Source organism: Rhinoderma darwinii, chromosome 13 (genome assembly GCF_050947455.1).
Source record: "Rhinoderma darwinii isolate aRhiDar2 chromosome 13, aRhiDar2.hap1, whole genome shotgun sequence".
Taxonomy (NCBI): domain Eukaryota; kingdom Metazoa; phylum Chordata; class Amphibia; order Anura; family Rhinodermatidae; genus Rhinoderma; species Rhinoderma darwinii.
This window is the reverse complement of record NC_134699.1, coordinates 27,473,955-27,618,133: the sequence shown is the minus strand read 5'-3', so window position 1 is coordinate 27,618,133 and position 144,179 is coordinate 27,473,955. Positions and strand designations below refer to the sequence as shown.

At 41.6% G+C, this 144,179-nt stretch overlaps 2 protein-coding genes and 1 long non-coding RNA gene across 11 annotated transcripts; 1 reads left to right on the top strand and 2 right to left on the bottom strand.

The window, feature by feature from the left end:
• Positions 1–23,294: 23,294 nt before the first annotated feature.
• On the bottom strand, positions 23,295–35,717 carry LOC142665874 (uncharacterized). The gene is made up of 3 exons (XR_012851591.1): positions 35,633–35,717; positions 27,334–27,459; positions 23,295–23,437 (listed from the first exon to the last, which is right to left on the bottom strand). It is a non-coding gene; the product is annotated as an uncharacterized LOC142665874 (long non-coding RNA).
• Positions 35,718–39,592: 3,875 nt separating this feature from the next.
• LOC142666396 (serine/threonine-protein kinase 17A-like) lies at positions 39,593–70,932 on the top strand. Its single transcript, XM_075846427.1, has 7 exons — positions 39,593–39,944; positions 59,640–59,852; positions 64,530–64,674; positions 65,160–65,286; positions 66,385–66,433; positions 66,632–66,811; positions 68,205–70,932. Exons 1-7 carry the CDS (start codon positions 39,847–39,849, stop codon positions 68,455–68,457), a joined length of 1,065 nt encoding a protein of 354 aa, XP_075702542.1. The 5' UTR covers positions 39,593–39,846; the 3' UTR covers positions 68,458–70,932.
• Positions 70,933–77,433: 6,501 nt separating this feature from the next.
• On the bottom strand, positions 77,434–126,244 carry ATP6V0A1 (ATPase H+ transporting V0 subunit a1). Of its 9 annotated transcripts, XM_075846943.1 has the most exons (23): positions 126,146–126,203; positions 117,923–118,202; positions 115,126–115,277; positions 113,328–113,406; positions 112,615–112,712; positions 111,969–112,097; positions 105,099–105,205; positions 103,218–103,344; positions 100,166–100,248; positions 98,896–98,989; positions 97,778–97,990; positions 97,046–97,196; positions 96,784–96,923; positions 96,060–96,223; positions 95,536–95,626; positions 95,329–95,447; positions 94,761–94,977; positions 93,388–93,495; positions 88,152–88,259; positions 86,451–86,468; positions 83,197–83,314; positions 82,590–82,761; positions 77,434–79,218 (listed from the first exon to the last, which is right to left on the bottom strand). In XM_075846943.1, the coding sequence occupies exons 3-23, from the start codon at positions 115,240–115,242 to the stop codon at positions 79,125–79,127; spliced, it is 2,547 nt and encodes an 848-aa protein (XP_075703058.1). In that variant the 5' UTR covers positions 115,243–115,277; positions 117,923–118,202; positions 126,146–126,203; the 3' UTR covers positions 77,434–79,124. The 9 variants fall into 9 exon arrangements, with proteins under 9 accessions (XP_075703058.1, XP_075703057.1, XP_075703065.1 ...); XM_075846942.1 differs by lacking the exon at positions 117,923–118,202 and having other exon boundaries at positions 126,146–126,244; XM_075846950.1 differs by lacking the exons at positions 86,451–86,468; positions 117,923–118,202 and adding an exon at positions 83,610–83,708 and having other exon boundaries at positions 126,146–126,244.
• Positions 126,245–144,179: the final 17,935 nt, after the last annotated feature.

The window sequence follows — 144,179 nt, the reverse complement described above, 5'->3', positions numbered from 1 at the left end:
GTGCAATCTCTCTAGACAATACAAAATTAACCTGCAAATAAAATAATATGATTTTGAAGCTTTCTAAATAAAGGTAATTCTAACACATATTATATAATATGCGCTTGTTATTTTTTAAGCGGAACTGGGGGTTGCTGGCCAAGGGCACCAAAAAAGTTGGACTTGATTGACCTATATCTTGCTCCGGGCGGGGTGGGCCTTTGAGTGGACTGACCCTTTGAGAAATCAGACAATGCCTGACGGTTCAGAGCATTAGAGGACCACAGCCCTTCACCTACAAATTGTACTATATATATATATATAATCTTTGCGGGAGTCGTAGATCCATTTTTCGTATGCGGAGATAAAAATCATCTCCGTGTTGTCATGAATTTAATTAATAAATGTAATATAAAAACTGTCAACATTTCTCACTGGTCTTCCAGTGATTTGTAGTCTGTCGTGACATTCAGCACAGTGACGTTTTGTCCAAAAATGTAATGTTCTAAGGCAGGCATTGGACAGTTCTGCCATGTAATGGGATATTGGCATTGTCCTGCCTTGATTTCACAGCTAAACAATCAGAGCTAATTTGTACCTGGGCAATAAATCTATCGGTCTGGCGTAAGGCCAAAACACTCTTGCAATATCGCAATACTATACCTGACCTGCCTTTATGGCAGTACCGTCCTTGCTATCTTTGTTAACATTACCTAACCCTTGTTAGTGGTCTACAATTGGTATCATTAATTTGGGTGATATTTATTCAGATGATTGCTTATTATCCTTTGCTCTACTGAGTGACCAGCTCCGTATGCCTCATTTGCAGTTATATCAATACTTTCAATTACATCATGCCCTTAATTCAGTTTCCAATTGCCCATTTCCGACTACCTTTTAATTGGTATGTTGAAATCTCAAGAGCCCAAAGGTTTGATTTCGGCACTCTACATTTACTCTCAGCCAAGGTTAACTTTACTTTGTTACCAGTTCATGACAATGGTTAGCCTAAATTTCAAATTTATTGTCTGAAGACTGGGTCAAAATACTAGAATCACACTTATCAGTTTCACTTGCGATTAACAATACGTTAATAGAATTGTATATTACTCATTAATCCTACTTAACTACATCCATAAGCTGGCATCTGATCTGGGATGGTTCTTATATAAATACTTTTTGGTCTGGACTGGTGTTCTTTATCTTCTGGAATCTGATTCGCGTTCCACTTGTAATAGACCCTAAGGGAGCCTGATTTGGTTTATTTGCCGAGGAAAATTGGACACATCACAGCCGTGTTTTCTTTAAAGAAAATCTTTATTTCTTGAACGAAAATCCATAGCAATGCAATCGATTGACTGCCCGCCTTCTATATCCTTTTGGATAAATTTAGTAAATACTGTTGCCATATGAAAAAGTTGCGTATTACCATAGAGGGTGCTGTGCTAAATTGAACAAGGAATGGAACCTATGGCTCAACTCTACTTCAACTTTGCAAACACACGATGACTATTATAATCCTAATGACTCCATTGTGTGAACCTTGTATGTAGATTGTTCATGTTATTAGTTATGTTTGTTTATAAGGCTTAGTTCACATCTGCGTTGGGACTCTGTTCATGGCTTCCGTCTGAGCTTTCCGTCAGGGAAACCCATGAACGGAATCCAAACTGAAGCAAACGGAAACCATAGGTTTCTGTTTGCATCACTATTCATTTTAATGGTGACGGATCCGGTGCAAATGGCTTCCGTTGTTTAAGGGTTCCGTCGTTTTGACAGAATCAATACCGTTGTCAACTGCGCCATTCATTCCATCAAAATGACAGAACCCTTACACAACTGAGACAAACGGAAACCATGTGCATTGAATCCGTCGCCACTGAATTCAATGGTGATGCAAACAGAAACCTATGGTTTCCGTTTGTATTCCTTTCATGAGTTCCCCTGTAAGGAAGCTCTAACAGAACCCATGAACGGAGTCCCAACACAGATGTGAACGAAGCCTTAGACATGTATACTGCTCCTCTCTATTTTGTAGCTGAACTGCGTCTCGGCCAGCGCAATGTCTGTACGATGTACTATGTCTGCAACATGTTAAATAAAAAGAATGAAAAGAAAAAATTCAAAGTTCAAAAATGTTCCCAAAAGCAAAGTAGAAGTTTAATTACTGAATGTGGTTGCACGTGTATCAAATTTTATAGGCTTGGGTTTCATACATGAATTTGCATGAAATGTAGAACAGTACTTCAAGAGTGAAAATTCTGATATGGGTTCCAGGAAAGCAAGTGGGGACAACGAGTTACTAAAATAAATCCGACAAATGTATCCTCTAAACCACAACAATGATAATAAACATTTTTGACAAGTCTTTCGGCTCAGGAAAACCTCAGTTCTAAACTTCTCTGAGTCCCTGAAAGATATGTTATATAATACATGACCCATGCCAATAAAGGCTTGACTTGCAACTCCATGGGTCAAGTCATATTCAGCTTTTATTTTTGAGACCTGCATTTACTCAATTTCAGAGTAAAGACTTGCCAAGAGCTGCTTTGGTTTCTGGAGAAAATTACAAGTGTACAGATGCTTGAACCAATATTAGGAGTGACAGCTACAATAACATTGTAAAGAAATATCATTATATATATATTCCGTTTGACATACTTTTCCATGCTCTTGATTTTAAAATGTATAGCAGACTGCCAAAGATGTTTCCTACCACTAAAAATTACCCCCTATGAAATGGCAGCGTAACTACCGCTGTAGCAGCCATATCGGCTGCTATGGGGCCTGCAGGATTAGGGTGCCAATGCCGCCTTCCATCACAGCCCCCCCCCCCCCATGCACAGTGGCCCTGCTAGCAGCTGCAGTAGCGATGCCACATTCAATAGTATCTGTGTCCTTAAGACTCAGATACTATTGAACGCTATGGTAGAGTAGGGAGGTAGCTCCCTACTCTGCTATTTACTAGGCTACAGACTCCCATACAGAGTTCTAGTAATGCTCTGCCTGGGACTTTGGCTCTGGGGTTGCCGCTCACACCACTGTCTATATGGACAGTGATGACTGTCCATATATGGACAGTGATGCGAGGAGAAGAGTCCCAGGCAGAGCGCTAGAGGCGGCTATGCTCTGGCACTCCATCTCTCGGGAAGCCCCTGACATCACTGTCCATATATGAACAGTGATGTCAGAAGCAGAGCAGTGTCCTTGGCAGAGTGCTAGTAGCGCTCTGCCAGGGAATTTGGCTCTGGTATTGCCCCTGACATCACTATCCATAGATGGACCGTGATGTCAGGGACTTCCCCAGAGCCGGAGTACCAGAGCAGAGCCTTTGCTAGCGGGACTTCAGCTTTGTTCCGGACATCACTATCCATATATGGACAGTGATGTCAGGAGCAGAGCAAGAGTCCCAGGCAGAGCGCTAGTAGCTCTGCCCAGGACTATGGCTCTGGGGAAGTCCCTGACACCACTGTCCATATCTGGACAGTGACGTCACGGGCTCCTCCTGAAACGGTATCCGCGGCCAGAGCGCCGGCAATGCTCTGGTTGGGGATTCCACTTCTAGAGGAAGCCCCAAAGATGCTAACTGCAGGGAGGGGGGCTGTGTGACACTACCTGGGAGGAGGGATGGGGGGGGGGCTGTGTGGCACTACCAGGTAGGGGGGGACTGTGTGGCACTACCAGGTAGGGGGGGACTGTGTGGCACTACCTACAGTGGGCACTAAATTTATGGGGGTACAAACTGGGGGTCTAACTTGCTTATGGGGGCATAAACAGGGCCTAAATTCTATATGGGGGCACAAAGTGACGTTTTCTGCCATTTTACTACCGCCGTGACATTCTCCAAGTCTGTGTCGCCCAAGGGCCACATAAACCTGGAGCCGGCCCTGCTTAGGAGCATACGGTTTATACACTCACAACATACTGATTTATTAAGTTCCTAGTGGCAGCTGCAGGCAGGCAGAACATTATCATTTAACTCTGTCTATGCTTGGGATTTGCAGTTCTCCATCGGAAAAAAGGAACTCAGAGCCGTATAAAACTAATTTACGAAATTATGAACACTGAATGGCAGTTTTAAAAATGTGGATATTTACTTTAAGCTATCTATAGATATTACATGAAAGGATGATAAAAGAGCCAACACTTGGGAAGTTACAAAAGGTTTGCTTTCTTTTCCATAAACAGCGCCACTGTTGTCCATGGGCTGTGTCCGGTATTGCAGTTCAACCCTTAGTGATACCAGATGCATCCTATGGAAACTCTCCATGGGTTATTGAGTTATTCCCTATTGCAAAACAAAAGCAGATTGCTATGTGTTAAAGTGGTTATGTATTTGTTTATGTTTTCGTCAGGTTGAGGAGACCTGCCGCAAAAACATCAGGGATATAGAATGCACATTATATGAATTCTTAATTCCCTGTTTTGCGTGACACATCTGCCTAATGCAAATTTTATACGCAAGGTATTGCAAAGGAAAATTCCCAGTTTGAACCAAGGCCTAAAATTTATAAGTGGGGTGCCCCCCTATTACTAGTACATGAATTGAGTGTAAAAACACTACATTACTTTCTATGGGCAGCAAATTTGTTAACTTTCTGATGTGAATTTTATCGATTGTATTACAGATAAAGTCACGCTTAGTCAAGCCCCTCCCTGACAGTCCCATCTGCATCATGGAAGCTTACTCTGTGGTTTTTAACAATTTATTGTTTGTTTTTCTTGAAAAATAGTTGTCTCCATTTTCTGGCCTGAGCTGTGGCGGATTCGTGGAAGTAATCAAAGAATTAAAATAATATTTATAGGCCACTTTCCATTTAATCCTAAGAAGAGCAGAACATTTCCTTCCTGAAAATGTGTGGATTCCTCTAAATGTTTCCGGCTGAGGAAATATTTGTTTAAGTTTTTCTATTAAAGAAATGTGTGTGTGTGTGTGTGTGTGTGTGTGTATGTATATATATATATATATATATATATATATATGTATATATATATATATATATATATATATATATACACACACACACACTACCGATCAAAAGTCTGGGGTCACCCAAACAATTTTGTGTTTTCCATGAAAACTCACACTTATGTTTATCAAATGAGTTGCAAAATGGCTAGAAAATATAGTCAAGACATTGACAAGGTTAGAAATAATGATTTTTATTTGAAATAATAATTTTCTCCTTCAAACTTTGCTTTCGTCAAAGAATGCTCCATTTGCAGCAATTACAGCATTGCAGACCTTTGGCATTCTAGCTGTTAATTTGCTGAGGTAATCGGGAGAAATTTCACCCCACGCTTCCAGAAGCCCCTCCCACAAGTTGGATTGGCTTGATGGGCACTTCTTGCGTACCATATAGTCAAGCTGCTCCCACAACAGCTCTATGGGGTTGAGATCTGGTGACTGCGCTGGCCACTCCATTACAGATAGAATACCAGCTGCCTGCTTCTTCCCTAAATAGTTCTTGCATAATTTGGAGGTGTGCTTTGGGTCAATGTCCTGTTGTAGGATGAAATTGGCTCCAATCAAGCGCTGTCCACAGTGTATGGCATGGCGTTGCAAAATGGAGTGATAGCCTTCCTTATTCAAAATCCCTTTTACCTTGCACAAATCTCCCACTTTACCAGCACCAAAGCAACCCCAGACCATCACATTACCTCCACCATGCTTGACAGATGGCGTCAGGCACTCTTCCAGCATCTTTTCAGTTGTTCTGATTCTCACAAATGTTCTTCTGTGTGATCCAAACACCTCAGACTTCGATTCGTCTGTCCATAACACTTTTTTCCAATCTTCCTCTGTCCAATGTCTGTGTCCTTTTGCCCATATTAATCTTTTCCTTTTATTAGCCAGTCTCAGATATGGCTTTTTCTTTGCCACTCTGCCCTGAAGGCTAGCATCCCGATGTCGCCTCTTCACTGTAGACGTTGACACTGGCGTTTTTCGGGTACTATTTAATGAAGCTGCCAGTTGAGGACCTGTGAGGCATCTATTTCTCAAACTAGAGACTCTAATGTACTTGTCTTGTTGCTCAGTTGTGCAGCGGGGCCTCCCACTTCTCTTTCTACTCTGGTTAGAGACTGTTTGTGCTGTCCTCTGAAGGGAGTAGTACACACCGTTGTAGGAAATCTTCAGTTTCTTGGCAATTTCTCGCATGGAATAGCCTTCATTTCTAAGAACAAGAATAGACTGTCGAGTTTCACATGAAAGCTCTCTTTTTCTAGGCATTTGGAGAGTTTAATCGGACCCACAAATGTAATGCTCCAGATTCTCAACTAGCTCAAAGGAAGGTCAGTTTTATAGCTCCTCTAAACAGCTAAACTGTTTACAGCGGTGCTAACATAATTGCACAAGGGTTTTCAAGTGTTTTCTAATCATTTATTAGCCTTCTAACACAGTTAGCAAACACAATGTACCATTAGAACACTGGAGTGATGGTTGCTGGAAATGGGCCTCTATACACCTACCGTGTTTCCCCGAAAGTAAGACAGTGTCTTACTTTCTTTTTATCCCCAAAAGCCCCACTATGTCTTACTTTCGGGGTATGTCTTATATTGGAATTGTCGAATTATTTATTTATTTTTTTTCACAAACTTTATTTAACTGTTTTACATTTTTTTTTTTAGTCCCACCAGGGGACTTCACTATGCGATGTGCCGATCGCATATATAATGCTTTGGTATACTTAGTATACCGAAGCATTATTGCCTGTCAGTGTAAAACTGACAGGCAACCTATTAGGTCATGCCTCCGGCATCGCCTAACAGGCAGATGCTGAAGGCAGACCTGGGGGTCTTTGTTAGACCCCCGGCTGTCATGGAAACCCGACGGCGACCCGCGATTTGTTTGCGGGGGCGCCGATCGGGTGACAGAGGGAGCTCCCCCCTCTGTCAAACACATTAAATGCCGCTGTCACTATTGACAGCGGCATTTAATGGGTTAAACCGCCGGAATCGGCGCACGCTTCGATTCCGGCAGTTGCAGCAGGAGCCAGGCTGTGTATAACAGCCGTGCTCCTGCCGCTGATGGAGACGTATGGAGAGGGGGGCGGCGCGGAAGTGGGCAGGAGGCGGCAATACCCCCGTGTTTCCCCGAAAGTAAGACATATGTCTTACTTTCGGGGTACGGCTTATATTAGCCGACCCCCCTGAAACCCCCGATACGTCTTACAATCGGGGGTGTCTTACTATCGGGGAAACACGGTATGTAGATATTGCATTAAAAACCAGACGTTTGCAGCTAGAATAGTCATTTAGCACATTAACAATGTATAGAGTGTATTTCTGATTAATTTAATGTTATCTTCATTGAAAAAAACTGTACTTTTCTTTCAAAAATAAGGAAATTTCTAAGTGACCCTAAACTTTTGAACGGTAGTGTATATTCTTTCATATTTTTTTAAATATTGAAGATAATAATTAAGATCTTCAGGCACATTTACATGTGTATTCTGTTCTATACAAATTCTGTATATGAAATATTATTAGAATATGTTCACACACGGGTGGTGCTGTAATATCCCAAAAAAAAAAACTGTGTAAAAAATATGTTAAATTAACACTTTTCATTTTTTTTCTCCCTTGAGAACATGATACAGTTCTCAGGGAAAGCACAGATAGGTCCCAATTGGGCAATCAATAAATAACCACAAGAACTAACATTTATTTTTTGGGGGGCTGAATTGTGTGAATAGGATATTAAAAAAAATCACATTAACTTGTGTAACTTCCAAATAAATAGTAAAATAACCAGCACATCTAAACATCCCCTAAAGGGATTTGCCTGGTTTTTATTTCAGTAGGGTATTTCAAAACGTATTGGTGCGGCAGGGCCAGGAAAAGGGATAGGTAGAAAAGGTGGCAGCCTAGATGATATTAAAAAAAAAAATACAAAAACATGCTCTGCCTTTACGATGAGCGCTTCCCTTTAGTGGCAAGGCAGTAGACCCTGTAACACAGGAATATCATTTTTGTTTACAGAAGCCTAATGTAACCAATCAGATCAGTGGACCCTGCATTAAAAACTGAAAATGGGTGTGGTGGGGCTGAGGATGGGGGCACATTCCGATACCCCTGCCTTGAGTACCAAGAGATACTATTATCCCTGTGGAGGGGTGCTTACTACTGGAACCCCCACAGTCACTAGAGCAAGGAGGCCACCGCGGAGCACATTCGCAACTTCAGGATTTTTTCTCTAGACCGTGATTACTTAGACTACTGCAACCCCTAGAGCTACTTCTCTGGGTACAAATAATTTGAGGTATATGAACGGATACTTCCCTATTTGCTGTACGGAGATGGGGAGAATGGTTTACCCTACTTTTGTAATAATTTTAAGGCAATATGAAAATAACCAACAAAGCCGAACAGATGGTTTCTAAAATCGTAATCATTCCGACAGTACATTAACCCCTTAACGCACCATGACGTAACTGTACGTCATGGTGAGCAGTAAGTTCGCGCACCTTGACGTACAGTTACGTCATTGCTTTGACAGTTAACCGCCGCGCGGCGCTACACCGCAGCGGCGGTTAACTGTGCAGGGTGTCAGCCCTGCTCTCCCCGTTGCCGATCAGCGGCCTGTCGCCGCTGATATCGGCAGTTAACCCCTTAATTGCGGCGCTCGATTTTGAACGCCACAATTAAGGTCTTTAGTGCCGATCGGCAGCCCCCATGTGAAATCACGGGGGCTGGCGATGGTACCCATGGCAACCGGACGCCAGACAATGGCTTCCGGGTTGCCATGTACAGAAGCCTATGAGGACCACCCCGAGGGTGGACGTCGTAGGCTTCCTGTCAGTGTGACTGTCACGTCACAATGACAGTTGGAATACATTACACTACGTGTGTAGTGTAATGTATTCCAGCAGCGATCAGAGCTGCAAGTCTAAGTGTCCCCTAGTGGGACAAGTGAAAAAAGTAAAAAAAAGAATAAAAATGTTTTAAAAAAAGTGTAAAAATAAAAGTTAGAAGTGATATAAACAAGAACTGCTTTTTTTCCTATAATAAGTCTTTCATTATAGGAAAAAAAATGAGCACGTAAAAAAAAAGTACACATATTTGGTATCACCGCGTTCGTAACGACCCCAACTATAAAACTATAATATTATTTTTCCCGCACAGTGAACGCCGCAAAAAAAATAAACGAAAAACAATGCCAGAATCACTATTTTTTGGTCACCACCCCTCACAAAATATGTAATAAAAAGTGATCAAAAAGTCGCATGTACGCCAAAATAGTACCGATACAAACTACAACCCGTCCCGCAAAAAACAAGCCCTTACACAGCTTTTTTGACTGAAAAATAAAAAAGTTATGGCTCTCAGAATATGGTGACACAGAAAAGACATTATTTTCTAAATAAGTTATTTTATTGCGCAAACGCTGCAAAACATAAAAAAACGTATATACAAATGGTATCGCCGTAATCGTACCGACCCGCAGAATAAAGTATAATAGTCATTTATAGCCCAGGGTAAACACCGTCAAAAATAAATAAAAATCATTGTCAGAATTGATGGTTTTTGGTCACCTTGCTTGCCGAAAAATTGAATAAAAAGTGATCAACAAAATCGCATGTACCCCAAAATGGTACCAATGAAAATTACAGATTTTCCCGCAACAAATAAGCCCTCACACGGCTCCGGTGGTGAAAAAATAAAAAAAGTTCCGGCTCCCAGATTATGGCGATGCAAAATGTGCAGAGTGTTCCAAAAGTGGATAAGATCGGGCACCATTTATCAGTGCGACACCGGCCACATATCTGTGGATTATTATTTATTTACCCCATTATTATACCCTCTTATTATGCCCCTGATGTACTCTGCCCAGCCTACATGTGCCCCAACATTATAAACTGAAATACCAGCAAAACGCCAGAGCTACTACCAAGCAAAATATGCGCTCCAAAAGCCAAATGGCGTCCCTCCCTTCTGAGCCCTACAGCGTGCCCAAAGAGCCGTTTATGTCCACCGATATGGCATCGTACCAAAAAATGGTATCAATAAAAACGACAACTCGTCCCGCAAAAAATAAGCCCCCACACCGCTCTATTGACAGAAAAATAAAAAAGTAGTGGCTCTTGGAAAGCGGAGAGGAAAAACGAAAAAGCAAAACATGAATCAGTTCGTAAAGGGTTAATTACTTTCTAATGAAAAAAACATTTATGACCACATGTGGGGTATTGCCGTACTCGGGAGAAATTGCTTTACAAACGTTGGGGTGCATTTTCTCGTTTATCCTTTGTGAAATTGAAAAAATTCAACATTTTAGTGGAAATAATGTTGATATTAATTTTCACGGCCTAATTCTAATAAATTCTGCAAAAGACGTGTGGGGCCTAAATGCTCACTATACCCCTAGATAGATTCCTTAAGTTGTGTAGTTTCCCAAATGGGGTTACTTTTGGGGGGCTTCCACTGTTTCAGTCTCTCAGGGGCAAATTCGACATGACACCCAAAAACATTCCAGCTAAATTTGAGCTCCAAAAGCCAAATAGCGCTCCTTCCCTTCTAAGCCCCGGTGTGGGTCCAAACAGTAGTTTATTACCACATATGGGGTATTTACGTAATCAGGAGAAATTGTTTTACAAATGTTGGGGCGCTTTTTCTCCTTTATTCCTTGTAAAAATTAAAAATGGCTACCTTTTTTCAGAAAAAAAGTAGATTTTCATCTTCACATACTAATTCAAATAAATTTAGCAAAAAAACTGTGGGTTCAAAATGCTAACTATACCCATAGATAAATTCCTTGAGGGGTATCGTTTCCAAAATGGGGTCACTATTGGGGGGTTTCCACGGTTTTCTTCCCTCCAGTGCATTGCAAACGCGACACGGCACTGAAAACTATTCCAGCAAAATCAGAAATCCAAAATCCAAATGGTGCTCCTTCTCTTCTGAGGCCTGCTGTGGGCCCAAACAGCAGTTTATTACCACATATGGGGTATTGCTATAATCGGAAGACATTGCTTTACATATGTTGGGGTGTTTTTTCTACTTTATTCCTTGTAAAAATTTAAAATTTCCTAATTTTTTCACAAAAAAAGTAGATTTTCACCTTCACATACTAATTCAAATAAATTTAGCAAAAAAACTGTGGGTTCAAAATGCTAACTATACCCATAGATAAATTCCTTGAGGGGTATAGTTTCCAAAATGGGGTCACTTTTGGGGTGTTTCCACTGTTTTGGCAGCACAAGGCCTCCTCACACCTGACATGGTACCTAAAATATATTCTAATAAAATAGAGGCCCAAAATCCACTAGGTGCTCCTTTGCTTCGGAGGCCTGTGTTTCAGTCCATGACCGCGCTAGGGCCACATGTGGGGTATTTCTAAAAACTGCAGAATCTGGGCAATAAATCTTGAGTTGCATATCTTGGGTAAAACCTTCTGTGGTACAGAAAAAATTTATTACAAATGAATTTTTGAAGAAAAAAAATGAAATTTGTAAATTTCACCTCTACTTTGCTTTAATTCCTGTGAAACGCCTAAAGGGCTAAAATACTTTGTGAATGCTGTTTTGAATACTTTGATGGGTGCAGTTTTCAAAATGGGGTGATTTATGGTGACTTTCTAATATATAAGGCCCTCAAAGCCATTTCAGAACTGAACTGGTCCCTGAAAAAATAGCCTTTTGAAATTTTCTTGAAAATATGAGAAATTGCTGCTAAAGTTCTAAGCCTTGTAACGTCCTAGAAAAATAAAAGAATGTTCAAAAAACGACGCAAACATAAAGTAGACATATGGGAAATATAAACTAGTATGTATTTTGTGTGGTATTACTATCTGTTTTACAAGTAAATACATTAAAATTTAGAAAAATGCTAATTTTTGCTAATTTTCTCTAAATCTTGGCGTTTCTTACAAATAAATATTGAATTTAATGACAAAATTTTTTCAGTATCATAAAGTACAACATGTCACGAGAAAACAATCCCAGAATCGCTTGGATAGGTAAAAGCATTCTGGAGTTATTACCACATAAAGTGACACATGTCAGATTGGCAAAAATGGGGCTGGTCCTGAAGGCCAAAACAGGCTTAGTCACTAAGGGCATGACCACACATGGCGGAATTCCTCCGCAACTGTCCGCATCAATGCCGCACCTAATCCGGGTTGCGGATTACGGCTGCGGATCTGCACAAAATGTGCAGAAAATTGATGCGGACTGGCCGCTGCGGACTGCAGGAAAAGTGCTTCCCTTCTCCCTATTCAGTGCAGGATAGAGAGAAGGGACAGCACTTTCCCTAGTGAAAGTAAACGATTTTCATACTTACCGGCCGTTGTCTTGGTGACGCGTCCCTCTTTCGGCATCCAGCCCGACCTCCCTGGATGACGCGCCAGTCCATGTGACCGCTGCAGCCTGTGCTTGGCCTGTGATTGGATGCAGCCGTCACTTACACTGAAACGTCATCCTGGGAGGCCGGACTGGAGACAGACGCAGGGAGTTCTCGGTAAGTATGAACTTATATTTTTTTTTACAGATACATGTATATTGAGATCGGTAGTCACTGTCCCGGGTGCAGAAACAGTTACTGCCGATCGCGTAACTCTTTCAGCACCCTGGACAGTGACTATTTACAGACGTCTCCTAGCAACGCTCCCGTCATTACGGGAGCCCCATTGACTTCCTCAGTCTGGCTGTAGACCTAGAAATACATAGGTCCAGCCAGAATGAAGAAATGTCATGGTAGTAAAAACAATACGCTCCGCAGCACACATAAGATCTGCGGACTTCATTGCGGAATTTTGACTCTCCATTGAAGTCAATGGAGAAATTCCGCCATGAGTCCGCAACCAGTCCGCCACTGCTCCGCAACAGACAGAGCATGCTGCGGACACCAAATTCCGCTCCGCAGCCTATGCTCCGCAGCGGAATTGTACGCATCGTGTAAACGAACACTGCTAAATTAAAGTGAAAGTCAATGGAGAAACGGCTCCGCTGCGGATTAACGCTGCGGAGTGTCCGCAGCGGAATTTAAGTGAAATTCCGCCATGTGTGAACCCGCCCTAAGGGGTTAAACTAATAGAGTACGGATCAAAGTTTATATTTAGACCAGAGGAAAGTGCACAGCAATCATACCAGATGTCTGAGGCAGGAGAGGATGTTTAGTTTGCTCAAAGCATCTTTCTAATCAAATCATCTTAATCATAAAATCTGTTCTGGGTATTTTTAACTTGTTGATCGTCTTCCCTAAATAAAATCCAGCTTCTAGGGCCTAACACTGTCATTTGAAGAGTTTATGTGCAGATGAATCATGCACCTTCCAGAAATTCTCTCTACTATTTAAGTGAAAATGAGAGTGGTTATTTACAGCTGCATCCTACAAGCCTCTATCTACACTTCAACTTTTCCAGACACCTTCAAAAATTCACTGGAAAATTTCTAGATTATCATCTGCGCCTCTTTACTGTTCTATTGTAATTCTTAATGTCAATTTAGACAAGATAATGTGGTGGTTATGGGACAATGACAGTTTAAAGGGAATGTCTGGTTTAGCAAACCCATTATCAAATACCCTTCTAGGACCCTTATCTATTAACCAGAGCAAAAATTCTAGCAAAAAGAGCATTTCTCCCTCTTTGGAAGATCCAGGGCATCAATGGATTACACAGAAAACACTGATTTTATATGAACTTTGTAATGCCTCACTTGCCCTGTGGTGGCACTGTAGGGGAATTGAACATATGCTGCCAGGTTTCCCTACAGATTATAGCTGATCATGTAGGCTTCCAGCTATAGGGCACTCTGTGATAATCTAACTTTCAGAGGATCCTAATAACAAAAAGGGATTGTGCAAGGCAGACAACCCTTTTAAGAAAAATATTTCCAGAATTTTGGATGCTGTTCCTGTATCCTTGTGATTGTTACAGACTTCAGAAGACACTCATCAGTTTAGGTAGTGTCGAGCCAATGTAAAGATTAAATTAGGGAATCACCTACAAGTGATTTCCTATTAATGTGGTTATTGGAAGCAGTCGGAAAATAAATTTAGGGCTTTAGTGAAATTCAAGATCACATAATTCCCCATATCGGTCCTGACCCCCACGGGGTTCACAATCCCTACCCTCGAAAGCCAATTAATCGAAGTATGTAATTGCAGTGTAGGAGGAAAGTGATGTACTTGGAAGAAGCCCAAGCCAACAAATACTATGCCAATATTGCCCATAGAACCTATATCCCGATTGCTGCAAGCCACCATGTTGTCTACTGTTTTTTTTATTGCCAGAATAACAAATTTCCCATAATCTGGAATTGCAAAGGAGCAGAAGCAGCAAACCAAAGGGTGGGAAAAATCAGGTATAAGTACTAGGAATGGAGCATGAAAACCTAAAGAACAGCTGGAACTTCACCTCCTTCGGACTTGTGGGGATCAGTGCAACCCCACAAGATGGCATTTGTATTATGATTTATGAGCTAATGTTTTAGGCGCTCATTGTCGCGGTAAATCTGCTATCACAGAACTGATGTTTCCAGATTGTTGGAATTTTATTGCCATAACTATGCGTTACTTTATAGCCTTTTATGTTACGTTATTGCAGTAAAATATAACGTGTTTTTAAAAAAAATAATTATACGCTCTATCGGTTTTGTGCCCATGTGTGTACAGTATATAATCATCATATTACTTAATGTATTTACTTAATGCGGAGCCTGTGAACAGCATTACGTCATTTCCAGAAGAGAACATTGTGAGACATCACGGTACATTAAAATCCAGTACATGCCCTGAGCAGCCAATCATACAAGGTGTTTCATTCAATGACCTGTCTTGTCCTTACACCCCATGATGTGTCAGTCAGACATTAGATTACTCTATTATTATCTGTATTATGGTGTTTCCTGATTTAGTCACCTATGATAACATATTGGATTTTACACTTGCACTCTATGGTATTCAGTTCATAGCACGGCAACAAAACAACATATTTTCATAGCTGATCATATGCTTTTTATAACATTGAACATATTTTGCTGAGTGGCATGTTATGCAACATGTCAGTGTTTTGCCTGAAAGCTGCCGAAAATATGAAAAAAGAACATTTCTACCCATAGTCACTCAACGTACATACGTAAATCTTATTATAACATAAACGGCAATATTTAAACAGAGCTGTCACTAGCAAACAAGGGGGTAAGGAATTAGCCCAAAGCTCATGGAAAGGGCATGGAGAGGGAAACAAATCCCTTTGCCCCGGGGGTAAAATCTGGACTATAATGGGGGGCTCCATTTTGATCTTTGCTATGGCCCACTCTCTTCTATGCCCACTATTGTACAAATGTCTGCAAATTTGACCAGTTTACACTCTTTGCCTGAGTGTGGGGGTTGGTGCTAGACTTCTGCTCGGATAGTGTACCAGCTTACAAAAAAAAAATCCTGTTGCGAAAATTGAGAAATTCTTGAATGCCTCTGATCCTTCATTAAAGCCAATCATTCTGTACATTGGGATGATGTGTGAAGTGAGGTAGTAATGTTCTGTAGGGCACTTCCCTTTTTTTAGAAAAAAATAAGTAGGTTGCAGGCCCCCATGATTGTGTATAAGTCACGCATCACCTTCCTAATTTTTTCACTTCAAAGAGGTAGAAAAATTAAAAAAAATCGAGCCACTCACCGACTGTAGCAATAAACTTATTTTATTCAAGATCTTGGTCTGTTAGATGTGGAGCAAGCCTACAGTCGTTTCATGTGAACACACGCTTTTTCAAGGCCCTGGCGTCACCTCCTTCACTGACCATTATATATCCCACTCACGTTTGAGAATACATAATATTTATCACCTTAATTATTTCATTATTTCTTTGTGTATTTTTATTCTCTGGACACCAGCGGGAAAGGGCAGAAAAATCTTGGTGTGTCTTATCGCATATGGCTGAAATTCCTATATATTTGTTAATGTTGTAGAGCTAACTATATGTTGGTAGAAGTAGTACAAACCAGTTTTACTGTAAGGATGATGAGTAGACTGGGTAATGTACACATGATAACATTATGTAATTAGAATTACAGTAACTACATTTAATTGTGATTTGCTCTTGCTATTCCGATAACAGGTAATAGATGTGAGAAGACAGGTTATTGTATATGAGGGTGACAGTTGATGGGCAGATATCTAAGGGTCCTTTTACACTGCCTGATATGGGGCGTGAAAACAATTGCCAATTGACGAGACAGCCCGTCAGTCGGCGCTGGTTTGCTCCTTTCACAAGCAGCTGTGATTGGTATTGTATGAGGACGAACGATCGTAGTCCCCATCATGTTGTCAGCAAATATCCCTGTTCATACAGGGAGATATGCTGCTGACTAGCGACCATTTTATTGGCCGCATAAACGAGCATATCAACCGCATATCAATCGGCTGATTGTTGCCCTGTTCACACAGGGCAGTGATTGGCAATGAGCGTTAACATGAATTCTGGTTTGCCCGATCATTTTCCCATGTAAAAGGGCCTTACAGGAGTCATTATGTGTGTTAGCAAAGGGAAAATCTATACAATTCAGGCAGATTTACGTGTTCATGTTTTCTGGCAATTTTTTCACTAGGTACAATAACCCCCTGGGGTCAGGGGACAAGATTGTGTAGTATATAGAGTATGCAGAATAAACTACTTTAAATTATTCACGTCTTGTTTTGAGAGCCCCTTAATAGTTACAGCTACTGTGCCCCATAATAGTAGTAGTTACAGTGCCTTCCTAACATTAGCAGCCACAGTGGCCCCACAAGTGGCAACCACAGAGTCCGACATTGCATGTCAGACCTGCCAAATGCCTGAAGCTCCTAGCCCTTAGGTTGCTCTTCGCTTTAGCCAATCTATGGCTGGAATAGAGGAAACGTCTGTAGAGTTGGGGGGGTAGGTAAATACAGTTAAAGTGTTAAGCTGTAGTTCTTTATATAGACAGACGTTACAATAATGGATGGTACTCGAATATGCCCCTTTCTGTTTTTGTAATTTTTTGCAGAAATTTGCAGTGTTAATGTTTCTGGGACATTACAGTTCAAGTGTAAAATCACAACCGTCACCTCCTCGATCATCTGTTGACATTTAAACAGGACAAAAGGCCGAGTCCCATTCATTGCTGAATAGAGAGGAGGACATTCCCAGCAGATAAAACACTGGGACTGGCAGTCCACTCATCCTCCTCCTCCTCCTTGCCCATACATCATTCACAGAATCTGCTTGGTGCACTCAAAGGAAAAAGAATGGGACAGAGTGGGATTGGCAGCTCACATAGGAGGCCACACACTTGGCAGAGACATTTTCACACAGGCAAAAAGAGGGAAAGTGGGCATTTATGAAGTCTCATCAGCTCACTTCTCTTCACCCTCAAAAAATTATCTTGGCAATTGGCACATGTTGCTTTAAATATGCAAATGCAAAGCATGACCAGAGGCACATAACACACGTATTGCACATATCCCTCGAACAGGGGATCAACTTTTACAAGGTACTTTATTAAGAATTTAATTAGATCAAGTGTTACTAAGGTGTATGTGCCGCAAAAGGCACACAAATAGCTGCAGTGATGTCACTTTACGGCAGTTCTGGCAAATGTTTTTGTTGTACTTAGGAAATGGCTCAGATTCAGTAACTGTATAGCTTCATGTAAAAACTATTTTAGAACATATATCCATTTAAGCTCCTATAGATGTACAAGTAATTTTGACTGATGTGAAGAGAAATCTGGGCCCCCAGGCATTAAAGATCATGGGCCCCTTACCAAGCATTAAAACCAGATCAATAAAATGAATTTGCGGAGCACTTTGTATTTTGAAGGCCCTGGACTGTATGTAGTTCTTGAAATAACAATGGAGCTACCTGTTACCATGGGCCCTCAGCACTGTTCTAATGCCTGAATGGTTAATCCGGGCCTGACACATATTGATTTTTATCTGAAAAATGAACCAACACGATTTTTTCTCACCGGATTTTTTGTTAAATGAGTGTTCCAGGCTTAAATATAAATAAAAAGGCGCAGTATATGTGGCAATTTAAAGAAAAAAGTCCATATTCATTGTAAATTCCTGCCGCTCCAGCACTGGCCACATTGGTCTTGCGCCATATATATTGACATGGCCACTGTGGGCTGAAATTGCTATGCTGGTACGGCAAGTCATCACTTTAGCCAGGTAAACACAGACCAGTGGGAGACCAGCGACGCTGGAGCAGCGGGGGATTAAAAACGGGAGTATGGTTGTTTTTTTTTTCTCCTTATGTTATCACATGTGCAGCTGTCCGGTTTTGTTTTTTGTTTTTTTAAACCTATTCATGGTCTATAATAGTAGCTAGCCAAGAATAATTTCATTTATGGGCAATAGGTATTATGTCATAGTCAATTTTATTATGATCAGCATGAATTTTTGTGTAAAAATATGTGCATGGATTCAGTAAGACTGAAAGAAAATAAAAAATATTGGAAGGTTTGCAGAATCAGAGTAACATGTGCTTATGATAAGCTTTATACGGCTGCACATAAAGATACAGTACATACTGTACTCACAACTTGTACATGATGAGTAATTCAAGGGAGTGACTGCTGAGGGAGTATATAGCCTGGAGAGCTTGTCATTTTATGTATTGAAATTAATTTATGCAGTGAAGTCTGCTAAACGAAATAAAGTAGACACTATGGAAGATCCCAGGCTGTAACCACAATCTAACCCCATAGTATGAGGGCGTCGAAAACCCACATAATATCACTTGACCACTGGACCAAAGAGCATATTCTGTGTCACAATTTTAGAAAAGTTTTGGGCATCTTTTTAATTTATGGATATATATGGAATATCCTTAGGATTTGTCATAAAGGTTTGTTAGGTGGGGGCCCCACGTAATGCAGGTCCCGTGTCCTCAATTGTGGCAATCAAATTGGTCCAAAAAGGAAGCAGAAAACAGCACATCAGGGGTGTAGTTATAGGGGTGCTGAGATAGTTGCACCCGTTCCCTGGTGGCTGAGGGTGGCAAAAGTAGACACAAGCATAATTAATGTAGGTGGGGGGTCCTGTTACAGATTTTGCATTATGACCCAGGAGCTTCTAGTTACGCCTCAGGAGCACTTCGAGCATGTGTGTTGCTCTCTCCACTGTAATATCTGGAAGTTACAGAACAGTTAGGCGCACTGTATGATGATGTGTAAGATACTGTTTAAGAGCAAACTGCGTTCAGCTCTGCTCCATTCTGCTGGTAAGGCTACGGGACTTACATTTCCTGAATCTCACATGTTACTGAGTAAATGATGGCTCTGGTTATCAAGGTTCTCCAGTTACTAGAGCGTTCGGTGTAGTGTTGGGTTACTGCACTGAACCCATCTTTTCACCATCCACACAGAGCGAATCAGAGGTCACACAACAGGCATCCCTTAACCCTTTGGAGACATTGGTAGTGACATCCATCCTTTCCATACTCTTTATAAAAAAAAATGTAAACAAAGATGCTCTGCTTAAACTGTACTTTGTACTTATGTTAAGTTATATTCCTATGAAGTTTTAGAATGAGTCAATTTCACATCTTGACCACCATTTTTTTTTTTTTTTTTTTAAATCTGAGTCCAAAATTCTGTGTTGATTAATACTGTAATATTTAATTTCTTAAAGGGTTATTCCCTTCTTATAAACTGATGGCATATCGCCAGAACATGCTATCACTTTATGATCGGTGGTGGGCTGCAGCACTGGGTTAAAACTCTCCTTCTGAGTTCTCCCTGCACAGTGGTGCTGACGGCCACCCGGCTGTGCAGGAAAATACAGCCGACCCTATTCACTTGAATGGGACCATGCTGCAGCTCCCTGCACAGCGTGCATTCAGGGCGCCGCTGTGCAGGGAAAAAAGTTAAGGGATAGCATCCGGGCAGTCACCACTTCCACTTTCCAATCACCACTTAGAGATTGAAAAGATTGTCTATAATATTGAAATACAACTGTGCAGCACAAAAATATTAAAATAAATGTTGGTTTGCTGTGAGTGTGGTGTTTAGACCACAAGGATAAATCAAAGTGGTGCTAGCATTTCAATGAACGATAAGATCCATCGCTTTATGGGTTTTGAAGTTTCTAAAGGAATGGAAAACAAGTAAATATTTTACATAAAAAAACCTGTCAACTTCCACCGTTAATAGGCAATGGCATACTCATTAATAACAAATCAAACCCTGAAGTGGATTGATATAATAGGGTTCTATTGCATTTCTTGCACTAAATGAACCAGCATTGCGCAATTACAAATTTCTCAGCTCTACAGTAGTCCTACTTGTCCTTTCAAGTCCCTACCTCCTACACTTCCATCTGTAAAGATATACTCACCAAAATCTGCTCCATCCAACAAAACATTCCAAATTGCAGCAGAATCACATGCAGGGCTGAATTATAAGCAAAAGGGGCAAATGCTCAGGGGCCTTCATCACCCAGCACTCGTAAGTGCTTGCCAGATACAGCAGCAACACATAAGAGTTCAAAAAGCTTCTAAACTTTTTGAATCTTTTTAAATATTAACACTTTACTATGTGGCAGAAGAGGTTTTTAGGCAGCTGCTGTGGAACAATGGATCAGGCATCTAAAAATATTACATACCGATTTCTTGTTTTTTCAAAAGCAGACATAAGAAGATCACCTCCACCAAATTTTTTGCCATGGGGCAGAGGCGTAACTTGAAGCTACTGGGCCCCAATGCAAAATCTATAACAGGGTCACCACCTACCATATATCATTTATAATACTGGTGTCTTCTTAAGCGGCTGAGGGGCTTTTGGGACCCCTCAGGCTCCAGGGCCTGGGTGTGACTGCTACCCCTGAACTCCCTATATCTGCACCCCTTCCATGGGGTCACCACTGACCTTGATTCAGCCGTGACCGCTTCGGCTATACTCACGATAATTGTCGACATTACTTTAACCCTCAAGAAACTGGAAATTAACAATAATCTACAGAAGACGTCCATATGATAAGTGCATATATAGCAACCAATCAGTGCTTAGCTCTTACTTTATAAAGTGTCCTTGAAGAATCATGGAACTTGTTTAGTCGTAAGCATGTTGGGTGCTCTTAAGGATAACTTTGACAACACTGTATTAGGTCATTGTTAAATAAACTTTATCATTAAATAATTATGGTTTATGGCTTAAATATTTAAACAAAGCTGTTATTCCAGGCAGAAGAACTGATAGAACCCCCCAAGGACTAACATGGGGTCCTGTGTACCAAACACATTTTATTTCCTTTTCAAACTGTATTGAGTGCTGGGGAACCACGTGTCTTGGTGTTATAAAGAAGAGACAACACAGATCCAGAAATACTTGTCTATCTCAGGAAAAAACACTTTCAGTCATTTGATCCATCTGTGAAAAGTATGCAGCCCGGGCAGAGAAGGAACGCAGGAACAAAAGAGGAATGAGGTTTATCCCTCCGTGGTTTGGTGATCCTGCTGTCTAGGCCATGGCAGTGTTTAAAAATAAGGATTTCAGAATTCCTGAGGTTTGCAAATACGTTGTACTCATCCGCATGGCCTTTCATCCCTCTGATCATCAGATATTAAGCAGAAACCACAGCATTGCCGGCTCTATTATAGATGGAGTGATCACTAAAATGTGACCACAGATGAGACCTACTCAACAAGTCCATCATTCTCTGATATCTTCTGCCAGAGTCCTTGTTGGCTATGTGGTCTATTTTTTATGTGTGTGTTCTTGTATAATGTATTATGCTGCCCACTTACAGTATAGTTTATTCTTTCCTTTGGAGCTGGCTTTGAGAAATATAGTTAATAGTCATGGGTATTTTGAGATGATCAAGGAATCAGCCCATAGTTTACATTCAGAATTTATTGCACATTGAAATGTTTAGGTTTATCCACTTTAGATCCTATCAAAAGTGACATTATAGATCCCTTGTAAGCTTCCGTAACACTTATATATTTTTTTATTATAAGACCAGATAGAGTTCAATTCAAAGCTGGAGCAAGAAGTGCATTAACTATGCCGTGGGCGGCTCGGCACAGACAGGCGCGATGTAGTGACGTCATTGCGTCTGTCTGCGCTGAGCCACACACTGCACAGAACGTAGGAGCAGAAGGATCTCCTCCACCCATCGTGGGAACAGGCATAGGTGAGTATGTATTTTATTATTTTTATTAGGCACTATTGGGGCTGTGTGGAGGCGGCTAAGGGGGCATTATACTATGTGGAGGCAGCTATATGGGAATTATACTGTGTGGGGGCAGCTATGTGGCTTTATACTGAGTGGGGGCAACTATAGGGGCATTATATTATGTGGAGCAGCTATAGGGACATTATACTGTGTGGGGGCAGCTCTGGGGCATTATGCTGTGTGAGGGCAGCTATGGGGCATAATACTGTGTGGGGGCAGCTATAGGGGCTTTATACTGTGTGGGGGCAACTATGGGGGCATTATACTGTATGGGGCTGCATTGGGGCCAACTTTACGGGCATTATACTGTGTAGGGAGGCACCATAGTGGCATTATACTTTGTGGGGGCAGCTATAGGGGAATTATACTGTGTGGGGGCAGCTATAAGGGCACTATACTGTGTGGGGGGCCACTATGGAGGTCATTATACTGTGTGGGGGTCCACTGGGTTGAGGCCCACTCTGATGGGTTTCACCCCCTGTGCTAAACCCCTAGCTATGCCTCTGATGGATCGGTCGGGTCACATGACCCACCATCAGCAGCCATAGTTGACCTCAGCGACGCACAGCAGCAGGATACCTTGAGCCCGCCCCATCCCGCACCCGCACAATTGACAAAGTTTTCAATGTTGCAGGAACTTATTTTTCGAATGAAGCTAAGTACCGGCATCTAACTACGAATGATGTTGACATACGTCAGAAGAAATGGGGCTAAGTACGGTAGTGGTGGTGGGGGGTCCCAAACAAGTCTCGGCTCTTTTAATGCTCTGTGTCAGAAAAACGAAGCTCAAAACCCTATAAAAAATATATTAAGAATTCAATCCGCAAAGAATTTTGTACCTAAAAGCCAGATGGTGTTAAGGTGCACATTAAGCCAACGATACAAATGATCTGACCATGCTTAAAAATACATGAAACTATTAACCTGTCGCTGTCATTTAGTTTAGTCATGTCAGTATAAGAGTAAGAATTCTCCGCCTGCATCAGTTGCCTCCCCCTGGTTTTGAATCGTCAGCTCTTCTGTTTTGACAATAATTAATTGGTCAACCAAGTGGTTTATCATTTTATTTCCTCTTGATTACAACAATGCCCCATTCATGCTTCCCTGAGATAATGTATTTATAACACAAGGCCAAATGGAAACTGAATTAATCCAGTGTCCTTCATGTAGCATGCTGTCAAATTATGTCTAGGCTTTCTACAAACCACAAGGCCTGCTCAATGGTCCAATTGTCCGAGCTGTCTTTTGATGAACAGGCTTACTCAGAGGAATCGTGAAGCAGCAGAAGAGTGGAAGGAAATAGGAAGACAGAAGGGATGTCTGTGGACAAATATGGAAATTGGAAGAGATAAATGATAGTGAAAAATAAGTGACTGCTATACTGAAAATGCGCGTTCAACTTTACGAACAGCCCTGGCTGATAGTTGGATGAATGGCTAGGAACAAAAACTGTAATTTCTTGTGACGGTTAATGCTGAATTTATTTTACAGTAGTTTTGAGTATTTGTGTAACAAATGATTATCATCAAAGGGGGTTACTCAACAACAAAAATCTGCTGGATCAGTAAAATTTGCTGTCGAGCTGAAGGACCTGAGAGCATATAAGTGTCAACTGGCTGAATCACAGTACACGCCTCAAGTATGTAGATAACATGTCAAATTTGTCTGGCTGAATTGGAAGGAGCAGATTGTGATCTGTATCTAGAGATGTGAAAGAATTTCAAGAACATTTGTATATATGATCTTCCATCAAATAATATTGAATAAAACAAAAAAAGACTTGGAGCACAGAGTAAGATTTTACTTAATAAGAATCACAATGTGTTTGGGGCCATACAAACCCCTTTCATGACGTAACGGAAAAGTAGTTCGTCAAAAGGATTTGTACAATGCCACAACGTACTGTAGTGCTTTTTCATCCACATTGGATCTTCTGTGCTCCAAGACTTTTTTTTTTTCCTTCTTCCATGAATTACATATGATTTTTTTTTTTTTACAATCCTGAGTGGTTGCTTATGTGTATAGATGTTGTGCCTACTTGCACACATAGTCATCATATTCACACTCCGATTTAGAAAATCCCTGTAATACGGCTACAATCATGTTTCCAGCCTTATGTGCATTTAACCTTGAAAGACCAGGAAATATAGGAAATAATTCCCAAATCTAAGCTACTTGCAATGTGCAAGGTTGAAAACCATTGGGTCAGATGGGGGGGTTGTCTTCCTTTTCGACCCGGGTTCTTGATTGCTATGAGCCAAAAGTCACAGTGCTGCTTCCAAAATCTTTTCCTCTAACTGGTTTAAACAGGGCCAATCCCTTAATTTGAGTAGATCTATATCTACGGAAACGTATTTTACAGGAAATTAGCTATAATTATGAACAATTCTAGCCATGTAATGTACAATTATTGGAACTGATCATCATAAGGCTTGCCAGCAGAGATAAATCAGGATTTCGGAGCAGAGCCAAGTCCATCCCTTGTCTTCTATCTGCTAGCGTTCTTAACATTTGCTATGTTACTAGTTGGGACCTACATTTTTTTTAATGGACCTGGTACTTTTTTTTAATTTTATGTTCTTTTTTCCTTTCATGCTTTAATAACTCAGTGATGAGAAACAAAAGTCATCTACATGGGACCCACGCAACAAACGGGGTCTCTAGTTACACCCCTGTGTCCATGCAACCTTATTTGCAGGATACTCTTATTTGTTTCATACAGACACTTCTAGGATGGCAAAGACCAACTGTGGTCAGGTATGCGAGTTAGTGAAAATTAGTTCACACTAATGTATATGAAGTATGTGAGTCAGAAGATTCTCTAAGCTTCCTCTATGAGGTAATGGCTCCAGTTCTTATATTTCAGGAGCACACATACCTCAGATGGCATTGCCATGCTACCATAATAGAAAGACATTTCTTCCTATCGGTTTTCATGTGTCCTTCATGGGCTGAAATAAAAAGTATTTTCTTTGTGTCGCTACAACCCTCAGCATAGAGGTAATATTAGTGGAGCAGTATAGAGTTGATAAGAGAAATATGAGACAGCGATGTGTTAGAAGGTGTTGTAACTTGTACCCAACCATTTTAATTTTGTATAAACTTCCTATCTTGCCCCTAGTACACTTATTCATGAAGATACATTATTTTCAATTTGTCTTTCTCTAAGCTGAATGCAGTCCAGGAGTCACACCTATTTATTACAAACAAATCACAGAAAATGGGATCAAATTGACTTCATATAGCATTGAGTCATACCTACTTGTCATCTGATACAGTGCAGGGAATTTATGAACGGCTTTACGGATTTAAAAATCTGAAATTATGGCGCACAACATATTTATCTAGATTTTTAGAAAACTTGATTAATAATGCGGGATGAGACGGGAAATAGTAAGACTTCATTCCTGCTGAAGTGCTTTTCCCTTATTTCCTATCAGCATAATGCCAATTCAGTTTTGAGTCTGGTTGCAATGGGAACAATACCTAATAACCACAGTAATTTCAAAGGGCATGTCCCTAGTAACCAGATTGTCCCGGATACTCATTCCAAGTCAAAACTACCTTAAAGAGGACCTGTCACTAGGTCATATAAGTTGAACTAGTTAACTCACCTATATAGCACTGTCTTCCCGATTTTAGCGTTGATTTTTTTTTTCTGGTTCCCCCCATTCCAGAGATATGGCCCACTGTTATGTTGGCTCCCTCTATTCTAATTTGCTGTAGTTAGTCAACAGGGCGTGAAATATCCTCAATCTAACCTCGCGCTGATTGGTCAGCATCAGAGGAAGGGAAGCTAGCTCCACCCAGTTGGCTAACTACAGCAAATTAGAATATAGAGAGCCAACACAACAGGGCCATATCTCTGAAATGCGGCGGTCCAGGAAAACGAAAAAGAAAAAACAGCGCTGGATTCAGGAAGACAGCGCTTCTCAGGTCAGTTAACCAGTTCAACATATATGACCTAGTGACAGGTCCTCTTTAAATTGACTTTTGCTGTCTCTCACTAACACATAAACCATATTTTTATAAAGATTAATGTAGGAAAATAATGTCTTTAACACATGGTGACTCTTTCAATCATCTAAAATTATAAAAGTTAATGGATTATGGGTGCATCATAATTTTCCCTTATCGCTGCTGCTGAATTGTTGTTGTTTCTGTGCAGAACGCCAATTTTCTCACTTAATCCATTAAAGTCAATTAAAGTGTGTGGAGGCCCGGTAGGAATGTCATCTTTCATGGATCTGCACAGTGTAAACAAACGGCAGAAGGCCCAGGGGGAAGAATCTGCAAAAGAGCACTAAGTAAACTGTCCTTATCCACCGGTCTGTAGGGTCACATTCTGCAACCTGGTCAGTCCAGTCTGGAACTAAACTAACCAACATTTAGTATTCCTTAGATTCTGACAGTTTCCTTGAGGGTTACAAGATAATTATACAAAAAAGGCATATTACTGATTACAAGGTCTGACACTTTTTCTGCTGCTTTCATAGACATATAACTGGAACAAAATATAAATATTCTCTGCCGCCAGGTAAAATACCAACAAGATCAATACTGACAATATATGAGAAAAAAAATTGCTGTCAAACAACGTCATGTCTTCCCTTAAGGAAAACACAGAGAAGGGATTTTTCACAGTAGTTGTCACAATGCATGTCATCATATCGCGACACAATATAATAGAGAAATTCTCATAATACAGTTTGCTCAAAGTACATTTAAACTGGAAGACCAAAACCACTAAAGAAAACCTTACGATCTAAAAATCTTCCTGAAAAATGCGAGTAAATATGTGACTTGAAGGTCTAATAATATAAAAACGATGTGATCAGAAAGGATAACGTTTATGGCCATTCTTAAGAATTCACTTGAATTAAAATCCTAATGTATAAAGTTGCCCATACATGGGGAGAGATGTCACTCACAAATGGCGATCAGACTTGGTCAATACAGAATTGAACTTTCTCGTACACTGTAAAAGTGGTAGACTGACTGATCTAATACACCAAAAAGTAGCTTGAAATCCATACACACCTCTACAAAGATCCCCAATAGAAATAGGAAGATTAAGATTTCTAAATTATTCGTATAATACGAAGACATTTCCACCACTTTATAACTTTATCCGTCAAGTTACATTTATATTGCCATGCATATTACAGAGATGGAAAAGAGCTGATGAAATCTCACTTCTGAGCTATTAATCTTACAGATAATCCAGTGGCATGAGGTCTTGTCTATCAACGTAAACAGCTGTAGGCGGAATTTGTCAATCACGCGGAGGTATATATTGATATATACAAGGGCTGACTTCCTCCTAGGGCACTGCTTTTCTTCTGAGCAAGAGAAATGGAAAAGTCTATGATAAAATGGGCTCACACACCATATAACAGTACACACGATACCTGCGAGTATACGTATTCTGACCATTTGTAAACTCCTCTTTTGTTCTATGTCTAATGAAGTTGGTTGAGCAGATACATTTACAGAAGCCATGCAAAGAAATGGGCAAAGACCCACAATTGGATGATACTTTGGATGATACTTTGATGATATATGATATTTTTGGAGACTGATAGATTTGCTTTAAGGGCTTGTCCACACGTAGCGGAATTGCTGCGTATTTCTGTCTGGAATTGCGGACGGAAAATATCCAGCAGAATACAGTAGCAGCAAAGTGGGTGACATTTAACAAATGTCATCCACACGCTGCGTAAAAATTCAGAGCAGAATTGCTGCATTTTTCAGAGGAGATGTCACCATCTCCCAGAATTGTGAAAAATGGCGCAAAATACGTACCATTTTTTGCAGTTACAAACGCAGGAAATGGTTCATTTTTGTCGCAGCGGAAAGTCTGCTACTTTCAACGGAATTGCTGCAGAAATTTTCTGCAGCAATTCCGTTACATGTGGACAGGCCTGAAGAGTCTAAATACCTAAGAATTTCATTACATTTTCACTTAAAATGTGGCTGTAAAATGTAGAAATTTTAATGCTGCGCCTTCCCACACAATATCATGGCCCCTCATATCATGGAAAATGCATTGCTGCCACGATTACATCTTAAATATAAATAAGATCAAAGAGAAAAGGCTCTTTACACATACATTTTAAAAAAGCACACTAAAATAGGAAAACTTCACAAGATTTGGTATATTTGGAGATGTTCAACTTTACATGGCATTTCTCTATCTGAGTACATGATCTGGGATGCTATTTCAGCATCTCTGACATTGAGATTTTTCTACTGGAGACTTCAAAATGTCATGAAGTCATCTGAAAAGATAAATCATCTCTGTGCGTCTGCCTATAAGAATTCAAAATGACTACCAGCTAGAAATACCAATCCAAGTTCTGAGTCTGCTGCTGAGAATACCCCAACAGTAGTGCCAGAACCCACAATAGACAGATGTTAAATGGTCAGGATACCGTGAGGTCCATCCCTTCGAAAACCAGGTGCTGTGGTGACACGCATCATTCTTAGCATTTGTGTATTCTCAAACATCCAGCATCTCTAAACCCACAGTAAAGCCTTATTCACACAAACGTGTTTGGGCCGTGATATACGAACCGTACCTTGGCCGCATTTCCCGGACCGGACACCGTTCAGGGAGCCGTCTCCTAGCATCATAGTTATGTATAATTCTAGGAGTCCCTGCCTCCCCGCAGAAATACTGTCCTGTACTGTAATCATGGTTTCAGTACGGGACAGTATTTCCACGGGAGGCAGTTACTCCCAGCATCGTACATAACTATGATGCTATGAAACTCTGGCTCCCTGAACCGTGTTCAGTCCGGGAAATGCGGCCGACATACGGTCAGTATATCACGGTTGTGTGCATGAGGCATGAGAATGAATCTTCATAGTCAAGAGTTAGTAGCTTTTAGTCAGAGGAGCATTGCCCTAAAAAACATTTTATCATGTGCTTTGACAGCAAACAATTATGTCCCCAAATAAGTAGCTGTAGATTAAAAATATGCCCCTCTTAACACAATTCTTAAATCTAAAAGCCATGACCTGGAGCATAGCTGGTATATAGTACTTACATTTTGGTGTTGTATGGGTGTTTTTAATATCCGTTAGTCCCTGTACCCCAGTGTGCTTAACTAGCTAATTTCTCGGAGTCAGACTGAGGTTCCTTGGACTCACCAGAGGAAATTCCATGGGCTAACCCTACAACTATATAAAACATGTGGATGTCAACTTATATTTGCATAGTAAACTTTGTTGTTATAAGGACATATCATCAATAAGGTCATTTGTGAATTAACACATAAGAAACAGATCCTAGTGGCAAGCGATTAGCCCCAAAGTCAGCTCCAAATAGGGTTATCTTCTTCTAGACCTTTGGAGCCCGTTATTGAGTTAGAGCCACGCACACTAGATCCAGTTTGATAACAAGACAGTCGATCTGTACCAATCCAAAAAACAGAGGGAGCATATATTCACTCTATGCAGTTGGATTTGATACAGTGTCCTCACTGCTACAAGGCAACAGTGTTAGACACTAAACCACTTTGCCACTCAATGGTTACATAGTTAGTACGGTTAAAAAAAGACATAGGAGCTGATATTTTTTTGTTCTAGGAAGTTATCTAAGCCTTTTTTAAAGCCATCTACTGTCCCTGCTGTGACCAGCTCCTGCGGTGACTATTCCATAGATTTACAGTTCTCACAGTAAAGAAGAATTGTCGCCTCTGGAGACTGAACCTTTTTTTTCTCCAGACTAAGGGGGTGCCCCCTTGTCTTTTGAGGGGGTTTTACATGGAACAGGATTTCACCATATTTTTTGTATGTCCCCCCTTAGTCGTCTCTTTTCAAGCCTAAATAGGTTTAATGATTTTAATCTTTCCTCATAACTTAGATTCTCCATGCCCCTTATTAGCTTCGTTGCTCTTCTTTGTATTTTTTCCCAACTCCAGGGCATCCTTTCTATGAACTGGAGCCCAGAACTGACCTGCTTATTTTAGATGAGGCCTCACTAATGCTTCGTAAAGTGGTAATATTACATCCCTGTCCCGCGAGTCCATGCCTCTTAATACATGACAATATCTTGCTGGCCTTAGAAGCATGCTGTTATTTCGTTTATGATCTACAAGTACACCCAGATCCTTCTCAACAAGTGACTCCCCCCAGTGTAGCTCCCCCTAGGACATATGATGCATACAGATTGTTGGTACCCAGATGCATAACTTTACATTTATCTACATTAAACCTCATTTGCCAAGTGGATGCCCAAAGACTTAGTGTGTCCAAATCAGCTTGTAATTTATGAACATCTTCCATAGACTGAACATTACTACATAGCTTGGTGTCATCTGCAAAAATAGAAATAGTGCTATTAATCCCATTCTCTATATCATTAATAAATAAGTTGAATAATAGTGGTCCCAGCACTGAACCCTGGGGTACACCACTTATAACCGGGGACCATTCAGAGTAGGAATCATTGACCACAACTCTCTGGATACGGTCCTTGAACAAATTCTCAATCCAATTACAAACTATACTTTCTAAACCTATAGTCCTTAATTTACCCATTAAACGTCTATGAGGGACAGAGTCAAATGCCTTTGCAAAGTCCAAAAACACTACATCTATAGCGGCCCTTCTGTCTAGGCTTCTGCTCTCCTCTTCATAAAAACAAATCAGGTTGGTCTGATAAATTCTGTCCTTATTATAAGTGACAGCCAGCATGGTTTTACTACTACTTTTTGTCATATAATCCTGTATATAGTCCCTCAATAGCCCCTCAAACATTTTTCCCACGATTGATGTTAAACTTACTGGTCTATAATTTCCCGGGGACGACCTAGAGCCCTTTTTGAAAATAGGCACCACATTTGCCCTGCGCCAGACCTTGGCACTATTCCAGTCACTAGAGAATCTCTAAATATTATGCAGTGGGGGGACCGAAATAACTGAACTAAGCTCTTTAAGAACTCTAGGGTGTCACACATCTGGTCCCGGGGCCTTGTGCATATTGATACTAGCTAATTCTATAATGATTGGCCTACTGGGCAAATAGTTGAAAGCATAATTTTTCCATTCCAAGGTCTAGATAGATAAATAAATAAATAGATAGCTAGATACTGACTTCAACCTTTAATCTTCCAGTTACACGAGAAGTGACCTCATCACAAAGGAGATCGGCATTGTCATTCATAGGATAACATCGGGGACTACACACAATATATACCAATGAACATGACAATCTGAATACTACATATAGTGTTGACAGCCACGGTGCAGAGGCGATACCAGACAAGAACATATGTACATCAAGTCCTGACTTAATTCTTTAGGAAGTCATTAGAAATGGCACAGGTATATTTGGCACTTCAATGTGACATCAAATATTTACTATTAGGCCTCATGCACACGACCGTGTTTTTGCGGCCGCAATTCCCCCGAAAATCCACGGGAGAATTGCGGCCCCATTCTTTTCTATGGGGCCGTGCACACGACCGTAGTTTTTGCGGTCCGTGCACGGCCCGGGAGCCCGGACCGCAGAAAGAACGGGCATGTCTTATTACGGCCCGGTTCTGCGGTCCGGGCTCATTGAAAACAATGGTTGCGGCCATGTGCATGTCCCACGACTTGCGGGCGGCCTGCGGCTGACAGTCCGCTGACAGTCCGCAGCCGGCCGACCCGAAAATAACGGCCGTGCACACGGCTACGGTCGTGTGCATGAGGCCTTATTCCTCTTCCAGTACTAATATTTGGCCTCCGTATAGGCTTATTACTATTGGCATTGGCACTATAGTACCCATAAAAAAAATAAAAATAAAAATTGAAGTAGGATGAGTATACTGCAATAACAAAAATATTATCTGCCTCCATTCTCCTAGTATTCTGCTCCAATACATCACTTATCAAGGGATCTTAAAGAGGATCTGTCACTAGTTTATTAATTCCCTATCTCCTAACTAATCTAATAGGTGCTATGATGCTGATAACTACAGTCTAAAAAAAAATCAAAAACATTTATTATTTTCAAAGTTATGTGCATTTTTCTAAATATGCTAATGTGGCTATACTTGCCAAATTGGAGGTTACTCTTTCTATTCACTCTGGGCAGTGTAATGTTTTCTGTATGACGTCATACAGTTCTTCTCTTCCCAGCCCAGCAACACAGGGTGATCATATAGTATACAGCTTCCATTCCCGACTGTATTTACAACTGGTGATACCTCCGGTTGTTTCACAGCTGGAACTGTGATCCTGGTGCCATATGAAAGATTAGAATCTCATCCCGATATATGGCTATTTGAAGTGATCCCCCTTCCCTCCAGCCTCAGTCTCTCACACTGTGTGAAACAGCGTCAGAGGCTGTGAGGAGGCTCCACCTCAGGAGAATCGCTGCTGTTGACACCCACTTGTCTAGTATAGCCTCATTTGCATATTTAGAAAAAAACTCATAACTTTTAAAATAATAGACTTTTTGGGACACAATTTTCACTAGCATTATCAGTGTGAGTGCCTATTAGATTAGTTTGGAGACTGGACATTACTAACAAGTGGCGGATCCTCTTTAATAACAAAGCAGCAGTTGGTAAACATTTTGATTAAATTTATTTTTCTCACAACAGGATAAGTACCTACATTTGAAGTAAACATGTAGGCATCCATATTAAAAAATCCTGTGTTAAATATAATATAAAAAGTTAATATAATATAAAGTAGCCCCCATGTGGCTGCTATGGGTGCCAGAAGAGTAACGGGTTTCAGCTGTGGATAAACCATTCCACTTTCACATGGGAACATACGGACGGCACGCCTTTTCCACAAGTATTCACAGTATTAATGAATAAGGCAAGGAGGGACCAGTCCAATGGATCTGCCAGCCTTTCATTTTATAATGGTTGGGAAGGAAGTGTAAAGAAGCTCCATGATTCCCATGGTTTTGTGTTATGGTTACATGGACAATCACTTTAAAGGGGGTCCTATTTCAATCTTTGCTATAGAGCTCCCACTTTTCTATGTAGACCACCAAATGGGACCAAGAACGGCTTACACTGTGAGAAAAAAAAAAGGAGAATACAGAGGAACAAGATGATTATTTAGACTGAACGACAACCCATTTTAATGATTGGAATTGGGTAAGTGTTAAAACATTGATCACAACTAAGTTAGAGATATAAGAAGATCTATAATGGTTGCGACATGAGTTACCGCTATTTACATACTTCTAACTAAAGTCTTTGATATCATAAACCACACTGAGCTATTGTAAGGGATGGGAATTTTGGATAATGATCACCCTCTCATATCATTACCAGAACAGTTTTTTTTAATACTACATCAAAGATTTAAAAGTAATGACCTGCTTTGGCATGGAAGTGTTTTGCCAAAGTGTAGAAGGAAAAAATGGATGCTAAATGGAATAGCCGCTGCCCAAATCAGACATTTACTTGATTGATCGTCCGGCTGATACACAGTTGCCACAAAAATGGGAAAGTCATCTCCGCTCAGATCCTGCATGCTACAACCTGACCAACTGACTCACACATTAACATCCCAAATATATTATATGATGTGCCAAGCAATGACTTCACCCTGCCAAGCTGCCTCTAACTTTGGAGCAAAAAATAAGACTAGGAATAAGTCATCATCTTATTAACCATTCCAATACTAAAAAAAAGGGTAGGTTGAGTATGCCAAAGATCTTCACTGGAAAGCATGGTGCCAATTACAATTAGCTTTTTTTCTGTCTGCTAGCGGCAATTGGCAATTAGAAATATCCTGACACACTTTACAGCTGTCCAGTCATGGATATATGGAATCAGTAAGGCTCTGTTCACAGTTGCGCTTGGTTCCGTTACGCTGGGATGTTTTGACAGCCAGAATAGTCTGCAGCATTAAGAAATTGTAAAATCTCCTTGTGAAATAGGGGTTTTCCAGCGCTATACATTTTTTTATGGGTCTGGAAAATCTCTTTAGGTTCTTTAGGATCCACTAATGTTTTTGGCTAAATATAAAAGCCCTCAAAAACGGAATCAAAACAGCCCGGGATTGAGACCTAAGAAAAAAAACATGAAGGAGTGATGACTTTTTGAGAAGAAATATTTTAGGTTGGTAATCACTGACAGTCGCATTTCTCATTTTGGGATGTAGATTCTTTTAGTCAAAACTGGGAATAGATCCAAAAATGAAAAGTATAAAACTTTCTATTATAATTTTTCCTTTCTTTAGGCTACTTACTTTTTTTTTTAAAAATAGTTACTATAATTTCCTTAGAGAAATGTATCCATCCAATTTTAGTTCATTGGCTGATCTTCAGAAAAAAAGGTCGCTTGTTGGCAGCACATCAACCTGTGCAAACAGGGAGATGAGCTGCCGACATGATGAAAATTTATGGGGATGAACAATTGTAGTAACAATTGCTCATCCCCATACATAATCGATCACTGCTCCTTGTGAAAGGAGCAAACGAGCACCGATCAATAATCTGTTTTGTCAGTCGGCGCTTGTTTTAATGACCCATATTGGGTCGTGTAAAATGACCCTTAAGGAGTTTCAGGGGCCTGAATGTTGATGTTTCAGTATGAGAAGATCGTTATCAATTGTTTTCTGTTCTCTCATTCTGTGATAGTAGGAGGTGTAAGAAGACAAAATATGTTAAAAAAAATAAATAAAAAAAGACTAGCTTAAAGTGTTTTTTCCTAGCATAGTTTAGCAACCAGCAGGTTTGTGGACCCCCTGGGCTACTTTGCCGTATTGGCATAATGCCACCTCTAAGGACATTGTCTATGCAGCCTCCCTGGTCTTCAACATTAAACCCTCTACAGGGATCTGGTCTTCGCTGCGTGCAGGCTGCCAGGTCGCTACCTCTTGAGTCGGTCCCGGGGTAGTAGCTGCTGGCCAAACAGAAGCTAGGAAGACACAGGCAGATGGTACCTTGGTGGTAGCAGGATACAGTCATGTGCCGGATTTCTGGAAGAAGGCTGGTGCCGGATTACTGGAAGCACCCACAGAGTAGAGGATACTGACAGGTAACGGACTTAGGATACAGGATACCGATAGGTAATGGACACAGGATACCATCAGGTAACGGACACAGGATACAGGAAATCAACAGATAATAGACTCAGGATACAAGATCCGGAACCTTCGCAGTATAACTCAAGGTTTGTCCAACTTTGCTCAGGCATTGGGCCAAGGGGCAGTCTCATTTATCAAGCCCTCGTGTGCAGGGATATGCCATCACTTACTAATAAATGGGGGTCTGACTGCCTGGATCCTCACCCAACCTTACAATGAAGGGGTATGATGGAATATCATGATTGTACAATAATGTAGTAAATGCTTTGGCAGATTTATCTTACTATAAAATTAATATTTCACACTTATCTTTATATAGTGTCAGGTCATTGCATGTGATAGACAGGGAGCTTGGTACAGATATTGCATTGCGGCGCAGGACTTCAAAGCTGTGTACTGAAGATCTATTTTTACTTAGAATGTTTGACGTATTGTAGAAGATTGAAAGTTGATGTATCATATTACCGCCACCATATATGATCCTGATGCTTGATGTGATCATCAGAAGACAAGATAGTCCTTCCGATTGGCCACACATGTTCAACGTCTGTCTTCATAGCAGTCAGTTTGTTAGAATGATGACCACACAGATTCAGAACTGTCAGTAGTCATCTTCTTACTGCATTATCTCCCACATTCAACAATTATACTCTCTCAACACCATAATGATTGGAATCGGGGGATTAGGAGGACCGGGACAAATAGCCTGTTATTGTTACCTTTATTACAGCGTGTGGGGCCAGCATAACTACATACTGATGATAGATTAAAAACCTAATGATGTCACAGGTTTATGGGAATTGATAGTTCACATCCTAATGCATGGGCATGGTTTTATACAGAGGTGTAACTTGAAGCTCCTGGGCCCCAGTGCAAAATATGTAACAAGGCCCCCCCCCCCCCCACCTACCATGTGCCATTTATAATACTCCCTAAGGCACCAGGGCCAGGATGAGATTGCTACCTATGCACTCCTTATAGCTACGCCCTTGGTTCAGACCTATTGAAGACAAAAAGTCAGTCCAGTAGGGACAAAACTTTTTTTCTTTGTCTCCTGCAGATCGAAGTTTTGGTCAGGAATTGGACACCCTCAGTGATAGCAGTGTTCCTCCATGTCATAGACAGGCATAGGGACAGGTAAAGCTGTTCTCCAGTTTAAGGAATCCACCAAACAACTCCTCATATGCTTCCTGCACCCCTTGTAGGTGTGACATGGGGGGGGGGGGGGGGTTAGCTGCCGTCAGCCAGTCATACCTAAATATTCAGGTTGTGAATGAAGTGAGGTTATAATGATTACCTGTAAAGCATACAACATAGTATGAGTAATAAAAATAATTAATAATGATATGATCAGATGCTTGCAAACATCCTTTTCAAGGTTGATGACAATTCAGGTCAATAATAATGCAGGTCATATATGTAACCCCATAAGTGCCTGTCATTCATTTCAACCAGCAGTAATGGGTTAAATAGAGGACTCACAGTCTGTGATCTGACTCCATTACCTTTGGGGTCTTCATGTAACTTGCGGACTGCAGTGTCCCTTTTGTTTTCTAATTGTTTCCTGCAATAACTTGGCAAGGAAATATATTACACCGGGCCATTGAGACTGTAGAGTGCAGGTCATCGAGGCTGGTGCCATTGTGATAATATCATATAAATAGTACAACTGCTAAGAGGGTGAACAATCCGGTTACCAAGAGGGCAAAGTGGCATGGACGAACAGCGGGCAACACCATTTTTTTCTTTCTCTGAGGCCCATTCTCTTCTATGTACGACCCAGACACCATAGCACCATCTATCTAGAAACTCTCTAAAGCCATGATGGAAGTGTTGGCCACTCTTCATCCGTTCCCTTGAGTGATTACAATCTGGTGGAATATGTTGGTGCTATATAAGTATCTGTAACTAAAAAGTTAATGTGCATATAATAATATATTATTACTATTATTATTGATTAAGGCAAAGAAAAGTAGCCTAGTATTACACAACATCTATTGAAATCAATGGGCAACCATATAAAAAATGGTTGTACCAAGTTCCCCATAGCAGGAGTTGCCTTTAGGGTAACACATGGGTGTTTGGAACAGAGGACTCCTCTCTCTGTCCATTCATGCATATGTAGATTAAAAAAAAAAAAGAGATAAAATATAAAAACCATGCCCCAAATCTTCAAATATTTACGCTAATAAGGCTAATAGATAAGGGTTGTGAATGAGGGATAACTCAGAATACCCTAAAAGAACATTGGTAAATGGGTTTTGATTGATCCAAAATTTGACAGAAAAATCTACATTTACCTCTATATAAAGTTGGAGGCATACCGAATTACCGTAGACCTCTATGGGTGCCGCATTACAGCTGGGAGGTTGTACGGAGCTCTCAAACAGTTGTGTGCTTGTGTCCTTACACAGGGCTAAGCGAGTCATCTGTGTACAGCGCTGTGGACTATGATTTAAAGAGAGATTGTGTTTTTCCTCAGATGAAGTGGAAGAATACAGGATTACCGTATCACTTGCCACGCTGCTGCCCGTCACTGACTGTTCAATATATTCCACAATGACTGGTGACGTTTTTGTGATCTTTTCCATATGTACGTGACTTTGGTGTGATGTCTACTTACATTTGCGGGCATTGCGCAGTATTGGGATGAGCTGTGGTTATTTTTTTTATTAAGCATTATTTAACCTGCACATGTTCCTGCACATTATTTTTTGTATTGACCTGGCTATTCACTTGTTAGTTCTGTTCTTTTCAGACTACTTGTAATACTATATCTCTTGTATGTTACTTAACTGATTCTATGGGAAAATTAATTCTTGTTAGTTCTTGTTGATGGATAGTATGTACCATTTGTGTGTGGGGGGGGGGGGGAGGGTTTCTTGGATAGGACAGATTCGGAGGATAATAGCTTTATTATTTTGTAATATTTCCTCTCAAACTGCAATTCTTCACTTCTGATTTATCATTCAGAACCTTAGTAAAGCTGGGTGATCAGCCCTATGGGAGCTGGAAAGGTAAATTCACACGTAGCAGATTTGTTGCAGAAATTTCTGTGACCGTCCCAGTAATCTGAATAAGGCTTTCAGAAATCTATACACACGCTGCAGAAACAATCCAATTCATGTGTATGGAACTGACGGCAAAAATCCCCAAGATCCTCAATATGAACGGCCTACAGTTAAAAGGGTTTTCCGACAAACAACACTTTTCCCCTATCCACAGATAAGGGATAAATGTCTGATCGCTGGGGTACCCACAACTGGGACCCGTAAAAAATTACGAAAACGGTGGTCCTGTGTCCCCCCTTTAAGTTGAGCGACTGTCGGGCATGCGCCCTGCAGCTCTATTCAACATTACAAAGATAGCCAAGTACAGCGGTCCGTCCAATAGGGTCTAAAGGAGCGGTAGGGCGCATGCTTGACCGTCGTTCCATTCAAATGGTGGGGGTCACAGACGTGGGATCACCATCGATCAGACACTTAATACTTATCGTGTTGTTCGTGGGAAAACTCGACTTGAATTGAGCTGTGTTGCAGTTTGGTGCCTACGTTTTAGGGATTAGTGGAGGTCCCAGAGGTCAGACACCAACTGATCAGAGTGTTATAGCATATCCTTATGATGCTTCACTACATTACAAAATAGGAGTATCCCTTTAAGCATATTTACTAGCTCTACTGACCATCTCATGTGTATGGGGACAGTCCATCTATCCACTGAGCTGTGTTGTTGAGCAAAAAGGACTTCTTTGTTTTCATGAAGAAAAATAGCAGCAGATATATATATATATATATATATATATATATATATATATATATATATATATATATACCAGCCGCTAATCCCATTTAAAAAAATTACGCCAAATGGGCATGTCAAGGGTGCAATCACAAGCGGCAGATTTGTTGCAGAAATTTCTGCCACTGAAATTATTTCCATACATCTGAATGGGGCTACTTTGGCGGCAAGCACGTGAATTTCTACAAGCCCCATTCAGATGACTGGGACAGACACGGGAAAATTCTGCAACAAATCTGCCGCATGTGAATATACACTTATAGAGAGTCAGACAAGATAGCTTATACCTCAGATAGCTTTGATGAAAGAAAAAAAGAGTTTATCTCTCCAATGCTTGTTCTTTACAAGATATTTTAGTGCAAATAAAAAAAAGAAGAGAGGATCATATATAATACTTTATCTTCACTCATCGGGATACAATCACCTGCTCAACAACTTAATGAACAGTATACATCTTTTTTTACATATATTATAACTATTATATTATTGTAGCTGAAATGGGAATTTCACAAAAGACTGCAATTTAGAAAAACCGCCACTGGGGGCACTGTGTGGCAACGCCCCCTGTGATTGGCTGCCGCACGGCCCAGACTTCACAGATGTGTATCTGTCCCCGCGCGCAGCACGTTGTATACAGAGCACGAGCTGCAGTGAGAAGGAGTCTGGAGTCTGAGGTCTGAGCAGCTTCTTACAGGAAACCCTACAAGACGACATTCAGAGTCCTGCATCATGCCTGTGGCCCCGGCATTCCCTACCGGCAGCAGGGTACAGTAAGGACTGTACACCCACATTCTTCTCATACATTGGGCTGTGGGTGTAGAATTCGGGATTAGTGACTTTATTGCTCCAATTCTGACTATTTTGGGACTGTGGCACTGGCAATGATGGATAAAAGCTGCCTGGTCACTCACACACAGACTGTCCTGAGGACTGACCCTTTCACTGACCACTTCAGTGTTGTGGGCAAGGAGCTGGGCAGGTAAGACAGTGGAGGGGGCACTTTTATTTAATATTTGACATATACAATCGCATCAGAGTTTTATCATATTTGTTTTTATGTTTTACGTCAAAATTTACAGGCGTTTGATATAGGTAATAATTATAGAACTACAATTCCCAGCATTGTATTTGCTATTTGTCCACTTTTGATCCAGAGATGAGATCTGTATAATGTCTGTGGGGGGTTTACAGACAGTCCTTAATGTCTGTCACGGGTCGCTATATTCTATAACCCCCCCCCCCCCCCATTAAAATACCATTTGAGTTTAGTCGAGCTGAACGTGCTTCATTATTGTGAGATGTCAGTTGAATATTTACTCATCCAAAAGTTATTGTAGGTGGGTTAACTCTTCGTGATCTTCGCCTAGATGCAACGGAAAAGGACTCGTAGCGATAGACACTATTCATTTAGCACTTTAGCACTTTTACAATGTAGCTGTATTAGATCCTAAACAAATTTATGTTGATATAATTTAAAGGGGGATTCCACCTAAATGTATCTTTTGACATGTGTGAAGGTGCTATCCCTGGGACCCCCACTGATTGCCAAAATGAAGTGTCCTGTGGACCATATGGACCCTTTTGATGCTGCTCGGAAATTGGTCATTAATCATTTTTGGATTCTGGGGGAGTCCTAACTTATAAAATTCCACCAATGTTATCTTCCGATGTGTTTATACCACATTGTCAATATCTGTCTGTTACAGTTGTCTCTCTTTTCAAGGGCTTGTATTGGTGGGTGTATATTATTGATCATTGAAAACGGAGAAGGACACGTCTTCCATACAAAGGGATCACTATAGAGTGAAGATATGATAGTTGCATTCAGTGTCCAAGGAGGATAATAATAATAATAATAATAATAAAGAGCGGAGCAGTTTGGGTTGAATGCCCCTTTGGTAGTTATTGATATAATGTTATCATATTCCTAGCCGTGGTGGCATTGAACCCAATCACAGGTAAGAACCAACTTGATGTCACTGAGTTGCACCATAGAATGTCTTCCTTAAAGGGGTATCCCTACTGAAGTCATATAACGCATATTCGTAGGATGTCTGATAGGTGGGGGAACTCGGCTGTGTCTGTAGTTCCCATAAACTTTTGTAACAGCCCAAATTAATAGCACAATGAGGCTCACATGAGGACAACGTATCAGATATTTATAGCATATCCAATGCAAATGCCATAAATGTCATTCATCGGAGTACCCCTTTAAGGAGAACATGTCAGAAGATGAACGTTCCGTGTCATCTCCTGACAAGACATGCCAGGAGGGGGCAGTACACTAAGTGTTTGGACTGGTATTGGTTCTTCTATGGTTTAAAAATTATTCTTAAATCTAGACATTTATTAGACATTTTGGGAAAGTTCTCTCTGCAGATCATCACTATTAAGTACTCATTTGCTAAAGATAATGATATATGGCTACATATAGACCTCATGAGTTGCGTGGCATGTTACAAATCACTAGAGGAAGATCACATACTAGCTCCATATATACTGGTACCCCAGACCCACACTGGTATAGAGCAATCCTCTCAACTCTATGCATCCAAGTCACAAACTCTGCTGCATGGTGACTTGTTTGAAAGGTATCGAATACCCTCTGTGGATTTGTTCCCAACACAATATTAGTAGTCATTATAAGGTGTTGACTTAATCACTCTGCCCAATTATACCCTTTGTTTAAATGGGTTAAGCTAATAGTGCCGCTCTTCCCATGCATTCTTTTACAATTGCAGATGAAACAGATGTATATTGCAGGATGCCTGTGTTCAGATTGTTGCAATGATACTATTGTAACCTAGAAGATTTATGATCATTAAGAAATATGTAGATAAACCTGCTCATTACCTAACACATCCAACCCCATTAGCATTTTTTTAATGTAGTATTAACTGTCAGGTATATTTGTTATTTTTACTTTATTGATAATATTAAAGGAACACTCCTGGCGAAACTGATCAAAAGGGCTATGCCTAGTGCATGGCCTGAGGAGGCGGAGCATGACACGTCCCCAGTGATAGGGATTCTATCTTTGGTATACTTTGGTATACTTTGAATCCCTGCGTCATGCAATGCCTGGACCCTGCCCAGATCTATTGGATGCTTTAAAGAGGTTTTCCAGGACTTGATGGCCCATTTTTAGGATAGGCCATCAGCATTAGATAGGAGGGAGTCCAAATCTTGACACCACCGATCAGTTGAGTGAAAGATCTGTGGCACTCCAGTCACTGCCATGTCCACTTCATTATTTACCAGGCACAGCGCCATATATTTTGTAGTGGCCGTGCCCGATACTGCAGCTCTGTCCCATTCAGCCACTACTAAAACGAAGGGGACACAGCACTTGATAAAGTGCTGGTGGGATCGTTAGGTCATCAATATCTAAGTCCCGGAAAACCCATTTAATAATTGTAAGCTATTGGGTGATATTGCTGTAACAAAATAGCTTTCCAAATTTCCGTTTGAGGGACCATAAAGGGGTAAGAACTGTATGTTTATCAGCGTGTCCCTCTCAGTTGATTGTGAAAAGGGTATCATGTGTCCGCTACCCAAATCTTGTACTGGTGCCACGGACTTGTTGATCAGCAATCAACAAGCATTGTGTTATGGTTCGCAGATCGGGAGTCTGTTGGGACGTTCAATAGATGCAGTTCCATGTACGCACTGACTTTAGTTAGAGCACCTAATAGATAACCGAGATATTTCTGGTAATTGATACTTACTTACAATTCATGCCAATGCAAAATGATATTCCGCTCAGATCCTGTGTAAATGTGGATGACCGCTCCTATGGGAGCTATAATGGCGATTGGTGATTACAATTTACCTTCGTATAAGTGCTTTCTGCCTTCCATGTCCATAAAGCTGCTATAATAAAATTTATGCCAGTGATCAGTGGTGCATACCTAGGTCACTCCTTAGTGAAGTCATAAGACGCAATGGGTTAATTACTCCGCTCATGGGTCATTCACACCACTCTGCTATTCCTAATGTAGACAGTAACTTTATGAGTGACACCAACCTTACAAATTCAAACCTTGACTTAAGGAACAAGAGACTGTTAATAGGCGTCTGTACACCCAAGTCCTCACAAGACGTTGTGGGTGACAATATTAATAAGGAGCCATTCAGACCTGCGTTGTTTTTCACGCATTGTGTGTCCAATGCGTGAATGCTACTACAGGTGCTATTTTTGTGCGCTTTTGCGCACCACGCAGCCCATTGAAATCAATGGGTGGGTGAAAACAACGGACAGCTGTGCTGTCTGTGATTCACCCACCAATTGTTAAAGAAATGATGCGAGAAAAAACAAAACGCCTCGTTCAGTTTTTTGCAGACGTAAAAACCGCATGACATACGCGCGTGAAAAACGCAGGCGCGCACCGCACTGTACATGCATCCCACACGGAACTGCAATGCAGTAAAAAAGCTACATTTTTTGCGGACGCAAAACGGAAACGCTCGCATGATTCTAGCCGTACTGTCCCCAGTGGGGCTCACAATTGAAATGACATGACCTATCTGTATGCTTTTTGAGTGTGGGAGGAAACTGGAGTACCCAAAGGAAACCCACACAAACACGTGGAGAACATTGCCATTGGTAAGTTATAAGGTGGCACGACTCATGCCACGGGTTCAGATTTGACCAAATACATATCTAAATGTAGTTTGCATATTCTCCACATGGGTTTCCTGCAGCTACTTCTGTTTTCTTGCCAAAAACATTCTTCGGTTGATTGCCCTGTAGGTTTCCCTAACTGCTTTAGATAGAAACTTAGATTTGCAGCCCCATGAGGACAGGGACCTAGGTGAATATATTCTTATATGCAATGCCATGGAATATGTTCATTTTATATAAATGACAGGGAATAAATACATGTGGGAAGAAATGACTTTGGCTCGATCTTGAGGATGGTGCCGATCGTTCTGAACAAGATATGTATATTATGTTTTTGTCCGATGAAGATTATATTTTGCACAATGTCCGAAGGGAACTTCCTCTTTCGTGGTCCCTGCGGTTTTGCTGGAGCCACATTGAATTTATTACCACACCACACAATGAGAAAATGTGACCGGTCGTCTGGGAATGTAAGCACGGGATGTGAGGATGGTCAGGTGTTCCGATAGTACTAGTTCTAGCTATACATTTACAGGAGAAACGATACCCTGACCTGTTTATATGAGAGCTGTGAGCTGACACATTGGAATTTCAAGCAGCCTGGCCCGGTCAGAAGACAATGATTACATGACCTGTCCTCTTATTTACTATTAGGAGATGGTTCTTCTTTGTTTTTAGGCTCTGGTCAATGGTGTAAGTAGCAGTGAAATGTATCTTGCTGTCCTTGCACAACAAAACAAGTCAAGTCTCGGCTGTTACTATCCAGGTTTTAGGTTACCTTAGTTTTTGTCCATTCATGACAATGCAGTCTATAAATCAGGGGCATAACTACAGCAGACTGGGCTCGATGCCATACATTTTGAAAGGGCCCCCCGAACACTGACCCCACAGACCCCTAAATCAGATCCCAGATGTAGGCAAAATCTGGACCTGGCAGCAGACATTTGCCTCACTCTATGTCCAAAGTAACTTGTTGCATTTATCTTCTGTTTCTTGTTACATACATTTTGGCCTAAAATTGCCTTGAGATGCTGTATGTAGAACAACCCATCTCACTGAGTACATTGTATTTCAATTCTTAACTCTCTGTAACATGTCCGCACTTCGTCTCCCCATAGAGATGTAGAATCTTATTCTGACAGCACTATATTGACAGACGCTGTTAGCCCGAGGCCTCTTTTCCGTGCTTAACATTTTTTATTTTTTTGTACACTCTATGGATTTGTTGAAAAAAAGATCATATGCTACAGCCATCTAATCTTAAATGACTTCACATTTATGGTTATCTTTGGTGATGTGGAGGTACAAATGACCTAAATTAGAGCTGCGCAAATCCCAGGAGCCAAGTACCTAATTCACCTAGACATTTTCTGCTGGAACTCTAAGTTTTATGGGAATGCTTAGCATATGACTTCTAGAGAAATCAAACTGGCTCCTGGAGTGGTTTACTCCCTACTAATAATGGTAATAATAATGGTAGGTCAACAGACTTGGAATCATTTTTGTTAGTTTATTTGTGGCTTTGGTTTGGAAATCAATTGTAAGTTTCATAGAGAAATACAAGACAAAAAGTCCTCTGATGGCCCTCTCCCCAATTACAATCTCTAAAGTGACCCCTCTTTTCCCTTTAATCAAAAACATTAAAAGAAAAACTTTCAAGAGCAATCCACACGCCAGTGACAGACCAGAAGTATATATAAAGAAGTCCCATGATCCCTTCTGGTTGAGTGACATCGCTGGTCTCCACAGGAGCTTGGACAACCAGCAGTGTCACCCGCTGGCCATAGTATCTTTTGTTGAGCAAGTGCACATTACAAAAATATTCATTAGATAGTCTGCAGGGCTCCATATGGCCGGGTTCCCACATAGCGTAAACGCCGCAGAATTTTAGCAACAGAATTCTGTGCGGAAATTCTGCCACATTTAGGGCAGCAGCAAAGTGGATGTGATTTAGAAAATCTCATCCCCACGCTGCTGCGAAAAAAAAGCAGCGTAAACGTTAATAAATTTACCTGCGCTGTGGAATTTAAATCCAGTTCATTTATGTTGCGGGTTTTTCCCAACAGAAATCGCAATCCAGGAAAAAAATAAATCATACTTACCTAGAACTATCTCCTTCCTTCTTCCTGCAGTCCGGCCTCCTGGGATGACTTTTCATACCATGTGACCGCTGCAACCAATCACTGGCTGCAGCGTCACATGGCCTGCAACGTCGTCTAAGAAGGCCGGACTACGCACAGAAAAGAGGGAGGGGGTAAGTATGAACGTTTTTTTCCCCCAGCGCTGCATTCAGCATACTGTTGTGCTTTCTTTTTTGGACGTAAGGTGCTGCGGGGTCCAGGTCGGATACGCTGCACAGTTTTTGTCAAATCTCTTTCTATTTTTGTTTATATGTGTAATAGTTAACATAAGCAAACAAGTTGGGATACAGCCCATCAGTGCAAAAGCATTTGACCAAGTATTTTCGTACATTATCATAGTTCTGTAAATATACATTCAATTTATGATATTAAGATATCATTATAATAAACCATTTATAACAAAATTCAAGACTGCATGTCCTTATTTAAAATCTTTACAATCTAGTATGAAGAGAAAGGGTTTATATGACATTTTGGAAAAACGATCTAATATGTAGAATAGTTTGTTGAGAACCTGTCACATACTTATAATGTCAAGAGTCGACGCTGCGCAGTTTTTACGCAGCGTATCCGACCCGTGGGAACCTGGCCTAATTGCAAAATACTAAACTTTCCCTTTTAATGTAGTCTCTTTTACTTGTCACTTCTCTGTTTTTTTTTTTTGTTTTTTTTCCTTTGCTAATATTGCAAGAATTCAGTTTTTTTTTGTTTGTTTTTTACACATCCAGCAGCATTGAAATTATAACCAAAATCCTACTATGAGACGTTGGCTACCGTGCATTATCATATCTGTATTAAGAGTGCACTAGAGTAGAAGCGGAAAAGGGCAAGTGCTGCTTTTATAATGATGGTGTATGGGACCCAAAAGGGCTAGGTAAAGTGTAGCGCTACCCAGTCTTTCTAGGGATCTTGGGGGTATCAGTGGTTAGACCCAATTGATCAGATAATGATGACATATCCTAGTGACATACCATCAATTAATATAGTGAGTAACCCCTTTAATATTTTGGAAATCGCAGCGCCCATTGCATATTTGTGATAAGCAAATACCACTGGATAATATATATATATATATATATATATATATATATATATATATATATATATATATATATATAAAATGATCCAATGTACTATGGCATGTTCCACAATATAGTGCTTGGGGTCTGCAATTTAATACAGAATACGTTACATTAGAGTATGATATATTTATACCTTCCCAGAAACTTACTTTATAATGCACCACAGTATATGAATATTCTATACAGATATTGGTGTGTAGTCAGTGAGTTACTTTACGGTCGGCATTCGATCACGGCTGAGTAATTGGTGATTCTGGGTGATTAGAAACAAGCCATAATTTCTTTTTTGAATGTATGCCATTCTCCAAGTTACCCGCATATAAAGGGCTGTACTGTCTTTAGTACAAGGCTATACTTGTATGGGACTGCTGGCTGTGTCTCGGAGGTCAATGAGTCATTTTGCTAATAGCACACGCACATTCACAATTCACTGATTTTTATGTTTCTATAAATGGAGCTTAAAAAGCAAAAGAATGAGCAGAAAAAAAAAGTGATAAAAGATGCTGCGATCCTGTAACCGATCAGCCCGTCATTATCTGGACAGGAGCATGGTGGGGGTTATAGATATGTATTCTAAACCTTTCATGACCCAGAAAAGTATCTACCTTATCATGAGATTGAAACATCTGTATACACACAGTGGGTCATGTAGACTAACATCAAAGACTGACTGATAGGCATGGGGAGCATTAGCACTCAGCACTATCCGTGTTTGCTCACAACTGGCTACAAAAAAACTATTTTGTGTCGTAGTAAATAAAACCATCAATAAACCCATTATTATTATTGGGCACGGGCTACAATGAGTCTTTTGATGGCCATAGAAATTCAGTTAAACCTTTATGAGACTCAATGCAACTGAAACATTGGATCATGCCAAAGTCAAGGCCCTATAACACCGGCCCATTTTGACTGGTGCAGCGAGCGCCGATCAACGAGACAGCTCGTTGATCGGCACTCGTTTGCTCCTGTCACACGGAGCTATGGATGGGGACGAGCGGTCGTTACTCCGAGATTGATTGAGAAAAATCGGAATGTTATAAAAGGATTTATTTAAAATCGTTCGGTAAACTGGAAACCATTTTGCACTGATCGAAATATTATTTATAGATGTAGCATCTATGGCTGGCTCAAAGATCCATTTGGCTCTATTTTGGCCTGTAGGTAGAAGCCAAGTAGACATTTCTGCATTTAAATCTTTGGAAAAGGAACATGACAAGTGTGCTAACTGTTGATTGGCTGAATAGTTGCACATGACAAGCAAATTGGGAATCTTCTCTTCCTGGGGCACTTGCAAACACAATTTGCATGTTCAGCAGTGGAGATTTCAAGGCTTCAAACACCCCTAAGTTTATTTCATAGCGCAAAAAGATATGTAAAAATATAACACATAGCACCCGAGTAGTCGCCATACGGGCTGACCGGGTATGTGTACTGGGTACTGGGTGTCAGGGGAAGGTACGTGCCAGCGAGACACTATGTTTTGGCCAGGGTATTTAGAAACAGGACTAGGTAGCAAACCAAATCTTTGGCCCTTGTAAAAGAAAGTCTAGATACCTACAATTGTAGCAGCATTCTCTCTGGGTAATAATAATGCCCCGACCCCATTGATGTCCTGTATATATACGAGCTCTTAGAAAAAAGCATCATTAAAATGTACAGATAATACCCTGCATGCGTTAAAGCATAGAGCCTATATTGGTAACAGGACATCCTCTCTGTGACACCCCATAAATATAAGATAGACCATGAAGTCTTAAGTATTTGCAGATATGTATACATTCCAGCTGTTAATGTATGTTCTACTCTGCAATCCATGCTTGATAAGATAATGTGCTGATATGGACTTTACTATTAGCACATATAATTACTCATTTATATAATGCTTATATATTCTGTATATATTCCCTGCTATTCTCACTATATTTACCTCTCACATGCACCCTCGGGACAATTTTATAGGAAGCTAATGGTTTTCTTAATGTGTTTTTGGAGTGTGGGAGATGGAAAGCACACATAGAAACCCTGCAGAGAACATACAAATTCAATGCAAAGATTGCCCCTGGTCAGATTTACACCCAGAACCTCTGTGCCACCAGGCGACCCGTTGTTAGAAAGAGGATGTAGAAGTTTCCCTGCTTTCCCTTAAAAGCGGCAAAAAATAAAAAATATGGAAAGAAAATATGGCCATAAGCTCCTTGAAGGCGACTTCCAGTTTGATGTCCGTGTTGGTTACATTTTCTGACAATCTATAAACCATAAATATACAAATTGCATTTCTTGTTATCGTCTCAGGTACCATGGATTGGACGTACACCTTGGAGTACGATGGCTGGGCATGAATGCATTGGTGTCCACTCACTTTTCATCACGGTTTTTTAGTTTTTGGGTCAAAAATTTTGACCTTAGAAAGAAAGATTTGGCTTAGAAAGAAATATTATTTTTCCAACGTTGCTTTGCTATGGTTAATAACATTTTCTCATGGGAACATAGTTCAGATCACCGTAGATATTATAGGATCAGACATATAGAAATCCAACCTGTTGGACCCAAGGGAAATTTAGGTGGACCTGCAAGCAATCCACATAGGATTTGGGTGTAATGTCAATCCCTGACTTGACAGTAGCCAATGGGATACCAATGATTCCCGGTGTTTGTCGCTCCGCACTGTATCAGAACATGTTTCTCCAGTTTGGATCCATTAAAAGGCTGTCGAGAGTTACGAGTACAGTTAATCATTATCATATGCTCTAGAGAAGTGAATCAGTCTATAAATCCTGGCATGTTTTTGTGGTTTAGAAAACAACTACCCTGACAGTGTCAGAAGCGTAGTTTATATCACTCGCTAATAAATCTGTCAAACGGGGAAGAACCTGAAGCCGTGCTTGATTGAATTACGACACTTATGTAACTCCAGTTCCAGGTACAAACAGAGATGGGAATTCTCCATAGTCCACAGTGTTCTAGAACAAAGCCGCAGCAGGTGAGGACTCTTTAAAATTGACATGCAGCAAACATGAAAAATGCCTTTTGTGGGCATGATCTGACCTTTTCATACGTGATCTAGAAATTTTCTGTTAGGTTCTTGGCTTAGATTCAAGTACAAATCAGTCCTTAAATCTGAGGCATTTTGTTGGGCTCACCACCTCTGCTGGGATGGAATTCCAAGAATCCCACCCCATTTGTAGAATACGTCTTCACTGTCCCCCTGGCTGACCACCTTCCACCTTCTAACAATGGGCCTCTTGTCTTGGGACTTTTCTTTGTCTGAAATTTGCTTCCCTCCCCTACATTGCTGAATTCCTAAATGGATGCAAAGGGCTGTATGCATTATTTCCCCTCTTGTAACTGAGCCATTAGGGTTCAGTGTGTACCCAGACACTTCATGGTATTTACTGTCGATTGTCTCCTGGGGTTTTGCACAAACCTATTTAAATACGCTGTTAATATATAATTCTATCAGATTGATGCATTATAATGTCAGTGTTTTACCTGGATATACGCTTTTCAGCATAAAAACTAAAGGGGCTTTTACACTGGGCGATTATCGGGCAGACAAGCGTTCATAGAACACTCATTGCTGATAATTGCCTTGTATAAACAAGGCAGCGATCAGCAGATGAACGAGCAAACGCTGGATCATCTGCTGATCATATCGTTTTAAAAAAGTAAAATATTATTGCTGTCGGCAGCACATCTCTCTGTAAACATAATAATAATAATGTATGGGGACGAGCGATCAGAGTAATGACCGCTTGTCCCCATCCATAGCTCCGTGTGACAAGAGCAAATGAGCGCCGATCAACGATCTCTCGTTGATCGGCGCTCGCTACAGCGGCCGAGTGTCGGCTGGTGTAAAAGGGCCTTTCTATTTAACCATCTCATAATTTAATCAATAGAATTTAGATAAATCTTAATAGGTTCACGCAGTCTAGCCTATTCTTCCATGCTCCACAGGTAGCTTATCTTTGTCTAGGAAATTCCTTTTACACCATGTAAGATTACGTGATAGCGGTCATTAGTGGGCTATAATAAGTAAGTAAAGTACTAGAAGGTTGTGTCAACATCTGGCATCAGGTTGCATGTATGTATTAAAGTGGCTGTACTGATTAGAATAAAGGGTCTGCTCCCCCTCCCCCCCCCCCATCCAAAAACAAATGAACTTTTATCCGTGGGCTGTGATCATAGCATCATTTACTTTAATGAGGATGGGCTGATAATTTCTGTTTTTAGAGAAATGAAAAAATATTCTTTAAGTTATCTGGCAAAATAAAATTGACGGACTATCCTGAGGGCAGGCCATGCATTTTTATCTCTCTAGATAACTCCTTTAACCAAAAGAAATGTACATTGGTAAGGAAATTTACTAAATGCTACAAAAAAATGTTGTGTTTTTTTGGGCTATTTCTTGTGGTCATAATACAATGCATTTTAGAGTCCATATTACAGATGCAACCCGATGGTGATCTAAGTTTATTTAGAAGAAAAGTGTGGGGGATGGGTTTTGGCATCTCTTTATTTAGGACATGGCCATTGAGCGATGTTTGGTCCTAGAGTCCTTTTACATGGGCCAATATGGGCCATGAAAACGAGCGCTGATCGACGAGACAGCTCGTTGATCGGCACTCGTTTGCTCCTTTCACAAGGAGCAATGATTGGTTATGTATGGGGACGAGCGATCGTTACTACGATCTTTCATCCCCATATGTTTCCATCATGTCGGCAGCACATCTCCGGGTTTACACAGGGAGATGTGCTGCCAACAACAGAAATATTTATTGCTGCATAAAAGAAGCGATCAGTCGATGAATGAGTGAGTGTTTGTTCGTTCATCGACTGATCATTTCCTTGTTTACACTCTTTTTATCCGATAATTGGCCCATGTAAAAGGACCTTTACACCTGATAGCTGATGATTGTAGCTACTTGCCAGCCACCACAGCACCTACAGCTAGTTCACTTACGAGGATGTGGTCAGATGACATTTTTTTTTTGTGGTTGCCTATTTGACCTGCATGTCTTTTTGCATTACACTGACATTATTGACTAGTCAGTCTTAGGGTCCTCTTACATGGCCTGACGTGGGCCATGTAAGCGAGCGCCAATCAATGAGTCAGCTTGTTGATCGGCGCTCATTTGATCCTTTCATAAGGAGCTATATATGGGGACGAGCGCTTATTACTCTGATGCCTCGTCCCCATACATTTCCATCATGTTGGCAGCGCATCTCCATGTGCTGCTGACAATGATAATATTTTCCGCATTTAAAACAATACGATTAGCTGCTGAACGAGCGTTTGCTCGTTCTTCCGCTGATCATTGCCCTGTTGACATAGGGCAATTATCAGGAGCGGGCGTTCTGTGAAATGCAGCCACATTACAGCCGTCTGATGTGTTAATGACAGCCAGACACCATTGAGTGTTCAGTTTAAGTGGGAAATTAGATTAGGCTGTGTTTGAGTCTGAGGGCTGATCCACATTGTCTGCCCCTAAAAGAATGGGGCACCGGGGGGGTCTGAAAGTGCATGTTAATGATGAAAAGGGGGTTATTACTACCAACCGAAAAAAACTTGTGTCCAGAAGCCATCCTATATGTATTTCAGGCATAAGCCCACAAACGGGAGATCAGATGTCAGACAACCTTGGTTAAAGTGCTTTTCCAGCCACTAAAAATTGATTGCCTATCCCCAGGATAGGCCATCAATAGCTGATGGGTCGGTGTCCTACTTTCGGTACCCCCGCCGATCAGCTGTTTTGAGGGGGCTGCAATGCTCGTAAGTATTGCAGCCTTTTCTCCCATTCACTTTAATGGGAGAAACGGCTGCAATACCTGTGAATCGCCGCTAAATGCGTGTCAACAACTCACAGTGAGGAAGAAGAAATGAAGGGCAAGTAGCGCTCATACGTGCGTTGCGGCCCCTTCAAACAGATGATTTTCAGGAGTCCCGAAATTCGGCCCCCGACCCATCAGCTATTGATGGCCTATCCTGAGGATAAGCCATCAATTTTTAGTGGCTGGAAAACCCCTTTAAGTCTTACTGGAAATATAAATGACATTTTCTTATTTGCCTAAACAGAATTGCTGCTATATAAGTAAAGGAAACGGCATCTATGTATTCCCCTTCATACAACCACTAGACAAACATGTCCAAAATCATGGGATTAGTTCAGGTACTCAACATGATTAAGACGTGTCCTTGTTTCCTAATAATACTTGTGTCCGGTTACTTTGAAGCCAAAGAGAAAAGACAAAAAAATGAGTCTATGTTTATCCCCCTAAACAGACGTTAAATAAGATATACGCCTTGCTAATCCATTTAGTGAATGTGAGGGCAAAGTCTTAAGTTTGGTCAATAGACAAGTGACACATTAAAATGCTCCTTATCTTCTCCGATGCATTAGAGAGAGCAAACATTTACTAATATCACCTAAATTATGACCTCCTAACCCCGAGTGAGCCTGACGATAACATGCCAGACCAATGCTAATACAGCCGGGCCCCTCATCGGGGACAAAAAGAAGAAAGTCTGGTTTCCTAGCCAGATGAAAATCAGGTAAGGGGAAAAATGTGACTGAGAAATCTGGAGAAACCATCAGGAGACACTCTTTCGAGTGGCACATGGAAAAGGATCCTGAGACGGGGGGGGGGGGGGGGCGACGACCCGATCTACTATAGGTAGAAGATGGCTGCAGACCCTAGGCCAGTGTTATTTATTTTTTCTTTTTTAAACAAAGAGTAGATTCTAAAAGGAGAAAAATTATTAAAGGAAAGACTTAACCCTCGTTTTTTTTTTGTAGTTATTCCTTGTTTTCGCTAAAAATGACGGAAAAATAATCCTGCCACTTTGTAAGCCTGGCCTTCTTGAAGTGAAAGAAGTGTAGTCAAATTCAATGTACAATTCGGCTTAAAGGCCATGGAAACCCTTGAATGCAATGTTTTTAGCGAATTTTAAACAGTGTTTAAATTTACATTTATTAAAAAAATGTTTACAATACATCTTTTATGTATCAGTCAATTCTGTCAGTTCACTTGAACTGCCGGCTCGGCTGAGAGCGGGTCCTGTCTATCTCTGAAACACAGGATCCACCTAATATTGATTTAGATCTGAGTTGATCAATAGTTCCATACTGTATCTCTGTGTGCTCCCAAATTCATAGGGAGGAGGGAGGTTTCTATCACTGATTAAGCCTAGGGCTACACGGCAACCGTGGCCATGACACAGGTTGCCCTGCCAAAGATGGCTGTGTCACCCTGCCGGCATCGCAGTTAATGAAAGTCAATGTGGCTGCGTTGCGACCCACAGAAGACCACGACACGACATATCTAAACCATTAGTTTGTAACAGAGGCTGAAGAGAAATGTAATTCAATTACAGCTCCAGTATTAGGCCCGCACACCTCTCGGGAATACGTTTGGAATTAATCTGTTCTCCTGCATTCTTGTGTATCTGACCTTGAAGATGAAGGTCTCGGAGTGGGCACCTACAGGGCACAGGTGGAAAACATTAGCATGTGTTAGAATTCCATGCAATTCCTGTTAGTATTTGATAGCCATCTGTTAGTCTACACATGGCTCCTGTTAACCCCTGAGGTTAATTTGTTTAGTTAACTGCCCCGTTTTCAAGCAAACAGTTTTTTCTTTCACTTTTGTATACAATAAAATTGCGGAAAGGCATCTGTCATGGTGTAACATTTAAGGTGGGACAGTCACAGGTAGGACATTACAACCTAGAATCATTGTTATTTTTTTCAGACAGCAGCAATTCAATTGAATTTTGGCATCCGTAATGGCCACAATGCTCGAATCTCGTGTGGTTCACTGAACTAAGATCACTTTACTACCCTATAGTAATACTGGCCTGATTTTTCATCCCATTAGTTGGATCTGGGTGACATGTAAGGTGCCTAGGTTGACACAAGGTCAATAGTAATGCCGTGTCTAACCATAAGGCTCCATTCACACGTTGTGGTTAAGGTGCGGTTAGAGCCGCATCCAAAAATCAAATGCGGTTTTACAGCGATCTTGTTAGTTTTCGCAACCGCAATGTGTGAATGGACCCTAAGTAAAACACAGACATAAATGCCACAGTTGTAACAAGCAAACGGGGCTGCAGCCACACGTGCAACTTGCAGCTTCTGGGCCCCCGATGCAAAATCTCTAACAGGGCGCCCTCAACTATCATATGTCATTTATAGCACTTATGTGGCTATTGGGCCCCATCAGGCACCAAGGCCCAGTGGCAACTGCAACGACTACACACCCTATAGTTATGCCCCTGGCTGCAGTGGATTATACATTTATTGCAGTCTTCCTCTGTAAATAGAGTCTCGACTACAGGCTGTGATAAAACAGGCTGTGTCTGCTGACAGGTCTACACAAGGACCGAAGAACCACGGAAACGTCAATTCTTAGCAGCTCCGGTGATTGCTACCCACAGACTATTTGCCACGTGACTTCTTCAGTCCATAGAAATACGTTTTTATGACATGTAAGTGCAGCTTTCCAGAGATTTTCGTGACCGGCATCAACGATACCGCAAGCTGTATCCAAGGTGCGCATAAGTCTTGCAGCAGTTCAAATTGATGCTGTGAGTTTTCTCTAATTTCTTTAGCAACTGTTGCGTGAATCACGGACAGCACACGGATGAAGTCTGTGTGCTGTCTGTTTTTTTTTTTAACGCACCCATTGACTTCAATGGGCTGCGTGGTGCGCAAAAACGCACCATAATAGGACATGCAGTGAGTTTCACGCAACAGACACAAACTGCGTGAAAAAACAACACGTGTGAATAGCCCCATTGATTTTCATAGGAACGTTTGGTGAAAAAACGGACAGCACACAGACGTAAAATACGCTTGTGTGAATTAGGCTACATTCACACGAACGTAGCCCACCTTGGGCATGAAAAACTGCAGTTTTTCACGTCCGAGGTGGACCCGTGCGGGCCGCGATGTCACGGAACTCCCCCGCAGACCACAGTCTAGACATGTCCTATTTTTCAATGGAGCGTTCACACGCTCCGTTGAAACAACGGTCGTGTGAACGGCCCCATTGCGGATGTTGTTTTAATGGCCGTCACATGGACGAGATTCACGTTCGTGTGAATGAGGCCTACGGCCTCTTTTATATGGCAGTATTTTGGTCAGTATTTATAAACCAAAACCAGGAGTGGAACCTGCACAAGTGTAATGTGTAGGGGCAGCTGGAGCCGGATAAGACATTTTTCCAAATGTCACCATTTAGTTTACGAGGTTACGTGTCCTCTGCCGCCTGCTCTCTCCGGCTCACCTGTATCTTTTTAGTTATTATAGTAAATACGCAGCAATCCCACTGACTCCACTCAAAGATAAGGTCTGTCGTTCTCCGTTGTGCAGTCAGTCTGCAGCGTGCCTGGACATCTCAAGGTTATCTGTAAGTACAGCGCCTGATCCGTAGCCAACAGCCAGGTAACCAAGATAATCACTCTGAAGTGGAGGATTACAAGTAAAGTATTAAGTAACTAAAAAACATTACATCCAGTCTAATCCAGTATTTCCCATTACTATACCTGGGAATATATGTCCTCATAATGCAGGGACTACAAAGTGTAGCTCTCCAGCTGATGTGAAACTACAACTCCCAGCATGCCCTGATAGATGACACCCTTGTTATGTTAATGGCTCTCACATTGGAAGCATTAAAAATGACATTGGACTTGTAAGAACGTGACATATTTTGTTTCCTTCTGCTGAGGTTGACTCCATTATAATGACTTTGTCATTGTGCCCTATTAGAGTATACGGATTTCATAGATTACTTCCACCACTCAAATCCACCTCCACCCGTCCACGTATTACGTTAGCCCATTGATTCCAGGTGTTGCATATTATTAAGATTATTGCTGGCTTCATTCTTCAAAGTGGTCATCCAGTTTTGACTTGCACTTTTAAAGGTGTATTCACACGATGCAGTTTTGTGTGTGGCAAAAAAAACAACCCGTGACAAAACTTCACCGTGTGAATACACCCTTACCGGTTTGGGAATTGCATTAAAAGCAAGTTAAAATCGTTATTATATGCATCGCTTGATGAAGTGTTGTGTGAACTTGACCTAAAAAACAATTCCTGAAAAGCAATTTATGAAATCCAATTTCTGTAGTTGGTAGGAGGCCCATGAACCCGACTTGGGGGTCGTGCTGCTATCATGAATATTTTGAAAGTTCTATAATACCTTTTAATCATGAATTTCCTGTTTACTGAGAAATGCAAAGTAGTCACAAATAATGCATTATCAGATGTATGCAGCATGCGTGGGATGTGCACGCTTCGCTGAGGACAATCCGACTTCCTCTCTGATCATGAGAAATGAGCATTCATGTATTGTGTTCACACCAACGCCTCAGGAAAGATACGTTTTATCCGTTTTTCATTACTGAGAGTGTTAGGAAATATTTACCAGTGGATATAATTCTTCTGGCTTCTGGCAGTATCTTACTGGAACGTTGTGAGGGGTGTAGCTGAAGGGGGTGCGGAGGCAGCCGTCGCACCTGAAGCCTGAGGGGTCCAAAGGCTCCTCTGACACATAAGTCACCAGTATTATATATGGCACATGGTAGTGCCATATATAATACTGCCTATAAAAGATTTTGCATTGGGGCTCCGGAGCTTCACGTTACGCCTTTGCACGTTGTGTATCATAATTTATTACACAAAGCTGGGAACATAGCAATTATTTTTCTAACCGTGTTCCCCAACCAGTGGCTTGTGAGCTACAAGTGACTCTTGGACCCCTGACGTGGCTTTCAAACTATAACCATCTTCACCATTAGCAATAGGTGACTGTGAAGACGCATAGATGTGAAGCCTCACAGTCTTAGGCTGTGTTCACACGGAGTTTTTTGCAGGAGGAAAATTCCTCCTGCAAAAACTGCTCCAGTAGGTTTTTGCACAGTGGTTTGACAAAAACTCGTCAAAACACTCGTCGAGGTTTTTTTTTCCTCTTTCTGACTCATTGAAATGGGGTTTTGGAGGCGGAAAACGCCTCAAGATGGGTCATGTTGCTTCTTTTTACCACGACGAGTTTTTTTTACTCGTGGTAAAAAAACTCGTCTGCCTCCCATTGAAATCAATGGGAGGCATTTTCGGGCGGTTTTTGAGGAGTTTTTTGGCGTGGTTTCTGCCCCAAAAAACTCGTCAAAAAACTCTGTGTGAACAGGGCCTTAGGGTTCATGTACACATCATTGGCTCATGCAAGGACCCCTTTATGTGTTCATAGGACTGAAATGCACACAATCTGGTGCCCCCATGGGGTGCCGGATTCTCCCCTAGAACAATACTTCTAGTGCAGAATACCTCCTTAATATTCTGCATTGTTTACTCCCAATTTACCTTGGGTGTTTTTGTATAAAATTGGAGGCACATAGAGGTACAGTATGGACGCATAGCAGGCTATGAGCGCTCTATTACCGATCCTTAGGCCGGGTTCTCACGGGTCAGATACGCAGCTTATCCAACCTGGAAACCACAGCACCTTCCGTCCGAATAACCACCACATGGTGGTGTGCTTTTTCGAGTGGAATTTCCTCTGCGGAATAAAGCGATGGGTTAAAAAAAACGACAATACTTACCCACTCCCTCTTTTCTGCATGTAGTCCGGCCTTCCAAGATGACGTCGCAGGACATGTGACCCCGCTGCCAGTGATTGGCTGCGGCGGTCACATGGGATAAAATGTCATACCAGGAAGCCGAACTGCAAGAAGGAGAGCTTTCTGGGGAAGTATGTTTTTTTTTTTTTTTTTTTGTTGTTTTTCCTGAGTTGCGATTTCTGCGGCAGAATCGCTGCAATTCCGTCGCAACACTTGTCTTTCTGTTGTGGGTTTTGCATCCCCATTGAATTCAATGGGGAAAACCCGCAACAGAAAACGAAGCATAAATTGACGTGTTGCGGATTTAAATTCCACATCGCAGGTCAATATATTAACGTTTATGCTGCGTCTTTTACCCACAGCGTGGGCATGGGATATTCTAAATCTCATACACTTTGCTGCTACTGTAAATGCTGCAGAATTTCCGCACAGAATTCCGTTGCGGAAATTCTGCAGCGTTTACGCTACGGGGAACCAGGGCATAGGGCTCACTGTGAAATTTGATAAACTTGTCTCCGTACATGTATTTGTATAAAGTGGTGTAAAACATTCTGGAACCGGCCACTAAAGTAAAATTTCTCTTCGTCATCAATTTTAGATTTTTTTGGGGGGATTTATTTGTTCTCTCTGATTTTTCAGGGTTTAGGAAGGAAATTCAGATACTTCACCAAAAGGGGCAATTCTGATGATTACATTATATGGAATAGCTACTCATGTAGTTTGGAGCAGCTTTGCAGGCAATATTACCAAAGTTCTTGTGTCAAAAATACTGGAATGGCCGACTGAACTCCTGACGGGTTCTGTACGATAGTGTGAACAGAGTCTTATACACCAGAATAACCCTTTTTCTGTTCTGGATGGAGATTTACACAACTTCGAATCTCTGATATGTCTTTAGTTTCACCAACACTGGGTTTATTGCACCATGAAAATGGACACTTAAGAGGCGCCCAAGGGGTGCACTCGGAAATCAGTAGAGGTGGTGCTCACAAGCCCCCACAGTTTATATCTGGCCAATGGTATAGCAGAATATAACGTACAAAGAATTTCCCCGATTAAATTCATGGCCCAGAATTGCAAAACAGCATTACCTGTGTCACCCAGAACAGCGTTCCCAAGAATAAAAATACTCTATTTGTCTCCAGAAGCAAAATTTTGTTGCCAACATCTTAAATTGAAAACCATTTATATTCTTCTGTCTTAGGGGGAAGTTTGCAGTGGTCAAGAAATGTGTGGAATTATTGACCGGCAAGGAATACGCAGCAAAATTTCTGAGAAAGCGGCGGAAGGGGGAAGACTGCCGCAGTGACATCATCAATGAGATTGCCATTTTGGAAATGGCTCGGTTCTCACCCTATGTGGTGGCCCTACACGAAGTCTTTGAGACGAACAGTGAAATCATCCTTGTCATGGAATAGTAAGTATTGGCGTCATCTGGGTCTTTCTACTTTCTCATAGAATTTCACAGTAAGATCCAGACATACATTAACTTCTGTCTGTAAAATGTCCCTGATTATAATCTGAAAACACAAATATAGGACATTTTTACCTCATTGCTCTAAAACCGTGCAGCATCTTTCTGAGAAATGTATGTTCGTGTCTGTGTCGCTGAAACCAAGTAACCACTTCCTGCCCAGCTCACAGACAGCAACGTCTATAAACCCGTTTCAGGCCGAGGTGTATAACCTTGTATGGAGCTTATGAAAGTCTCTACGAAAATGTTGTGGTCGCACCTTTAAATGTGAGTTTTATTGTTGCAGAAAATATCACCTCACCTTGCAGTTTTTATTTCACATGTATCTATTGCCAAGAATATATAAGTAATTGTTGCCCTGTTCACACCATGTTTTTGCTCTACATTTGAAGTATACGCTGGAAAAAAAACCTGATATATACTTTAAATGTATCAACTGACAGGTGCGTTATAGTGGCTTCCGTCACCCATAGGTTACAATGGTATCTGTTTAACACCTACATCATGAACAGTCATGACCGTTTTCATGACATAGCCGTTAATGGATACCCTTATAGACCGTGGTTGATGGAGGCCGCTGTTGGGCATTACGGCCTTACCATTTAAGACTTTGGGGAAGTCATTTGAGAACCCCGTGGAGGCTGTACTGGAGGCCGGATTAGTTGTCACCCATGTTTCAGAGAAACTGATATTCTAAAAAAAAAAAATATTTGTAGAGTCTTCTAACAATTTAACAAAACCGGGAACAACTCAAGGACTTCTTTTTGCAGGTGATTTTTGAGATGTTCTTTAATAAAGATACAACAGTAAAGTAAATTGTGCGGAAACTGACACCAACTGGAAACAAAAAGCCAGACTTATCTGGGAGGTAAATAGGATTATGACATTCCTTCTACAAACCACAGAATGGACTTTAGTGTAAACCGCACAGTTGACTTAATGTTTTATATGGAAGGCCAGGTGCTGTGTACATTCTACGGCAGATTAGCTTCCCACTGTATTCCTGGCTTAATATTTGATTATTATTTTTTCCATGACGTATAACAAGCAGCTGGAGATGAGCAGAACGTGAGGAAATAAAGATTTTAATTATTTCTTTGTCAGATGGCCGATGTGCTTGAGATCTCATTAGCCGCTCGTGTAGACAGTAAATGGGACTTGCCGGCCTCTGGACATGGAATGTGCTGAGACAATAAATTCTCATAAAGGCATCTTATCGCAGCCCGGAAGGAGATTAACCTATTCAGCTCTTGCCATTTTGGAGGATTTGGTGACTGCAAAAGTCAAATATGTTTTATATGAAAATACATGCAACCAAATTCAAATAGACAGACTGCTATCGACCTTTATACAAGGTGTCACTGATTATGTATTTACCATTGCTTATATATATAGCGCCAACATATTCTGCAGTGCTATACAGAGATTTTCACCATTCACATTAGTCCCTTTCCCAATTATCTCTATCTCAGAGACACGCTACGACCAATTAACCTTATTAGTATGTTTTTGTACTGTGGGAGAAACTCTGAATTGCCAGAGGAAACCCACACAAACTGGGAGAACATACAAACTCCATGCAGATGTTGTCCTTGGTTGGATTAAAATCCAGGACTCCAGTGCTGCAAGGCAACGGTGCTAACTACCGAGCCACCGATCGTCCTTAAAGGAACTAGCGGACAGGAGTTTCCTCCCCTTTCCTATAGCGAGGATCGCCGTGATCAACGTGTTCAAATCACTAATTGTTTGTCGTGGTTTAGCCCTTATCGATAATATGTCCTATGTGTTTACATGTGCAGATTTTTGCCCTATAATCTAGGGCCGATTGACAATACAGCATGTCGATCGGGGCTCCTTTGCTTAATTGAAATGGGGACGAATGATTGTTATTCAACACCATACATTTTGCACCTTATCGGCACCACATCCCGTTTAAACACGAGGAAATGTACCGTTGACCAGCGTTAATTTTTTAGGCCGCATAATAGATCTGCATGTTTGTGAGCTGATCGCTGGCCTACTTACACAGGGCAATGATCGAGAAGACCATTTGTACAAATGCTTGTTCGGCCGATCATTGAGGCTTCATTCACATCTGCGTCAGGGCTCTATTCTGACGTTCCGTCGGAGCTTCCCATCAGAACGGAACCCTGACCGAAACAAATGTAGTCGACTACGGTATTGATTCTGTCAAAAGGACAGAACCCTTGCACTACTGAGACAAACTGAAACCATTTGCATCGGATCCGTTACCATTGAAATCGATGGTGATTTGTTTGTGAGGGTTCCGTTCTGATGGGAAGCTCTGATGGAACGTCAGAATGGAGCCCTGACGCAGATGTGAACAAAGCCTTACCCTGGCAAAAGGTCCTTTAGTGTTATCGTGCTAAGAAAAATACCAGTGCAGCTTTCCAAAAACTGATATACATAAAATATACCTATAATTAGAAGATGTCTATAAACTATTCATCAGGGCGGTTCAGTTAAACGGCAAAACGCAGTGACCGGGTCGTATGAAAAGTCACTTGTTGTGTGTACAAGATTAGAAGGAGGATGCTGCGGGCCTGGAGCTCTTCCTTACAAAAACAATGTATGAGACAAAAAAAAGCAAACTACAAAGACTTGGACATGACAGGTCAGAGGCTTTGAAGAATATTGTGAGCTAATATTTGCAGCACCTTTCCTCAAGTGGCAATTTGAATTCTCCATGGTGACACAGGCATGTTAAGTAGTTTCCCTCTGGCTATATTGCACTTGGTTAGCACCTATAATCTGGCTCCGTGAAGAGCCCATTGTTTGACATTTACGACTGAGCGTGGAAACCTCTGGTTGATCTGTAACCTTGCAGAGGGATCACTACAGTAGTTATGCGGCAGGAAATACTAGTCGTAACTTCTCGTCATAGCCAGAACACAGAACCCCTTGTATACACTATGGGGGAGATTTATAAAAATTTACAAATCTGCATGTAAAAACAGCAGGGATACCCATGGTGACCAAGTAGCACACAGCAGCCATTCTGCTATGGTGCTCCACTCCACATGTAGTTAGGCAGGTTGTGTATCCCTTTAACTACGGAACTGTGCTTGAATAGGCAGAATCCAGAAACGCTGATGAACTTGGGTCCATTTAATTTCATAAAGGAAGGTTCACCTTCACCAACCAATTTTTTTTCCCAATACATCTACAATGAAAAATGAAGCAACTTTGCAAATAGTCTTAATATAAAAATGTCCTATGCAGACCTGTGTGTCTCTATGGTAACAGACTACAAATAATGCTATGTACTGTTGTCTGATTCTGAAGTCCCTTCGATCAGTCTCCTACTTTTTACTATTATACATGCCAGATGTGTTTGTAGTCTTTTACCATGGAGACGCATAGACCTGCATAGGAGCTGTAGACACACAATGATCAGAGATTTTTCTTAATGATTTTGTTTGCAAAATAACTTCATTTAGGATGCATTGGAATATTAAAAAATGAATATCGCCCTTCCCTTTAAGGTAACTATATAACTAATATCATTTGGCAGAATATTCTACTGCTAGCTGTAAACTCATAAAGGCCCATAGCAAAATCCAGGGACAAGGTATGACTTGTATATTTGTGTTGGTTCAGAATCGCATAGATACGGATTGTTCTGTACTCACCCTGAATAATCACAACGTTGTACACTGTCATTCAGAAAGGTGAGCAAAATGTTTTCCTAGCCTGAGGCTATATGATTTCAGGAGCCATAATCGACTCATGTATCAAACATAACGTGATTTATCATATCACACTGCAAATACAGTACTATAAAGGGAACTACGCCCGTGAAGAGGTCATTGTGGGTCTAGTCTGTGCAATTCCTTTTGTTCTGAATAGTTCCAATATGTTGTCTTCATTATAAGGTTTTCTTTTAGGTTCTTTTCGAGTGAGTGGTTTTCTATGGATGGTTTTATTGTCAAAGTTTCAATTTGTGAAGCTTATTTTTCGAGTTGTCAAACAGGTTTTGCCAATTTTCATACGCAGTTTGCACTTTTTAATATGGTTTCAAAGATGCTGTTGGTATGGTGGGTGTTCTTTGATTTATCGGTGCCTAAGTGTGGTTGTGTGATAAAAAAAGCGCCACCCTTATCCATGGGACGTGTGTGGTATTGCAGCTCCGTGCCATTCATGTGAATATGGCTGAGCTGTATTACCACACCGCCCATGCTGACATATATCAATACGCAATTGAGCCATGTCATATATTTGCGACAGGTTTAAGCTGGCCATATATATATATAAAACAGCTGTGGGCTGAATGCTTTTTTGGGCCGATCTCCCCCGACATTCTCATAAACATGTAGGCTCGGCATCAGATACTGTGATTGCTACCTATTCATTTAACATACTAAAGAGTAAACCTCCTGTTCTACATTTCATCACATTGGTCATCGTGAAAATGTTCTGTTTTTAGTTTTTGGCATTTAGTATATATTTCAAGACTGTGATAGTCAAACTTTAGATGGAACTTGGCACAGTTTATCAGACGGTTATAATTCTGTACACCTGAAAACACATGATCACAACATTTTGGTATCTTGATGTGTATAATAAATGATAATTCTCTATGTAATCTTCCTCTACTAGCGCTGCTGGGGGCGAAATCTTCAATCAGTGTGTGGCCGACCAAGATGAAGCTTTTACAGAGAAGGATGTTGTGCGGCTCATCCATCAAATCCTGCAAGGGGTGTTGTACCTACACAGAAATAATGTTGTCCACCTGGACTTAAAGGTAAGGATACCATAGACATAACCTGACACAACGTTTAATTTAAGAACCACCAAGAGCGGAGATATGAGGACTTGGCAAAGTAGAATAGAAGAACACGAATTTCGATTAAAAGATGCTATATTATGGTCTCACAGGGGAAATTTTTATCAAAATGATCTTCTGACATGTCATAAATACATGTGAGAAGATCACATTGGGGAAGGCTGTGATGTTGGACACCACAAAAATCAGAATAAAAGGTCTCTGTATTGTAATTCTGACACTGTGCCAAAGGGGGTTTGATCTCTGCGTAGATCCGTTTCATTCTGGAAATCAGTGGTGGTCTAAGGTCACAGACTTTACCAATGTGATCTTCTCACATGTATCTGATGTATCAGAAGACCATTTAAACTGGATTTCCCCTTTAATCATGAGTCACTCTCTCCACTATTCTGTGTGTAGCAGCATTTTTGGTAATCCTGTTATCTTGGTTTCCTCTATTACAGCCACAGAATATTTTGCTGACCAGCAGTAAACCACTAGGATACATTCGCATTGTAGACTTTGGTCTGTCCCGGCAGGTGGACAGCATTAAAGAGGTGCGAGAGATACTTGGGACACCAGAGTATGTAGGTAAGTGACAGAAATTTAAGGGGAGCTATTGAGGATCCATAAGAGCATGGAGGTACTAACGCAACTCAAATAAAAATTTGAAGAATTGTAAATAGACAAGTACCAGGATGAAGGCTTGTTGAGGAGGTCATTGTCGGGGTGTAAGAAAGTTATTGCTATTGAGTGGATTAGAATTTTGTACTCCGCTTAAAGAGAAAGCGATATCAATATCATTCACATGTATATGTAAATGGTGTTTCTCAGGATTCAAGATACAGGTGTAGTAGAGCTGTTATTAAAGTAACTCTTTTGTGTATGTTAAAGAGGTATCCTATCTTCAAGAGGTTATGTCATAAATGCCTGATAGAGGTGGGAGACGCAGTCTCTGTAGAGTTCAATGAAAAGGTAGCTGCGCTCCGCTCCTTCTGCAACTCTCACGGGTCACCAGACCAGGTCTCACCTCTGGGACACCCACCTATCTTGCCGATATTGCACATCCTGGGGAAATACCTATCACCACGTTCACCCTATTTATTGTATTTCAAATAACCTTAGCCCTCAGTAAAATATATAATTTTCTAAATTTACAGCGGCATACAGTGTCAGAGCCGCGAGATCTTGCAGCTCTGATTTAAAGAACGCTATCTAGAGCCTTTTCTGTAACCGCTATTGGTATATACAAGTACATGCGCTAAACAGCGCTCTTTTAGTCAGACACATGAGATCGTGGGGCTCTGACACTGCATGGATTTATGGGAGTACTGCGGGGCATGCCAGGAGCCACTTGCACGGAATTTCGCAACCTAAATAATTAATTTACCTTCAATAATCCCATTGACGAATACAACAGTCAGCCTTCCTTGTCCCATTACGGTAGGCTTCACACCACTCCTGGTCTTGGCATTGCACAGGGGGGGTCTCAGGCTTGTGTGTGGCTGCTCGGCCATGGAAACCCATTCTATTTGGAGGAGTCCGGAATGCTGAAACTCTGTAATGATTGTTGAAGTAGATGGCAGGTGTTTCCCCATAATATGCTTTAGTACTCATTCCTTTTCTCCATATTTCTCTGTAACTTTAATTCTGAAGAATGCTAAAAAAGGATTTTTTCCTTCATTTTAGCTCCCGAGGTGTTGAGTTATGAACCAATCAGCACAGCGACAGATATGTGGTAAGTATGGTCCACCTTCATAATGAAAATATTAACCTATAGTACATAAATTGTGATAACCGGACCTACATGTAATGTCACATTATCACTAATGCGCTCTCCGTACTATTAATCCCAGATTATATTCTACTACTATAAATGATCAAAACTGGACAGGTTGTCGAAATTATTTTATTTGATTTTGTTTTTGTGTCACAGGAGTATTGGGGTGCTTACATATGTCATGCTTACTGGAGTATCTCCATTCTTGGGTGATACCAAGCAGGAGACATTCCTGAATATTTCACAAGTGGCCATTCAGTACTCACAGGAAGAATTTGAGGGAATCTCGGATGAGGCTATCAACTTTATCAAGTCTCTTCTTATTAAAAACCCCAGGTAAGGATTTCTCATATCTGACTGAATAGAATGACATGTAGAAATATATGAAATGAGTAGCAGAATAGATTTCAAAACATGATAATATTACTTAGTGGTCATGATGTGCTTATATTTTTTCACTGTAGATCTCAAAAATGTACTATCAGTACTGAAAATAGATATCTGTACTGGAAATAGTTTCATTAAACAGGTTTTCCCATGAGGGACATTTATGACATATCCACAGGATATGTCATAAATGTCAGATAGATGCAGGTACAACCTCTGGGACCCGCACCTATCCCTAGGGCCGCCTAAACACCGTTGTAGCTTTTTGTGCTCACGCTGACTCCCGGTCACTTCTTGATTATATGGTTGGGAGTTACGGAAACCGCATAACTCGCTGAGCTGCGCTGTTTCCGTAACTCCCATAGTAATGAATGGCCGTTAAGGAAGTAGTGTAGCATGTGAGCTACGCTATTTCCATAATTACTATGGGAGTTATAGAAAAGTTCTATGGGAGTTACAGAAACAGCGCAGCGAGTTATGCGGTTTCCGTAACTCCCAACCATATAATCCGGGAGTCAGCGTGAGCACAAAAAGCTAGAACAGGGTTTAGGCGGCCCCGTTCTAGAGATAGGTGCGGGTCCCAGAGGTGGGTCCCACATCTATCTGACATTTATGACATCTTGTGGATATGTCAATGTCTCTGATGAGAAACCCCCTTTAAGAAATGTGTTTAACTGGCTGTTTCCACTAAAGGTGGCCATACACTTAAGGTAGCTGTTGAGTGGCCTTCTGGACGGTAGCTTTCACCCCCAAGGTCCCCAATAACATGCACATTTGCTTTGTCTTCTCTCCAGTATTGAGTGCTACCAGAGGTGTCTGGCAACCAGGCACCCCTCCTCTGACAACCAGCCAAAGAAAAAATATCCATGGCCAGTTCTTGTTTTCCCTAGAATTGATGACCAGTAGAGTCAGGCAATAAAAATGCGATGTGTGTAGGCAGCTTAGGCCAGGGCTACACCTAGACTTTTTGTAGTGCTAATGATTGATTTTAACTCTCGAGTGACAGCTGCAGTCCGAATGAATACATAGAGTTGCATACAATAATGTGGACTGCAGCTGTCACTCGAGTTAAAATCAATTAGTAGCACTCCAAAAAGTTTAGGTTTAGCCCTGGACATATTGGAGCCGGAAACAGAGGATTATACGTCCTTACCATCCTACTTGGCAAGTGATTATGTTGCTGTGCATTGAAACTTAGCGGCATCATTTACCTTTGTGCCCAGTCCTACTGAGCTTCTCTCGTGGGTGGTATGATCTGTTGTAACATCTATGAAAGTTGTGACAAACTCTTAATTGGAAGTAAACCCATTTCAACCCTCTCTCTCTCTCTCTCTCTCAACAGGAAGCGGGCTCGAGCTGACCAGTGTCTTAATCATGCATGGCTTTCTCCATACCAGGACCCAGAGCCTTTGAAGCCAATAACTTTTGAGCAGAAGGAAAGCAAACTGGAGACCTCTGAAGCTACTGAAGAAATTGTGCTTTTGGCCTCCTACACGGTTCATTGTCCATGCCGGGAAACCATAGAGACTGACCTCAAAGGTGTAAGGAACCAGTTTACAGCCCTGAAGGAAATTCAGCCTGAGGTTGTGTGTTAACATCTAGATGCTTCTTGATTCAAAGCGCATTCTGTGCTTCAAGGCTGGATATGGAGATCTACACCAGGAATGAAACGGGTCCTTTCAAGAAAATAGGCCTAGTTTTCTCTTTTACTTTTTTTTTTTTTAAAACCTAGGCATTACTGTGTTTTTATTGTTGCCTTATTGCCTGTGGAATATATTTGAATCTTAAAAGCTATCTGTATTTAGGCTTTGCTATGGTCATATAACCAGAATTTTGGCCACTTTAAAGCATTTTAAACTTTGCGGTCTATGGTGTGCACTTGAAGTCATCTACAGATCTGGCATTGTACTTTATCTGTCACTGATGATGTTTTAGTCCCCTGCAGATCGCACTGAAAACTAAACTTAGACACTTGGTATTGTCAGAGCCCACACTCTGCTTATGCTTGGTCCAGAACTGCATCGAATTTCTCAAGCCTAAAAACTTTGACTTTGCACACAGATATCTGCAGAAATAATTACTTGGACTTTTGTAGGTTTCAGCTATTGGATGTCTTATAGGAAAGCCTGCTCGGAGAATATAAATGGTGGAGAAATATAGAAAACTTTTTTTTTTTTTTTTTTTAAAGCTTATGGGTTAGATAGAATAGCAAATTCTATTTTATACATGGCACCTAAAAATCAGATGTGCCAGAAAACGTTACAACGGGGAGCAGATGTATGGCATGCTGGAAGCACACTTGTATCAGGCATCCACAGTGCTTTGACGCAGGGAAATTTCACAGCGTGGATGTCTCACATTCATGTGTTTGCTTTGTGACAAACCTCTCCTCGATTGGAATATTTCTGCCCAAATGGTGGTTCATCCCTTTCTAGCAAATAAGACGGGAGCAGAGACTGCAACAAGTAAGCTCATTTCCCGCTACTGCAGTATGAATTAGGTCCTATTAAACAAGACCCACTTGTCACATAATTGTATGGCCCTCCGCAAAAATAGCATTAAATAGATTTGAAATGTAAAGATGTAAATATCCTAGTTATGTAAAATATGATCTATTTATAAATATGGTTTCTTTTATTTTTCTAAAGAAAAAAATAGACAACTCTTTCTGCTGCGTTGGCATCCAGAGGTTGTTAGAAGTATTTTACATTGTTAATGGAAATCTTTGTGCTCCTGGATTATCATATTTCCTCTGCACTGACAGCACATCCAGGATGAGCTCCAGAACTTTATTTGCTATAAAGTGTCTAATAACAATGAAACAATGCCACCTAGTGGATGAAATGACCGTGAAGTAGTGAAAGAACTTGCTGCATGCCATATAAAATGTCATATGCTCCTGAGCAAAATACAAGAATCTGCAGCTTTGTTAGTAAGAGTAGAGGCTGAACGTTACCATTTGCAGCCTTATGTGAAGGAGCAACTCCAGGTATTTTACATGTCATGCTTCAAGGCACAAAGAAAGCAAAGTCTTTTCTTTTTATATATATATATAAACTTTTTTTTTTTTTTTTTAAAAGAACAAGGTCACATTAGTTGGAGCTAGAATGTCTTCAGGGCACAGAGGACCTGGCTGTGACCATTTCAGAGCTAATTTACGCCAGTGTTGTACAAATTTGAGGAATGTGTCTCCATGGTCACTCTCCTGGGAGTCATTAATATTGTAATGGTCAGTCAGGGCCAGTACCCCTTCCCCCACATGCATAGTCCTAAACAGGTAACCCAACTCTTATGCATATGGAACTACCACCATTTAATATCTATGGCTGCCTTAAATTTCTAGGATTCCCAACTCTCCTAATCCAAGGTTGAGATTGAAGAGATTTTCTGTGACAAAATAAGTCAGATCAGGGTGGACAATCCATACTCCAGACCAAGTGCAGATTTAAAGTGCAGTTCCGCATTAAAGTCCCCAGTTTACAGGAGCTGCATGTGTGTATGTATATATATATTCCCCTACAGTTCATGTATTGCTTTGTGTCCAGATACCACAGATTACAATGACCATAATCTTGAATGCCCATTCATTGAAGCTGCCAGTGCCAACGTCCTCCATTAGCTCCAACCTAAAATGCACTTTTTTATTTTTTTTATTTAACATTGCAGAAATATGGTAATTGATTTTTGCCGTCCCCGTACGCATATGCTTCTGCCATGGAATTAATTTGGATCAATTTCATCTAACAGGCCCTTTTAGTGTATATTCACACACGGCAGATTTGTTGCATAAATTCCTGCGACTATTACCATTCATTTGAATGGAACTTGCAGAAATTCATGCACATGCTGCAAAAACAACCCCATTCAGATGTATGGAACTAGTTTTCAGTCAGAGAAATTTCTGCAACAAATCTGCCATGTGTGACTATAGCCTTCAGGGCTTGTTCGCAGCTACGTTGAGAGATGACCGCAATGTGTGAATACACCCTTATTGTATAATAGGAGTATTATGTTTTGTCACTTTGTTAATATGGATGTTTTGTAAATAAAGATATAAATATTTTGCTGGATATCTTGGTGATCATTACCGTCAAGGCTGGAGCTTGTGATGAAGCAGCGTGTGACTTACCATTGGTAAACTTCCCACACTTCACTTCCTGAGCAAGAAACAAATCAGAAGTTTCTATTTTAATCCTCTGCTTCATGAGCTGAAATATCGAATTCCCAGCTCGACTTTGTTTGGAAAAATAACAGAACTAAATTCCTAGAATATCTGCTGTGACGGATCAGAACCACGGCAATACTCATTTCCTGCCGGCTTGTGGTGGACATTGGTTATGATTAACATCTCAGCTAGATTTCATTACCTTATGTAGACTTTAATGTATTTCAGTATCGAACGGATTTCCGAGACTATTGATTCAGTCAAAGAAACTGAACCCTTTCACAACGGTGACAAACGGAAACCATTAGCAAAGATTTCATCACCATTGAGATCAATGGTAATGCAAACTGAGGCTAAGGTTTCAGCTTGCTTTTCCATTGAGGGGTTCCCAAAACAGAAAGCTCTGACGGATCTCCTCAATAGAAAGACACCGCTGATGTAAACAGGCCCTAAAAAAAACACCTTTGTTAATAATTACTAAAAAAGTTAATACGTAAAGCCTGGCCGATGTCATAGCGACACTTTCGTCTGTTCCACATCCAAGCCGGCCTCCGGGGATGATGTGTTCTCACATGGACTGCAGTGTCATGCCAGGAGGCCGGACTGCACAGAGAACAGAGGGACGCATGACCACGGCCAAGGGTAAGGGTAAGTATAGTCTTTTTTATTTTTTAAGCACTTGTTTCTGCAGCAGGGATTCCACCCAAAGAACTGCACTGCGATTTGGTGCCTTTTTTATAGCCGAATGCCCTGCGGGTTCTAGGTCGGATACGCTGAATGCTTTTACGCAGCGAATACGACATGTGGGAAACCAGTCTCATGCACACGACCGTAAAAACACCCGTTATTATGGGTCGTAATTACGACCCGAAATAACGGGCCCATAGACTTCTGTTGGCCACGGGTACCTTCCCGCTTTCTCACGGGAAGGTGCCTATGCCGTTAAAAAGATAGAACATGTTCTATTTTATTTTACGGGCCATGCTCCTATACTTTATAATGGGAGCACGGCTCGGAAAAACGGCCGGCTGCCCGTGGCCTGCCGTGCTCGTAATTACGAGTCATAACTACGAGCACGGTCGTGTGCAAAGTTCCCACATAGTGGACATGATTTTTCTGCAAACTGGCACATTTTCATATTGCTAATGGCGTGGTTTCGGATGCATCTCGGCGGATACATGGGAACTCCTCCTAAGGGTATGTTCACACGGCCTATTTACGGACGTAATTCGGGCGTTTTTGCCCCGAATTACGTCTGAAAATAGCGCCTCAATAGCGCTGACAAACATCTGCCCATTGAAAGCAATGGGCAGACGTTTGTCTGTTCACACGAGGCGTATATTTACGCGCCGCTGTCAAATGACGGCGCGTAAATAGACGCCCGCGTAGAAGAAGTGACCTGTCACTTCTTTGGCCGCAATTGGAGCCGCTATTCATTGACTCCAATGAATAGCAGCGCTAATTACGGCCGTAAGTGACGCGGCGTTCAAGCGCCTGCACATGCCGGTACGGCTGAATTTACGGGGATGTTTTCAGGCTGAAACATCCCCGTAATTTCAGCCGTTACGGACCCCCGCCGTGTGAACATACCCTAAGAGTATGGAACAATTCAACTGATAAAACAAAAAAAACCCGCAATGATGTTGCGGTTTCAGTTATTTTTTTTCCCCAATGAGAGTAAATAGGATTGGGAATTTATAACCCTACATTGTTTTACATGGAACATCCGTATGCATATTTTATATGTTTAACAGCAGAACAGGCAAAAGTCAAACCGGTTCTGATCTAATCTTAACAGGGTTATCCTTTATTACAAATAAAGGGTCTGCTTTTTTTATTTTCAGTACCTGCGCCACTCTTGTCCATGGGCTGTGTCTGGTCTTGTAGCACGACCCAAAACACAGACCATAGACGAGAGGAGAACAGACAGACTGTTTTAACACCCCCATCATCCCCACACATTATGCAGCTCCACTTGAACAGAATAATTACAACGCAAAATAATAACCAGTGCAAGAAAAACATAATTAGTAAAAACAAAACAAAAAAGACAATGGCTGCCCAAGATGCCCCCCTAGTCCTCATTAGGACTTTTAAGTCGACTTTTCAACAACCTTGAATTACTATTTTACTGCACAATACTCAAAAGAAAGATAGGAGCCTTTTATTGCACATGGAAGTCTAAAAACATTAGAACAGTATGCCTGTGATAATTATAGTGTCCGGCCTGGGAAGAGGAGTGTGGGAACACGGAGTGTACTGGTAACATGGACTGCAGGAATGCCACACATTACTAACCTATGAGAATACAGGATACATCCTCGTCCAATCAATAGACAATGCAACAGCACCCCTTGTGGCAAAACATTGAACTAGCAATACAAAATGAAGTCAGGAACCAATCAAACATCTGTAAGACACTTGAAAAGCTATACTGATCTCATCATTTCTTTTATTACATAACTTCAAAACAACATTCTCCAGACTTAAACCTGCCAAATGTATGCCCGAAAGACACAAGCTTGGCATACGTTGGAAACATTACGGTACCTGGTGACATCACATAATTACATCCGCCAGGAATCTGTAAATGTGAACATGGGAAACGCTAGAAGGGTCACACTTTGGACGGCCCTGGATTTACTGACAGTTCTGTGTCAAACTGCCAGCACAGCACTCAAAAGACTAATATGTCATAAGTTTACTTACCGTGTATCTCCCATTAACCCCGACTTTTCCTGCCTTTACCTGTACGAACCTTGTAATATGACAGGTGTAGTCATACAGCACCATCTACGGTCAACTGGCCAGGAAAGCATCTTTTGTAAATTTTAAACTGTTAAGGATAGGGCCATACGGCGACTTTGGCCGAAACAGAAGTCGCATGGCCAAAGATCGCTGTGCCCCGCAGCCTGCATCACAAATTTATGAAAGTGAATGTGTTTTTCTTTTTTTACTACGCTATTTCATACTGGTTTGATTTTTGTCTTGTGGTATTACTGATGTTTATCAGCCAGCCAGACCCCAAAAGGGCACTTTTTTGGCCTCCGTCAGGCTAATGTAACCCTATGGGCACATATAGCATGTAAGACAGGAGCTTTCCTGTTTGTGATGTGATCATAGACTAAGGACACGACAACCTGAAGGGTAATAAACACCAATAACCCATCTATGTATGGAAATGTTTCTTCTCCAAATAAACGGAGATAAACTAGTGATCATTTGGGCAGTCCGTAATCCCAGGGGCGTAACTATAGGGGGTGCAGAGGTAGTAGTCACACCCGGACCCAGATGCCTGAGGGGGCCCAGAAGGACCCTCTACCTTATAACAAGATATAAAGTACTATAAAGGGCACATAAAGTACATTCGGAAAATCTGTAGACCCTTTCACTTTTTTGTTATGTTGAGGCCTTGTGCTAATAAAAAGTTTTTCAGCCCGTGTGATCGTACCCTTAGCGACAACTCTGTGAATGTCCTTGAGTGGCCCAGCCAAAGCCCTGAATTGAACATCTCTTGGGAAACTGAAAAATGTCTCTCCACCGATGATCCCATCCAACCAGACAGAGATTGAGAGGATCTGCAGAGAAGAACAGCAGAAAATCCCCCAAATCCAGGTGTGCAAACCTTGTGGCATCTTACCCAAGAAGACTGTTATCGCTGCTAAAGGGGCTTCAACGAAGTACTGAGTCTGAATATTCATGTCAATGCAAGATTTTAGTTTTTTACTTTTCAATAAATTAGCAAAGATCACCAACATTCTGTCTTCACTTCGTCATTATGGGGGATTGAGTGCAGAATGATGGACACAAATGTAATTTTTTTTTATTTTAGCACAAGGTCTCAACATAACAAAAATGAAAGAGTCTGAAGACTTTCCGAATGCATTGTAGTAGGTGAGGGCCCGGTTACAGATCAACGCCTCTGAGTAATCCCATTGATTAACAACACAGTCAGCCTCTCTTTAGCCTGGCTGATATCAGGGAACAATAGATAGTTCTCAACTACTACAAAATGAGAGAAGATCGACCGAGTTTAATGATCGCAATACCTCCCAGATTCACACTCAGCAGAAACAGAATAATGCAGGTAAGTCCTTTGCATACAGCAGGGTCAAACTCCAGACATCAGATTCTACGGTCCTATGTCAGACCAGATTATTCATGAAATGTACCTAGTACAGCTCATCTTTAATGTCCAAACTAGACCGCCAGATAGTTTCCAACCTCATTAAAATAATGCACAGTAGTAGGAAGATGATCACAGTATTGGTCACTTTACATCCACATTTTTCAACATGTCTGATAAAGATCAAATTTAGTATTGTAGTTACTCCTTTTTACGTGAACAGATCAAAGTTTAGTTTTGCACTTAAAGAGGATCTACCATATTCTCTAATGGAAATTTTTTTTAGTGTACGTCCCTAAGCTTTCATCAGGGGGGCTGCATAAGAGCTCAATCTAAATACGGGTTAGCGTGGGAGGGTTGTATCCATGACCATGGCACCTTTTCTTGCTAAGGCTGGCTGCACAAATAAAGCATTTGGGACCATTGTGCGTCCACTCTTCAAGAGGTGTTTTAATAATCTGGCCACAAGAGGTCAGTGTTGCATTAGCTGTGATCAGTGCAGCAATACTCCAGGATCTAGTGAGCATGCAGGAAATGCACCACATCTTCCCTTTATACAAACAGCACCGGGTGAACGAGGCTTTAAAGAAAATGACAATCACCAGTCAGAGGATCTCTTAAGTCAGGATCACACACAGTTTTATCACAGTTTTTTGAGCCAATGCCAGAAGTGGATCCAAAAGGAACGTAGGGTATTAAAGAAAAAGAGAAAATGCATCTACTTTCGTTTGGATCCACTCCTGTGTTTGGCGAAAAAAACGGAGCCAAATACTGCAGCAAAACGGTGCGTGTGTGATCCTGGCCTTATGCTGGATTCACAAAAAGTGTTTAGGTGCGTTCATCATGTTATGTTTTTTTATCATATATATATATATATATACACACACACATATATAGATAAAAAATTCCTCCCACAATCAAAGAATAGAGTTTATATACACATTTGAGTCACATTATTATGACCTGCAGCTAATAACCAGAGTAACCGCATTATGCAGCACGGACAGCAGCTAGACAAACGTGGAGTGACTGAATAAGGTGCTGGTAGGTTGTCTCAGGTATCTGGAGCCATGCTGACTGATGTGTCTCCCACATTTGCACATGCTGGAGGGTGCGTGGATGTAGATCCATAGAGCAAACAAGACGATCGAGGTGGTCCCACAGATGCTCAATTGGTTTCACGTCTGGCGAATTAGGGGGCCAGGGAAGTACTTGGAAGTCTTGGTCGTGTTCTTCCAACCACTGTCGGACATTTCTAGCCGTGTGACATGTCGCATTGTCTTGCTGGAAGATTCCATCTGCCCCAGGGAAGACAAACAGCATGTATGGTGGACGTGATCTGCAACGATGGATTCAAACCCAAAGAGTGTCTTCCTCATGGATGAGTGGGCCCAGGAAACGCCATGAAAAAATTCCACAGACCATAACGCTGCCGCCACCAGCTTGTGTTCTTCCAGCAATGGTTGCTGGGTGTTTGTTCTCTGATGTTTCACGCATTACACGCCAACGTCCATCCATTCGATGAATCAGAAAACATGACTCATTGGAGAAGACAACCCTTTACCAATCATAGGTAGTCTAATTCCGATACTACTGTGCAAATGGAAGCCTTTTTTCCGATGCACCTTTGTTAGCATAGGAGCAGTGATCATCCATCTGCTTCGGAGCCCCATGCGCAGTCGGGTTTGCTGAAATGTTGTTTTAGACACACGTCAGGTAGTCTCGGTGAGCTGCTCTACTGTAGTGTGTCGACCGGCCCTCGTGCAACTTTGTAGCGGACGTTCACCTCTCACATCAATGGCACATGGTGCTCTGCAGTTTCCTCGTTGGTTATTCCCAATGGTGCCATTTGTACACTCACAATACACTTTCACCACAGCAGCACACAAACAGTTAAACTGCGCTGTGTGAGAAATACTGCCACCCCTGGCCTGTAAGCAAATAATCGTCCCTTTTACCCATGGCAACAACGAGTGATATGTGGGCAGACAGCCCATCGCACACCTTATATACCCACAAAGCCAGCCCACGACACATCACTTCCTTCATGGGCTACACGCTGCCAACCCCGAAAGTAGGAGGTGGTCATAATAATGTGATATATATATATATTTTAGTATAACAACATTATAGCTCCACGCATTATTCTAATGTCCAAATGCTGTATTTCATGCACCACACCTGTAAAGGTTTATATAAATACAAAATAAAACAGAAGATATTAATTCTTGTGCTTTGGTTCAAATAAAGGAAGCTGAGAAAACAAGAGCCCATTCCAGGTTGTCATAAATTAGAGGTTTATTATCACAAGTAGGGAAACTTCATTTACCGATTCACAGCAGCAACAGGGTGACGTCATTGAATTCTGACAGCAAACTGAGGAATCACTAATGTAAACATATATGGGACAGTGAGAGTGGTCAGAAACGATGGATCAGGAACTTAGTACCTGAAAGTTAAAAGTGTACACACAATCTCCACAAGGCGGCGATAGAGTTCTGGCTAAGCCAGTATAACAAGTGTGGCCTATTCATTAACCAGTTCCTGACAAATAGTCACAATGACTACAAGCCTGGCTTGCCAAACGGCTACCTCCAACATGTGCAGAAAGTGAGTACACTGAACCTTTTAAACAGCCTGCTCTAAAAGTGGACAGGGTATTTTACTTGATAAGAGATATTGTAAAGGGGAACTACCAATATATCTATAGTACAGCTCTTTGAGTGTTAAATTATTTTTTCCCCAATATATTCCAGTGCTGAATTATCAGAGGTTGAAGTTGTCGTATTGGCAACTCTGCCTGTGTTCCTTTGACAAAACGTCATGTTCCCGTGCTCAGACAGCTCAATGTTTGTAACCAGAGTCCTAGCATTTCTCTAAAAACAGGCCAGATTGGTTTATATGAGGCCAAGTGTTCCTGTGAAAACACGGAGCTGACAGAACACAGGGGCAGATGCCATGTGGACACAGACAGCGCTCTATTCACTGGAGACCTTACAACTTCAACTGTGGAATAAGATATTAAAAATAATAAAACGTCTTAAGGCGCACTAAAGGGACTTTAGTATAGATTTTCTGGTAATTCCCCTTTAATAGGGGGACATTGTACTGCAAATCAGCACTCCAGGTCATTTCACAGCTGTCTTTATATGTGCACTGGTATTAGCAAAAAGTAGATAAGGGAGAGGAGCCGGACATACAGCTATATGGGACCTACTAAGATCGGGTAAATTGCAGATGGTAAGTTACATGCTGGTGACCGCCATACACCTGCAGATTGATGGGGTTGCTGCAATTGGTTTAGCTTTATAGTTATAATAATCATAATGTGAAGAATGTTTACCACGTGTCAAATGTGGTAAAGTAGGGGTTAATCACCTGAGCCCATATTTGATCCAGGGGCTGAGGAGAGGGAAGTTTCGGTGAACATTATGGTGGCTCTGTATGTGGCTCCAAGGAGGAGTACTGAGGATTTAGCTCTGAATGAAGTGCTACTAGGTTCCCAAAAAGATCTGTGTTTTGTACGAGCCTTGGTAAAGCTCGGATTTCTAAGGGATTTTATTTTAAACTCCACTATTGAGTATGAAGGATCATTATTTACTGCAATATAATATACAATAGTGAAGAAAAAAAATAAAAAATGGTATCCTTACTGAGTAAAATAATGAGGTAGAGGATGGCGAGGAGAACACGGGTGTGTGCACATACAGAACCCTCCTTTTCTATATATTAAAATCAAAGGTACTTTCAAGAGTGACTTGGGTGACCCCTGGTGGCCAAGACTGTTACTCATCCAGTTCTGGGGGGCTGCTAACTGAATATTGAGGTTTCTGTACAACACACCTAGTATGAACCATCATAAGACTACTGCAGGCCTATAAAGCGTGAAGGACAGGCAAAGTTTCACATCAATGCACCACGGCAGGAGAGGATGACGGGGAGGTGGAGGAGCACACTCCAGATGGTTGATGTCAGTCATCGAATCTGCCCTCCCTGATGATCTCAAACGAGAATGGCAGGAACTTAAACCCTGTTCCGACATAGAACTTGTTTTGAAATTCCACCCTGATGGAGAAAAAGAGAAAAAGTGCAAAATAAATATTTTATAGAAGAAAAAAAAAATTATATTGACATGAAGCCCCCTTTATCCAACATTGCTTTTGTTGCAAATGGGGCACGGTGCCCCTTTAGTAGCATTGCTGCCTTGTAAGCAAGAAAAAAAAAAATTGTACCCCAACTGCTGTAGAAACTCTTTGAGCCATAGCCCTAGTAACCATCATGAAGTTTACCTTTCGACCTCTTTGTGATGAGGCAGTTGTTATGTTTTTTTAGAAGGAATATGGCATCCCTAACTGTAAATGATAAAGTTCTTTTTATTATAATAAAGCGTTCCATGCCCTGTATAAAGCACTTCATCAATATCCCTATAATCTACAGTAGTGGGTACACTGTCCCCCATATTCAGAGGTTATGCGGTAGACTGGTGCCGCACCACTGTAGCATCCCGCTGTTACTATCTCATGGTTATGAGACTTTTCACACAGCGTTGGTAATTTGCCGCTTGGAAAACATCAGTTAACGGAATATTCGCTACAAATAGCAATGAAAGGTTATAATTAACTTCCACACAGGGTTAAAAATTAGAACTAAATTAACCCTGTACCAGCCGACAGTACACTGGGTATTTCTGACCATACATGCACAAGTCACTAGCTACATGCTGGGATTTCTGCGTGATCTTAAAAAAAAGTAGTAAATACTTGCTCCTCCATAGGGTAACATGAAAATTGCTTGGAAATTAAATGTTAATGTTTGGATTACTCTATAGAAAAAACCAAAACCGTACTACAAAAAAATGTCTGTGTGTAGCCCAAGCCTTCTAGCCTCTCGTGTATAATCAGCTTTAAAGTGAATGTCAAACTTTTAACACTACAAATTCTACAAGGGGACCGGCGGTCAGAAGTTTTGAAGTCTCAAAACTGCTGACAGGGTGATATAGGGCCTACTTTTTTTTCTTAGTGATGCAAGTTATACTAAGTTTCCCTGGCATGTAGATTGCAAGTGTCACTGAGGTGGGACTTGATGTGCACTGCACGCTGCGAGCCCTGGCCCTCTGCTATGAGTGACTGCTCTAGCGGTCTCCGGATTGATCGTCACTCAGAGCAGAGAGTGGCACTTGAGACCACCGCGCCAGACGAATCAAATGCAGGTGAACAAAGTTTCAAAAAATGCCCTTCCCCTCGGCTATATCACCTGTCAGTTTTGAGGCCTCAAAACTGCCGACGGGTTCCCTTTAAGGTCCAACATGATTAATATCTGAATATATGTTTACAGTGGTCCGAGAACCATTTTTCTGATACAGAGGTCCAAATCCCCGGCACAGACATAAAATATGTTAAGAAGTGTCTGGATTCAGGGGACAATCCTCGGGCTGAGGACACTTCCGCTACTAGTGTTGTGCAGTCAGGAATGCTGGAGTTCTGCCACAGCTTCCGCGGGCTCCATCCAAATAAGGGAAAAAAAATATCTATTTGCCTCCAGTTAGGATGAGCTGAAGCGAGTCCCGTATAAGGAACTATTCACAGTGACGGGTACGTGTGTATCACCCCAAAGTCACTGGAACCCCTGTATGTGCTTTCCTGAAAATCGCATGCTGCGGGCTGGATGCCAACCTGGGATCAGTGGGATTAGCTTTTTTTTTTTTTGCATTTCTCTGGTCTCCAGATAAATAATAAATGGTCTGTGGGAACCTTCAAAGCAGTAACGATGCGGAAAAAGACAATGCATAATGAGAGAAAAAAAGATGCCACCATGTAATGTTAGCGCTGCACAGCGGCGTCCATGATGGAGGTTTCAGAAATGCATCTTTACATACATAATGTTCTTCATTATGTGAGCGACGTGTAGCAGGGACACTGCAGTCCACGTGGCATCACCACAAGAGGAGACAGAGTGCAGACCCTGTGTTTTGGGCTCTCATGTGCAGTATGGGAGCCTTGCAGTGTTATTGTAATCATTGCCTCATTCGAAGTAGCTCAGATCGCTCGATTTTCTTATTCTAATGTGGCGTCACACAAACTGATCCACAAAAAAGTTACCCACTTGATTTTATGCTGTACTCCGGGGTCACGTGTCTAATTTCCACGCAGGGAAGCTCCAATTGTGAAAGGGCAGGTGTCTCTAATAAAGTGGCCATTCTGTCTGACAATAACCACTATCATCACTACAACTGTGGCATGTTGAGTGATCGGAGACTCCGTCATGGGAGATCGGGAAGTTTTACTTTCTGTCCCTAGAACGGCATCCTCCCACCAAGTCTAATAATAGGAGTGGAGAGACGCAGGTGGCGCACTGGGCGCTACAGTTGCCGATGTAACTCTACGATGTTTGAGGAGTCAGGGGTCCTATTAATTAAAACAGAACTCGTGCAGTAGACTCTTCCGGTGTCATATGGTTGCCTTGGCAACTGTACCACCCAGCGTGTTTCTCTGCGCCCAATGCCAGATCACGCGGGAGAACGCAATTATAGTAACCTTTTAAGGCTCCATTCACATCCTCGTGCAGCAAACGGGGAGACAACCCAAGTGTGGCGCTGTTTCTAGAATAAAGCAGCCATGTTTTTCTAATCCTATATAATTCCTTTTAAAGGTAAATGTCATATTCTGACCCTTCTGCTACCGATCTTTTACCACATAACATGAAATAGCACCGTCTGTCAGCCAAGAGTTCCATTCTTGCAGCGAGTGACTCCTTAAAAATGCAGCAGCAACTTCTAACAGTAATTTAGAAGCATGCCCATTCATCATCCCAGCAGAGCAGGCAGGTGTGAGAATTATTTTACGAGGCAGTGGTGCAAGGAGGACAGGGCAGGCTTGTTTCTTCCATGTGGCAATGGCATGACAGGTATGCCTCGCACGTAGAGAAGTGACAAAGTCTCAGGTTTCATTGTGATTCCGAGCTTAAATTAGGGCAGCTCTATAGATCAGCTCTCACGCCACCTCGGAGCGTGTAATATGAATCCCTTCCATGTGAGCCGCCTAATATTTAATTTATTTCTTTGTTGTAGATAGATGGCTTGGAATGAATTACCGCCATCACGAGAAAAGTGGCAGCACTAACTAGGACGGTGGTCTCCAATCTGCGGCTCTTCGATCTGTTAGAAAACTGCAACTCCCAGCATGCCCTGACAGCTTGCAGCTGCAGTTTTGCAACAGGTGGAGAGCCAGAGGTCTGAGACCACCGTCCTAAACCACCATAGTAATGAAAAAAAGCCAAATTATCAAGATTTCGGGACTGTGTATAGATCAATAATTAGCAAAATAATTGTACGATAAATTTACATTTTCAACAAAGAACATAAGAAATCCTATGAAACAGATATGTTTTTTGTTTTTTTTTACAAACATGGATAACATTGACTGGGTTTTACCACTCACCAGTGCAGACGGAGGGCGTGCAAAAAAGCGGACAAACCCTCCATGATGAGCAAGATGGCAATGGTAAGTACTGAAAATGCTGCAAACACGAAGACCAGGAGAATGCCACCCCCTAGGTTCTTTACATTCAGACCCACGTGCATCACCATCGTCCACAGGACCTCAGAGAGTTCTAAGCGACAATAAGATTATTATCTTCTGCTTTATACATGTGCTAAAGTAAAAACATGAAATAATAATTGGAGCATCTTTTCTTAGAACTCTACGTTCTACCGGGCCTCTGTTATTCCTCTTAGAAATGTATCAATAAATTGACAACTGGGTGTTAGCAGTTGGGGGGTATGTCCCAAGACAGACAAACTGTCCAATCAGTGCTCACAATCTCATACGGTGTATGGACACACCCATTTAACAAGTGGAATGGTAGCAACTAGTTGTCAATTTATTCCTACATTTCTAGGAGGTATAAACAGAGGAATAGCACAACATAAGAGTTCTAAGAAAATATGTTTCAAAATTGTTATTCCATGGGGAATACATATATTCACTAAAATAGACATGTCAGGAGAGGTGACAGGTCCTCTACCAAAAACAGCTAGATACTTACGAGCATGTGCCAGACTCAGGGCCCAGAGTCGTAGATATGACGCTGTATTAGAAATACAACCCAAACAGTATTCGATTGTATGAATGGCCTGGTTGACCACAACATCTCCAAAATTAAACTGTAAACATAAGAACACAAGGCAGCCGGTTACAGTAAGATGTTTGATGATCATGGTTTTGGAGGTGGAAATGCGGTGAAGATGCGGCGGCAGCAGCTGTGTGTTCACCAGTGCTAGAACTCATCACAACCATACAACCCAGAACCAGGACGGGTGCATGACGGGCCTGACCAAGAGTAGGTGATAAAGCTTGCCTATATGTTGTTACAGTGACTGGTATAAGCACTCACCCGTGAGAAAACATTAGTGATGGTGGGTCACCCTTGGCTACTGTGTAAGACAGCTTTGTACTTACAGATTCGACTATTGCCACAGAAACTTCAATTTCCTCCTTATCTAATTCCGCAAAAGAAACCACTGCAGATTCTTGTTGATCGGAGAATTGGGTAGAGAGCTGGGGAAGGGAGTTGTGACATCAGACACGGGTGGGAACATTGGATGACAATGCAGGACGGGAATCGGGTAGTATGACGTGAATGAATTTGAGGGGACGTTTCAGGTTCTAACCACTTGACCGAACTTTTCTATATTTCACGTAAGAAATTCTCCTGTTCTTCATCTAGTTCAGGACTACATTGTGCTACAGTGAAATGCTCTGATGAAAATGGTTGTGCAATTACCAAAGACGCAGTTAGACATCAATTACAACTGAAAATGTGCAGGCAAATGAATGCCATACTGGCTTCTTCTTCTAGTGACCCTAGTGAATGCGTCAGAGAAACGAAACTGTGGGATGTGACGGAATACAGTCTGGGGCAGATTTACGAATGCTAAGTTTTAGATAGTGTAAACTCAGACCAGGTAGTTAGAGGAAGCCCCAAATTTATCACAGTGGAACACAATCTAGGATAAATTTGGTGCATTTTGCTAGACACTTTTCTCTTCCTTCTACCAAACCTTGATTGGCTTAGCTCACGACAGGTTTTTTGCAGCCAATTTTTTCAAAAAAATTTGCTTTAAGGCACATACACCTTTTCTAGAAACGTAAAAATAGTCTAGCGAGGTACTAGCATCTGTTCGTAAATATGCCTAAAACTAGATGTGACATTATGTGCAAGAACCTCGCCACGTGTTGGTGCATTTTACGACAAGGTCTAAGCGCAATCACATTAGTAAATCTGCCCCTCTGTGTACAAAGCTGAGGATTTATGGTGATCTAAGTTTGGTTCAGTAGAACCACGGGGCGGTTTGGTGTGTTACAGCCTTAAAGCGACCCTCTGGTCCCAGGACAAAATGATAAATGTGATGGTGTATATGGAGTTCTATTATCTGGTGCCCTCCAGTTGCGCCCCTTTGCCATGGATCCGCCGCTTTGGGGTCCCATCTATGTTGTCCCAAAATTGCCACAGCGCTTCACAGACTGAGTCTAGGACACCTCTTTTTTACTCAGATTGTCCAGAACTGCTCATGTAAGCAGTTCTGGCCAATCTGAGAACAATTGGAGTGTCTCAGACTTAGTCTAAGAAGTGCTGCAGCCATGTGGGGATAACACAGAGAGGACCCCAAAGCGGTAGATCCACGGCAGAGGAGCACCAGGTCATATTACTCCCTATACCCAGTCATATTTAAAATGTTGTCGTGGGACCGAAGGGTCGTTTAATATAGACCCCAAAATGTCAGTGAATTAAATTGGTCTTAAACCGGACTAATGTTCATGAAATACAGCCCCAGTGTCCCATTCCAGGTCCATCAGGATAAAAGGGGATTCCCCACAAAGGACATTTATCACCTATCCACGTGATAGGAAATATCACTCCTCACCGCGCAACCACAGCGAGGAGGAGTTTGGCTGGAGCGGTGGTCAATCATGCGCACTGCCGCTATGTTCAAAGTCTATGGGACTGAGGGAGACCGCAATACATATAGGGACCATGGGGGTCCCAGCAATCATACATCATTTATCACCTCTATCCTGTAGATTGCTGATAAAGGTCCTTTGCGGGGAAAACCCCTTTAAAACACAAAAATTGTGCCACTGTCCTTCCTGCTAATCCCCAGTTATTGGTTTTACTTCATATATCCTTATGGACTGGAGCTGCTACGCTGCGCACAGCCTCAGCCTTATGCTACATTTACACCTCCGATGAACAGCAGCCAACTCTCAAAATGGTTACCACCTCAAGATAAGCGTTTCGACCATTACATATAACGTGGTCAATAGCATTCCAAGAAGAGGCCATCAAAATTCTGTCTCCTTCAAAAATGCTATTTGTAAGCGAACACATAAGGCATGGTGTGGCCCTTCTGGAGGAGGTGGGGGGCCAAGTGTCAACCCCCATCTAAAAGGCAGCACAGCACAAAACAATAGTATACATTCAATTACAGAATTCCCACACCAATAATTCACTTTTTGATCTCTGCCCAATTGAGTAATACACCATTATAGGAGGATACAATAATCTAACTAAGACACCGCTAGATAATAATACAGATGCACCACATAACAACCCACACAAACTAAATATGAGGCCTGTCAGTGATTGGCGCCACACAATGCATAAGAGCAAAAATATATATGCAGATATTTCAAGGAGACTAACTACACACACTTAAAACCAACATATCCTATATTGCTAAATAAATACAAATCACATATATATATGTATATGATTACCTATACATATAACTGGCACATCTTAGCTATAAATTACACTTTTTATTTTAAGTTAAGCCTTGACACAGTTGCGTTAAAAGTGCAGTTTCTTAAGACCCTTTGTCGGTCTTCACGTGCACAATATTTTTGTTGGCGATCTTATTCACAGGCGGTGTGCGACTTGCAGAATAAGCCATAACAAGAATATAAATAAAGTGTCCATGCCAATGTACTAAAGCACCAAATGCTGAAAATGTAAGAAATTAACGGATATTATGAGAATTTGGGGAGGAGAACTGCACTTTTAAGTCCATCACAGAAAGCGAAGCAACTGAGTGTCAGGATGGGGGTATGAGGATGATGTGTTTTAATAGCTTATGAATGATTCCTGGAGCCCCTTGCAAAGCCCACCAAGCACATTAAAGAAATGTCAATTAAAAACGTCAGCCCTGTAATGGTTAAATTAATATGATGGTGAAATAAAATGAAAATTCCAGGACTCCTCGGCTGATTGAGGGCATGCACAACGGACGTCAGTCTTACCACTTCCTCCACGGCAGGCTTGGAATAATATAAATCCAGATTTAATACAGGGTTAAAAGAGAAAGAAATACAGGTTAGCCATAAAATATCACTTTAAAACTTCAGTCCCTCTAAAAAGGTCCTAAAATGGAATTCAAAGTAAAAAATGACACTTGGAAGCATACAGGAATAATAGATGTAGAATGTGAAGTTGGTTATCGGCAATCATAGGTCATGGAATTGTTCCGATGGTTTATATAATGGAAAATAATCAGCGCTTGAAAGGGTTACTCCTAAAAAAAAAAATTAAAATCATTCAAATTGTATCATGAAAACAACCCTGGCATTATAGAACAGGGTCCCCCGCTCGAGACCCCCTCCATTGCCCAAAATGGAAAGACACTTAGAAAGAGAAGCTCTCACTGGCAGTCCCGACCACACATTAAATGGACGGCATGCTACATCTCTCCTGAAGCAACTGCGGGGAAAATATATGGCGTGACACAGGCCCCCCCCCCCCCCCAATAATAATATCCAACTACTGGGGGCTGGAAAAGTTGAACCGGTGACTACTAATTAAAGCAGTGTTGTCTTCATGAGACGTTCATGGCCAGCTGAAGGGATCTCACTGCTATTATTTGCATCCTTTCTTTGTGTAGTAAAGTTTTCAGTGCGGTGGTGTGGGCAACTTTATTAGAAACATGATACTAATTTTTACAGCGGGACATTATGTGCCACCAGGCGGCCTCTGCCAGGTAAGAGCAAGAGGTTAGAGGTTTCCAAATGACCAAAATGTCTCATGCAACTTTTGATTTATTTATTTGCATTCTTCTGTGTTCCAGTTTTGTGCTTTCGGTGGACGTCCGGTAAATGTTCTGCTATCTTTATACACTACTTTTCATAAACGTGCCCCACTGTATAGATGTGCAGGTATAAATAAACAAACACGTCTTTACAGAGCGGCCTCTACGATCCCGTCTATTGCAGGGTGTGCATGGAAAAATTGCAGCCGTCCCAAACTCAAAAACAACCAATTTTACACCCTCACCTCTTTCTTAGGCTGGGTTCACACGAGCATGTTACGTCCGTAATGGACGGAACGTATTTCGGCCACAAGTACCGGACCGAACACAGTGCAGGGAGCCGGGCTCCTAGCATCATAGTTATGTACGACGCTAGGAGTCCCTGCCTCGCTGCCGGACAACTGTCCCGTACTGAAAACATGATTACAGTACGGGACAGTTGTCCTGCAGCGAGGCAGGGACTCCTAGCGTCGTACATAACTATGATGCTAGGAGCCCAGCTCCCTGCACTGTGTTCGGTCCGGGATTAGCGGCCGAAATACATTCCGTCCATTACGGACGTAACATGCTCGTGTGAATCCAGCCTTACACTGTTTTTTTTCTGTCAACCGAGACAATTTTAACGTTCTTCTAGGTGAGAACATGAAATTATGACGCAATTTGGAAAACATAGGGCGGATTTTCAAAGAAGGAGGAAAGTTTTGTTCAGTTACTTATTGTACATTAGAGGATGGTGATATAGAAAGCTGCGCAGTATATGGGGGACTGATACTTCAAAGCAACATTCGTAGGATGACATCTATGTGCAATAACACTAATTAACCCTTCAGCGCTGACCCTGCTTGCAACACTTCGCACATTCAAGCATTGCAGGCTCCGCTAGCACGAAGGAGAAAAATGACAAAGTAAAATGCATTACCTCTTCGCCTTCCTCCGAGTGCATGGACAGCTGATCGTGCTGAATAATTTCGGCATCTTCTTCCGTGGGACCGTTACCAACGCGGATACCTCCGAAGTTATGCGTACCCTGGATTAGTGGGTGCGGGGAGGGGTATTTATAAATCAGGGTCAGGGCTCTCAGCCAATCAGCATGCTCTTTTTCCTCACCGCAAAATCCCAACCCCGCATGTATAATCATAAAGCTATTTGAAGCACTTTATAAGTTTAGATTAAATTAGCCAGCTCCCAAACAACTGGCCGTTATACACTTTTATATATTAAAAGGTTGTGAATAGTCAAATCCCGGATTAGTAGCAGTTTTTGAAAGAGAAACCCTGATTTATAATTTAATAGCGTTAATGCTACTTGCCACTTACGTGATAAGAGGGGGTCTGCCATACACGCAATAGTAAAATGGTGTCTGCATCTCTTATCCCATAATATGGTAGTGGGATTAACCTTATTAATTTATAAAACACACCAGGAAAAGCTAACCCACCCTCTAGGAAAGAGAACATGCTGGAATCTATAGAGACAGTACAACTAGTATGTATCACAGAGGAGTTTAAAACAGAGGTCACACAGATTACACATTAATATCTATAGGTTGATAATAATTATTACTATATTTACGGGGTTGCATTTCTTTAAATTCTTTCATAAAAAGCTGGGACCTTTAGCAATCAGCCATAATCTGTTGGGAAACTTGGAAGTGTTCACTTTCCCTGCAGCACCTCCACAGGGGAAATTAAACATTACACAGGACCATACAAACCAATAGGTTGTCTGTGAAATGCAGGACAGGACAGGTATATAAAAATGGGTTTTCTAAACTACCCCTTTTACCGAGGAATGTGAGCAATCTTCCATAATTAAAAACTAAAGTGGTCCTCTGCTCACATTCCACTAATACACCGTATAACGATCCAGCTTCGGGATGGTGTAAGGTGTACGTGATCTTACTTACTCTGGCAGTAAAGAAAAATATGTTTTTCAGGCCAAACCTCCTTCCAGTGTTTACTCTGTTCAGATCAATAGACAAGTCTCCTCAAATGCTTACGCTCCGCAATGTAGCCTCTCACTGCAACAAGGTTCATAATGGCCCAAACATAGTGCAACTCCGCAACTTCAGATAAACAGTTCAAACAAGGGGGTTTTAATTATACCCGCAAACATGAATAAAAACAGCGCTTTTTCATAATTCAAGCAGCACGCCTCACATGGAGCGACCCTGGGTTTCGCCTTAACGGCTTCTTCTTGGGGCATGGTGTTGATGCATCAGAAGGAAGCCGTTAAGGCAAAACCCTGGGCCGGTCCACGTGAGGCGTGCTGCTTGAATTGAGCAGAAGAATTCGGGGAGGCTCTTGTCTTTCGATCTGAACAAAGCAAACGCTGGAAGGAGATTTGGCCTGAAAATTTTTTTTATGCACTGCCAAAGTAAGAAAGATCATTTACACCTTTACTACAAGATGAAATTGAAGGGGGACAGTCCCTCAGGTAGATCGTTTCGCAGTGTATTAGAGGAATGTGAGCGGAGGACCACTTTTGCTTTGGTTTGGACATTGTTTTGGACGTCGAGCTCCACTTTGCTTTTTTGTAGTGTCCCGTGGTTAGTAGTTACATCATATTGTATGTTCATTCTTCCATAATTGCTTCCGGCTGTCTGAATTATTGTTTGTAACCACCGCGGTTAGGTCTAGGAGACGAGACACTGTGGTCACTGAGACAAGAAGTGATGTCATTTGATTTATATATACAAGAGGAGGACATAATTTGGAGCAGGTGGAGGACTTACACAGGAAAATCAGTTATTGCGTTATATGGCATGGTGTGTCTGTTACATAAGTCACGTGTTTTTTGTCATGGAACTTGAGACTTTAAAGGGGTTTTTCCATCTTGGACAATTATGGCATATCCACAAGATATGCCATAAAAGTCTGATAGATTTACATAGTACGGTTGAAAAAAAAACAAAAAAAAACATGTCAATCAAGTTCAACCAAGGAAAGGGAAGGGAAATTTTTTTACACATAGGTGCGGGTCCCAAATATTAGCTCCTATCTCTGGAACGGGGTGCCCTAAACCCCATTCCTGCTCACTCGGCTTTCGCTGGCTCCCGGCCATTTCACGGTTAGGTGGTCAGGAGTTATGGAAACAGCCGAGTGATTGCTGAGCTACGCTGTTTTCAGAACTCGGTAGCGACGGAAACAGCGTAGCTCACCTTGCTACGCTGTTTCCATAACTCCCAATCACTTCTATAAGAATTATGGAAACAGCATAGCTCAGTGAGCTCGACTGCTTCCGTAACTCTTGACCACCTAACCAGGAAGGGTCCGGGAGCCAGCGAGAGCTAGAACGGGGTTTAGGGGGCCCCGTTCTAGAGATAGGTGCGGGTCCCAGAGGTGGGACCCGCATCTATCTGAGTTTTATGGCATATCCTGTGGATATGCCAGGATTTTCCAAGATGGGAAAATCCCTTTAAGTCTTCCTCCAATAAGATGGATGTCTCGATTATTATCAGAATGTCGGACTGGGATTTGCATTTACATAGGAGAAAAAATAATGGAAAAAGAACACTAAGATTTCCCTACTAATAACGGTTTAAACAATACGACCACACTGAAGGTTTAATAATGGTCGAATGTGAATGTTCTGACTATTTCTACACAAAAATAAGTGGCAACAACCTAAATTCTGCCCTTATTGTTTTCTACAGGAGGGAATACGTATGAACCTGGAGTCTAAACCGCTAAGGCTCTGTTCACATCTGCATTGGAGGCGCTATCAAGAGCCCCCGTCACAGACTCCATCAGATTTGATGGGAAGACTAGTGCAGCATGCAGACTGAGGGTATGTGCACACGTGAACTGTCTTTTACGTCTGAAAAGACACTATTTTCAGGAGAAAACAGCTGCGTCGTTTCAGCCGTAAATGCTCCTCCTCGTATTATGCGAGGCGTCTGTGACGCTCGTAAATCTTGAGCTGCTCTTCATGGACTTCAATTAAGAACGGCTCAAATTACGTTGCAAAGAAGTGTCCTGCACTTCTTTGCCGAGGCAGTCCATTTACGCGTCGTCGTTTGACAGCTGTCAACCGACGACGCGTAAATTACAGTCGTCTGCACAGTACGTCGGCAAACCCATTCAAATGAATGGGCAGATGTTTGCCGACGTATTGTAGCCCTATTTTCAGGCGTAAATCGAGGCATAATACGCCTCGTTTACGCCTGAAAATAGGTTGTGTGAACCCAGCCTTATTCTTCCTGACAAAGTGATGGACACCGTCATGCAACGGATCCGGCACTGCGTCATTTTCCTGCTCCTATAACGGAAAAAAAAAACAGAAGCGATGATGCAGGTGTGAACTCGGCCTTTGCTAACAGAGGATTGCCAGGACAATTGTAGCCAAACGGTTATGATGTTTAATTAATATGAATATGTTTAAACACATTTTTTGTGTTTTTAATCCTATTCTATGTCCCACTTTTTTTCTGTGGTGTAGCTTCAAGTTTGGAACGAAAAGTTCCAGTTAGGAACTCGCAAGTGTGGGGATCCGTGACGAGGATTGCGAGCTTGCGTTCTTTTGGCCAAAATTACAACCAATACCCAATGTATTTTTCATGTTTACTTGTATAATATTCACTACTTTTTGGACGCAGCCGGGTCTTCAATGCTGGGAGAGCATGGTGTGTTGCGGTCTGGCATAGCAAGCAGGGCAGCCCGCTCTATGTACTATCATGGCGTTACAAATTGGCTGCTACCAGGCTATATAGGCTGTGCCTCATGATTTACGCATTAGCCCTCCATGTTTTACACACTGCACCCACACTTCATGCATCACTCACGTTCCTGACCCTTTTAGTACTGCCCCCTATATTTTACACTTTATTCACCACTCACTATACTCAGTACTGCCCCCTATATTTCACACATATTATTACCACTTGCACATTATACACTATTCATTTACTTTTTACTACATATCCCATGCACCACACGCCACTCCCCTCTAAGCTAGTGGGAGTGGCTATTATTATTTAAACGCACCTGTGCACCTTCCTTCAGCAGCATTTTTGACCTGGCTGCGTCCTATTGGGATTATACCTGACCAATTTGTGAGTATGGCCATTTTTTGTGTTTTTAATCCTATTCTATGTCCCACTTTTTTCTGTGGTGTAGTAATATGAATATGTTAAAGAAGTCTTTGACATGTGGCCTCATCCATCATGGTTATGGAGCTTGTCTTGTCATTCATGGAATGACTCTCCGTAAATACCTTAATTGTTTTTATAATTTTTCATAAAGATGTAGTTCCAGCGATGTGCTTAGCACAACTTTGCAGAAGAGGCTTCTGCCTAAGCACTGGACCATCAGCTCTCCTGTATGTGTGTCTAGTCATCACGAAGACACGGATAAACTAGCTGGAACAACCCTTTAAATATTTTAAAGAGACTCTGTCACCACATTATAAGTGTCCTGTCTCCTACATAAGGAGATCGTCGCTGTAATGTAGATAACAACAGTGCTTTTTATTTAAAAAAACTATCTATTTTTACCACTTTATTAGTGATTTTAGATTTATGCTAATGAGCTTTCTTAATGCCCAAGTGGGCGTATTTTTACTTTAGACCAAGTGGGCGTTGTACAGAGGAGTGTATGACGCTGCCCAAAGTAAAAATACACCCACTTGGGCATTAAGCAACTCATTAGCATAAATCTAAAATCGCTAATAAAGTGGTAAAAATAGATTGTTTTTTTAAATAAAAAGCATTACTGTCACCTACATTATAGCGCCGATCTCCTTATGTAGGAGATAGGCCACTTATAATGTGGTGACAGAGTGGTGAACATAAGATATAATATGTAATCACTGTTTTAAACTTATAAGAAATAAGAACAAAAAGTATAGACATATACATCCACAGACACATCACCAATTTATACATTCCAAACCAAATCATGGAGGAGCAAATATGATTTATCCCATTTAGGCCTGATCGATGGAAGGATCTCCTTTGACTATTAGCAGTCAGTACGTGGCTATGATAGATCAGGTTAGGGGCCGGATGTGTCAGCGCATGTATACATTTGGAAAGTTACGAGTCCTTGCCACTTACAGAGTCACTCTAATGTTGCAAATAAGCAGACCCCACGTGACCGAGCAGTGGTAAGGTATTGGCACAGCAAACAAAGGCTTTATTTGTGCCTGGTACTCACCAAGTGCTTCCTCCTGAGGTACTGGTGGCGGAGCATGAAGGGTTTAAGAATCAGCATCCAAGGCACACAGAGGATTGCACATACAACTAGGAAACACTGCAGTCCTTTCTGGAAGACACAAGTTTACAACAATAAGTGCAAATCTGTATTGAGATTGAGCCATGTTTTCCTGTTACTCACGTCATCACATTAACCAGAAGACAGCAATTGAAGCTCTTTGGTCGGATAACCAATTCCAGCAATGTGTCAACTAGAAAGCCACAAGTCTGTGTACACATCTGAACCTTTTTATGGCTCTCTCCAACAATCCATGCCTATGATGTTTCATTATAATACATATAAAATGCTCAGGCAGCTGTTAGGGTATAACAAATTTATGTCCTAACAGGGATTAGCTCAGGACAGCCACGTGGGACATTGATTTGTCCCATACAACGGTCAGCCCCAGCGATATCAATTGCCGTGGCGGACTTTCAGGTAGCAAATGAAGTCCCGGTCCTTGGTGATGCAGCGATTGCAGCTGTTAATAACAGACACCCCCGCACAGGCACAACTGTTTACCCCTGTGATCACAGCGACATTAATGTAGGGGTTAAATAGTTTGTTAGGGTTTGGACAAAATGGTCTTCTATTTTCCCCAGAAACCGCACCACTTTTGTGAATGGATTGTGACTGGTATTGCATTTCAGCCTTATTCACTTGAATGGGGATGAGCTGCAATATCACACACAGCCCACTGACGTGCGTGCACGGTTTCTGGTCACAAGTAGACCCATTTTTATTTTAATTTTTTTAAATCTTGGACAACACATTTAGGGGATATTCACACGAACGTAAAATACATCCGTGCTACGCGCGTGATTTTTCACGCGTGTCGCACGGACCTATGTTACCAAATGGGGCCGTTCAGACTGTCAGTTATTTTCACGCAGCGTATGTCCACTGCGTGAAACTCACATGTCCTATATTTGGCCGTGTTTCGCGCAGTGCGCACCCATTGAAGTCAATGGGTGCGTGCAAATCGCGCTCGGCAGACGGAAGCACTTGCGGGTGCCGCGCGTGATTTGCGCAACAGCAGTAAAAACAATGAATGAAAACAGTGTAAACATAAAACCAGAGTGTCATCATGATGCCAGCTGCGCGAAAATCAGGCAGCCGCGCACCATATGCTTATGACACACGGACCTTTTGTGCGCGCAAAACGCACACGCTCGTGTGAATCCGGCCTAGGAGAACGCACACACACACACACACACACACACACCCTTTTGTTGGCTACACACTCACAAGGACACTTGCAGTATCCTTATGATCCCAGAATAGAAAATGTGCTATTTGTTCAATATTTTCCATGTCCACTGCACTGCTCCTACCTGTCCACTATAGAGCATAGGAAGAGATTGATCAGTGTAGTTGAAGAGGAACATGTTAATGAAGTGAATGAGGAGGCTCGGTGCAATCTTTGAGGTGGACGCATCATAGGCGCACCACTTAAAAACGATGAGAATAACCAGGTATCCAAACAGAGATGACATGAAGATCATTTCTGGTATAAACCCAAGGTAAATGTTCAAAGACTTCTTGAAATATCTAGAAAAGAAATAAAGAGCAGATGCGGTCCTATTTTTGTCACAAAACAGAAATTTAATACATTAAAAAAAACAGATGGAGTTATGCGTATCTGCAGGCCCAGGTCAGCTAATATGGGACATACAAAAAAAAGTGCGCCCACTGCAGGGGAAGTGTAGTATTACCTGCCGGACATTACAATGAATGGGTGTTCATGTAATACATAGACAGGTGCACCAGAGCTGCGGTTTACAGATGCTATGTCTAATACAGGGGATCCTGAGCAGGGGGTCCCCCTTATGAGAACCATATGCCATAATAGAGCATATGGGCAGGGTCTTTCATAGTGAGGCAATCCCTTTATGTACTTACATGTGGTTCAATAGACTGAGCGTGACCCCAAAAACCATATGTATGATGCCAAGGACCACTGACATTTTCATTTTAAAGGAATTCAGGAAGGTCAGCTTGTTAGTCGCTATGCTCCAAATCTGTTAGGCAGAAATATGGATGTTAACAGAAACAAAATCAACAGGCTGCATACAAAAATGTTTGATAAAAGAGCAGTTAATCATTTACCGGATCAATCCCAAATGGATAAGGTCCATTGAACACGCCATCGACATCTGGATCCAACTGCAGGACTGGCACAACCTTAAGAAGATCTTCTCTGCAAAGAAAAATAATAATGAATGTGAAGACAATCTTCCCTGAAGAACAGACGTTATTAATACATACAAAGATAGAGTAGACATACTAGGAGCTGAATTATTATTTTTTTATTATATTTCCAACTTTGTGAAGATTCCTACAGATATTAAAAAATAGACATGCGTACTTCTTAGAAGCATGAGAATTGTAGCTGGACTGTCATTGAATGTGATTGACAGGAATTACATTGGTCAGGTATAAATGCAGGTGCTAGGGATACACTGACAGTTAACCTGTTGCCAATGTTGACAGTTTGGTTATGTTAAGTACACATGTATGAATACACACAAAAGGTAGAAATTGCTTTAATGCAGAAGTGAATGTGATAAAAAACAAAACAAAAAAAAACACACACACTTCCCGAGTACTATAGTTAAACATTTCAAACTCACGTCCAGTTGGCTTTTGGGCTGGTAAACATTGGTCTAACACTCCAGGAGGAACCAAAAAGGTTGAGAGCCTTAGAAAAGCAATCATTGTAGATAAGGCCAGTGTAGACGGAGAAGAGGCCCATCAGAAGAATGATGTATCTACCACTGAACACCATGTTGAAGAGCTGTGAAAAAAACAAAAAAAGATCGATACAACGATATACGTCTTTGGGTTCCACTTGAGCATGAAGAATGAGTGCTTACTAACGAAGGAATTGACTTTCCTGACAACAAATTAAAAATTCGAAGCATAAATAAAAATAAATTCTCCTCAATGCCATATACTGAGCACGCAGTGAAGAGGTATTTATCACAAGCAAATGCTATATGCCTTATTGATGCTTTGCGGCAATTCTGTTGAATTTCTAGCAGCTATATAGGATGTCCGTCAGCCATCTTTCCTGCACGACAGCGCCCCAGAAGTATTGATGTTTTTTCCTCTTTTTCTGCATACTTTGCGGACGTGGGTTTCATCTTTTCCACGAGTCAAGATCGAGCAGCAGTCGGACTTTCTGAATATACTGAAACCTGCTTTTCTAGAGTTGTGACTGGCATATGCACATCACACACAGGTGAGCGCAATAGTTTACCTGGTACCTACTCAATCACTCTATGGAATTTAAAATTTTCTAGTGTCTAAATTTCATTAATGAAATATCTGAACTGTATCCAATGTTCTGCATACCTCATTATCAGTTTTTTGAGACAGAATTCGACTTTCCCTTACGACCATCCAAACGGCAAACAGGGTCATCAGGGTTCCATGGCCAAAGTCACCAAACATCACCGCAAACAGGAAAGGGAAGGTAATGATCGTGTATGGCGCTACAAAAAAAATAATTAGAAGAACACCATTAAAAAAAAATTGCTGGTCATTCATATCCTATATACATATCATTAATATACATTTTTGTACAGCAGGTTCTAGAAAACATGCCTGGGATTACCTGGATTTATTTCCCGGTAACTGCCAATACCATAGGCATCGACAAGATTCTGGAAACCATAGGTGAACTTGTTGGTCTTGTTGTAAGTTGGCGGAGTCTGGTTGGTCTGCATCCGGTTTAAGATGGAAGGGACAGTAGATCCGCTATGCTCCTGAAAAATAAATCAATTTCCAAAGATGTAAATGTACGGACGAGTCTGAGTAAATATAGTGAAATCAGAGTGTGATTTGTAGCAACGGTCTCATATCAATCTATCAAGGTCATATCCAGGAACGTTAAAGGGCTGTCCGGACATTTTTTATTGATGGCCTATCCTTAGGATAGGTCATCAATATGAGATTGGTGGCGTTCCGACTCCCGGGACCCCTGTCGATCAGCAGACTGAAGGGACCGCAGCCTTTTCCCAGTTTGCAGGCACAGCGCTGTACACATCGGGTGTGACGGAGATTGCAGGTCCGGTCCCGTAGAAGTGAATGGGACTGAGATGCAATCCCAGGCGTAGCCGCTACCGATGTGTACCGTGCTGTGCCTGGCAAACACTAAAGAGGCCGCGGCGATGAACGCCCCTTCAGTCAGCTGATCAGCGGCAGTCCCAGTAGTTGGACACCCACCGATCCCACATTGATGACCTCCTAAGGATAGGACAGCAATACAAAATGCCCAGACAACCCCTTTAAGAATAGAGAATGTTGATGTAAGCCAGTGAGACAATACCCGAAAAACAATACTCACTGTGCCTCTTCTAAGAGCAAACTGGATGGAATCCAGATCAGCCACTGGACACCAGACTTCTGCAATCAGACATTTCTGGGTGACGTCAATGTTGCACAGGTTCAATGTATGGTAAATGGCCTTCATTTTCCGGACCTTAATAAACCAGACTCTGATTGTTTTAGCAGCAGCTTGGAGGACGCGCTGGCGATGGTCTTCAGTTTGGTTAAGAACCTAAAATTAAGGATGTTGCAATTATGAGAATTATTGAAACCTCCTTTAAACCTAAAGCTGCCCATACACCTTAGTTGGACACCCCCATACACATTAGATGGTCGGCCAGTCCTGCCAAAATCGGTGGGTTTGGCCGACGTTCGACTTATAAATCCATCTCGAGTTGTTCTTAACTACCTGAGCTCTGTGGGGATGGGGTTCATGTATACAACATTTCCATACTTCATCAATGAGGTGTAAAAAGTTTAGATTGTAAAAGAGCGACAGCAAAGACCAGAAAGTTGATCTACTGACTGGGAAGTTTCTTGAAAAAGAAAAAAGATTAAGACCAGTTTACATGGGCCAATGATGAAGTGAACGAGCGTTCGTACACATTAAACAGGGCAGGGATCAGCTGATGAACAAGCAAACGTTTGTTCGGCGGCTGATCAAATCTTTTATGTGGCTATAAAAATAGTCTCAGAGCTACGCGGTTTCTATAGTAGTGAATGGCAGTTACGGAAGCAGCGTAGCATGCGAGCTACGCGGTTTCCGTAACTATCATTCAGTTCAATGGGACTTTCGCAAACAGCGTAATTCAGCGAGCTACGCGGTTTCCTAATTCATGGTCGGAATTTACCTTCTTCTGCCGCAACACAGAGCAGCAGAACGGGGTTTAGGGGGCCCCGTTCTAGAGATAGGTGCGGGTCCCAGAGACGCATCTATCTGACATTTATGACAAATCTTGGGGATATGTCATAAATGTCCCTCGTGGGAAAACCCCTTTAAAGGTGGTTAAATATTGGAAAACATTTGCCCATGTAAAACCACATTTAGGCAATGACTCCACTGACCAATATGTACTGCTTATAGATGAGAAATCTATTCCAATATAGATGGCACAGACCGTGCCTTTAAAGTTTTACCATCTGCAAATCATCTATCCTTGTGTTTACTCCAGCAGCCATCTCTTTGCGCTCCTGTGGTGTTTCTGGACAAGGGTAAAGAGAAGCTCGAAATCTGTGATGTAAAAGAAAATCTTTCATAAATTGTAAGATATGTACATCAGAAGTAAAGCAAACAGACCAGGCAACGTACAGAGAGAATGTCAGCAGGTATATAGATTGCAGACATCAAAAGTTAAACAGTGATGACCTATCCTCAACCGATCATACATTAATGGCCTATCAATAATATAGGCCATCAATGGTTTAAAGGATATGTACACCTTTGACCTTTTTATAAAAATGTTTTATAAAAATCGCTTTCAATCAGTGTGTTTGGTGCAACTTTCTAATTACTTTTTATTAAAAATGATATTTACTTTTTGAGATACAGCTGCTTTGTATCCTGTAAACCGAGCAGCTGCATCACACTGAATCCCGTACCAATCAGGTCCGCGGGACTGACGGGTTCAGTGTCAGTGGGTCCTGCGAGTCTCTGAGATGTGATCGATTACAGATGGATCCTGCGAGTCAGAAACAGTCCCGCGGACCTGACGAATTCAGGTCTTAGAGCACGATACAGCGGTTTTATACAGAGCAGCTGTATCTCAAATAGTAAAATTAATTTTTAATAAAAACTAAGTATGAAGTTGCACAAAACATTATATATATAAATTGCTTTTGAAGTACATAGCCTGTAAACCTAGAAAATCCCTTTAAGGCACCCAAGGACAAGGGATAATAATTGAACATTAACGCTGGCAAAATATCTATTTCTAAACATTCATGTGCGTGATTATCAACCATACAGACTGTAGCACAACTCCAATACCATGATATCTTGGTCGAACTAAAAAAAATGAAATCAGAATTAGGCATCATGCACACAACCGTTCCCATTTTGCAATAGGACCTGTTCTGGGGGCTGGTTGTATAGAGAACCATATCACAGTGAAAGCAGATGTCCCACCAAATATTAAAATCAAGGTGGGAGACGCGGCTGAAGTTATAACTGGAGGTACACTTTAAGAATGGGGGGATTGGGAGTTATTTGGAGCGAATTATGCAAATTATTGCTAAACACATAAGGGAACTACCCACAAATTCTATTCTCTTGGTTGTCTAACTACAGTTTATGTATATGGAGCATCATAAAAATACAAAAGATTTGTAATCTACTGCATGTAGTGGTACCAGACGGAAAGAGGTTGTCTTTTTTTGTTTTGTTTTTTTATTAGCGATACTCTCATACCCCTCGCAAATCTTCTTTACTCTGTTCTTCAGTTGATCTCCTTGGAAGAATATGATGAACACCGACTTGTGAACGCTGTCCCCCTGTAAAGTGTAAGCACGAGTTAGTGTAAAGGATAACCAAACAGAAGTCACGGCTAAGACCAAGGGCTAATCGTCATCAAGTCCACCCTGCTGGCCATTTCGCAGCTACCTGGTCACCCTAGGGCATGTACTAAAAAGGTTTAGTAGTCTACAATTCATGACTTGCTATATTCCACTATGTTAGTACAGATGAACCTGTATAGGAAGCTTTCATTGGCAGCCAGGTACCGTCAGCTGTGCATTCAGAAGCAGATGAAGAACTCCTTCAAGATTATAAAAACATTACTGCTTTCTTCTGAAAACAGTGCCACCCCTGTCCGTGGATTGCGTGTGGTACTGCAGCTCAGCTCCATTGAAGTGACTGTTAGCTGCAATACCAGACACAACCTATGGATAAGGGTGGTACCTTTTCTGAAAGAAAGCAGACATTTTTTCTAACTCCATACAATCCCTTTAATTATAAGGTAGCGCAAATACTCAGCTTCTATCTATCTGTATTATGTATTGACTGCGGGTACAGCTGCTAAGTATGAGAAGCCAATTAACCCAGACCAATTCTGTCAAGATACTCTGAAAAGCGGTTATTCTGAAAAGCACTGCCCACATGATATCATGCTGGAAAAAGAAGTACATGGGCACAGTAAATAAAAGCAATCTCGAATTACACATTCCAAAACTAAAAAGTCACGCAACAATTTAGGCATTAATATATTTTAGTCTATATTCACATGTCGTTTTTTGACCTACGTTTGATGTACATGCCGGGAAGAAGTTAAAAGTAGGCTGTGACGGATGTCTAAGGCCCTGTTCACACAGAGTTTTTTGCCACTTTTTTGCCGCGGAAACCGCAGCAAAACCTGCAGCAAGAAATGGCCAAAATTGACTCCCATTGTTTTCAACGGGAGGTGGAGGCGTTTTTTTCCTGCGAACAGAAAAAAAACGTTTGCGGAAAAAAGAAGCGACGTGCCCTATCTTGAGCCCTTTTCCCCCTCAAAACTCCATTGAAATCAAAGGGAGACGGAAAAAACGCAGCGAACGTCCGACACGTGTGATGTAAAAAAAAATAAATAAAAAAAAGAAGCGTCCAACTTACAATGAAATTAATGGGAGGCAGGATTTTGCAGCGGATTCCACTGCAAACTTTCCTCCGTGTGAACATACTCTTAGTATCCAGTGTTTTTCGATTTTTCATTAGAAGTCTATGTAACAAGCCTTGCAACAAACCAGGATGTTCTGCAAAATTTCTGTCCTGCATTCTGATGGATTCCAACATGTTGCCACATCACACTGCAAACTGTACGAGATGGAGACCCTTAAATGAAATCGGTATATATATGTATACACTAGCTAAGCATGGTACCTTGGCATATTGCCACTGACAGGAAGCTCAATGTTTGTAACTGAGAGCTTTGATCTGGCACTGGGTTACGGGCACTGCCCATCAAATATTCTCTGCAGATAAGCAGTCTAATTACAATGACTCATACAGGGAACATTTCTCTTCCTTGCCAGATCAGGAGGTTCACTGCTTTTAATACGGACTATACTACAGTCAAAAGTTAAAAACATCTGCAAGGCCCTGTTCACACTGAGTTTTTTTGGCCCGTTTTTTTGACGCGGAAGACGCGTCGAACACCACGCCAAATAACGGCCGATAATGCCTCCCATTGATTTCTATGGGAGGCTGATGCGTTTTTTTCCAGCAAGCGGAAAAAAATGCTCGTGACATGACCTACCTTGAGGCGTTTTCCGCCTCAAAAACCCCATTGAAAGCAATAGGAGACGGAATAAAATGCATGCGTTTTTTTCCTTTGCCTGTTGAAGAAAGGAGGTAAAAAAAAAAAAGCCTAAAAAAAAAAACTTATTCCTTTCTCCCCATGAAAATAAACATACACGCACAACCAGTAGATACCTAATGTGTCATAACATATGTTCGGAAGTATGAGAGAATCATCCGTTACCTGGTTCTATTATGCAAGGGCAAAACACTTAAAAAAAATTAACGCCCCTCAAAATCGAAAAATGCAGATCTCTCCCCTTGTATACTACTCCAGCCATGTCACACCCAGGAAGCTGAGATACGGTGGGCTGTTTGACTGGGGAGCTGGTGATTTTCTTTCCCTGACTTTGCATCTGATCGGCCACAAATGTGCAGGTTTCTCCGCGTTTTACTGTATCTTTTCTCCCCAGTAGGGGGGGTTCAGAACAAGTATAATCTTTAAGTACTAGGTAACATGTAAAGAACAAGCAAAACTATTACTGCCATTTCTGTGGTCAAACCAAAGTTAACAATAAGTTGTCTGGCCGTATGATGGAGAGTACAGGACACGAGCACAGCTGGAATAGTGAGATAGACTGGAGACCTTCCTGTGTTTGTATGCTGGATACTGAGATATGGGTAAGGAAGTCAATCTGTAAATCAGTAGGGACTGAGCTCATTCTGCAGGCACTTCCTTGGCAGTACAATGCAGAGTATGAAGTGAACAGGGTTAGGGTTAAGGCTGCCAAGCCATGAACGTACCAAACATAGGCCTAGGTTAGTATGATAGCTGGCAAAAAAAATGGAATTTCTCTAAAGTAAGTTCTGGTAGGTTATTTCAGGAAAGGGCACCCCAGTGGGAAAAAAGGGCACCTGCAGTGATGACCCATGTCATATTTTTGTCAATCTGACCTAACAAGGAAAATAAGAAAACCAATCTCGAACAGCACATCTCATGCAAAGTTGATGTAGCACTATTAACGGAGAATCCTCGACTGGCCTCATCACCACACATAGCAGGTTGGTATAGCCACACAGTTTGTTTTTATAGGCCACTATTGTAAGCATGTAAGGTAGCATTTTACGTCAATAGTCCAGCCAGACTTGCCTGGGGTATAGTCCTTATGACCACACGTATTTCACCAAGCAAGAAACGGTCATGATTTCTGAAAACTACTGGCAAAGAAAACTGCTGAACAAGCCTTCTTACCGTTACTGGATCTTCCAAAGGGTTTTCAATTTCTGCCTGTCGAAGGAACACATTGCCACGGCAAACCCGCCACAGCATCCTTTCAAAAGTGGGAATCCTCTCGCGGTTGATCACCCCAGCCACAAACCTGAAAAAATATTTGATAGTATATTACATGGGTACAGAATATTTCCTAAACACTTGATTGGAATTTAGCAGCAAACATACATATAGTAACAGGGGAGAGATAAATGTCAGAATGTCTAAATATCAAGACGAGGGCCCCATGGTGTGTCAGAGTCTGTTAAAGAGAATCCGTCACTAGTTAGTAACGCCCAGTCTCCTAGCTAATCAAATAGGCGCTGTCACACTGATAACGATAGTGAAAATTGTGTCCCAAAACACTTATTATTTTAAAAGTTAGGAGCTTTTTTCTAAATATGCAAAGGAGGCTATGCTTGACAAGTGGGCGTCAACAGCAGCGATTCTCCTGAGGTGGAGCCTCCTCACAGCCTCTGACGCTGTCCTATCAGCATGAAGCTGCTTCACACAGTGTGAGAGACTGGAGGTAAGGATGATCACTTCAACCTCGACCACCTAGAACAGTGAGATTCTAATCTTTCATATGGCACCAGGATCACAGTTCTAGCTGTGAAACAACCGGAGGTATCACCAGTTGTAAATACAGTCGGGAATGGAAGCTGTATACTATATGATCACGCTGTGCTGCTGGGCAGGGAAGAGAAGAACTGTATGACGTCATACAGAAAACATTACACCGCCCAGAGTGAAAAGAAAAAGTTACCTTCAATTTAACTATTATAAACAAATTAGCATATTTAGAAAAATGGTCATAACTTTGCAAATAAACATTTAAAAAATAAAAATAAAATCACATTGTAGTTATCAGCATCATAGCGCATATTAAATTAGTTAGGGAGAGGGAATTAATAAACTAGTGACAAATCCTCTTTATGATTCACGGTTAAATTGTGGCATTACCGCAACTCACAGGCTAACTAAATGTTTCCCTATAGCAAAGAAAGTTGCAAGTGACCTTGTAAAAATTGCAAACTGACATGGTCTGAATTTTTAGTTTCATGGTAAAGGTTCCTTGGAACTTTTTTTTCTAAAGGGAAAACACAGCGCTATGGCCTGATCCAATCAGAACAAGCTAAAATCAAAATAGAAAAATGTGACCTAATATCCTACTGTATTAGTCCTATAATGATCTATATTATTAGAAGGATAGTGATCAACAGCCATAGGAAGGCGAGTGAATCTAAGGCCTGTGTGAAACAACGACATCAGTCACACAACAGACACATCCACGGTAACACTACATGTGCCTAAATGCTTCTACGACAATTGTCAGAGCGATCACACCAATAGAAGTGAATGGGGGCACAGGCAGTCATGGGGCTGTCACTCGACATTCACTCACTTCCTTAGGAGAGCGACTCAAGCAGAAAAAAAGTTGTTTGACTCAAATTTCTCAAAAGTCGTGTCATGCGCTTCGAATTGCACAGCCTGAACTCAACTGAAGCATCACAAAATCAAAGGAGTTTTCCCACAAAAACATTTATGGCATGTGAATTTTGAGAAAGGGTTACCCAGTCCCTCGCCACCGACATAGACTGACTTGTACGTCCTGTATCTCTGTTTGACTTCAATGAACACATATCTTGCAGCCAAGTCTCTACATGGAAAGGGGGACTGGGAAGTCTATTCTCAGGACCAGAGGGTGCCCCTAGGCAGACAATAGGAGATGCCTAGGCAGACATTTTTGGTAGATCACATCAATATGACAAATGTTATGCATGGGAAACTCCTTTAAGTTCCACATAACCATATATCAAATGATTTCCCTAAATAGGGAGAAGGTGCCGTTGTCGTACATACCCAAGTCTCAGTGGAGCTCCTCTTCCGATCTCGCTTGGCTCTAGCAGTGAAGAGGATTCCTCCAGTAGATCAGGATCCGCCATCTGCTGATGATGATGCAATTGAGCCTGAATTCACAAACCAATTAATAACTAATCAAAACAGTTAGTGGCATGCAGGGGCCATGTGGGGCAGGCACGAGAGCCAGGTGAAAGGGGTACACAGATAAAGTCTATGTATCAAGGCAGTCACTCGATTCTCTGATGGAGATATAGATGCCGAATGGTGATTTAATTAAACAGTCTGTACCCAGAACACGTGCTATAAAATGTGGAAAGGATTGATAAACTTTCTTAAATATTTTGCTTGGGGGAAATTAAACCCTATTAACCCGAATTAAACAACAGTTTGCATTAATACATAGACTTTGAAAGGAAAACTCCTTAAAGACAATAGTGTAAGAGCAAAGGATTTGGGGTGAAGTGAAAACTATACCCATGAATGTAAGATAGATTTAATTATGCCAACATAAAACTAGTTGGGCACTATTGGCGGAATTTGTTCCTTTATTAAAAAGTCAAATATTCCCAGAATTATGGTTGACCGTAGACTGTGATAGACTATCAAGGGAACCAAACTGTAAAGATTAAGTAACAATTTACTAAAGCAAACAGAAGACGACATTTAGGGCACCAAACCAATGTCCAATTTACTATAATCTATTTAACTTATGACTAAGGCTGTGTTCACACTGCGTTGGCGGCTCCATTAGCATGCAGCGCTATTTTGTCCACAAAAATAAGTTATTGGGGGGAATTCATCAACCTTTCTATGACAGTTTTCTGGCATAGAAAAGTAAAAAAAACGGCCCGGAAGTTGCAGTTTGCCAGAAAACTGCCATAAATAATAGCGGAAATCTCCGCTAGCCCCATACCTTGCCCTCCACAGACTACCCCCCCCCCAATCGGACAAAATATAAAAATCAAATCATGACGTTGAGTGATGCATCGCATGACTGGTGAGGGGACAAGCGAAGTGAAGCGGTGGTGAGGGGAGTATATATTTTTATGTCCGATGGGGAATCCGAACAGTTGGTGAATGGCTGCGGTACTTACGCCGCAATTGTGATGCACGGCCAGCGGAAAGATATGACAAATTTATTAAGAGGTGTGCGCCTCTTAATAAATCTGTTGCATCTTACTCCAACGGAGCAAAAATCTAAGACAGGAGTATCAAACGTCAGTCTTACCAAATCTACCCCGGTGGGTTCCACCTGGCAACGTTTGTGTCCTTCATGTGAGGGATCGGGCGCTATGGTTATTTTCCTTATATATATTCAGTGAGCCTTATATTGACTCACTAGCACTCGAATTGAAAAAGGTCTGTATCAGTATTCCCTGACATTATATTTTGTGACTCTAGCTATGTGACTATGCCCTGTAGGTAAACTAGAGTTAAAAAGCAGCCAAAGAGAAAACCAGTAGCTGAAATACATTACCCTACAGGAATATTTATTTAAACAACAACTTTAACTTATTTAGTTCGGCTTACATTCTGGGTATAGTTTACTATCAAAATCACTGTTCCCCTCAATCCTTTAAGCAGGAATCCCCATTTTGCAGCAGCAAGTGGTGTTTTCAAAACAAGCAGTTCTCTTCACAAAGCAACGACATCAACACAACACTGCGGAAAGTTTTTGGGGAGTGGGAGGATAAAAAAAAAAAAAAAAAGAGACATAAAAAATATATAATAAACCCAGACTGAATAAAGGAAAAAGGAAGAGAAGGACTACTACGGGGGAAGAGAAGGACTACTACGGGGGAAGAGAAGGACTACTACGGGGGAAGAGAAGGACTACTACGGGGGAAGAGAAGGACTACTACGGGGGAAGAGAAGGACTACTACGGGGGAAGAGAAGGACTACTACGGGGGAAGAGAAGGACTACTACGGGGGAAGAGAAGGACTACTACGGGGGGGAAGAGAAGGACTACTACGGGGGAAGAGAAGGACTACTACGGGGGAAGAGAAGGACTACTACGGGGGAAGAGAAGGACTACTACGGGGGAAGAGAAGGACTACTATGGGGGAAGGGACACTGATTAAAATCGAATGGGGAGGATAAAAATGAACAACAACAAAAAAAGCAAAAAATTATTAAGGGATCCAGGTTGTAATTGACCAAATCAATGAACAGGAACAGGTTAATCTTGAACATAAAAGGTACAGCATTTCTTCAACTTCAGATATCCAGCCTAGTGCAAATAAGCATCATGGTGGCAAGAAATAGAGATTTCACGCTCAGAATTTGGTTTTAGCCGAGTATACAATTAATATACGTCCACAGTAGCCTATACCAAACCTCCCAATAATAAGTACGGTACGGATATGGTAAAATAGCTACCGTACTTGCCGTTAGAGTAAAAATACAAACTTATAAGTCTGCATGAAATGGATATAGAAAAGTTATATGTGCCTGGAAACCTTAATATTAAATGCTTGGAAGACAAAAGTGAACAAACAAAAAAGCGACACTGCCATAGCAAGAGCCGAATGCCATTAACGGAAAACACGCTATGAAACCAAAAATAACCATTTTAGAGCTGTATCCCAATGCCAGCGAGCTGCATGTGGGTGGACAACATAAGGTGGTCACCCAAGACTTTCAGGTGACTTCTGTTGTTCAAATAAACAAATGAGCAAGGACTTCTCTTCTTGCCTTTTACAAACTGTGTGCGGATAACAGAAATCTATAAAGGTTTCTTACGTGCGTGTAGGCACATTACGAGACCAACGTAAGCACGCAAGCATTTTCATAGTGTCTGCAAAAAAGCTAAGCGGTCGAAGTCTTCATACCAGGGCAGGTACCATCAGCAGGAGTAGGTGACCGATGTCATGGTGGTGGCTGCATGCAATGAGTTGTCTGGGTTAGAGAACCAATTTTTATAATTTCCTATTAGGGAATTGTGAGTTATTAGAAGGATTAGGATCTTCATCTATTATTTTAGGATCTTCATCTATTAGCCTGAGCACAAAAAGCCCATTGATTTCAAAGAGCCTCTTTTGTAATGCTTCATCTCCCCTGTGGGAGCGCTGCAGGGAAATCGTGATCAGCTTATCAGGTGACTTTTTTAACAAACTGGAATAATCTAAAGCGAATAACCCCTTTAATAAATGAAATTGTCCTACTAACTTACTTATAGTGCAATTTATCTTTTTACCAACATCTCTCATGTGCTAAATTATACAGTGAAAATTAGTAACACTCTCCATTTCCAAGGCCTCATTTCTAACCTATAGCCTCTTGATGATCAGTCAATGCCATCTTGATTTTAAAAAAAAAAACTAAAAAGTTGACTACCAATAGGAAACCATCTATAGAAGTGCAGATTGCGCTCTCCCATCTGCTTTATTCATGCTTGCAGAGACAGGAGGGGAAGTTTTTAGTTTTTTGATGTACAATTGATAATCTAAACATTTTATTTACAAGTGGAGCTGTTTTTTAATTATCATGGGGATACAGCCTAAGAAATACAAAAGAGAACTACATTTAAAAGGGGCTTTCCCATCTCATAAAGTCATGTCATATTGCTACAATCTGCCATCACTTTCTGATCGATGGCTGTCCGACCTCTGTGACTCCCCCATCAGTGCCCCTTTAAAGTTTTCCATGCACAGTGGGTGGCCAGGAGCCCCACCAATCAGCGATATGCTATCACTTTATCAGATAGGAAAAACCAATTAAAAGATGATATATTAGAGACGGCTGCATTCCTAGAAGCTCATAAAGGTGGAGTTGCACTAGAAGATGGGTCACTAACAAAGCGAGTCATATACCGTATCCCATGCATTTAGTAATAATACCGGTATTAATGGCCATAACAGGTTCTGTATTAATTTAATGAGCTTTTAGGATGCAGCCTCCCTATTAGATTCAGGAATTTAGACACAACGCACAAAAGACAGATGAAGGGGTGGAAAGGAGGATGAAACCAGGGTACCACCTGCATGCCATTAACCTCTTCGTTAAAAGCAACAAAGCCTATTTTGACTGGTAAAGAACGAGCACCAATCATAATAGCATCTACCTGTTGCCAATCTTACCATTATGCTAGTATTTACCTGCTACACATAAATAAAGCATTACCCTAGCATTAAAGAGGCTCTGACACCACATGATAAGTGGCCTATCTTGTACATAATGTGATTGTCGCTGTAATGTAGATTGCAGCAGTGTTTTTTATTTCGAAAAACTATTATTTTTGATGGAGTTATGACCTACTTTAGCTTTATGCTAATGACTTTCTTAATGCACAACTGGGTGTGTTTTTACTTTTTGACCAAGTGGGCGTTGTGGAGAGAAGTGTATGACGCTGACCAATCAGCGTCATACACTTCTCACCATTCATTTACACAGCATATAGTCATCTTACTAGATCACTATGTGCAGCCACATACACACACATTAACGTTACTCAAGTGTCCTGACAATGAATAGGCATCACCTCCAGCCAGGACGTGATGTCTATTCAGAATCCTGACACTTCGGTAACGTCTGTGTGAGATTTACAGCAAGGCAAGCGCAATCTCGTTTTAAATGACAGTTTACAGCGTAATCTCGCGAGACTACGCTTGCTGTGCTGTAAATCAACCAAACATTACTGAAGTCTCCGGATTCTGAATAGACATCACGTCCTGGCTGGTAGTGATCTCTATTCACTGTCAGGACACTTGAGTAACGTTAATGTGTGTGTATGTGGCTGCACATAGTGATCTAGCTAGATTACGATGTTCTGTGTAAATTAATGGAAAGAAGTGTATGACGCTAAATTGGTCACTGATTGGTCAGCGTCATGCACTTCTCTTCACAACGCCCACTTGTCCATTAAGAAACTCATTAGCATAAAGCTAAAATAGGTCAGAATTCCGTCAAAAAAGATCGTTTTTCTAAATAAAAAACACTGCTGTAATCTACATTACAGCGCCGATCACATCATGTAGAAGATAGGGCACTTATAATGTGGTGACAGAGCCTCTTTAAAGCAGCATTCAGGAAAGCTAATACATTAAAAAGGGGGGAGGGGGGTCGGTGGGTGTTCATTCTGCACTTACCTTGTTACATACACCCACCATGTCTAAACCTCCCCATAACACAACTAAGAATAGCAACTGCTGCTCAGAAATGGGTAAATCCCTGTTATTTCAAAGCAAAAAAAAAGTTAAATCCCTGCACTGAATGAAGAGCGGGATCTTAAGAACAAAAAAATAAAAATAAAATCGCTGCTTGTATTAAAAATAAAATGTAAACCAGTCAGCAATAAAAAGCAAATCCAAGGTGAAAGCTAAAAAAGGTAAAAATATTAGTAGGAAGAAAAAGTGAGTAGAGCCCGTTAAATAGATAGAAAGCATGTCTAAGTATTTAGCAAGGGCAGGTAGGTGATTTAATGTAAAGGGCACACAGGCAGCGAGCAGAAAAGAGAAGAGAGTGACTGAAGCGGTTTATACAGGTTCCAATAATAACCAGTCTCTTCATACTATTGTAATGTGTATCGTAGCCCTCTGTATTCTCACAAGCAATATCAGTTTGAAAGTTATTCAGGCAGTATGAAAAGAAGGAGAAGGAAATCAGGAGAGGGACAAGCCACGCAAGCGGGAGTCAGGAGAAGGACAAGCCGCGCAAGCGGGAGTCAGGAGAGGGACAAGCCGCGCAAGCGGGAGTCAGGAGAGGGACAAGCCGCGCAAGCGGGAGTCAGGAGAGGGACAAGCCGCGCAAGCGGGAGTCAGGAGAGGGACAAGCCGCGCAAGCGGGAGTCAGGAAAGGAACAAGACAGTGAAGACTGTGTGAATAAGTGTGTCAACACGAAGGAAAAGGAAAAAGTGACTAATTTATAGTGGAAGAAGACAACAACAGGAGACTGATAAATAGTGGAGGCAACAAAAACTGAATATCAAATGAAGATGTCTGTGAAAGCGGAATTATACAACAGACTGGACCCAAGACACTGAAAGTGTATTCAGTACTGTGAGACAAGGGGAAATGATGAGAGGCAGCAGAAAGCGGCAAAAATTTACTTAAAGGGGCTTTCCCATAATCATTATTTATCACCCATCTACAGGATAGTTGATAAAAATCTGATTGGTAGGGGTCCACCCGCTGGGAGAACGGGCTTACCTTTGCCATTGCTGGGAGCATAGCCCCATAGAGATTCATCTCCATCTCTATGGGGCTGCTGAGCGCTATCCTCGACAGCCCCATGAATGGAGCGGAGGCTGAGCAGGAGAACTACTGCTCCATTCCTATGGTGCTCTTAAGAACAGCAAGGTCTGCCCGTTCTCATAATCCTTGGGGGTCCCAGTGGTCAGACCCCCACCGATCAGATATTTATCACCTATAGAGCGGATAGTTCATAATGATTAAAGTGAAAACCGCTTTAAAGGTGCATGCTGGAAAAGTAAGCAGCAGGCAGAACGATGGAGTATTTTAGGGAAGACGAAGCAGAAATAAAGACGAGCCTAAATTCCAGCACATATGAATGGAATAAAAGGCAACATCCAATACCCTACATTTCACCTTCTTGGAATACAATCACATGCTACGTAACGTAGATCTTTTATAATAATCAATACATAAAAGATGATGACAGTTTCAGTCATTCTGTCCGGTGGGCGATTCCAAACAAGAAATAAGTTGTCTGAGTTATAAAAAGAGACATATCCACCTCTGCTGGGATGGACTATAAACATTACAGACTACACTCCCAATTCAAGAGTACAATGGTTAACCCAGTATTTACTGGTGCGGAAGAAAATCTTCAATTCGCAAACGGAGAACACAAACCCATCCTTGTGTAATTAGGTCAATTTCAGAAATCAGGAGACAAAGAAACGCTGACCTCATCAAAAAATTGTTGAGTTTTGCGGAGGATAAATTTTAATTCAGTCAGCTCCAGAAAGTTCCTCTTCAAAGCCTCCTGGTTGGTGTTAATCTCTTTCAATTCATTCTCAATCTTCTCAAAATTAGCCTGTTAGTAAGAGACATTATATAATTAGCAAAAGCAAGAGGGCATCTAAACAAGGCTTTTCGAGAACATGGGTATTGTAGTAGACCCAGATTACAATGATCAGGCCCTGGTTTTTTTATACTATGAACCTGTGGATCTTCAGCTTTGCCAAAATTCAACTCCCTGCCTGCCACGACAGTTGCAGGCTGTCAGGTCATACTGGGAGTTGTAGTTTTGCAATAGCTGGACAGCCACAAGTTGGACACCACTGCCCTAGGACAACACTTTTAACGGGCTGGTACACATTGGTAGGGGTCAGGCAAGCATAAGACAGGTAATATAATTAGACGTCTGTCTGACCCTTTCAATGGTTAAATATATTTAAATGATGGCCATCTCCGGCACTAGACAATAATGGGAATTCTGAGCTGCCTAATACCACAGATCCGATCTGTATAGCAGCTTTCACAGAGAATCACACTGTCGAGAAGGATGGACGGATTAAGGACCAATAAATGGAGAAGATATTCAGTCTCACCTCAAGGTCAATCATGTCCCTTGGGAAGGGGACTTCCGGGTTCTCTCCTGTGTCAAGAATTGGGATACTTGCTTTTTTAATCTCCTTCTCCACAAACCCTGTAAGCAGAAAAACAGAACATCTGCCTTTACAAAAGACCCTATGTCGATTGTTTGGACAAGAATAAGCTGGTCACGTGACATTATATAAAAAAAGAAAGAATATGATAAAAACAAGACGGAAAGTTCTACTAAGCCTTTTTGCGCTAAGTTGCCGATACAAATTCGAAAAAAACTCGGAGGAGCCCACCGATTTCAGCAGAATCAGCCAGCGATCTAAGGTGTATGGCGGTCACAGGATTCTCCCCAGACGACAGATGTTGGTGGCAAGAAGGATCGGGCATGTTGGATTTCATCATGCTCGAACCTTTGTTCCCCATTAAAAAAGGTAACTTAATGTGTATTGCCACCTACAGTTCTTGGAGGATATCATTAATTATTGCACTCTCAGGAATACAGAGCACCTTTAGAAAGATACGGCATTATTACTGGAAGAAAAGCCTCATGTGACACCATAAAATTAATGAATTTGCCATTAAAATAGACCTAAAACAGAGAATCTTGGTTATCGATCCAAGCCGTATAATAACCAATGATCTGTGCCATGTCCCATTAGAACTAACTACTCTCTCAGTTAAATCAATCAGGCGCCCAAGTAAAAAAAAAAAAACATACGCAGTTTACGGTCCATCTCCTCACATCTTCTGACCTCATTGACAAACTTCCTCTGGAAAACGTTAACATCAGGATTTAACTAAAAAAATAATAATTTGTGAGTGAGGGGTGCAAATCGTTACATACAAATACAATATATATCCAGAACACTTCCATTCTGATCATCTTTCTCCAAAACAATAGGAGTCTAAGCTCCAAGTTCTTCACTTATGGACAAATTGCCATAGACTTATGGAGCCAGACCCCTCCAGGAGACAATTGGAATTTGTTTGTACCCAGTCAACAAGACCTTACATAGACATCAATAGAAAGCAACCAAAAATTAGGCGCTGTAACAAATTTCTAGGTGCCTTGGCTACATTAGATAGATAGAACACACACATATATATATATATATATACACACATACACATATACACACACACACACACAGAGTCTGGTACTGGATCTGTGGTGGCAAGTGGGCCCGGTACAGTAGATGTGTAGGCCACGAGGTCTGCGCGGATATCCCCATGCCAGGGCCGACACTGCAGAAGGTCTATACAACTGTCAATCGTTGTTGCCAGGACCTACACATAGCAATGGAGTGTATATGTGCAATATCCAAATATACTGGCAGCTCGATGGTCCGACCACGCCAGGTTATAGGAATTTTGCTATATATGGGGTTTTTATGAAGTTTTGCAACTCCAATCACGTACATGTTCTGATGACACTAAGCAAAATACAGTAACAGGAAACAGTTTCCCTTTGTAATTTCCTAATCTGGTCTGTTCCGAGGAACTAAAGCTGCATTCAGCAGACAATTCTCTTTCCTTAGAAGTCCTGGGATAGATTTCAGTACATTTTATTCAAAGACGCCCACACAAGTTAGGTCAGAATACATAATCTTAGCAATGTGACTAGGTCATACCTTGTCCGGTCTTATATAAGCTTACTCATTGTGTCATGAGAAAAGTTCTGCAACTTTTTTTTTTTTATATACTTTGTGTTTTCATTTAACACTTTCAAAATCTCTGCTTGCTATCAGTGAATGGAAAGGTTGATATTTTTTTTTAGACTAAATACATGTATTTACGGGAAGGTGTCAGTGCCATGGAAACCTTATGCAAAAGATAGGACATGTCCTATCATGTGTTTTACGGACCGTGCTCCCGTACTTTATAATGATTACTGGCACGGTCGTGTGCATGCGGCCTTACACGGATACATAGGAAATAAGGTGACGAATGGGGAGTTTCGTTCCAAGACTAACAAAATAACGGCATCAAAAGATTTTCTCCCCATAAACAGCGCCTTTCCTGTCCAAGGGCGGTTTATGGTATTGTAACCATTCACATAAAGAGGGCTAAGCTGCAATACCAGACACAGCCAAGAGTGGCACGGTTTATGGGGGTAAATAATTTTTTTGGTCTAATCTCAGACAACGCCTTTAATAAAATGTTGTCCTTTGACCATGCAGGGCCACGAATGTATTGATCAGGAAATGGTCACCAGTAACTACCCTGTTCTGTCCATGCCAGTCCTACAGGAACAGAACCAGATAAAGCGGCTTGTGAGGTCCATGTAGATAACCATTGCGGTTCTCACTTTAACGTATAAGTTGGGAGGAGTGAGAAATTGGCGCGAACATCAGTCATATGTGAAAGTTCAGGCGTTTAGCATAGTTATGGTAGAACAATATTGTAAAAACTAAATGATACAGTAATAATATACACTAAAACTTCCTGTTGTCATAACATGGAGAACTTCAGGTTACATAAATCACTGGACACCACTAGGTACTTTGTAAACTTACATCTCGGAACTGTACTTTTCCCAGTTCTCCCAGTTCACTGACACAGCAGTAAGCAGCTTCAGACTGGAGAAAGAGCTGCGCCAATGTCATCTCTTCACTGCGGAAGAGCTCCCCCATCTTTCTGGATTTTCTTGATACTTATCCTATTAAAACTAAAATTAAAAAAAAATTAAAAAAAAAAGGTTAGAAACCTATACCCAGAAATACGTATAACAACAAGATACTTGCACGTTTTTAATGTATGAGATACAATCGTCAGTATACCCAATGCTTTTATAGTTCCGGTATTGTATTAGAGGAGTGGTCTTCATGAGTAGAAGCCGATGCAGCAATCAGTTTATCACTGCGGGTCCAGATTCCCTAAAGGTCCTTTTAGACGGCCAGATATCGGCTGAGAGTATGAGCGCCGATCAACGCGCTGTATCGTTGACCGACACTCGTTCGCTCCAGTCTCAAAGAGCCATGATCATTTGTCCCCATGCATTTGCATAATGTCGGCAGCACATGCGCTGCCAACTAGCGACCATTTTATTGGCCGCATAAAAGATCAGATCGACTGATCGTCGCCCTGTTTACATAGGGCAATGATCGGGAAAGACCATTCATATGAACGCTCGTTTGCCGAATCATTGGCCCGTGTAGAAGGGCCTTTACACCTGGCAACCACTTGTATAGCCAGATGTGGAATCACTTGGTTATAACATTTCCTTTGCATGTTTTAAAAATAATGGCCTATTGTTTCATTGGACAGGCTGCGTCCGCCAGACCATAAGCATCTATGGTCTATGCCTGTGACATCTAATATGCTCTAATATTGCATATAGAAAGGCGTGGACTTCATTAGACAACTCCTTTAACCAGAACGAAGAGTTAATAGAGTCCAAGACCCGAATCTATGACCCAAAGAAGAGAGCAGCTACAAAGAACGTGTCTTGATCAGGATCTGGCGCATGAACAGTCCATTTATTTCAATGAGAACTGTGAAGTCAAAGTCGACAACCCATTTCACCGAGCTTTGTCGGCAGGAATCCACAAGACACTGTCCTGAGACCTGCTGTGAGACCCATGTTCGGAAGAAAGGAAGCTCCAAACAAAACATATTAGATTTCCAGAGACCCCATTAACAAACGGTTCTTACTTGGGGTATAATTCATCGGTTGGACATCTGTGATTCAAAAAGAAGAGTCACTCTTTGTAATGTAAATGAATCCCTGCAGATCTAACACGGAACTATACAAACATCTGGTCATATCTGAAATATAACACTTCCTGGCAGAAAATGAAACATGACATTCTGTCCATGTAGGATCCTGACTGAATAGGACATTTTATTATGTTAGCCTTGCAAAGGCTTTTTATTACTCAAAATAAACCGTTTAAGAGATTTGCATAGACATGAAAAAGCTGGTATAAATGTAAATCAATATCATCATCTATCCCGCTACAAATACATGTCTGGGTAAACCCGTAAGGTGCGCTGGCAGAAGCCATTATAGAGTTTTTTAATAAGTTGGAAACCTTGTAAAGAATAAAACCACAGTAAAATATTCTTCACCCATGAGCCAGCAAGAGATGCCGTTTTCCAGGATCCCAGTTATTAAAGGATTATTCCAATCTTATAAAAGTGATAGCATATTGCATACTTCCCAGCCGTCCCGGATTGCATACCTCCCAATCGTCCCACTGTCCTGGGCCACCAGTGGTATGTCCCAGACTCTCGGTGTCAACTGTTAATGCGTCCTCAGGACACAGATAAAGTTGAACCCAAAGCTGAAGCAGGGAACCGTCAGCTTCCTGCTTTAGTATTAGTACAGTCAAAGGACTCCCCTGGCACAGAGCTACTGAGCTGAGCCCGGGGAAGCCACTGACGTCAATGTCCATATATGGACAGTGGCAGAATCCCTGGCCAGACTGTTGCCGATGCTCTGGCTGGGGATTCGATCCCTAGAGGGAGTTCCAATGGCTACAGGGGCGGGGGTAGCACTATCTACAGGGGGGGTGGCACTATCTACATGGGCACTGGCACATTATATGTGGACACTGGCACTAGGGGCAGCTAAGGCGCCATTATACCATATGGGGGCATTATAATGTATGGGGCAGCATAACTTATACGTGTGGGGGGCATTATACGTGTGGCCATTGACAGGGTGCATATTGTTGGCCGCATTGTGACCAGGTCAGGGCTGCTCCGCGTGGCCTTACCCGTATGACGTTTTTGAAGTCCTATACAGAAGCCAATGGGAAAACATGCCACGCACAGAGCATGCTGCATTTGGAAAAAAAACACAGACAACAAAAACGCCACAAGCATAAAATGCCTGTATGTAGTGCGTTCTATATTTTACCACAGACTTATGTAACATCTGGCTGCACAAAAAAAAAAAAAAAAACACCACACACACACACACAAATCACAAAAATGCAATAGAAACACTGTGGGAATTGATCAACCATTCTACACCAGTTTTCGGGCATAGAAAAGCCACTAAGGGCCTATTTGCGATTTTTAGGCCTTTTTACGCCGTCCTCGACACTTGTGGGCAGGAGACGTAGCTTCACAAAAGGGGCACAGTAGTGCAACAAATTTATTATAATTCACGCTAGAAAACTTGAGTAATTTATTGTGGAAATCTACGCAAGCGTCTAGCTGGCGCAGATTTCACTCTGTGGGGCGTAGCAAGGCAGAGGCCCAGTACCTTGCCCCTCCCCCCATCGGACAAATTAAAAATAATTATTACCTCACCCTTTCTCCCCTCTGGGCCCCTCAGCATGACGCGGCACATGCAGTACTTACGTCGGGCAGCGCCAGGACGATGTTTGTGATGCGACACTGATGACGTCACATATAAGATTGCAGAGACTGCACCTCCGAGAACGGTTGCTGCACTTCTTGCAATGACAGCTGTGCAAATACTACATGGAACAAGCCGTCCTGGCTGTTTTAAATACAATAGGAAAGTTTATACAGCAGGTGCCCTTGGATCATTTGAGAATAATGTGACAAAATGGACATAGCAGAGTATTAGTCAGATCGCTCTTGGGCGGATGAAAACATCATATGGTAAGCAGCTGATCTGTGAGACAAACGGAAAGTCATGATCTGATTGCTCCTGAAGTTCAGTCTTTATTACTGCTTGAATAATCAGACAGACATTCAACGGCTTTCATAACTGGAATGTCTATTACGCTGGCCATGCACTTGAGATTTTGGACGTGTAAAAAGTCCAATGTGACCATTTTCTGCTGGATGACGGAGCCTTCACGTGATAAAACCAGCATGATAGACCCTGTCCTAAGGCATATTTGCGGGAAGATTTGATCTATCGTGTTGTATTTTTTTGCCAAACGACAGATCTGAATCCTATCAATTGATGCCCGAACCAGACAAAGGCAGATCTCAATGGTCGCAGACCAGAAAACGGCCATCTCTAATGTATGGCAAATGTACATTTAAAACGTGCCAACCAGCATCACTGTCTCTCTACGGGAAATTACCGGCATAATGCGGCAGGTAATGAAACTTTTTTTTCCCCCCAAGGATTCCGTATAAATCCATGAGAAAAAGGCTGAGTGTGAAATTGGAAGTATACAGAGGAAACAATTTCTACGAGTAGTTTTATGGATCAGCAATATGCATGAGATCAAAACCAGATCCCTTTTCTGTGCAGATGAAGCCCAAGGATGAAACAGATCTGTATATAAGAGGGAATCAAAGGTTAGCAAATATCTGGGTTTTACATGGGTTTGCCACGGGACCCTTTACAACTAAGACGGCTACACAAGGCTAATTTTCAGGCTGATTTTGGAGCGTAAAAGCCTCGTTTTACGTTCTAAATTACACTTGTAATAAGCCGGCAAACAGTTTCCCATTGATTTCAATGGGAAATACGCTGTGCTGTTCACATGAGGCTTATTTTTACGCTGCTGAATTTAAAAAACAGCCTTGTAAAAAGAAGGAGCATGTCACTTCTTGAGGTGTTTTTGGAGCCGATTTTCCATTTACACTATGAAAAACGCCTAAAAAGCAAGCCTCAAATTAAAGAAAGCTTCAAGTACGCCTTCAAATCAGAGACCGTTTTTCTTGAATATATCCTCGTAATTTTCAGACACTTTTTGTACGTGTGAACATACCCTAAGGATTCTCCAAAGCAGACAACTCCTTTAAAGGAAGTTTGTCACCAGAATGCCCATATTAAACTAGTAACAGTGTATTGTAGAGGAGACAAATCTTCTCTTTACTCGGAGCATGCGCAGTAGTGCTAATTAGAATGGAAAGATCATACTGCGCATGCACCGAGTAAGGCCCCATGCACACGAACATATTGTTGTGGGTGAATTGCGGCCCCATCCATTTCAATGGGCCCATGCACACGACCGTGGTTTCCACGGTACGTGCATTGCCTGCGAGCCTGGACCGCAAAAAGATACGACATGTCTTATTACGCCCATGTTTTCTAGTCCAGGCTCATAGAAATGAATGCACGCAGCCATGTGCACGGCCCGCGGATGACACTCTGCAGGCGGCCCGCGGATGACACTCTGCAGGCGTCCGAGCCGAAAATCGCGACCGTGCTCACCACTATGGTCGTGTGCATGAGACCTAAATAGAAGGGACGCCCGCGTTACAGACGGTACAGGGCCAGGCATGAACGTGCCGATTATTCTGCCTGGCCCGTCAATTAAAGTAAGAAGTGAGGAAGGGGGGTTTGAACTGGGGAGCGACGGAAGAGCATTTAGAAGCAACGGTGACGCCCTCGTTGCACCTAAATGCTCATTAGCATGAAGTTATTCAAACTAATTTCTCTATAGAGGAGGCAGTAAGCAGAAATTGAAAATAAACGTTATAAACAGGTTCGTCTCATCTAAAATACCCGGTTACTAGTTTAACTCGGACATTCTGGCAACGGACTCCCTTTAATCATTCACTGATCTATACTCTTGACTAGGGGCACATCACGCTACTGTATTAGGGTATGTTCACACGGGCTATTTTCAGTCGTTTTTCAGGACCGTAAACACCTCGAAAACGGTTAGAAATGCGGGGGCTGAACGCCTCCAAACATCTGCCCATTTCAATGGGAAAAACTGCGTTCCGTCCCAATGGGGTGTTTTTTAACGCGGCTGATACACCTCTCTCGGCTCGTATCGCTTTCAATGAGAATCAGCGCCATAGTACATAAGTCTCTCTATTTTTCTGATTCCTGATAAGCGGACTCAAGATATAAAAAATGTGTTCTGTATTACGTATTTTCCGTAATTCACGCTGGTTGTGATTAGTAAGAAGCCTCGACCAATGGGCACATTGTGTAATGTCATTTGTTCAATGATCATATACAGATATATTTAATAGAGCCCCATTTATTTTAAGGGGTCATTAAATAGTATACAAATATGATCTAGCTTTGATGTTGAAAAACGATAAAACCAGTCATCAGAGAGGCGGATTAGTCCTCAAAGAAATAAGTGTCATTTATTAGACTCGTGACAGAACAAACAGCGGCTGGCGCCATTACTTCAGGAAACAATATACCATTATAGATACACCACTTCCTTATAATCTAGTCATTTTGTTACTGGCACATTGTCATGTGGTGCGTGTTAAAATAGGCTGGTCACTCAGGGGTTAAGTCTTAATGACCCAGCAATTTTTTTCCCTGTTTTACCATCGTCGCATTCAAAGACCTATTTTTCAATGGCACCATTTTGGGGTAAATAGAATTTTTTGATTCACAACTTTTCTTTGGGAGGGGGGAAATAGAAAAAAAAAAAAAACAGCAGTTCCGCTATTGTTCTACACCTGTTAAATGTACGCCCTTCACCGTGCGCTGTACATAAAATGTTAGCTTTACAATATGGGTCGGTACAAATACGGCAATACCACATATGTATAATTTTTTGATGTTTCAATGTTTTTGCACAATAAAAAACACTTTTCACTAAAATTATTTGTTTTTGCATCGTCACATATCAAAAGCCATAACTTTTGTATTTTTTTTTACAGGACAAGCTTTAGTTTTCATTGGTACCATTTTGGGGTACATTAAATGTTATTATTTTTGGGGGGGGGGGGGAATAATTATGCCGTTGTATTTCTGCAGCGTTTCCCTTGCGGTTTAAGAAGTTAACTTTATTGTCCGGGTCATTACAAACGCAGCAATACCATACATGTGTATTTTTATTTTTTATACTTTTACTACATAAAACCACTTTTTATGGAAAACATTTTCTGGTTTTTTTCACTATGCACTTTTATTATGCAACCGCATATGTGGGCCGCCGATAGGTGACAGAGGTAGCCCCCTACCCCTGTAAACCACTCAGATGCCGCCGTTGCTAGTGACCGCGGCATCTAAGGGGTCAAATGGTCATGATCAAAAGGAGACTTTGATCGCTACCTTTGGAGCAGGAGCCCCGATGTCATAAGACAGCCGAGCACCTGCTCAAGCCTGCATGGGACATCCATGCAGGACTTAAACTAGGCTGCTGTGAAAAGGTGGTGGCCTAACCTAAGGCCCATTAGTGACCACCTTGAAAAAGCGTATTGGTGGTCACTAAGGAATTAAGCAGCAACCACAAAAACATCACATGTTCGGTAAAGATGGTTTCCCGACCCCTAAGGCCTCATGCACACGACCGTAGCCATGTGCACGGCCGTGATTTTCGGGGTGGCCGGCCACGGAGTGACAGCCGCGAGCCGCCCGCAAACCGCAAAGTGCATGGCCATTATTTTCAATGAGCCCGGACCGCAGAACACGGGCGTAATAAGGCTTGCCCGTTCTTTCTGCAGTACGGACTCCTGGGCCATGCACGGACTGTGAAAACCACAGTTGTGTGCATGGCCCCATAGGAATGAATGGGGCCACAATTCTCCCGTGGATTTTCGGGGGAATTGCGGCCGCAAAAGCACGTTCTTGTGCATGAGGCCTAAAAATATGCTCCTACGCACTCATGATGTTAAACAAAAAATAATAATAAACAAATAATAGTTATAATATACGGTACTTACCATCGTTGCCGTTCCCACACTGCAAGTCACAGGATATCTGCCACTTCTTAGTTGGCTATTTTTCTCTGACATCCCCTTTTGGTCCAAATGAACTGGCTGGACTCATGCCAAGGCTGCAGTCCTGTACCTGAACCTCATGATCGTCACGCAGCTTAACCCTTTCAGGACCAGACTAATTTACGGGACAAGTTGTACTTTCTAATATTATGTGCGCTGTACTGGGATGCTGGAAAAAAAATTTCAGAATGTGGTGGAATCGGAAAAAAAACAGCAGTTCTGCCATATTCTTATGGGTTTCTTTTCTGCAGTTTGAATTTTACTGTGAAAGTTACACGTTCAGTTTATTCTGCAGGTCAGTACGATCATGGTGATACCAAATTTACATTGTTTTTGTTATGGTTTAGTACCTTTAAAAAAAAATGAACAGTTTGAAAGAAACTAAAACATTTTTGCATCGCCACATTGTGACCCCCGTAGCTTTTTTTATATTTCTATGTACAGAGCTGTGAAAGGCGTCTTTTTGTACGTGGAAAGATGTAGTGTTTATTAATACCATTTTGGGGAATGCCGGGCATTTGGATCACTTATTTAATTTTTAAGGGGCTGAAGTGGCAAAAAAAAACAAAAAAAAACAAAACAAAACAAAAAAAAAACGGTGCTTCAGCCATTATCACAATATTGCAGTCTATGGCAAAATCACTGCATTGCTAGTACGACCTGTCACAGGCAGTTCTCAATAGCGATATTCCTATATCAGGGCTGGGAGCGTTCACAGGTCTCTGAGCTGCTATAGGAGTACACTGGCTCCCGCAATCTCGCTGCATGGGAGCCGGTGACCGGCCCCAAAGCAAATGGGGCAGTAAAAACCCCTCAGATGCCGGTGGTCACATCGGACACCGGTATCAGAGGGGTTAAATGCTTGCGATCAGAAATTTTTCTGCTCGCATGTGTTACTGATGTCCCTGCTGTGCAACACAGCAAAGACCCGGCGGCTATGGCGCCCGCTCTGCTTTTGCGCGAGGTCGTCATATTTAAAGACCCTACACATCAGCAACCGGAAAGCTTTGAAGGGGTGTCCAGTTTAGAAAACCCATTTTGATACACCCTATTATGGAGTTCTGAGTTAATAGAGAAGGGTCCCCTGTTCAGGATCCTCATCTCTTTCGCCAGAGTAGAGAGTGGCTACAAAGAGTGATTCTTGCTCTGGAGGACCTGTCATTGATATGAATGAATAGTCTGTAATACTTAATTTCCCCTGTGGCGGCACTGTAGGGAAATCAAACACTTACTGGCAAGGTTTGATCGCTAGGGGTTTTAGCAGGGTGACACTTTGTGATTTGCTTATTGCCATGCGACTCTTCTAACAAGTAAGACGGCTACACACAGCTAATTTTCAGGCTGATTTTGGAGCGTAAAAGCCTCATTTTACGCTCCAAATTACACTTGAAATAAGCCAGCAAACAGTTTCCCATTGATTTCAATGGGAAATACACCGTGCTGTTCACATGAGGTGTATTTTTATACTGCTGAATTAAAAAAACTTGTAAAAAAAAGTAGCATGTGGGTATGTTCATACGGCTTATTTTCAGCCGTTTTTCAGGGCATAAACACCCCCAAACATCTGCCCATTGATTTCAATGGGAAAAACGGCGTTTCCTTCCGTCGGGGAGTTTTTTTATGCGGCTGTTTGAAAAAACGCCCCATAAAAACAAGTGCATGTCCCTTCTTGTGCCGTTTTTGGAGCAGTTTTTCATTGGGTCAATAGAAAAACAGCCCCAAAAAATGTATCAAAAAACACTTGATGCTTAACGTGTCAATAAATCACCCCCGGTAGACATCACATCAGCAGTGAAACGGACAAGACTTTTATATGCGAGTTATTACAAAGTGTATATACACGGCTTGTATGGTCTTTACCAAGAACTGAAGAATTTTGTTAATCATTCTTCCTTTTAAATGTATTATCACAAGAGGTTTCTAACACTATTGAAATAACATGAAAAATATCTGCAGAACGAATATACTTTGACCTGAATGCAGAAGGGCCAGTTGATATGAAAGGGAGAGCGACCTGTACTGCAATGATTTACGGGACTGAAAAAAGAACAATAGTGGTAGAACTGTGCGAACTACTACTGCCGTTATTGTATCAGACCCAGAAATTATTCATGGGGCTCCTTCATCTAACAAAGCTACAGAATTGCTGCCTAGACACATTATATAACCACAAGAGAGATTATATATATATATATATATATATATACACACACATATATATATATATATACACACACATATATATACACACACACACACACACACACACACACACACACACACACACACACACACACACACTTCCTCCAATATGAGAGACGCTCTTTGTAGCTAATAGGAAAGGGTCATTTGTGAATATATTTTCAATAAAACAGGACCGGTCAGCTCTCCTGTTATTCCTCATGGAAATGTCTGAATAGATTGTCAATTTGAAGTTACTATTCCCCTGGGGAATAGGATGCATCCCTACATAGTTTGATGCAGACAACATTGATTGAACAGAGTCATTGTCTAGGGACACATCCCTTTTACAAGGGGAATGGTAACACCCAGTTGTCCATTTATTCATACATGTCCAGGAGGAATAGCAGAGGAACAGTAAGTAAGGGCTTGTCCATACACAACGGAATTGGTGCAGAAAATTTCTGCAGCAATTCCATTGAAAGTCAAAGGCTTTCCGCTTCAGCAAAAACGCACCATTTCCTGTGTTTTTTGCGGTCGAAAATAGTGTGTAAATTGCCGCACTTTTCCCAATGTTAGGAGATGGAGACATCTATGAAAAACACAGCAATTCTGTCAACTATCCATAGCAGGAATTGACATGCTGCGGTCCGAAAGATATGGTGCACAGGTCAATTTCAGCTCATAAATTTTACGCAGCGTGTGGATGAGATTTGTTAAATCTCATCCACTATGCTGCTGCGTTTTTCCCGGCCGAAACGACGGCTGGAAAAAACACTGCAATTCCGTTACGAGTGGCCGAGCCCAAAAACAGAAAATTCTCAGAAGAGATTCTCCAGAATTTTAATTTTATGGGGAATGCAAGTAGCTGATCGTTGCTCCTTAACAATAACTCGGACGCAGATCACAGGCAGCTCCCCAAAAACCCACGACTATTGGTTAAACACGCCAAAATAGCGCCTAATACAGAAGTTGTTTTTTTTCGAAACAGACAAGCCCTGGATATAGTGGAGATAATAAGAATGATTCGCCTTTTTAAGAGGTTGTCTCATAGAGATACCCCCTTGTCAATTGTAGCTGGCCCGCGCCTGAATCTACCAGTGAACAGCGACACGTTTCCCCTGCTGCGGCACCTGTACCGCAAATAAAGTAGAACATGTCGGCCATTTAAATGATTGGATGACCAAGTAATACATGATCGGCCGGGTCCACCAAAGCGAGAGACGTTTTATCAGTGGCTCTCTGTCCAGAGGACGGGGGCACCAGTGGAGAACCGCGCCATGACTTCTGTATGGAATAAGGTGCATTTCAGGGAGCGAATATCGAAACATGGACCATCAATAAGAACGATCAGCCATTGCTGCATATTGGGGAATCAATGCAAAAAATAAATGACCAGAAAATGCAGCATCTCAGGCTGATCATAATCATTCAGTAATAAACTGTATGAATATAAACAACATAATAATATAGCAACAATGCAAATGTACAAGGATTAAATATACATAAATGTGTGCGTGTAATATATATATATATATATATATATATATATCACATACAGAGAATGCAACCATTGTTTGATCTGTCACTGTGCGATACATTACAAGATCACAGGGAAGGTGAGACACAAGCCTGTATACTCAGCCATAGATACATAAATATACAGCAGCCACTACATAACACCCCTACATTGCAGTCAGCACGTTACCCTATATGATCCCCAACATTCACCGTTTTCTCCCCTTTCCTCCATTTATTCTGTAATCCCCGTACCTTGTAGATGAGAGCACAGCATCAGCTGCCCCTTCCTCCTCCTTCAGTCTGGAGCTCAGCCCCGTGACGTCACGTACACGTCACTGCCAGGAGTGCTCAGGGAATGCTGCGTTTCTGTCGTGTTTGCTTAGAAAGTTTTCAAGTTTAGATATTGATAGAAGAACACGCACGTACGAAGAAGGTTTATTTCACATCGGCCTAAGGCATGGGCTATTCTAAACCTGATTTGTATGTAATAATTAGGACTGTGCTGCCCACAAATAACATGGCCGCTGATGACATTGGCTGTCTATCACGTGACACCTTATCCCAGAGGCATGGGGGAAGGGAATATGCCGCATTGAGGAGGGCGGGGGTCACATGAATCACACTGTGCTCACGACGTAGTCTCGTCAGCCGTGTAGACGGACGTTGTCATAAAAAAAAACCGGCACCGTGAATGTTTATGTGGAGAAATATGTGACGTCCTAGCCTTCCATTACATAAATGAGGCTGTGAAGGCCTGTAATAATACTGAGAACGTCCACCATTTCTAATGGATAGGAACTGTATTAGGGCTCAATAACATGAGGGTTCAGGTCCATATTTTATCCAAAAACGTTTAGGCAGGGTTGTCTCGTCAGAGACGTTGGCAGAATATTGCTAGGCTATGCCACCAATATATTCTGTCACAAATTGCCCCAAAAACATGGATTACACGGCGTGCACCAAAGCTATCTGTTTTACACATTATATACACCTAACTAGTTGTAGAAAAATGGCGCTGCAAAGAGGAGTAGTATAATGCTCTAAAATGAATAACTACATGCACCATGTTTTAATGGCGGATATTGGGGTACATGTATGACAGCCGTGAGGTGGGATGAGGAAGAGAAATGTGTCAAAAATGCCTAGCAAGTTGTGCCAAACGTATCATGGCGTGTGAACCATTTTATAACTTTGAAGCAATTTGCGCCATTTTCAAGGACTTGAAAATTCAGGCATACTATAATATTGATAAATCTACCTCACTAATCTCAAATCTATTCAATTCGGGACCACAGGTTTTCAGCACATTTTGTGAACATATTTTTTCTAAAAACGTATTCAGTACCGTGAGGGCATGTGCACACAGCTTTTCAAATGCAAGTGTTTTTTAACACGTTATTTGAGGCATTTTTCAGGCTTTTTTTGAATTTAGCTAATTTAATTTAGCGTAAAAAAAACGATCCAAACAAACAGAAACCGTTCCAAGATAGGGCACACTGATTTTTCCTTCCGCGAGCGCCCGTCAAAAATAACCCCTCTACCTCCTATTGAAATCAATTGAGGGAGATTTGGGGCGTTTTTTTGGTGTCAATAGATGCCGTTAGAACAGGGCCTGACACATCTGAAGCTGTAGAAAATATACACAGCATGCGCACAATAAAAGCGTTGCATGCGCCATTATCCTTTTGTGGCAAATGGACCGTTTTAGGGACCGTCTCAACATGAACAAATTTTTAATAAACAATGTCCTCACTCTGGCTAAAAGAGTGGGTCCCGAGTAGAGGTCCCCTGTGTATGGTGTCCATATGCCCCTGTAATCTCATAAACTTTGAATTTGAGATGATTGTGGGTTGGAACCGTTCTTTGTGTGTTTTTTGCTGGGAACCGGAGCTAGCTCAGTTTCCTGCCATTAACCCCTTAGATGAAGTGATCAAAAGCGAACGCTGCATTTTAGAGGTTGCTAGCAGATCGTCAGCCCTGCCATGCGATCAGGGCTGCCGACTGCTGCTATGGCCACAGGCGGCCTAACAATGGCCTCCTGATCTGCCATTACGGGAGCCGATTAGTCCCCGACCGGAGGCGAAGCCGTCAGTGAATGACTGACAGATCTAATAAATTGCACTACATGTAAAAAAGCAATCAGACAGTTGGACATTCAAGTCCCCTAGTGGGACTTGTAAAAAATGTGTAAAAAAAAAAGTTTTAAAACATATAATAAAAGTTTCAAGTAATAAAATAAAACTCAATCGCCCTTTTTCCTTCTCAAATTCTTTATTATTGAAAAAAATGATAAACCATACGTATTTGGTATCGTCGCGACCGAACGGCCTGAGCTATGAAAATCGTATGTTATTTATTCCACGTGGTGAACAGCGTAAAAAAAAAACGTAATACTCTATACCAGAATTTCTGTTTTTTAGTAACTTTCCCTACAAATATTGAAATAAAAATGTGATCAAAAAGTCACATGTATCCAAAAATGGTACCTATAAGAACTATAGCTCGTCTTGCAAAAAACAAGCCCTCATACAGCTCCGTCGACTAAAAAATTAAAAAGTTATGGTCCTCACAATTTGGCGACAGAAAAAATACATTCTTTTTACAAAAGTAATTTTATTGTGCAAAAAGTTGTAAAACATAAAAAAGTGCTATAAATTAGGTATCGCCGGAATCCGACTGACCTGCAGAATAAAGTGAACATGTAATTTATAACGCATGGTGAACGCTGTATAAAAAAAAAACGAAATAACTATTCCAGAATTGCAGTTTTCTGGTCACCTGGCCTCCCAAAAAATAGGATAAAAAGTGATCAAAAAGTCGCAATAATAACTACAGCTCGTCACGCATAAAAACAACCCTCATACCACTACGTCTATGAAAAAATAAAATTAGTTAAGGCTCCAATAAATCAGGAAATAAAAAATATGCCGTTGTGCAGGCCCGAGGGGAAAATTTCTTCTGTTTCAAGAGGCGAAATATCAAGGCACTAAATTTAGGGAACCAGGAAAGGGAGGGCCCAGACATATCTGCTGGAAGTGAGGGTGCCCGTATTATACCAGGACAACACTTTCCCAGCAAAATTCCCCAACTGCAAAGGTGCGGAGTGTGGACCTAAAGGGGGATAAGAAAGGACACCATTTATCAGTGCGACACCGGCATGTGCAGAAAGGATTGCCTCACAGCGTAATACACATCTATGGATTATTTTACAGTTTTTTTAAGCCAATTATTATACCACCTGACTATGCCCCTGATGTACTCTGCCCAGCTTACATATGCCACCACATTCTAAACGGAAACATCAGCAATACTCAAACAAAACTACTACCAAGCAAAATCCACCCTCCAAAAGCTAAATGTTGCTCCCTTCCCTCTGCACCCTACAGCGTGCCCAAACAGCTGTTTACTTCCACATATATAGCACCGCCATACCCGGGAGAACCCTTTTCACAATTTTTGGGATATGTGTCTCCAGTGGCACAAGCTGGGCATGACATTTTTGACACTGAAATAGCATATCTAGGGAAAAATTTAAATTTTTACTTTGCACCATCCGCAGCACAATCAAGGAAGAGTCCTGTAGAGTGAAAATGCTCACTACACCCCTTAATAAATGCCTTGTGGGGTGTAGTTTCCAAAATGGGGTCACTTCTCAGGGTTTCTTTTATTATTTCAGATCTGAGCCTCTGCAATTGTGAACCAATACTTTGTAAATCACCAAATTAGGACTTCATTTTACATGGTACTCTTTCACTCGTGAGCCCTGTCAAATGTCCAGGCAAAAGATTAGGGACACATAAAGGGTGTTTCTAAAACCGGGAAACACAGCATAATAATTAGAGAGCTGTCTTGTTATGGTGGCACAATCTGGGCATTACATATTGGCATATCTATGGAAAAAATCCCATTTTCACTCTGCAACATTGAGTGCACACTAATTTCTGCAAAACACCTGGGGAGTTAACATGCTCACTACACCCCTAGGTGAATACCTTGAGGGTGTATTTTCCAAAATTGGGTCACTTCTGGGGGGTTTCCACTGTTTTGGTCCCACAGGGGCTTTTCAAATGCGACATGGTGACCAGAAACCAATCCAGCAAAATCTGCACTCCAAAAGCCAAATGGCACCCCTTCCCTTCTGAGCCCTGCCTTGTGCCCAAAAAGCAGTTTATGACCACATATGGGGTATTTGCCGTACTCTGGAGAAATTGCTTTACAAATCTTGTGGGTCTTTTATTCCTTAATTTGTTGAGAAAATGAAAAATTTTGAGTTAAAGCTACGTCTTATTGAAGAAAAGGGATTGTTTTTATTTTCACTGCCCAATTCTAATAAATTCTATGAAACACTTGTGGGGTCAATATGCTCACTACACCCCTAGATGAATTCCTCAAGGGGTGTAGTTTCCTAAATGGAGTCACTTTTTGGACGTTTTCATTGTTTTGTCCCCTCAGGGGCTTTGCAAATGTGACAAGGCCTCCGCAAACCATTCCTGCTAAATGTGATCTCCGAAAGCCAAATAGCGCTCTTTCCCTTCTAAGCCCTGCCGTGTGTCCAAACAGCCGTTTATTGCCACATGTGGGGTATTGTTTTACTCGGGAGAAATTGCTTTATAAATTTTGTGGTGCTTTTTCACCTTTAGTCCTTGTGGAAATGGAAAAAAGTAGTTAAACCTACATTTTCTTTGAAAAAATTTAGATTTAAATTTTCACGGCCTAATTCCAATAATTTCTGCAAAAAACCCGTGCGGTCAAAATGCTCACTATACCTCTAGATAATTTCCTCAAAGGGTGTAGTTTCCAAAATGGGCTCACTAGTGGGGGATTTTCACTGTTTTGTCTCCTCAGGGGCTTTGCAAATGTGACATGGCCTCCGCAAACCATTCCTGCTAAATTTGAGCTCCAAAAGCCAAATGGCGCTCTTTCCCTTCTAAGCCCTGCCGTGTGTCCAAACAGCCGTTTATGACCACATGTGGGTTACTGTTTTATTCAGGAGAAACTGCTTTACAAATTTTGTGGTGGGATTTCTCCTTTAGTCCTTGTGGAAATGAGAAAAAATTAGCTAAAACTACATTTTCTTTGACAAAAATTTTGATTTTCATTTTCACAGCCTACTTCCAATAATTTCTGCAAAAAACCTGTGGGGTCAAAATGCTCACTATACCCCTAGATAATTTTCTTGAGGTGTGTAGTTTACAAAATGGGGTCACTTTTGGGGGATTTCCACTGTTTTGGTACCGCAAGAGCCCTTCAAACCGAACCTATGGTGCCTCAAATATATTCTAATAAAAAGAAGGCTCCAAAATCCTCTAGGTGTTCATTGCTTCTGAGGCCACTGCTTCAGTACATTGCCACACTAGGGCCACATGTGGGATATTTCCTAAATCTGCAGAACCTGGGCAATAAATATTGAGTTGCATTTCTCTGGTAAAACTTTCTGTGTTACAAAAAAAATGGATTGAAATTGAATTTCGCCCAAAAAAATTGAAATTTGTAAATTTTACCTCTACATTGCTTTAATTCCTGTGAAACGTCTAAAGGTTTAAGAAACTTTCTAAATGCTGTTTTGAATACTTTGAGGGGTGAAGTTTTTAAAATGGGATGATTTATTGTTTTTTTTTTAATATATATATAAGGCCCTCAAAGCCACTTCACAACTGAACTGGTCCGTGAAAAAATAGCCTTTTGAAATTTTCTTGAAAATGTGAGAAATTGCTGCTAAAGTTTTAAGCCTTGTAACGTCCTAGAAAAAGAAAAGGATGTTCAAAAAATGATGCCAATCTAAAGTAGACATATGGGGGATGTTAATTAGCAACAATTTTGTGTGGTATAACTGCCTGTCTTACAAGCAGATACATTTAAATTTAGAAAAATGTTAATTTTCAAAATTTTTTGCTACATTTTGGTGTTTTTCACAATTAAATACTGAATGTATGGAGCAAATTTTGCCAGTAACATAAAGTCCAATGTGTCACGAGAAAACAATCTCAGAATCGCTTGGATATGTAAAAGCATTCCGAAGTTATTACCACATAAAGTGAAACATGTCAGTTTCAAAAAATGAGGCTCTGTCAGGAAGGTCAAAAGTGGCCAAAGAGGGAAGGGGTTAAACACTCTAAACCACCCAAAACTATTTATGTCATATATAAAAAAATGACCAGAGTGGAAACCATTTTAAGCCCTGTCAAAGACACGTTTCTTTTTTGTTTTTCCATCCCCCTCCTTTCAAGAGCCATAACTTATTTATTTTTTTCTTGGCGGGACACATTGTCGTTTTAAATGGCACAATGTCCCATATATTGTATTAAAAACTTTTAAATATACTTTTTTTTTTCAATATGCATAGTTTTTGGGATACATGGTTTTTGATTACTTTTTATTCCCACTAGGGTCTTGAACATGTGATCACTTGTATAATACACTGCAATACTTCTGTATTGTAGTGTATTGTCTTGTAAGGGTATGTGCACACACACTAATTACGTCCGTAATTGACGGACGTATTTCGGCCGCAAGTCCCGAACCGAACACAGTGCAGGGAGACGGGCTCCTAGCATCATAGTTATGTACGATGCTAGGAGTCCCTGCCTCTCTGCAGGACAACTGTCCCGTACTGTAATCATGTTTTCAGTACGGGACAGCAGTTCCACGGAGTAGCAGGGACTCCTAGCATCGTACATAAGTATTATTGTAAAGTGACTTTGCAGGATTAAAAAATTAAGAAGTGGAAATATAAAGCTTATTTTTAATGTTACCATTTTTTCTTTATCCAACATGAAAAATAATCTAGTATATCTCATTCATTATACAACTGGAAATTTTTTCGTGTTTCTCGTGTCTCTTTAGTCTCCTCTACTGGCAGGACATCTCTAGTGCATGTTTCAGTCACACATGCTACAGCTGAAAAAGACTGGCTGCTGTTTATCACACTGGGACTTGGTGTTCATGAACGTTTTGTATGTCTGCTTACTGGAAGCCAATTGGCAATATAAAGCTATTCGGGCAGATTTACTATTTAAATTGAGGCAGAATATTTATGAACAGTTTTAGATTTTTTTTTGTCATGCTCAAAAGGTAAAGGTGCAAGACCTAGCAGAAAGGGGCGTGGCTTAAAATGCATTGACGTGTGGCAAGATTGCTGAAAAAAACTTGCATAAACTATGCCAACCAAGAGGTGGTATAAAAAAGAAGGGTTTTATATGTCTAGCTGGATTTATTATACAGCAAACACCACTTTAATGAATTTGGCACATCTTCTGACTGCACTGTCTAAGGCACGATGCACACGACCGTATTTTTCATCCATAATTACAGACCATAATTATGGACCCCATATTTGCAAACATCTGCAAACCTGGCGTCGCCTAGCATTGCTTCCGTAATTACGGACGGCTACGGGTGCACATCCAGCATTGATGACCCTATACTTTTTAAGTGAACATTAGGCCAGATTCAGACGAGCATGTGCACACGCAAAAACCGCAGCATTTTGCGTGCGCAAACGGCACTTGACAGCTCCGTGTGCCTTGTTCATATGGATGCGCGGCTGCGTGCTTTTCGCGCAGCCGCCATCTTTATGACACTCCGTTTGGATGTTTGTAAACAGAAAAGCACGTGGTGCTTTTCTGTTTACATTCATTCTTTTACTATTATTGTGCGAATAACGCTTGTCCCACGGAAGTGCTTCCGTGGGGCATGCGTGATTTTCACGCACCCATTGACTTCAATGGGTGCGTGATGCGCGAAAAACGCAGAGATATAGAACTTGTCGCGCTTTTTACACAGCAGACAAACGCGCAAAAAACACGGACTGTCTGTATCGCCCCATAGACTTCTATTGGCCTGTGCGTGGCGCGTGAAAACAACGCGGGCTGCACGGACGCAAATCACGTTCGTGTGAATCCGCCCTTAGTGGGATATTAGCTGATGAACTAGTGAAGCTATTATTACTTGTTTAGTTTGATCTTCAAGCATTGTAGTGGAATGTGACACATCTCTTCTACATACTGCACGGGTCCACAAGTATCACTGCTAACAGTTTGTTGTGTAGTGGTTTGTCTTATAAAATACGTCTATATGGTTGAACTCTAGAATTTATTGTATTTTTACCCATATTTCAGCTACCTTATAGTTTTTGTACCAATAATATGTATCACCCAGGGCCGATTCTAGCTTTTCTGCTGCCTGAGGTGAAAATTAAAATGGCACGCCCCAGATCTTGATTGACATCCCCCTGGCTGTTCTACATCACTAGCAACCTCCTCCAATTCTTGCGGATGCTCGGTGCACCGATGGAGCCGGGCAGAGTACACCTCGCTGCATGGTGCGTGCCCAAGTAGTACAAGGCAATGGCGAATTCGAGAAAGTTGGAGGAGGCTGCTAGTGATGTATAAAAGCCAGGGGGATGTCAATCAAGAATGGAAAGGTAGGTTTGGAGGCAGGACTATGTGACTCTTCAGGATAACGTCACCGCCCCATAACCCTTGCTCCGTTTTAAATGTTGATTTTATAGATTTTGCTGCATCTGAAAAAAACATACAGGGGAATGTTTGGAAATATTGTTAGGTCATGTATTACTGCATGGTGGCGGTTCAAGGGGTTAAAACTACCTGACAGGTTCCCATTAAATATACAATGAATTGAAAACAATTCAATCTTCCCTGCAATTTTGTTACTGTAAATATATCCTATATAATTACAGCTCCAGAACCAAGCTCAGTATATAAATACAATACCGGAACCAATCTCAATACATATATACAGTACCAGAACAAAGCCCAATACATAAATACAGTACCAGAACCAAGCTCAATACATATATACATCACCAGAACCATGCTCAGTACATATATACAGTACTAGAACCAAGGTTTCTACATATATACAGCACCAGAACCAAGCTCAGTACATAAATACAGTACTTTACCTTTCTTCTTTTCTCACTCCATCCCCAATCCCTTGACCTGAGCTCAACGTACATTGTATTGCCATGGCTAACCTTTCTGTTGCCTCTTTGAATTTCCAGGGTCTGAATGTCCCGGAAATTATTTATCGGTTCTTACCATGGGAATTACTAGGGACTAAGATCGTAAACTCCACACTTACTTTTGCTAAACTCTACCGCCCTAACACTGGTCAACTTTCTTGCAGAAACCATTTCTGCCCTTGACGAGTTTGCTGAGGGGACTCTGGCACTGGGAGGCGACTTTAACTTACCACTAGACTTATCACTTGACACTACTAAACCACAACCTAACTCTCCTATGTCCTTGAACCGCCCGCTTACGTTGCCTATTGCACACTTAACAACTGACAGGACCTTGACACCACTGACCGAGACTACACATTTTTCTCTCATCCACACAATATGTACTCCTGCATAGACTTCCTCCTCCGTCACTCACAACTGTTGCTTCTCTCCTCAGCGTCTATAGATTGCATCTCTTTCTCTGAAGATTGCCATAATCCTACTCTCCCTGACCCTACCCTCCCTCCATCCCACACCCTGGCAGTGGCGCCTAAATTAATCCTTACTACAGGACCCTAGAGTCCTTGAGGAGTTAACAACCTACACTGCATTTTCGATACCAACTCCACCGAGGATTCCAACCCCATTTCAGAGTTTGAAGCACATAAATGTTTTATAACGGGCTCCCTAATACGCATTGGTTCTTGCCTCAAAAAATAATGCTCTGCTACGTTCTCTGAGCTTGTGACAAAAAGTGACACCCTAGAACATTCCCACAAAAAAGTCCCTTGACCCCATGGTGGGTGCTGAAATATTTGAATTGCGGGACAAACTGCGTTCACTTACCCTTTGCACAGCCAAAACCACACTTGTTAAATGTCGCCGACATTTCTTTGAGTTTGGCAATAAACGTGGTCGTACCCTGGCGAGGGCCCTGCGCACACATTGAACACGAACTTACGTCGCCTATGTCACCACCCCCGGTGATACTTGCGTACATATACCCAAACAAATAGCAGACACTTTTTGCTCTTACTACTTAAATCTCTACAATGTCCCTAGAACTCCTGGAGACCTTGCCTCCAACTCCAGACTTAGTTCTATCAGGTCCTACCTCCAGACTGCTGTAACGGGTAGTATCCCATCAGATGTTCTCGAGACATTAGAATCCCCCATCTCGGAAGAAGAATTTAATCTAGCCCTTAAATCATCTCCATCGGGTAAAGCTCCTGGACCAGATGAACTGTCACTAACATACTATAAAAAACTAGTAACCTACCTTACTCGTCCATTCCTATCTGTTTTTAATGCCATCCCGAGGGTGAAACAATGCCCTTAGATACTCTGAGAGCCCATATAACAGTAATCCCTAAAGAAGGCAAAAACCACTCCTTATGTTGTAATTATCTACCCATTCCCCTCCTTAACTTAGACCTTAAGCTATTCTCCATAATTGTCGCCACGCGACTCACGCCATTCCTAAACACAATAATCCATGGTGATCAGATGGGTTTTCTACTTGCGAGAGAGGCCAGGCACAACGCCATTCGGGCAATCAACCTCATCTAACATATTACTAGCTCCTATATCCTGGCTTTTTTGCTCTCCACCGATGCGAGAAAGCTTTCAACTGAGTTGATTGGTCGTTTTTCCAAGATACTCTATCTTACATAGGTCTTGGTCAAGGTATGCTTAGCTGAATTTCAAGTTTATACTCCTCTCCCTCGGCATCCATGAAGGTCAACAAGGGTTTCATTGTTTTGATGGAATCAATACCGTAGTGGACTACGCTATTGATTCCGTCAAAACGATGGAACCCTTGTACAACGGAGACAAACGGAAACCATTGGAACCGGATCCGTCACCATTGTACGCTATTGATTCCGTCAAAACGACGGAACCCTTGCACAACGGAGACAAACGGAAACCATTGGGACCGGATCCGTCACCATTGAAATCAATGGTGATGGAAACGGAAACCTTTGGTTTCCGTTCGTGTCAGTCAAGGTCCCGTTCCGACGGAAAGCTCAGACGGAACGTCGGAACGGGACCCTGGCGCAGATGTGAACGAAGCCTAAGATATCATGAGAAGCCCAAAGACCCAAAAAGATAACAGTACATACTAGAGAATAAATATTCAAATGGTCACCAGGAGTCGAATCCTACTTAACAATACTTAATAATAATCACAGATGTGGAAAACTGTACTAATGGAAGATACTATTGACATTTTTTAAATAGAAGACGCAGGATTAATTAAAGCCATTTGAATTATGACCGAGATCACAGTCTCTGATGACCTCACTGTTATGGTTTCCTTGACAGCTCAAACAATGGCTTTTCCTAATTGTTCTGTAAATCAGCTTTCCCCCCAAAGGGCCATTCTGTTTATACAAAGAAAAACAGACCATATGTTAAGCCTGTTGTCACTACTACAGTGCGTTAATGATTACCTGTATTAGTGCAATCTTTTTTTATTTCTGTGAACTCCCAATTTTTTTATAATTCCCTCCATTGCTATTCATATATTATACACAGTGTTGCTATTTCTTGCATGTTAACATTATCAGGGGCTCCTACCTATGGTGACCTGGAAATGTTCTAGTAGATTAATGTCCCCCATACAAATTATCATTGGATATATGATCTTCAGTTCATACTCACTTCAAAATATTAGGGCCTTATACTTTAGTATCCAGATAATAGAAATGTATTAAATACGCAAAGCAAATTGTTTCTTTCATAGTATACAAGGATGTGCATATACTTTTGCTTTTAATGTTTGGCCACTAGAGCAGGCAGTCACAATAGGCTGACACTTCATGTTTTCTGAAGCTCACTTGTAAGCTTTGCTGTATAGATTGGGAAAGTATGAGCAGGGTCATCTGATTATCATTAGAGGGTGGGCAAGTTAGTGACAGCTTTATTGTACTGTTAGAGGCTTAGGTAAAGCAGTAAAGTAATACTATACACAAAATCTTCATTCATAACGCTTGATTATTATTTTTTTGTTATTTCTTTATTATGTTTATATCATAATAATAATAATAATAATAATAATATATACCCGACAGTTGAATACCATCCAATGTACAGAGCTTCATAACTCTTGAATCTTGACATTAATCTTGACATTAGCAGCCACCTCGGAGAATTAAATATATAGTATTTATCATTCTATTGGCTGGAAGGTGTGAATGCAAGTCAATAAAGTGTGTGGTGCTGTTGCTGTGTGAAGGCAAGGACATACATACTTAACATACAGAGTCTCTCCTCTCTGGTTCATATAGGTGAGTCATGAGCACATGAGCCAGAGTCCGCTCTGACGGACTCAAACAGCTGCAGTGGAGTAGTCTGACTGGCCAATGTTTCTCCTTGCAAAATCAAGTGTTTGCTGGGGGTATCGTAAGGGATCAGTTGATCGGCATGGTGGCTCCTATTTTAAAGGTTTGAGACAACCGCTTTAAGTGGTAAATCACTTTAAGACTGGTCATTGTGATACAACACCACATAGAAATGAACCTAACAAGGGCATGGTTGATAATATTACAAAACAAACTATTGACAATGTTAACCCCTTAGTGACCAGCCCATTTTAGGCCTTAATGACCAAGCTATTTTATTCGTTTTTCTATAGTCGCATTCAAAGAGCTATAACGTTTTTATTTTTTCGTCTACATCGCTGTATGAGGACTTGTTTTTTGCGGGATTAGTTGTGCTTTTTAAAGAGGCTCTGTCACCAGATTTTGCAACCCCTATCTGCTATTGCAGCAGATAGGCGCTGCAATGTAGATAACAGTAACGTTTTTATTTTTAAAAAACGAGCATTTTTGGCCAAGTTATGACCATTTTTGTAGTTATGCAAATGAGGCTTGCAAAAGTCCAAGTGGGTGTGTTTAAAAGTAAAAGTCCAAGTGGGCGTGTATTATGTGCGTACATCTGGGCGTTTTTAATACTTTTACTAGCTGGGCGCTCTGATGAGAAGTATCATCCACTTCTCTTCAGAACGCCCAGCTTCGGGCAGTGCAGACACAGCGTGTTCTCGAGAGATCACGCTGTGACGTCACTCACAGGTCCACGCTACATCGACTTACCTGCTAACGCCGATGCTGCTGCAGAATTAACTGAAGCCTCTGGTGCCGTGTCCACGCTCGTCTGACACGATGCAGGCCTCATTTGCATAACTACAAAAATGGTCATAACTTGGCCAAAAATGCTCGTTTTTTAAAAATAAAAACGTTACTGTAATCTACATTGCAGCGCCTATCTGCTGCAATAGCAGATAGGGCTTGCAAAATCTGGTGACAGAGCCTCTTTAATAGCACCATTTTTGGGTACATATAATTTTTATATTAACTTTTATTAACCCTTTTGGGGGGGATTATTAAAAAAAACTGAAATTCCGCCATTGTTCTATGCGTTTTTAAATTGACGCCGTTCACTATGCGACGTAAATAACATGTTACCTTTATTCTATGGGTCGGTACGATTACGGTGATACCACATATGTGGAGGTTTTTTTATGTTTTACGACTTTTGCACAATAAAAACACTTTTGAACTAAAATTATTTGTTTTTGCATCGTCGCTTTCCAAGAGCCGTAATTTTTTTATTTTTCCATCAATGTAGTGATTTTTTGGGCTTGTTTTCTGCGGGACAAGACGTAGTTTTGATTGGTACTGTTTTGGGGTACATGGGACTTATTGATTCATTTTTATTATGACTTTTTTGGGGGGCAATGGAAAAAAATTGCAATTTCGCCATAGTTTTTTGCGTTTTTTTTTTACGGTGTTCACTTTGCGGTTTAAATTACATATTAACTTTATTAATGGAGTCATTACGGTCGCGGCGATACCACATATGTGTACTTTTTTTTTTTTTTACACTTTTACTAAATAAAACCACTTTTTATGGAAAAAAATGGTTTTATTTATTTTTTTACTGTACTTTTTATTAATAATCTTTATTTCACTTTGATGACTTATTTCACTAGTCCCACTAGGGGACTTTACTGTGCGATGTTCCGATCGCTGCTATAATGGTGTGGTATACTTCGTATACCAGAGCATTATTGCCTGTCAGTGTAAATCTGACAGGCAATCTGTTAGGACGTGCCTCCGGCGCGTCCTAACGGGAATATGTCCAGGGCAGACCTGGGGGCTTTTATCAAGCCCCCGGCTGCCATGACACCCCATCGGAGACCCGCGATTGCATTCGCGAGCCGCCGATGGGTGACAGAGGGAGCGCACTCCCTCTGTAAACAAAGTTAAATGCCGCGGTCGCTATTGACGGAGGCATTTAACGGGTTAAACGGCCGCGATCGAAGTAAACTTCGATCGCGGGCGTTGGAGCAGGAGCTCAGCTGTCATCAGACAGCAGAGCCCCGGCTCCTGCCTGCACGGGAGACCCGTGCAGGACTTAGACTAGGCTGACGTGAAAAGGCGTCAGCCTAGCCTAAAGCCCATTAGTGAATCACGTAAAAAGGCGTATTAGTGGTCACTAAGGGGTTAAGGGTTGTTTTTTGTTTTGTTTTTTGGTACGGCTGTGGTGCACAACAGTATATTGCTATAGACTTTTTACTAAGTATGAGCTTTTCTGCTGATATTTTCAGATCTTTGCAAGAACAGCCTGTGAAGATGCAAGGGGCATTATTCAAAGTAAATTTGTACTCACATACAGAGGGCTGTGGCTTGTTTCCCAATTCTGCAGAAACAATATAAAGGAAATGGAATGACTGAATCATGGGCTCTTGTTGATGCCAAGCATAATTTTTTTTCTTTTTACCAGTGTACATACAGTAGAAAGACTATTATTCACCAACATTCTGAGTGTTTTATATAATTTCAGTCCACAATGAAATTCCTTTAATTTGGGATCAACTAATCAGAATGTCAGCTCATTTTTACTTGTTTAGAACAGAGAACTGCAACATAATGTGTAATTTCACAAGACCAGAAGCCTGAGCAGAAATAACCAATTAGGATTTCATGAGTTATACAGTAGTTCCATTTTAATTTTGGCTTTTTTTCCCTAAAGGTTGTCTACCCTATAGAGTTTTTTATGCATATTTTTCTGACACCGGAACAGATGCCAATAGAAAGATCTTTGAGATGCCCTTTAGTGTAGAGTTAGTTGATACTTCCTAGTGACCAGTGGCGGTTTAAGTAGACCATAAGCCCTGGGCTGTTACCCAAACTTGGACCTCCCTTCTCCACCGCCGGCCTGCAGTGCAGTAACTATTGTTAACACTACCTTTTTGTGCAAGCATTAACAAATCGGTGTTACGATTGCCCTTGTCAAAGGGCTGTGTCCATACCTACTGACAGTATCACACTGTGCAGGGACAAGGGTAATGGTAACACCCATTAGTCTATCAGTCCTGGACTGCACGAAGACTTTTTGTGAAATATAAGGATTTTCTATAATAAACAGGTCACTGTCACGATCCTTGGGTATGTGGACCCACTAGGCCGCACCGCCGTAGTGGAGTAGCAGTTGGCCAAGCAACACTCCTAGTATAGGAGTACCTTTGATAGTCCAGACAGTAACGGAGGCTCGGCGGAGATGAACTTGCAGACACCAGACGAGGTGTATATCAGCAGGCATGACAGGTGGCACAACACGACTCCAACACTCTAAGGCACAGGAACAACTATAGCACAGGATACAGGTAGCAGGGCACGGGAACGATGGGAACAGGATAACACTAAGGACCATTTGCTATCACAGACATGGGTAAACACAATTACGCTCAGGCAATGAGTGAAAGGGCAGAGACCTTCTTATAGTCCAGGGTGATCATGGGCTAATTACAGATTTTACTCATGGGTGTGCACTGGCCCTTTAAGGCCGGATGCGAGCGCGCGCACCCTACGTGAACCAGTGTAGCGATGCGGAAGTGAGTGCCGGCATCTCTCAGGAGAGAGATGCCGTCCGCCACTCACTCGTCCATAGCCGTCGGGGGGCAGGTAAGAATGACGGTCCGTGGCTGTGAACCTTACGCTCCCTCTTCTTGGGACCAGAGCGAGAGAGGAACTTCTTAATGAGGGTAGGAGCATTGAGGTTTTCCTCTGGCTGCCAGGACCTCTTCTCTGGACCAAACCCCCTCCAATCCACCAACTAAAAAGTCCTTCCTACTACCCTCTTGCAGTCCAGGATCACCTTCACTTCAAACACGTCAGATGAACCGCTGGGAGCCACGAGTCTTTCTATAGCGGTTCAGGACAACAAACCTCAGTAGGGACACAAGGAGTTGGGAATTTTGAGGGTAGGAGGCAGCCGAAGCTTATAGGAGACATGGTTTATTTGTTGTAGTATCTCAAAGGGTCCGAGGAACCTGGGAGCCAACTTGTAGGAATGCACCTTTAGGTGGATATTCCTTGAGGACAACCAGACTTTGGTACCCGGCAGATACTGAGGCGGCTCTCATCTCATAGTATCCGCCATTCATGAGATCGGCTTCCTGCGGAATAGAGGACCCGTTTGCTGCCAGACCTGTAGAAAGTCTCCAAAAGCAGAGTCAGCTGCGGGTACCTGGACTGTAGCCGGAACAGTAAGAGGGATTCGTGGATGTTGGTCGTGCACAATGTAGGATGGTGTGGAAGTAGTGGACTCACTTGTGTGGTTGTTGTATTGTTGTATGAGAACTCGGCCCATGGAAGAAGCTGTACCCAGTCATCATGATGCCTGGAGATGAAGTGGTGAAGATAATTCTCCATGATTTGGTTAATGCTCTCGACTTAGCCATTGGACTGGGGATGGTAGGCTGAAGAAAAGTCCAACTTCACATCTAGGAGTTTACAGAGGGCTCTCCAGAATTTCGAGGTGAACTGAACCCCCCGATCTGACACGATATGAAAAGGCAAGCCATGCAAACGGAAGATGTGTTGGATGAAGAGGTTAGCCAGTCGAGGAGCAGAAGGTAGACCGGTCAGCGGGAGAAAATGAGCCATCTTCGAGAACCGGTCCACCACCACCCAGACCGTATTGCATCCTGCAGAGGAAGGAAGGTCTGTGACAAAGTCCATTGCTATATGCTACCGGCGAGCATTGGGCACAGGCAGAGGTTGGAGCAGACCGGCAGGCTTGGAGTGAGCAACTTTGTTGGAAGCACACACAATGCAGGACGAGACCAAGTCCACAATATCTTTGGACAGCGTGGGCCACCAGAAACGACAGGCAATCAGATCTCGGGTTTTACGAGCACCAGCCAGTTTGAAGCTGTGCCCCAGCGGAAGGATTCTCCTCCTGTCTGCCAACCAAACAAAGTCCTCCCCTGAAGGATGTCTCTAACTTGCAGAAGATTAACAGGATATAATACAGGACGGATCAATGATACTTTGCGGAAACTCCGCGGTGTCCTATGTTTCAAACGACCTGGACAGGTCATCGGCCCTCACATTTTTGTCAGTGGGACGGTAGTGGAGCACAAATTGGAACCGGGTGAAGAACAGCAACCACCTGGCTTGACGGGGGTTCAGCCGTTTGGCCGACCGGAGATAGGTGAGGTTCTTGTGGTTGATATATATTAGGATGGGGTGAGCTGCGTCCTCTAGTAGATGTCTCCACTCATCCAGAGCCAATTTGATGGCCAGTAACTCCCGATCCCCAATAGAGTAATTGCGCTCTGTCGGAGAAAAAAGTCTATAGTAATAGCCACATACTACTGCCTTCACTTTGGAAACTCTCTGGAACAGAAGTGCACCTGCACCAACAGAGGAGACATCCACCTCCGACGAAAACTGTCGCGATATGTCAGGAGGATGGAGGGTTTGAGGCTGACGTGAAGGCACTCTTAAGGCTATTGAATGTAGATTCTGCCTCTGGAGTCCACACCTTGGCGTTCATACCCTTCTTGGTAAGGGTAGAGATGGGAGCTGTCAGTGAAGCGAAGTTTGGGATAAACTGCCAGTAGAAGTTGGTGAATCCCAAAAAACGCTGTATGGACCTCAGGCCTTGGGCACGTGGCCATTCCAGGACAGACTTTACTTTCTTAGGATCCATCTTGAGGCCTTGATCCGATATGATGTAGCCCAGGAAGGGTAGAAAATTCTTCTCAAAATTGCACTTCTCCAGCTTGGCATACAGACAATTCTCCCTTGATCGCAGCAGAACTTGACGGACATGCCTCCGATGAGTCGTGGGATCTGGAGAAAAAAATCTGAATATCATCGAGATAGACCACAACACAGACATAGAAAAGATCACGGAAGATATCATTGACAAATTCTTGGAAGACCGCTGGAGCATTACACAGACTGAATGGCATTACCAGGTATTCATAGTGCCAGTCTAGAGTGTTAAATGCCTTTCACCATTCGT

Excerpts from the sequence above, each read along its gene's own strand:
- LOC142666396 (XM_075846427.1), top strand. The coding sequence starts at position 39,847 with ATGATGGATAAAAGCTGCCTGGTCACTCACACACAGACTGTCCTGAGG. Across the intron at positions 59,853-64,529 it reads ATCATCCTTGTCATGGAATA|CGCTGCTGGGGGCGAAATCT; the intron begins GTAAGTATTGGC and ends TTCCTCTACTAG. Across the intron at positions 66,434-66,631 it reads AGCACAGCGACAGATATGTG|GAGTATTGGGGTGCTTACAT; the intron begins GTAAGTATGGTC and ends TTTGTGTCACAG.
- ATP6V0A1 (XM_075846950.1), bottom strand. The coding sequence starts at position 115,242 with ATGGGGGAGCTCTTCCGCAGTGAAGAGATGACATTGGCGCAGCTCTTT. Across the intron at positions 97,991-98,895 it reads GGATAGATGATTTGCAGATG|GTTCTTAACCAAACTGAAGA; the intron begins GTAAAACTTTAA and ends CCTTAATTTTAG. Across the intron at positions 96,924-97,045 it reads TTACCGGGAAATAAATCCAG|CGCCATACACGATCATTACC; the intron begins GTAATCCCAGGC and ends TTTTTTTTGTAG.